This window comes from Pinus tabuliformis, chromosome 9 (assembly GCF_031772625.1).
Source record: "Pinus tabuliformis cultivar Carrire ecotype Pingquan chromosome 9, CPIR1, whole genome shotgun sequence".
NCBI classification, from domain to species: Eukaryota; Viridiplantae; Streptophyta; class Pinopsida; order Pinales; family Pinaceae; genus Pinus; species Pinus tabuliformis.
This window is the reverse complement of record NC_142307.1, coordinates 1,712,103,179-1,712,247,357: the sequence shown is the minus strand read 5'-3', so window position 1 is coordinate 1,712,247,357 and position 144,179 is coordinate 1,712,103,179.

Here is a 144,179-nt window from a genome sequence, read left to right as displayed (position 1 = left end):
GGCATTGATATTAGAAATTTTCAAACACTGTCTGACTGAATAATGAATGTTTTTATAGTATCAGTTTTGGGAATCTCATTGCGACTCTCTCAATCTGTGAAAACCAAGTTATTTTGACGGATTTCTCGATCAAATCAGTTTGTGAAGAGTGCTAAGTTATATTAAAGGGGAGAATTCGAAATTGTGTGACCTGCGAGCATTGACATTCTCCAAAGGTCGAGTTGTTTTTTTTTTTATTGTTTTCAAACATAACCCGGAGATGGTTAATGGGTCAAGTTTGGCTCACTGAAGCAACCAAGAACCATTGTTGAGTGGACCGAATCTCCATTTCTGTTGGACGAAGATACTGCGTGCGCAGTTTATATGGCTGATTAAGATTCGAAGCTACACAAATTGGGTGGCTGAAGTTTCAAAAGCTCTGTAACTGCCATTTTTCAGAAGGTAAAACCTGCTACAAGAAAGGGTTATTTCTATTAGTTGAGGCCGCATTCACCAAGGCTATTATGTATGGTTGTTTTCCCTGAAAGGAACTGATAAATTTGAGACATCTTTGCTGAAGCTACATTACCAGTGAACTATTAACAAAGGTACTATTGAAATTAAAACACCCGTGGAGCTTATTAAGAAAGGAGACAAGGTTGGTTCTTCCGACGTAGTTTTGCTGGCAAAGCTTGGCATTTGGCCATTTTCCTAGGGATTGATTGTGCAGTCTGTATACAACAATGGATCTGTATTTGATCATGATGTTCTTGATCTCACAGAGGATGATTTGATAGAGAAATTCATTGTTGATATTTCTACTGTGACAACTCTTTCTAGTATTTGAAGGATCCAAGAAAGTTTGCAGTTGCTGCTGCCCCAGTTGTGGAACTGTATTTAAAACTCATTATAGTTTCTGTCTACATATATATGCATTGACTCCTTGATTCATTTGCTGCACATTTACAAAGGATTTTTCTGTGTCTTTGAGTGGGTGTTACTTTTACTCATTGGGTCATAGTTGTAATCAGTTTTTTAAAGGGGTGTAATTTTGACAATGGAGAATATGCCTCGAATTACTGAAATATTAGAGCTCTTAAAAAATATGATACATTCCTCTGATCATGGTACATTAAGAATAAGCAAAGCTTCTCTAGTTGACATTAGAACCTGTTTGTATAATGTACAAGAGAATATTGAGTTTTTGCAGCTTGAGACAAAGCTACAGCAAGAAGAATTAAAACAAAGGAGTCATCATTCTGAACCTGTTTCTGTTCAGAACAATGAAACAGACTCCCATAAACAGCAAGACAATATTGTTGAAGTTCATTCAGATCCAATGCCCAATAAAGTAGCAGTTGTACATGCAGATGCAGAAACTCAGTCTGCACTTCCCAAGCCCATCTTCAGACCTTGGGAACAGCTTGTCCACAACAAGCACAAAACTGGTCTTGGATATGACAAGGACTTGTCCTTTCATATTCCAGACTACGCCAAGCCCATTCAATTTCAGAGTGCTGGATTCATTCATGACAGTTCACCTGCTCCTCATGACATTTTAGCTTCAGTTGTTCCAAACTCTGCCCCTCTTCCACAACAACAACAAAAACAACAGATCGTGAAATGCCAACACTGTGATCGAGTTGCCCATTTGAAAGATCACTGTTTTGATCTTCATCCATGTAAGCACTGTCATAAAACTAGCCATTCTTCACACAGATGCTTCAAAACCCAACGTCCTGCAAGAACAAAGATTCATCTTGGATGGATCGCTTCTTGGCAATGGGCATCAACAGCCAAGAAGATATTCCAAACACATGTCAGAACTTGTTCTAGAGTATTAAACAATCTTGCAGTTGAGTTTTCTCCATCATCTCACCTTGCATCTGACAGGGGGGGAAATGATGGTCATCTACAAGCGTCAAAGTCACATCAAGCGAGCCTGAGCCACAACCTGACACACCAGTTTCAGAGTTGTAGCCAGAGACAAAGATGCTCGTGAACATGCCTTCAGTTGGCAATCTGGGACACTTCCTCTAGCAGAAGACTTCAGCTTCTTGCGAGTTTTGGAAGAATTCCAGGAACAAAATTGGGGACACTTCCTCTAGCAGAAGACTTCAGCTTCTTGCCAGTTTTGGAAGAGTTCCAGGAATTGCATTAAGCATTCCAGAGTTGTTGGTTATCCTTAAACCATCACAGGTTGAGACTTCCCTTTTCAGGTTAAAGTTTTACCTTTTATGCGGGGTGAGACCTCCCTTTTATGGTTGAAGGTTTCCCTCTTTAAAATAATAGGATCACTTCCTCTAGCAGAAAACTTCAGTTTCTTGCCAGTTTTGGAAGAGTTCCGGGAACTGCATTAAGCATTCCAGTGTTGGTGGTCATCCTTAAACCACTACCCTTTATACCAACATTTCAGAGAGCACATTCAGCCTAGTGCTGCCATGCATTTTTTGCACATTTTGTATTTCAGCTCTCTTCCTGGACTCATACATAACCCTTCGGATTAAGGGGGGGAATGTTGGACACCTAATCCTCAATGGGTTAGTGTGGAAGTTGAATGGACAAAAGGAGTCCAAGAGACCTTGGGATGTGAAACCCAACGGTCACATAATGTACTACAAATGTATATCTCCTGTTAATAAGAAAATGTACTGCATGTTTTATCTTTCATGTTTCTGGTTTCCCATGTGTGTTCAACACAAATTCTAAACATGGAGCAAGAATCTAGGTGACCAAAACACCCTGCCTCTAAAAAGAAGGAAACTGATTCATTACATTAATTTCTTGCTAATTTATGAATGAATCATCTAGAAGAAGGTAGATAGGTGCCATGTTGCCTTAAATACATCAAATTACATCATGTTGGGTCAAAAATTACATCAAGGAGTGAAACTGGTGAAAACTAGCCGAATTCCTGAGCTGGAGGATGAAAAATGGACCAAAAACCCCAATGCGTAGCGCCCTGATCCCTATGCATAGCGCACATTTCAGCCTGTTTTTGGGGCACTTCCCGACATCGAAATCAAGCTCACAATAGCTAGTTGGAAAGCTACGGATGTCTACTATCCAGCCCAAGTGGAATTTCCCAATGTGGAGCTTGTTTTCCCCCTCAAAATTTCATTCTCCTAGAAGTACTTCCTGCTGTTGCAAAAGGTGGCAACAAGGTGGTTTTCATGGTGTTTTTAGGCCTTTTGATCATCCAGAACTTGATGAAATGCCTCGGCAATAACTGAGCATGTATAACTTACCATGAAAAACCCAAAAATACAAATTTTTTTTCCAGAAAGTGCCCCAATCAAAAGCGAGCACGCCGACGCGCTACCCATAGAGCGGAAAAACTGTTTTTTGAGACCAAAAATTTCAAAATGACAAAATTTTCTCTGAATTTGCTCAAATTCAGAGCGAAGACACACCATCATGTGTCATGCTCCGCCAGAGAAGCCTCAGCCAAAACTCGAAGTGGATCTAGCCTCTTTCGCCGTTTTAGTGCTTTGCTCAACCTCCTTTGCAAAATCTTCATTTTTGCTTTGCCAACATGCATGCGAGCCCAATAATTATTTTTCATGTGACGAAGCATGTCTTTGTCTCTATTGGCCTTCGCCAACAACTCCTCCAGATTTCAATTGACTTTCTCAAGCCAAAATTGCCGCTCAACAAGTGTCAAATCACTAGGTCTTTTTCGGGCTAGCCTTCGGTCCTCACGGATTTGTCGCAGCTCTATAAGTGTGTGCTCATCCTCTAATTGTTTATTGCGCTTCTCCAAGTATTTGATTAGACATTCTGCCTTCAGCAACTTCTCATTCAAGCTATCAATCTCGATCTTTTGTTCTTGGATGATCTCTTTCAGCTTCGAGCTAGGAGAGCTCCTATCCACATCACTCAATTTAACATCAACATCATGACCACCTGAATGGCCCTCCTCATAAATTGGCCCCTTGCCTCTGTCCTGAACCCCTTCCACACCATATGGAGATAGTACTCGTCGTGTAGCTACAAATAAGGCCCTGTGGCCTCGCTGATATGTCACATATGCTGGAGAATTGACATGCTCAGTCTCAGGAATGTCAAACTGATGTGAAGGCCCTCCCTCATCATGAACTATCTCGGGAGGTGGCTGTGGCACTGTGAAAAATTCACGAGAAATAAAATCCTCCCAAGTAATGCCCTACTGTGCCAACTGATGAACCACTACGATCTTGATCATTGCATAATGATAAATACTCCTATGCTGTTGTGCTGGGGTCTTCCTTTGTACTAAAACAACCATCCTCTCTATGTTGCGAAACATGAAGTATGGAATGTTCATCAGACGTACTCTTGTAAAATGCATCAACAAACGGACATGGTACGCATAAAGACAGGAGAATCTGCCCTCACAACTGAAATACTGAATGATGAGTTTCATCAAAGGTGCAAACTGATCATTCAGGTATTGGAAAGGAAAAACCCTGCTCAAGTGCCTCATATAGCCAGGTTTGATGTATGGCTCATAATAGGATTTCTCCAGCTGCTGACGCTTATTCCATTGCTCTCCAATATTTGGTATCCCAGTGGCCTCTGCAATAGTCTCTAGTGACAAAATGAAATCAACTCCGGCGAGGTTTACTTGGCCATCATGTAAATGTAAAACAAACAAGCGAGCTAGCTCACGATGATGTTGAATTTGTGAAATTAGCTCACAATAGTGATAGCATGACTGATGGCGAAAAAAATCCATTGCAAGCGAGCAAGCCTGCAATTGAACCAAAGAAGTGGGCTCTTCTCTGAGATGATTTCCACCTTCGCCACCTCTGCGAGGCCTCCGTGGCACATTACCCTCTATTGTGGAATCACTGTCATTCTCCTTCTCATAAACTGAATCTGTGTCTGACATGGCTTAGAAAACACAATGTCTGCAATATGTAGGATGTCTGCAATATGTATGTTGTCTGCAATATATAGGTTGTAGGTGTGGTGAAATCACAATTTCAATGCATACTCAAAATCTAACCGAAGCATCATAAGAATTATGCCATCATGGTAATACTCTGTTTCAATGTATTGAGCATGAAACAGTCACTAGTTTGATCACAATGACAGTTTTGACAAATAAACAAAAGTATGAAATGTACCCTTTGTGATGTTGGCAAAACTCTTAAAAATGAATATGGAGATGTGTTTCATCAAGGGAGAATGGAAAAATCTTCACCAGCCACCCACATGTCCTTTAAAACCCTAAAGAATGATTTTGGTAGGAGCCTAGGGTTTCATTTTTTTTAAAACACCAAATACATCACATTTTCCCCTCAAACACACTACAAACAATTTCAAATTGACTGAGCAACCATGAAACACCTACTTGCAAGATTTGGAAGTGATTTGATAAGATCCGGTCGCATGAACAAAAAAAATTTGGTGTTGTGACTGAGTGCGTAGCACCCGAACCCAACGCGTAGTGCACACCTCAGTGCGTAGCGCCTGTGTATTTTAACACTGGCCAGTGAGGCCCAATGCGTAGCGCCCACCTCAGTGTGTAGCGCACACCTCCAATGCGTAGCGCACACCTTCAACGTTGTCCACGGGTATGTAATCACAGTTTCGGCCTTCTAACACTTAAACACGATTTCACCTTGGGAATTTGTGAACAAATGGACTTGTTTTCCCTTTTATATGCAAACAAAATATCTCACCAAATCTGATTTGATTTAAATTGGTTCAATAACCCACTTTGTAATGTTTGGCACTTTTTCACCTTTGGTCTTTTAATACAATACTGCTTTTTGATTTTCTCATGCTTTTCTGAGGTTTGGACTGATCATATTTTGTTGATTTTTGCAGGGATCTGGCATTTTGGCTTTGGAGAAGATCAGAGGCTTGCTCTGAAACCCTTTGAGATAAAACAAATACAATTATTTACAATAACAATTTTTAGGTCCAAAACAAAGTTTTGGACTAAAAATGTTTTAAAATGCTTTCTGAAAAACTATTAAATAAGAATCTTTTGAAATCAACCTCATGGCCTGCGGGCTTGTATTATGTATATGCAAAGGACTGACAACCCTAGACTCTAGGACTTTTTAACGAAACAAAACTTTTATGACAATGAATGCATGATCATGAACTTTAGTGATTTTTGAGAAAATTTGTTTTTTTTTTTACTAACCCTGCAGGGACAAACATGAGGAAACACAAGACAACAGACCCCCTCGTCAGTCAATGGCATGCCCCTAGCGGAATGCAACGAAGTGGAACAAGCGAGACACCTAAAATGATATGCAAAAGCGAAAAGGTCTCTGACGGAGGGCTGTAAGGACCGACTCTAACATTGGCTCCAATGGGGGTGGTGGCTTCTTGGAGCAGACCAGTGCTTTCAACCATTGGGCGATGGAGTCATTATTTCAACATTTAACACAAAACTTTGACACATTTATTGACTGCAAATTTGACTGAAAACTGAACACAACTCTGACCTAAACTGACTCGATTTTGAAAACGGAAAGGACTGATAAAAATGACTCGACAAATCTCAAACTAACTAACCTTCATCTCCAGAATTATAGCCTTCGCTGCGAGCCCCAGACTAAAGATGAAAGATCAGTACACACATGCAATAGAACAGAAGTAAAACGATATATACAATGATGATGAAATGAGCAGAAAATACTCAGAAATGGTATCGCTTTAGCAGCCGACCATTGATCGGCCCTCCAGGACAGTCATCTCCATTCATTTCCTTGAGAAGAAAAGCATTTTGACCACGATATGCCGCAATCTTGTAAGGACCCTTCCATAAATTTTCAAATTTGCCGTGCTTTCCTTTATCTTCATTTCGGGTATCCCATTTCAAAACCACCTCATCCAGCCGAAACTTATTTGTTTTTTCCTTCCTATCATAAATCTTCTTTATGCGCTCCTGCAACTTAAAAGTATTTTGAAATACTTCCTCCCGTGTCTGTTGTAAATGAATCATTTGATTAATCCGCCTCTGCATGGGATCTTCCTCACTACCATCTTCTTGAAGCAATTTGACTACCGGAATAGCAAGTGAAGTAGGAAAAACCGTGTCTGTCCCGTACACCAACTCGAAAGGAGACATGCCAATAGACTTTTTCTGACTTACCCTATCAACCCACAGTGCATTCACTAATTTCTTGTTCCAGCCCTTTTTATTGATTTCCAGCAACTTTTTAATGATATTTACCAAGGACTTATTTGAAGATTCTGCTAACCCATTTCCTTGCGGATGGTAGGCAGTCGATTGCCCCAAACTGATATTGTACTTATAACAAAATTCAACCATTCTCTTTGACTTGAACGCTACTGCGTTATCTGTGATTAGCTTACTAGGACACCCAAAATGTGACAGTATATTATTTTCAAGAAAATAAATAATTACCGCATCCATGGCCTGTCGGGTGGGAATTGCTTCAATCCATTTGGTGAAGTAGTCTGTAGCTGTCAATATCCATCTATGTTGTCCTGATGATGTCGGATGAATTTCCCCTATGAAATCCAAGCCCCACTACTGAAATGGTAAGCTAACTTAAATTGGTTTGAGAGGCAATGGCTGTAGTTTCTGCTTTCCTTGAAAAATTTGGCATTCGTGACAATTCTTAACAGCCTTATACACATCTGAAAATAACGAAGGCCAATAAAAACCTGCTCTTAGAATCTTATTCGCTGTGGTTTTCCAAAACAAATGGCCCCCACAGTCACCTCTATGAAAATCCTCCACAACTCGTTTGGCTTCCTCCTCTACCAAACAATTCAGCAACATTCCACCAGGGTCCTTCCAATATAATGCAGAATTGAGGATGCAAAATTTGGCAGCTTTCAATTTCAATGTTCTACTCTTATTTCTAGGCATCCCGGGAGGTGAAGACAAATTTTGAAGTACGTATATAATGTCAGCATACCAAGGAGAAGAAACAAAAATATCAGATACCTGATTTACCAGACTCTCCTCATCTTCATCGGACATAGCAGCAATCAAATTTATATCTAGAACATGCAGATTTGTTTCAGCCATTAATTTGGCGAGTCCTTGACCTTTGATCAGCTTGGTTGGTTTAATCTCCACATCATACTCTAACAACGCCGCAATCCACTTACCCCGCCTTCCTTCTGGATCTGCCTGTACCAAAACATCCTTTACTGCTGCGTTAGGAACATATGCTATAATGTGGGAATGCAATATATACACACGGAAATCTTTCAAGGCCTTTACAAGCGCAAGTGCTTGTTTTTCAATAATGTTGTATTTCAATGCTCCATCCCTTATAATACGACTGAAAAAGGCAATGGGCTTCTCAACTCCATCCCTTTTTTGCATTAGTACAACTGCCAAAGTGTGCTCAGAAGCAAATGAAAACAAAATGAAGTCCTATGTGTAATCCGGGCTAATTAAAGTAGGGGCTGAAGAAAGAGCTAACTTTACCAAATTGAATGATTTCACCGCCTCTTCTGTCCACTTTAAATGACTGTCCTTTTTCAGCATGTTCGTGATTTCTCTAAGATGCTCGGCTAGATTTGGAATGAAACGACGCAGAAAATTCAGTTTGCCATTAAATGACTGTATTTCTTTCTTATTCTGGGGTTGTTCAATCTGCTGGATGGCCTCAACACGTGCAGGGTCCACACGAATGCCGTCTTTTGATATGATGTGGCCAAGGAGCTTACCTTCATCCATGGCGAAAAGGCTCTTTTTTGGATTCAGCGAAATGCCATATTTGCTGCACTTTTGGAAAACAATTTTCAAATGATATAAATGCTCCTCATCAGAATTTGAAAACACGGTTAAATCATCAAGGTAAACAACTAAAAATACATCTTTCTCATTGGCGAAAGCCATATCCATTGCACGCTGAAAAGTGGCACCTGCATTTTTCAAACCAAATGGCATCTTTGCATAATGAAATGTTCCCCATGGAGTGGTGAACGCAGTTTTGTCACGATCATCTTCATGCACTAAAATCTGATTGTATCCCGAATAGCCGTCGAGTAGTGACATCCTTGATGCTCCAACTACTCGCTGCAATATATGGTCCATTTTGGGCAGCGGATAATTGTCCTTTAAGGACACCTTATTCAAATTTTTGAAGTCAATACATAAACAGATCTCACCGGTTTTCTTTCTTACGGGTACCAAATTTGATATCCAATCGGAAAATCTGATAGGCACAATGATTCCTAACTTATACAACCTGTTCACTTCTTTTTCTATCGATGGCAGCAGCTTAGGATTGATTCTCCTCAACTTTTGACGGAAAGGCTTCTGATTTGGTTTTATAGGGATAGTATGCTGAATGATATTAGTGTCATATGTTTTCAGATCTGAGTAATCCCAAGCAAAAGCATTAGAAAATGAAGACAACAATTTGACATACTCCTCCTTTACCTTTGGTGATAATGACTTTGATAACTTTACCATCTTGGGATTTTCAGTCGTCCCAATGTTTACCTCTTCAACACCTTTTTCAGTCGGTCTCAATGTCGGTTTGCGGGCCACATCGTCTTGGTCAAACAACTCCTCCAAAGGAATCAATCCCTTAGGAATAATGTTATCTTTAAGTTGCAGCACATCCATTTGATTTACTTGTATATCAACATTACCATCATCATGTTCCGTATCTATGGAGGTATCTTTAAACTTACCCTTATTCTGCAGAAAATCATTAATCTCTTCATCATCCTGAAAGACTTGCCAACATCGCTGATTATCTGGAATGGTGGGACGATGTTTCACATGAATCTTGAATTTGTTACTGGAATTCATTGGAATTTTTAAATTACTTGCTGCCTTAGCCAATCCATCAGCAACACCATTTTGTATGCGAGGCACACATGTCAAAGTATGATCAGAAAAGAGTTTCAAAATATCTAAAACTGCATTTCGATATGCTCTCATGCGAGGATGCTTGGCTTGAAACTCACCCTTCACCTGCTTTATCACCAACTCTGAATCACCATATACTGCAATTCTTTTTGCCTTCATCTTTCGAAGAATCTTAAGGCCAGCAATGAGAGCCTCATATTCCGCTTCATTATTAGAACAGTCAAATGCTAGTTTGTAGGAACATACTCTCACCTTGCTTGGAACCTTATCTTGAGCAGAAAATGGACTTCGAATCCATACACCAATTCCAGCACCATCACTACCTACTGCGCCATCAAAATCCATGGTCCAAAGACCATCTTCATCCTCCTCCAAGTGTTGAAATTGTATTAGCTCTGATTTTCCTGTTTGCTGCCCATTATCTTCAGTTGTTTGCTCCATAATAGCTTGCTTTTCACTTCTTTCTTTCTGCAGAACTTCTCTAAAATTCTCAGTGATTTCTGGTATATCCTCTGCCTGAACTAATTGACTATCTATCTCATTAAAACTATCAGCAAACAAAACAAACGACTCCAAAGCTGTATGTACATAATTTACAAGATGATTGATTGGTTTTTCTTTGCTTGTTATCATGTATTTCATCTTCTGCTCTCGATATAGCTTTCTCATTTGACCGAAGACTGGAATTGTAGCATAAGAAAAATCTAACTGTAGTGTACCTTTCAACTTAGCCCCCCAAGATCTTGAAAGCAACATACCAAAATGCGGAGGAATGTCTGCCACAACCACATCCATCAAGACATTCTTAGCTGGAATTTGATCTAATCTTACCACCAAGTCCTTGATCAATCCAATACACTTTACACGGCTAGAATAAAATGAATACAAATCATGGTATTTTCTTGTAATATCTAATCCCAACTTTTCCATGATTGCTTTTGGCATCAAATTGTGCGAAGCACCCGAGTCAAACATAGCATTGTGTAAAATATATTCATGCAACCTCAAACTGATATAAAAGGGAGGAACATCACTTTCAAGAGACTCACCATCTAAAGCAGGCCCAAAAATCAATTCCGGCTGATCATCTTCAACATTTACCGTGTCAAACATTGGATCAAAATTCAGAATTTTGGAGACTTGACCTCGGTAGCTGTTGTTCTTCATGATTTCAGTCAAAGGAATAGATACTTTCAGTTTTGAAATTTCATTTTCCAAACTAAATGCCGAAACCTTTTCAACCTCTTTGACCGGAACTTCTCTTTTTTCAGCTTTATCCCTCATTGTGTTTGGTGGCTGATTTACCTTGTCTGCTGATGATGACTTACTTGCTGCGGGATCAATTATCTCTTTTCCTTTCTTCTGTGGTACAACTGAATCATTTTTTGCTGAAATCTCCTTCTTCTTCTGAATGGGGTTTATGGGCACATCTCGATTTCTTAATGAGTATTGCTTCTGTTGGGCGGACAAAGCGTTCATGTATCCTCTTTGGTACTCCTCCGATTCTTCTTCAAGTGCCGCATCATTTGATAGAATAAAATCCTCATCTTTGCGTATGGTGGAGCTTTCAACATATTCTTCTTCTTCCGTGATGTAGATAGGCAGATCATCAGGAGTAAAGAAATGGTTTTCCTCCCCTACAGTATCACCATCATCATCAGATTCTTGACCAACAAAATTTTGTTGAAGAGGAGTCTTTACCTGCTGCTGAACTACCGGCTCTTGTGTTCTTTGTTCACGCTGCTTAATTCTGAATTGTGGCTGCTGCTGACCACGAAAATTGGGATTGCGGATCCGCGGTTCCGGTTTTTCAAAAGTGAGCTTTTCGAACATCCTCTCTACCTTGCGAAGTATATGATCTGATGTAGAAGCTTCTTCTTTGATAGTCACTCGCTTTTCAGCTTTCATCCTAGCTCTTTTATCGTTCAAATTCGCTTCAACACTAACAACGATCTTTTGCATTTCCTCCAAGGTAGGCGGATCTCTGTCCCGTATGAATAAGCCATCTCCAGATCAAAACCATCCGGGAATTTAAGAAGAGCTGATTTTCGATATGGTCTTAAATCATCTGGAATAGCATTATAAACTGTATTAAATCTGATAACATAGTCTTGGACACACTCACCAGGATTGCGTTTGATATTGTTATACTCAGCATTGATCTGAAGTGGATCTTTTCTGATTTCCCAACGATCTAGAAACTGTCTATGAAGCTCTGCCAATGTAGTTACACTTCTAGCTCCCAAGCCTCTGAACCATTTTCTTACCTCTCCTCCAAATGTTTGCACAAACAATCGCATAGTCACATCCTCCTCATCAATCTCATGTAAATCACAAAAATCTGCCATTCTGTCTATGTGTTGCTGAGCGGAAACACTTTGAGGAGTGCCATCAAATATAGGAATCTTACTCTGATAATCCGCGGGCATATCATGCAATTGCTGAGGCAAAGCAAGAGGTGCAAAACGAGCAGCCATTGCTCTTGGCGGATTTGGTCTGGGGGTTGTTTGAGACGGTGTATGCGGAGGAGTAGCAATGTGGGATGAAGAAGGAGAATTTACTGCAGACTTTTGATATGTGATGATGGGTTGCAGGGGAAGAGTGGGAATGAAAGGCGGTTCGGTGGGAATTTTGGAGGTGAAATCAGTGATAGAAGATCCAATATTTGCATATGCAGCTTCTAGGAAATCAGCAAGATTTGCAGCCTAAATATTTCTCTGAAGGTTCCTCAAGATGAAATTTTCAATTAATTTATTGTGTTTTTCAACTCCAAGAGCTGCAACAAATTCAGGATTTGGAACGAGAGAATCAAGTGCACTTTTGGATTTGGTTTTAAACAGCGACAATTCAAACTGCTCGTCAAAGTCAAGTTCTTCAATATACTTAAAAATTGCAGGACAAGAGGGAGACTTAAACAAAGGATTTATGGGATTTTCTCGTCGGTGTATTCTTGCAATCAGATTTGGGTTCTCATATACTGGAGGTGGATCTGGATCAGGATTTAATCTCGTGTATCTTCTGGAAGCCAGTGTGGAATTGTTTCGAACAATCAAAAGGACACAACAATTTTTCAGCCTATCAACTTCTAGACTCAATCATCCAAGGTCTAGAACAAATAAGTATACTGGGGTAAATCGCAAATGAAGTGCTACATTCACAAGCTCACCGGAGATTGACTGAAGCAGCGTTTATCTACTTTCGCTTATGCATAGCAAAAGCGTTTCGAAGGCTACCTGGCATGACTTCAGACTCCGTCTAAGACTCATGAAACAAACACATCAACTAGCAAACAATAACAATTTTCTTCCCCAGTATGGTCGCCACTATGTTAGCACTCAAATCTGCCTCAGGCTAAGGAAGTCAAAACTCAAGGCCAAATCACACCAAGCTCAGCCTCGTAGCTAGCCCTACGAGGACAGGAGAGGGCTCTCTCCGGGTCTATCTCGGCAAAAGGTCTTCAAAGGGGCTAAGATGACTCAAATTTAATACTGATTTTAGGCTAGTAAAGAGATAGGAAAGTTTGTTTCAGATTTTTGAGTTTTTTGCGGGAGAAATGAGAAAACCAATTTTGGGTGCGGGGATTGAGGTCAGATATTTGCAGAATTCGAGTTGGGGTGAGGTAGGCAATAGTCTTGATGCCTTTGATCAGGTATATGGATGGATCAGAATGACAAGGAGCTAAAGAGGGCAAAGGAGAACATGGATCCTCTCCAAACTAACGAAAACATGTAAAACTAAACAAATTTAAAGGAAGAGCACTGTGAACAATGAATTCAACCTCATTTACTCATTCATTTAGTTTCAGAAGCATAAGAAGGAATGGGCATACATGTAAACATGAATAAAATTACAATAACTAAGAAAAAACACCATCAAGAACTGAAAGCCACAAGAATCCCAACAGGTGCTGCAAAATCTCTGATCTTTCCTTAGCCAAAATATGCAAAATATGTACAATAATGTGCCAAAATCTTCCCAAGAGTCCAACCTGTGCTACTGACTAAAACTTTACATATATAGATCAAGCTAACCTCATTCCCTAACCTCTAGGGGTTGAGATCCTCCTTCTAGGAGCAGTTTGAACACATTCTAAACATGGAGCAAGAATCTAGGTGACCAAAACAACCTGCCTCTAAAAACAAGGAAACGGATTCATTACATTAATTTCTTGCTAATTTATGAATGAATCATCTAGAAGAAGGTAGATATGTGCCATGTTGCCTTATATACATCAAATTACATCATGTTGGGTCAAAAATTACATCAAGGAGTGAAACTGGTGAAAACTAGCCGAATTCCTGAGCTGGAGGATGAAAACTGGACCAAAAACCCCAATGCGTAGCACCTTGATCCCTATGCGTAGCGCACATTTCAGCCTGTTTTTGGGGCACTTACTGACATCAAAATCAAGCTCAAAATAGGTGGTTGGAAATCTCTGGATGTCTACTATCTAGCCCAAGTGGAATTTCCCAATTTGGAGCTCGTTTCCCCCCTCAAAATTGTATTCTCCCAGAAGTACATCCTGCTGTTGCAAAAGGTGGCAGCAAGGTGGTTTTCATGGTGTTTTTAGGCCTTTTGATCATCCAGAACTTGATGAAATGCCTCGGAAATAACTGAGCATGTATAACTTACCATGACAAACCCAAAAATACAAAGTTTTTTTTCCAGCAAGTGCCCCAATTAAAAGCGAGCGTGCCGACGCGCTACCCATAGAGCGGAAAAAACTGTTTTTTGAGACCAAAAATTTCAAAATGACAAAATTTTCTCTGAATTTGCTCAAATTTGGAGCGAAGACCCTCCATCATGTGTCATGCTCTGCCAGAGAAGCCTCAACCAAAACTCGAAGTGGATCTAGCCTCTTTCGCCGTTTTAGTGCTTTGCTCAACCTCCTTTGCAAAATCTTCATTTTTGCTTTGCCAACATGCATGCGAGCCCAATAATGATTTTTCATGTGACGAAGCATGTCTTTGTCTCTATTGGCCTTCGCCAACAAATCCTCCAGATGTCGATTGACTTTCTCAAGCCAAAATTGCCGCTCAACAGGTGTCAAATCACCAGGTCTTTTTCGGGCTAGCCTTCGGTCCTCACGGATTTGTCGCAGCTCTATAAGTGTGTGCTCATCCTCTAATTGTTTATTTCACTGCTCCAAGTATTTGATTAGACATTCTGCCTTCAGCAACTTCTCATTCAAGCTATCAATCTCGGTCTTTTGTTCTTGGATGATCTCTTTCAGCTTCGAGCTAGGAGAGCTCCTATCCACATCACTCAATGTAACATCAACATCATGACCACCTGAATGGCCCTCCTCATAAATTGGCCCCTTGCCTCTGTCCTGAACCTGTACCTATACTGAAGAAGAAGGCGAGACCCCTTCCACACCATGTGGAGATAGTACTCGTCGTGTAGCTACAAATAAGGCCCTGTGGCCTCGCTGATATGTCACATATGCTGGAGCATTGACATGCTCGGTCTCAGGAATGTCAAACTGATGTGAAGGCCCTCCCTCATCATGAACTATCTCGGGAGGTGGCTGTGGCACTGTGAAAAAGTCACGAGAAATAAAATCCTCCCAAGTAATGCCCTGCTGTGCCAACTGATGAACCACTACAATCTTGATCAGTGCATAATGATAAATACTCCTATGCTGCTATGCTGGGGTCTTCCTTTGTACTAAAACAACCATCCTCTCTATGTTGCAAAACATGAAGTATGGAATGTTCATCAGATGTACCCTTGTAAAATGCATCAACAAACGGACATGGTACGCATAAAGATGGGAGAATCTGCCCTCACAACTGAAATACCGAATGATGAGTTTCATCAAAGGTGCAAACTGATCATTCAGGTATTGGAAAGGAAAAACCCTGCTCAAGTGCCTCATATAGCCAGGTTTGATGTATGGCTCAGAATAGGATTTCTCCAGCTGCTGACGCTTATTCCATTGCTCTCCAATATTTGGTATCCCAATGGCCTCTGCAATAGTCTCTGGTGACAAAATGAAATCAACTCCGGCGAGGTTTACATGGCCATCATGTAAATGTAAAACAAACAAGCGAGCTAGCTCACGATGATGCTGAATTTGTGAAATTAGCTCACAATAGTGATAGCATGACTGATGGCGAAAACAATCCATTGCAAGCGAGCAAGCCTGCAATTGAACCAAAGAAGTGGGCTCTTCTCTGAGATGCTTTCCACCTTTGCCACCTCTGCGAGGCCTCCGTGGCACATTACCCTCTGTTTTGGAATCACTATCATTCTCCTTCTCATAAACTGAATCTATGTCTGACATGGCTTAGAAAACACAATGTCTACTATATGTAGGATGTCTGCAATAAGTATGTTGTCTGCAATATATAGGTTGTAGGTGTGGTGAAATCACAATTTCAATGCATACTCAAAAGCTAACCGAAGCATCATAAGAATTATGCCATCATGGTAATACTCTGTTTCAGTGTATTGAGCATGAAACAGTCACTAGTTTGATCACAATGACAGTTTTGAGAAATAAACAAAAGTATGAAATGTACCCTTTGTGATGTTGGCAAAACTCTTACAAATGAATATGGAGCTGTGTTTCATCAAGGGAGAATGGAAAAATCTTCACCAGCCACCCACATGTCCTTTAAAACCCTAAAGAATGATTTTGGTAGGAGCCTAGGGTTTCATTTTTTTTTAAAACAGCCAATACATCACATTTTCCCCTCAAACACACTACAAACAATTTCAAATTGACTAAGCAGCCATGAAACACCTACTTGCAAGATTTGGAGGCGATTTGATAAGATCTGGTCACATGAACAAAAAAAATTTGGTGCTGTGACTGAGTGCGTAGCACCCGAACCCAACGCGTAGAGCACACCTCAGTGCATAGCGCCTGTGTATTTTAACATTGGCCAGTGAGGCCCAATGCGTAGCGCCCACCTCAATGCGTAGCGCACACCTCCAATGCGTAACGCACACCTTCAACGTTTTCCACGGGTATGTAATCACAGTTTCGGCCTTCTAACACTTAAACACGATTTCACCTCGGGAATTTGTGAAGAAATGGACTTGTTTTCCCTTTTATATGCAAACAAAATATCTCACCAAATCTGATTTGATATAAATTGGTTCAATAACCCACTTTGTAATGTTTGGCACTTTTTCACCTTTGGTCTTTTAATACAATACTGCTTTTTGATTTTCTCATGCTTTTCTGAGGTTTGGACTGATCATATTTTGTTGATTTTTGCAGGGATCTGGCATTTTGGCTTTGGAAAAGATCAGAGGCTTGCTCTGAAACCCCTTTTGAGATAAAACAAATACAATTATTTACAATAACAATTTTTAGGTCCAAAATAGAGTTTTGGACTAAAAATGTTTTAAAATGCTTTCTAAAAAACTATTAAATAAGAATCTTTTGAAATCAACCTCATGGCCTGCGGGCTTGTATTATGTATATGCAAAGGACTGACAACCCTAGACTCTAGGACTTTTTAACAAAACAAAAATTTTATGACGATGAATGCATGATCATGAACTTTAGTGATTTTTGAGAAAATTTGTTTTTTTTTTTTTTACTAACCCTGCAGGGACAAACATGAGGAAACACAAGACAACCAGACCCCCTCATCAGTCAATGGCATGCCCATATGTTAGCGCTCAAATCTGCCTCAGGCTATGGAAGGCAAAACTCAAGGCCACATCAAACCAAGCTAAGCCTCGTAGCTAGCCCTACGAGGACAGGAGAGGGCTCTCTCCAGTTGATCTCGAGAAAATGAGCAATAGGATGCAAGATGACTTCAAACTCGAAACTTATTTTAGGCTAGTGAATTGATAGAAAGGGGTTTTTTGATAAATGATTGGGTTTTCTGGGCTGTGTGGGGCAAAGACAGCAAGAGCAGAGATTTAATCAAAGACACAGATTACTCCATAAGGCAAGGTAGGCAAGAGCTTAAGCATCCAAACTGAAATTATATGAAATGGAAGGACTGTTAAGAAAGCTGAAAGGGGCATTAATGTATGAATCCCTTTCAGACAGAGGAAGAAACACAAAACATGAATGCTTCTCCAGGGCAAAGCAGTAAGCTGAATTTTACCCTTTTCACTCAGAAACATTCAAATTGAAAATGATTTATGAATGAAATGAAAAACATTACAAGATACATATGAAATAGAGAAAAACATATGCCAAATTTCAAGCCACAGGAATCTTATAAATCAGAGCTGCACTCTTCAATTAATCTCTATCAAACAACTGTACAATAAAGCTCTCTGTTCTCCTCCACGCACCTCTCAGAACTCTCTCCTTTTACAAGTGATTTTTAATACATTAAATAAAACTCAGAAAGGAGATAACTGATCGATGAAAATAGGGCATTGTTACATCAATAATCATGAAAATAGGAAAACTCTGCTCTAAAAGGAATAGCGTTGTATTTTTTTGTTGATGACCAATGAAAGGGCGGAAAACCGTAGCTGAAGACCTTTCCGAATCACAACTGAAAACAAAAATAGACCCCCAATCTTACTGCTCCGATGTTGTAGATATCTTCTCTCTAATTTTGGTTCTCGGACTATTTATTTCCCCTTACCAAATAAAACCAAATTTTAATAAAAATAGCAAACAGAGTTCCACAACTACTGCACAAACTCTGATATCTCTTTTTCAAATTTCTGTTCCTTCTTCATTAACATTCTCATTTCTTCACCCTCACTTGGATTATGAGATGTACAGTCCCCTTCAACAGTTACTTAATTCAACCGGTGGAACTCTTCCTTGATACTGGATTCAACTAGAGCAGCCTCCTTCGTACAAGTTGCTTGCACGCAAGGCAACTAATACAGGAAAATGAATGGGAAGTTTTAGTGAAAGGTCCCGTGAATCAAAGATTTCAAGCAACGGGTCAATATTATCCTCTCTGTTATAGCAAATAAACCTGATTTTACACAAAGCTATGAAAAAATCGTCCTCACCATCTAGTTGTCATAATCAATTTTAAAACCTAGTGTGGTAGCCACGATCATTGTAGCCCTCCAAAGGAAGGAGGCTAGGCCGACTGCTGCTCTTCCTTATTTCTTGTCAAAATTCATCTCATGCTTGCTTGAGTCTCCGTCCAATCAATCCGCTGGAGTTGCAAGGCAACATAACTGTGGAAACAATAGTGGTATTTATTCAAACCATTGTTGTAGCAAGCCCAAGTTTGCCTCCTGTCTGGGTACATCGTCTACCTAGAATCTTGATGCAAGCTCGCAACCCGGCCATATTGGCGGAAGAACTGAAAAATGCCCTAAACGAACAGAGACTCAAAGATGCTCCGAAGGGCTACGAGAATTACAAACAACTTGAAGATTTTCCAAGAAAGTCTCTTGTTAACAAGCTAATAAGTGTCTTGGCCTACGTTGGAGATTTAAAATGGCTCGAGAAGGCTTATGTTGTGGTCATTTCAGTCACGGAGGAGAAAAAGCAAAGACAATTGCTGGACTAGAAACAGAGATACTCGCTTTGCCTTCAAAATCATACAGTTGTGACCCAAAAACTGGACTTTGACGAAGTTCATCCACCATTGATGTTTGTGGACCTTCTTGAATGTCCCTGTTCAATCCAGAACTTCTTAGTTCTATCGTCGATCAAATTGGAACGACAGAGAATGAAATACAATTCTCTCCTCAACCAAGGCTTGTTTCCCAACATTGATAACACCACAATCATGCTAAAATCTACTGAGCAACCTTTAGAAGCCTACTTGCAAGTCGATGGAGCCGATTTGATAAGAAATTGGGCACAAAACAAAAATTTTCTGGGCTCTGTCACTGTATGGGTAGCGCGCGTAGCGCACACCTTGTATGGGTAGCGCACTCCCTCTATTGACGAATAATTACTCAGCTTAAGCGTTCCCTTACAATGGTTGCATCTGAAGCAAGCCTTGTGGTAAGAAACTCCATCCGCGGACAGTTGATCCACAAAATAAACAGCTTTGTCACAAGCTTTCCATTTCTGCTACATTCCGGTGAAGGCCATAGCCACGATCTGAGAAATTTTATTGCAAAATAATGGTCCTTGAGCCCTCGGTTTCTAAATGGCCGTGGAAATCTTTCTTGCCCTAGTGTTTGCCTTGGAATACAAGATCTGGCAGCTCCAATGAGGATTCAGACAGGCTCTTGCCTTCTCTACAGCGAATAGTCAATCTGATACTTCTAAAACTCCATTCCAACCCGTTCTGCTGCCGATAATAGAATTACTTTTCAAATAGGGCAGTCTGCATTGATCCCTTGAATTTGAAATTTGTGCATGTTTGGAAACTTTGCGATAACCAGCACAAGCACAACAATTGTGTTCAAAAACAAAAACCAAGGATTTCTGTAGTCAGTAGTGTGAGATTCCATTAAATACAATACTATGAGATCTTCAGTCAAAGAAAAAAAATTCCTGTTACGAGTAAGCTGTTTGCCACGTCATTGCCCACAACCCAGATCTCCAATACAACAGCTGCAGCTGACTCTAGAATTTTATCAAGGTGTAAGGACATTTTAATGTGAAAGCTACTACAACAGGATAACCTTCATGAAGAAGTTGTACAAACTAGACTGGAATTTAATAACTCGAGAGGGCCCAGTGTCCTTGGATAACCTGTGTAGTATCTGAGATTTTGGCAGCCTTTTGGCGCTTCGACATTGAAACTCTATTTTACAATTTCCTTCTCTGATTGCTGATGATGTTCTTTCTGTTTGTCTTTTGCAGGGATAGGAGCTGATGAGTCCTGGCAAGGTGACCAGGGCCTTCCTCTGGCTTGCACATGTTATTGACACATTCTGAGAACAAGCTCTGCAAACATCTAAGTTGCGGTTGGTGAAAGCTGATTGGCATTGGCCTGCATATTTGAACTGAGACTTTGACAGCCACCTGTCAATTTGACTCTGACAGAGGACTTTAAGAAGACGGAGTCTAACATTGGCTCCAATGGGGATGGCAACTGCCACTTTTTGGAGGTGCCAAGAACCGCAGAGCTTTGGGAGAGCAGACAGTGCCTCCGTCCATTGGGCGATGGAGTCATTATTTCAATCAACCACACAAGATTTTGACTCATTTATTAATTGAAATTGACTGAAAAGACTAAAAAACTGACTCAGCAAACTTCACACTAAAACTGTAATGAAACTCAGAACGAAATGTTGCCTTTTGACTGCTTATTTATTTACAAAATATACCCTACTTTGCTGTAAAAACAGTAGATCAGGTCATAATGAAATGCCAGATCAACCATTCAAGTAAACCTGAGAATGATGTCGCTTGAGAATGCTTCCACCAGGACATAGATGTAATTGCTGGCAGCCCTTCATGCACGTAATGAGCCTGATCATGTAAAAGACAGTTTGATTTGTCAGTGAAACTGAAAAACATTTCCATGTACATCGCAATAGGATCGCGAAAGCCAGACTCCGTTTGCTGCCCCAACTCTGCAATACATACATCCAGCTGAATGCGATCAATGCAAACATCTGTAGGCAACTCTATTGTTTCTTGTTTCGAAGGAGGAAGAGTTTCCAAGAACTTTTTAAGGTCTCGGGAATCATATGACTGGATCTGCTCGTTCAAATACTAAATTTCCTTCTCAATTCTTTCAACAACTAACTCACAGACACCAGTTTTAGCTTCAAGAGGAAGTTTCAGAGATTTCAAACATTGAAGCAAGGCACTAAAAAAATCTTCATTAATTTCAAAATCTGCTAACTGATTTCTTACTTCTTTTACAGCTTCACACAGTGCAGGTTTTGCCACATACCCTACCATCATATAAATGGATCAGCGAGCACTAGAATGTCTGGATCGAGTTGGAGTCACCAGGTGAATGTTTCGGCCTTCATATGTGTCCAACTGCTATCCACCATCAGCATCAGATCTGCAACTTGATTTCATGTACTGGAGCAAGACAATCTACAAGTCGAATGTCACATCAACAGCAAACCATCGTTCCCCAGTATGGTCGCCACTATGTTAGCACTCAAATCTGCCTCAGGCTGTGGAAGGCAAAACTCAAGGCCACATCAAACCAAGCTCAGCCTCGTAGCTAGCCCTACGAGGACAGGAGAGGGCTCTCTCCAGTTGATCTCAAAAAAATGAGCAATAGGATGCGAGATGACTTCAAACTCGAAATTGATTTTAGGCTAGTAAATTGATAGAAAGGGGTTTTTTGATAAATGATTGGGTTTTCTAGTCTGTGTGGGGCAAAGACAGCAAGAGCAGAGATTTAATCAAAGACACAGATTACTCCATAAGGCAAGGTAGGCAAGAGCTTAAGCATCCAAACTGAAATTATATGAAATGGAAGGACTGTTAAGAAAGCTGAAAGGGGCATTAATGTATGAATCCCTTTCAGACAGAGGAAGAAACACAAAACATGAATGCTTCTCCAGGGCAAAGCAGTAAGCTGAATTTTACCCTTTTCACTCAGAAACATTCAAATTGAAAACGATTTATGAATGAAATGAAAAACATTACAAGATACATATGAAACAGAGAAAAACATATGCCAAATTTCAAGCCACAGGAATCTTATAAATCAGAGTTGTACTCTTCAATTAATCTCTGTCAAACAACTGTACAATAAAGCTCTCTATTCTCCTCCACGCACCTCTCAGAACTCTCTCCTTTTACAAGTGATTTTTAATACATTAAATAAAACTCAGAAAGGAGATAACTGATCGATGAAAATAGGGCATTGTTACATCAATAATCATGAAAATAGGAAAACTCTGCTCTAAAAGGAATAGCGTTGTATTTGTTTGTTGATGACCAATGAAAGGGCGGAAAACCGTAGCTGAAGACCTTTCCGAATCACAACTGAAAACAAAAATAAACCCCCAATCTTACTGCTCTACTGTTGTAGATATCTTCTCTCTAATTTTGGTTCTCGGACTATTTATTTCCCATTACCAAATAAAACCAAATTTTAATAAAAATAGCAAACAGAGTTCCACAACTACTGCACAAACTCTGATCGACTTTTTCAAATTTTTGTTCCTTCTTCGTTAACATTCTCGTTTCTTCACCCTCACTTGGATTATGAGATGTGCAGTCCCCTTCAACAGTTACTTAATTCAACCGGCTGGAACTCTTCCTTGATAATGGATTCAACTAGAGCAGCCTCCTTCGTACAAGTTGCTTGCACGTAAGGCAACTAATACAGGAAAATGAATGGGAAGTTTTAGTGAAAGGTCCCGTGACTCAAATATTTCAAGCAATGGGTCAATATTATCCTCTCCATTATAGCAAATAAACCTGATTTTACACAAAGCTATGAAAAATTCGTCCTCCCCATCTAGTTGTCATAATCAATTTTAAAACCTAGTGTGGTAGCCACGATCATTGTAGCCCTCCAAAGGAAGGAGGCTAGGCCGACTGCTGCTCTTCCTTATTTCTTGTCAAAATTCATCTCATGCTTGCTTGAGTCTTCATCCAATCAATCCGCTGGAGTTGCAAGGCAACATAACTGTGGAAACAATAGTGGTATTTATTCAAACCATTGTTGTAGCAAGCCCAAGTTTGCCTCCTGTCTAGGTACATCGTCTACCTAGAATCTTGATGCAAGCTCGCAACCCGGCCATATTGGCGGAAGAACTGAAAAATTCCCTAAACGAACAGAGACACGAAGATGCTCTGAAGGGCTACGAGAATTACAAACAACTTGAAGATTTTCCAAGAAAGTCTCTTGTTAACAAGTTGATAAGTGTCTTGACCTACGCTTGAGATTTAAAATGGCTCGAGAAGGCTTATGGTGTGGTCATTTCAGTCATGAAGGAGAAAAAGCAAAGACAATTGCTGGACTAGAAACAGAGATACTCGCTTTGCCTTCAAAATCATACAGTTGTGACCCAAAAACTGGACTTTGACGAAGTTCATCCACCATTGATGTTTGTGCACCTTCTTGAATGTCCCTGTTCAATCCAGAACTTCTTAGTTCTATCGTCGATCAAATTGGAACGACAGAGAATGAAATACAATTCTCTCCTCAACCAAGGCTTGTTTCCCAACATTGATAACACCACAATCATGCTAAAATCTATTGAGCAACCTTTAGAAGCCTACTTGCAAGTCGATGGAGCCGATTTGATAAGAAACTGGGCGCAAAACAAAAATTTTATGGGCTCTGTTACTATATGGGTAGCGCGCCTACCCAACGCGTAGCGCACACTGTGTGCGTAGCGCACACTTTGTGCGTAGCGCACACCTTGTATGGGTAGCGCACTCCCTCTATTGACGAGTAATTACTCAGCTTAAGCGTTCCCTTACAATGGTTGCATCTGAAGAAAGCCTTGTGGTAAGAAACTCCATCCGCGGACAGTTGATCCACAAAATAAATAGTTTTGTCACAAGCTTTGCACTTCTGCTGCGTTCCGGTGAAGGCCATAGCCACGATCCGAGAAATTTTATTGCAAAATAATGGTCCTTGAGCCCTCGGTTTCTAAATGGCCGTGGAAATCTTTCTCGCCCCAGTTTTTGCCTTGGAATACAAGATCTGGCAGCTCCAATGAGGATTCAGACAGGCTCTTGCCTACTCTACAGTGAATAGTCAATCTGATACTTCTAAAACTCCATTCCAACCCGTTCTGCTGCCGATAATAAAATTACTTTTCAAATAGGGCAGTCTGCATTGATCCCTTGAATTTGAAATTTGTGCATGTTTGGAAACTTTGCGATAACCAGCACAAGCACAACAATTGTGTTCAAAAACAAAAACCAAGGATTTCTGTAGTCAGTAGTGTGAGATGCCATTAAATACAGTACTACGAGATCTTCAGTCAAAGAAAAAAAAATTCCTGTTACAGGTAAGTTGTTTGCCACGTCATTGCCCACAACCCAGATCTCCAATACAACAGCTGCAGCTGACTCTAGAATTTTATCAAGGTGTAAGGAAATTTTAATGTGAAAGCTACTACAACAGGATAACCTTCATGAAGAAGTTGTACAAACTAGACTGGAATTTAATAACTCGAGAGGGCCCAGTGTCCTTGGATAACCTGTGTAGTATCTGAGATTTTGGCAGCCTTTTGGCGCTTTGACATTGAAACTCTGTTTTACAATTTCCTTCTCTGATTGCTGATGATGTTCTTTCTGTTTGTCTTTTGCAGGGATACGAGCTGATGAGTCCTGGCAAGGTGACCAGGGCCTTCCTCTGGCTTGCACATGTTATTGACACATTCTGAGAACAAGCTCTGCAAACATCTAAGTTGCAGTTGGTGAAAGCTTATTGGCATTGGCCTGCATATTTGAACTGAGACTTTGACAGCCACTTGTCAATTTGACTCTGACAATGGACTTTAAGAAGATGGAGTCTAACAGGATCTCAGCTCAAGAAGAAGATACTCCAGGCATCAAATGATTCACCATTGGCCAGCCATCAGGGGTTTACCAAAACCTACAGGGCCATTAGAGAGAGGTTCTCATGGAAGGGCCTCAAGGAGGATGTACTCCAACATATCCGGGTCTGTGACGTTTGCCAAAGGAACAAGGGGGAGATGAGCCATCCTGTGGGTTTATTGCAGCCTCTTCCCATTTCGGAGGGGAAATGGGAGAGTATTTTGATGGACTTCATCACAGGGTTGCCCATGGTACAGGGCAAGGATTGTATCTTTGTCATCGTTGACCGACTGACGAAGTACGCACATTTCTTTGCCATATCCAGGTGGCCAAGCTGTTCTTCAGAGAGGTCTTCAGGCTACATGGTCTTCCTAAGACCATTGTCAGTGACAGGGACAGCCGTTTCATGGGCGGGTTTTGGCAGGAGCTTTTTCGGCTAGTGGGGACGGAGTTGACACTGAGCACCAGTTATCACCCACAGTCAAATGGATAGATAGAGATAGTTAACAAGTGGTTGGAGGGCTACTTGCGTAACTATGTCAGTGGGCAACAGAGGGCATGGGGCAAGTGGCTACATCTAGGGGAGTACTGCTACAACACTACACATCACATGACCATTGGTATGTCACCATTCTATGCTTTGTATGGGTATCATCCTTTATCTTTTGTTGACATGATGTTTGGTGATAACAAGGCTCCGAGAGCCAAGATTTGGATCCAAGAGAGTCAGGATATCCTCTGAGCTCTCAAGGATAACATGGCTACAGCGCAGAACCAGCAGAAGTTATATGCTGACAGGGGTCAGGTGGAGAGACAGTTTGAGGTAGGGGACATGGTCTACCTACGATTACAGCCATACCGACAGTCGTCACTGAAGCAGAAGGGGGCTGAGAAGCTCAAGCCCCACTTTTATGGGCCATACAGGGTGATACGCAGGATTGGATAGGTCGCATATGAGTTGGAGCTGCCCCAAGGCAGCAAGATTCATAACATTTTTCATGTATCATGCCTGAAGAAGGCATCGGGGCAGCATGTGACAGTGACAAATGAGCTACCACCCACGGATGATGAGGGGCATTTGGTGTTGCAGCCTGAGGCTATTATTGATACCGGGGAGATGCAGCAGCGGAGTAGGACGGTCCGGGAATTCTTGGTGAGGTGGAAGAATTTGCCGGATGAGGATGCCACATGGGAGAGTGAGAAAATTTTGCAGCATCCATCACTTCAGTTGCTTGAGGACAAGCAACATTTTGCCGGGGGACACTGTAATATTCCTAATTAGCCATGGCTAATTGGAATATTCGATTTTGCTTATTTTTGCTTTCTATAGTTATTTATGAATAAAAAGGTGAGGGAAAGGAGACATGACTCACTTTTAGAATAAAATTCACTTCCTAGTAGCACAACATTGTGACTTAAATGGGAGCCAAGGGGGGTCAAAGGGGGACGCAGAGATGGAGCCCACGCAGACACTTGGAGTGACTGCGCAGATGGTGAGAAACACGTGGCAAGAGGAAAGCTACGTTGGAGGAGGTGAGCCTTGGGATTGAGAGAGGCCAATGCTATAAAGGAGAGAGGAGCCTCCTCATTTTGGCATTCGATTATGTGCATTTGAGCTAGTCACTTCGACTTAGAGCACGCTGGCTGTTTAGCTAGTCTGCAGCACTGTTTAGTGCATTGAGTGTCTCCGTTCAGAGATCTCACCCTTAGCCTCGGGGGACTTTGAGTGCCTGCTCGGGAAAGGTATTTCCATCAGTATTTTTGTAGTAGTTTCATCAGCATTTTGGCAGGAGGGTTGAGCATCTTGGATGACTGCGCAGTCTTGAGAGGGATGACGCAGTTCTTTCTAGGAGCAGTTCTGGATTGAGGTTTTGCAGGGGGATTTGTGTTGGGTGGTTGAGCAGGGGATCAACCCTTGCATATTGGAGGATTTTGGCTGAGTTTCAGTCAGAGTTGTGGTGGGTTTATTTCAGCAGCAGCGCAGAGCCTTGAGGGATTGCGTGGGTCCTCAAGGGGGCGATTTTCGGGGGTCGACCATTTTAGAAAAGTTTAGCCTTGGGTGCTTTGCTTGGAATGTTTTGTTCACTTGCTGAATTATCAGATCAGCATCTCCGAATACCTTCAGCTTCTTTATTCCTCTGTCTTTGGCGGCATGAAGGCCCAACAGCAGTGCTTCATATTCTGCTATGTTGTTTGTCACCTGAAAAACTAGCTTTAGAGACAATTGAATTGTTTCTTGTTGTGGAGACACTAGCACCACCCCTGCTCCTGCAGTCTCCTTGGTACATGCTCCATCAAAGAACATCTCCCAAATCTGACCTCATGTATTATGCTCAGCCTGAGCTGTTGGTTTCCTGATCTGCAATGCAGCCTTCTGAGATTCTTCTATTTGGAGAATGCAAGCTCCAAAATTAGTGTCCACTGCATATATGGGATGGTTTGTAGGATTCTTCTCATCGCTAATGATATATGCCAGCTATGCTTCTCTATATAACCTCCTGCTCTCTCCTCCGAACACTGGGACAGTTGCATAAGATAAATTGTTCTGCAATGTTCCACCTAGTCTCTTAATCCACCCTCTGGACAACAGCATGCCAAACTTATGAGGGACATCTGCCACCACAATATCCATTATCATGCTCTTCATGGGCAGCTGGGTTAGGGAAATGGCTAAATCTTTAATCAATCCCAGACATTTCACCTTCCTTGAATCAAACGAGAATAGGTCATGATATGGTCTGGTGATGTCAAGGCCTAACTCTTCCATGACGGTTTTAGGCATCAGATTGTGACTGGCACCTGTATCTAGGAGGCAGTTGTGGAGAATTTTGTCATGAATGGTCAAGGAGACATAAAAAGATGGGGAATTATCCTTGGCAGGTTCAGTCATTGGGCTTACACAACTGGGGGCCTATCGTCTTGCAAATTGACAAAGTCAGTGGAGGTTCGTGTGATCTTCAGCTCGAGAGCCTCAAGGATAGGCTTTCTAAACATCTCACTCTTTACCAGTTCTGTCAAAGGCACGGTTATTTTAACTTCTGAACTTCTGATTCGAAGCTAAAAGAGAGAGGTAGCTTGTCAGGACTTTTTACCTCTTGAACTGGTGCTTTTAGGGTGACTGGATCAGCTGCTGGACTTCTTTGTATGCTATTCTGGGTCTCTGTTTGGACGGCAGCTTTTTGGGCAAGATTCTCCTTGATATTATTTGCATTTGACCTTAGATTATATCTTTTCTGCCCCCCAGTTTGCAGAACAGCCCCTGTGTCCCACCTTTGACTATCTTGCTCCTGCAGCAAAGACTCTTCGTATGCAGCCAATGTCAAAAAGGCATCACTGCCTTTATCTTCCATACAGAGAATTTCATCCTCATCTTCAATCTGTTCCTCCTCCATGACCACATTCTGGAAAGGAGCCTTAACCTTTTGATCTTCGTTAGTTTCTTTACCCCTCTGAATGGTTTGTGATTGTTCGTTGGCTCTTCTGAATGGATTCGGATTTCTTGGTGCAAATGTGCCTGGGAGCCTTGTCTTCCCAGAGTTCTGCTCAATCTCCAGCTTAGAAATTTTAGCAGACAGTGACGCGATCATTCTAGTCATTTTATCAAGTTTGGTATCTGAGGATGAAGCAGAAGAAGCCTCGCCTCTCGGCCTCCTTCTATCAGCGTGACTTTTGAGCTTTTCTGCAACCATAATGTTAGATTCGACTTCTAGTGCCGCATCCTGCATTTCAGCTAGGGTGGCACATCTTCTTTCTCTCAACAGCAAACAGAACTCAGAGTCAAAGGCACTGGTGTAGGCAAGTTTGGCAGAGGTGGGGGTAGGCTTTACCTCAACTAGTATCTTACTATACATACGGTTGAATCTTTTATTAAAATCAGACAAGGATTCCCCATTTTCCCTCTTCAAGTTTCCAAACTCCGTATGATAGTATAGCAAGTCCTTTTTATCTCCCCATTGTTTTAGGAACGTATCATCTAAAGCTTCGATATCTGCTATAGATCTTGGGGCTTGTTCTCTAAACCATATCCTAGCCTCCCCATCTAGACTTTGGACAAAGACTCTCATCCACACATCATCTTCACTAATATCCAGATTATCATCATAGCTATAAAATGACTCAAGGTGTTCTTCAGCAGTGACACCTTCAGTCCCAGTGAACTTGGGCATATACTTCTTATATTCTCCAGTGGGCATAGCATTCAAGGGAGTGGGCAGTATTAAAGGTCCATACCTGGCGGCTATGATTCTTTCCATTTTGGTGGGTGCTTGTGGTCCTGCCATGTTTGGAATTTGTGGAAGGACACTAGCAGATGGGGCAGTAGGAAATAATGTAATGGATGGCAGAGATATTGGGATGTTTTGGACAGTATGGGAAGCTTTCTTTGGACTGAGATTCAAAGGGGAACTAAATGGACAAGGAGCTTTATGAATCTCTGCAGGTACTTCTTCATTAGCAATACTAGGCTTTAAATCTTCAAACTGCGTATCCTCAACTAAGAACTTCTCATGCAGAGACAAATAAGATTTCTGGGGCTTACCTGATTTTGATGCTCCCTTCTGTGATGTTTTCTTCGGGTTAACAATCTTCTCAGGGTCAGGCACTGGGACAGCTGGAGACTTCTGCGGATTTCTTCTAGTATGCCTCACAAACTAAGCTATAACTTCAAAGTGGAGTCGCCAAAGGATGGCCTTCCTCTAGTGGAGTTGCCAGACAGATGATTACAACCAACGTCTATGTTCAAACCTTGTCTGTCATCAAAGCTTGAAGTTGTGTCATCTCCCAGGGAAGCTGAGCTTCGATTCTCTTCTCCCCGGCAACGGCGCCAATTATGTTATCACTCCAGGAAACTCTCCGAGGTTGTAAATCAGAGATGCCTGGTAACATATAAATTTTAATATTGTTCTCTGAAATATTGGAACGAAAGATGGTTTGGATCAAGTCGGATAACCATTTTAGCTCTATTCACACTCAAGGCATGCATGAACACCCCCAATAACACAAGGCTTTAGACTGCTAATGCTCAATAGTTTGTAGATTTAATGGATAGATGGAGAACACTGACTATGCCAGCAGGTTGCATACATGGACCTATACGAATGGCTAGCTACAGGCAGCAAATGAACTTACTGACTATACCGGCAGATGCGTATATAATTACACATATAAATGGCTAGCCATAGGCAGCAAAGAAGCTTGCAAATCTAATATATCAAAGCAGAGATAAGATGACAGTTATCTGGCCTCGAACACACAGAAAACCTGAACAAACTGTTCAGGTGCAAGCATAGAACAGAAGAGAAATGGACATTAAACATGTAGCAGCAAAAGAAGCTTGTATTACTAAAGACTACAGATGAGAAGCTTGAGAAAACAGGGGAGGAATAATCTCCAAAAGTTGAACCCTTGTTACATCTTGTTTTCAGCTATTTATAGCTTGTTTACAATGGTCCTCAGCCTTTTTAGGCTTCAGGTGTCTTAATCTATCCTTCTATCTTGTTTAACTGATTGATTCCCTCAATAGGTAGGCATGGCTCGGCGGTTTTCCTCTTCTGACAGAGAAATAACCATACTCAGATATTTTGGGTGGCCTGTTGTGATGCATAGGAGCTCCCTCGTGCCAAAGATGCCCCATTAAGTTCGTTAGGATGACTGCTGCACTAGCAGGGCCATTAATGCTCCATGATTTTATTTGATTTGGGTTGAGGCGTGTAGTGGCCCTTCCCCTTCCCTTTCTGGGTTCTGTTTGCCGGCCGCTGTCCCTCCGCCGAATCCTTCTTCTGGTATATAACATAACTGCACGGTTCCTTCAAGGATGGCTTGCTGCTTGAACCTGCAATGGAGTGGCTGCCGTTCTTATGAAATCCCTGCACCGGTCCCTTTCAGGCAATAGCTGTGAATGTTTCTTTTCTGTTATTGTGTCTGTCTGGGTCATAAACAGCGAAAACGCTGTGACACTGCTAAATCCCGCCCATTTCTGTTTCACTTGGACTTCAAACATCCTCAAACATGGCATAACTTTCTATCGGGTCCGCCTTTCGGGTCACAGTCGCATATCGCAGCTGGCCGATCCCTTGTTTTTTTAATATTTGAACAATATACATAAAACAGCTGCAAAATCATGAAAAATGGCTCTGGCGGATTTGAAGAATATATATATTTTACTTTCGAATCCCATCGGATCCAAAACCCATCATAATGGGCATCTGCCCAGGGCTTCCCTTTATATTTTCTTTATACAAAGAAAATACACCAAATACATTGAAAACTATATGGGCGCGGACTTTAAAAAATATGAAATGGAGTGTTGTGCATATATCGGGTCCGGCCCATCGCATCGGCGCATAACATATGTGAAGGCCCTATACTCTTTGGCAGCCCTGATAGCGAAATGCCGACATGATGCGAGCCGTTGATCTGTGCACGCGATTAACGGCCCTGATCAAATCGCTAGATCGCAATCGCAATGCCACTGCCGATACCGCCGACCCGCCGATCGCCGATATTGCCGCGGACCCGATATTTTATAAAATGGAGCGTTGAAGGGCCATCGGGTCCGGCCCATCGCATCGGCGCATAACTTATGTTAAAGCCTACCCCTCGTAATCACCGATAGCGAAATGCCAACGCGATCTGGACCGTTGACCGGCCAGATCCAACGGCTGATATGATTTCGGACCCTTAAGCCTGCAACTTTGGTTTTTATGTGATTTTTTGGGTATTTTCACCTTCCGATAGTGTATTTCTGCCCTCCAAAGGGCTTCCCTCTTGCAACCTCTTTGATCGGTGGTTCTCCATACCTCATCTCTGTACGCTTTTAGCCTTGGGTGCTTTGCTTGGAATGTTTTGTTCACTCGCTGAATTATCAGATCAGCATCTCCGAATACCTTCAGCTTCTTTATTCCTCTGTCTTTAGCGGCATGAAGGCCCAACAGCAGTGCTTCATATTCTGCTATGTTGTTTGTCACCTGAAAAACCAGCTTTAGAGACAATTGAACTGCTTCTTATTGTGGAGACACCAGCACCACCCCTGCTCCTGCAGTCTCCTTGGTACATGCTCCATCAAAGAACATCTCCCAAATCTGACCTCCTGTATTATGCTCAGCCTGAGCTGTTGGTTTCCTGATCTGCAATGCAGCCTGAGATTCTTCTATTTGGAGAATGCCATATCTTGTGTTGTCTTTTATTGTCTTGTCTTCTACTATTATTTTTTATATTGATGTGATTGCTAAACTGATTGATATTGGGCTAATACGAAAATTGAAGTAAAATTTCTCTTAAGCATAGAACATACCATTGTTATCTAAAATTAACATATCTCTTATCACTAGAGCTTATCCTCCCTCATATGTGGATCTAATTCCTAGATTGGTAAATCCCAAACCACCCCATCTACCCTATAAATTAACTTCCTCCTGTGGAGTCAAGGTTGGTTTTTGGAGACTCTTAGTTATGCCCTCATGATGTTGCTTTGCACCTAAGGATCCATTATCCATCCATGCACTTGAGTTGTGATTGGATGTTTGCTTTGTGACAAGGGAAGGACATGGTAGTTGGGAGCCGTCTACAAAGTCAAATATCTCTAAATGGTTGTAATCTCTCCTACATTCATTAATACAAAAAGTGCTTCATTTTCCTATACTTATGTCTTATTGATGCGTATGTATTACAATGACCTCTCGACTCATTATTTAGAGATGTTAGTACATGTTCTTTGTATGTTGTCGCTCTCTTTCTTGTTTTATTTGTTTTTCAGGTTCCATTTATAGTATTTGGACCTGGAGCTAAAGTTTACAAGCATGAAGAAAAGGAGCACTTGCATTGGACTCCAGGTAGGTATTTCCTCCATGTTTAATTTTCTCTAAGGAAAGCATGTATTTTTGTTCATGTTGCTTCTAAATCAAGCCATTAGATCTAGGGAGTTCACTTTTGTCCGTAGAAGAGAATTATTTGTCAAAAATCATCATACATATTTTAAAACATGACTAATCAATAAGCAAACTAAGTATGGTACATATAGAAAGTATGTCAATATTAGAGGGAAAAACATATATTTTGCAACGAAGTAATAGCAGTAACCAGAATTAGAAGAATTGTACAACAAGGTTTTCATGACTTCAACTATGTTAATAGCAAGGTTATGGAGATCATAACTCTGCATAGCGGAATAAGAAAAGTATTACTTCAAATACGATCTTATTGAGTAAGTACAATGCCAAATAAGGGAAAATAAAATTTGTAGATATGTGAGGTATGTTACATGTGGTATCAGAGTTGTAGGTTCATAATTTGAGCCCTAAGGGTCCAACCACAACTAAAATTATTTTGTGTAAATGTTATGTTCAATCAAACCTATTTTGATTTCTTGTAGTGATGTACAATAGTAAGCAAAAAGGATTGCAGTGATGGTAGAAGCCTCTGCTAAACCTCTTGGTGAAAGAGACCAGATTTACGTTTAGTTGGGAGATGAAACTTCACCTCCAACCACCCAAATTCTAGAAATTATGAAAGATATGAGACAATAGTTGGCCAATATCCAGGGAAACAATGAAGACTTGTTGAAGACAAGTGCAGAATAGGAGAAGATCATAAAAGACTTGACTAAAAATTCAACCCATAAACCTCTCGACATAGAGGTCAATTGGGACAGAGAAGATCCCTTAAAGCGGAAAATTGTTAAAAAGTGAACTTAAAAAGTCTGAACATGAATATGACATAAATAAAAGTGAATAAGAATCATATAAAACATTTCAATCTACTAAATTAAGCAAGAAAATGAAAACAAAATTCCTAGGAGAGTTCAAAAAAATTATACCCCCAACATTTGATCGAGAAAAAGAAGAAGATGCAGAAGCCTGGCTGTTGAATATTACTAAATATTTCCAAGTATATGAATATTCCAACAATCTAAAGGAAAAATTGGCAGTGTATCAGTTACAAGGTAAGGTTGCACTATGGTGGGAAGAAGCAAAAATTCTTGGGTGTGGAGCCTGATTATCTTCCTGATTATTTAAAGGTTTTTTGTTTCAGTCGTGATTGGATCCCAGTCCCTCACGAGGTGGTTTGAGGGGGCTTCCCCCCCATTATTGTTGCCAGATGGCGGCTGAAATTATTTGGAGCCCCCGTTGCGAGGGTTTAGGGGTAGTTTCCCCGAAGCAAAAATTAGATGAAAAATTACCTTGTAAAATATTGTAATTTTGATGTCAATAGGCAGAAGATTTGATGGTAGAAGTTATGTTAATTCACGGTTTTTTTCCCTAGAAGGAAACCCTCGGTTTCGGTTTATATGAGGGAACTGTATTGCGACTGTGTATGCTTATTCTGTGTGAAAAAAGAGGAGAGATTGTGTGAGAGCGAAGAGGAAATTACAACAGATTTGTTGTAGGTAGTATCTCTTCATTTTGTTGGATAATATAAAAGGAAGGAATGGTTATTTCTCCATGGATGTGGCCCAAACTAGGTGAACCTTGTATATCTGTGTCTCTTTTGTTTTATGCTTTTATGTGTTTGTTTTTCCACGGTATTTTATATGTTTCATTGCTCTGTTAATTAATTTCTAACAATTGGTATCAGAGCCGAAGGTCTATTTGGTTGATAGATTCGCAGGAAATAAGGGTTTCTGGTTCGAGTGGGAGAAATGGTAGAAGATGGTAGGTTTAGGGTTGAGAAATTCAATGGCTAAAACTACTAGCTATGGAATATGCAAATGAAGGATGATTTGTATCATAAATAAAAGGGAGATTCTTAACAGAAAGGCACTAGGAACAATACAACTGTGCCTGGCAACATCAGTAGATTTCAACACTTCAAAGGAAACGACAACAGATGGTCTAATGACAACATTGGCCAAATTATATGAAAGCCCCTCAGCATCAAACAAGATATTTCTTATGAGGTATTTATTTAATATGAAGATGTCAAAAGGTGGATGTGTAGCTGATCATTTAAATGAATTTAAAACGGTTACAAGTCAGTTAAATTATCTAGGGGTAAATTTTGATGATGAAGTTAGGGTTCTATTATTTATGTGCTCACTCCTAGAAACTTGGAATGGCTTAGTCATGGCCATCAACAATTTTGTCTCTAGATCTAGTACTTTAAAGTTTGATTATGTTGCTGGTGCTATACTTAGTGAGGAAATGCGACGAAAAAGCTCAGGTGAGACAATAGGTAATTCTTTGACTGTAGAGACTAGGGGAAGAAAAATAGAGAGAGGAAGGAGCCTAAGACATCACAATTGTTAATTTTTAGATTGTTCTATGTTGTATCAATTACTTTAGCCCAATTCCAACCTTCAATTAGCAATATTTCCAAGTACAATTAGTCTTTCCATTCATCAACAATAATTGAAGATAGAACATTATATGCAAGGAAAAAGAAGACAATCAGCACATCAACAAGACACACCATATTTGGTCAAAGACTAGGGAAAAATCCAACAAGGGGGAAAAACCCTTTGAAATTATTCTTTTATTAGATTTTCATAATATGTTCATCAGAGAGTACAATGATCCCAATAAAATATGATCAGCAATACAACCCAATAACTTCAAAAATCAGTTTACAGTGGAAGAATATATTAGCGACAACTTGATTCACACTTTAGATAGCTTGAAAAAACTTTGGATGATGGTCAATTGTAGTTAAATCCTTGGACGCTCCCTTCAATTTAGTGTACGTACGTTCAGAGCTTCCAGGATGATGTCTTGCCCATATCATGCATGCGTTCACGGATGAAATTTCCCAGTTCTGTGCCAGCATCTGGATCTGAAACCCTAATTTTGTGCGAGCTTCAGATCTGAGACTTCGAACCTTCGTACGACCTTTTCCTTCGCCAATGTGTTGAACCAAATCAGATAGAATAGAATAATATGCTTGATGTTTTGATTTCAAAATGATATTCTAGGTCACTTGTATTTATAGACTTTTAGGGGTGTCCAACAATGTCCATTTGATGTTAAGGCTGACCTGTCCAAGTGTGCATGAGGGTGAAGCTGACCTAATCCTCAAAACCCAACTTCTGCTTCTCTGAATGAGGTGATATTTAGGTCGATATTGGTCCTCTCAAAAATAATAACTCAATGCCATCATCATCTCCATCAAATGAGTAGTCCAAAGTGGAATTTGACCGCAGTTGCATATTTTTAACACTCCCTCTCAATTAGGGAGAATTCCACCTGTAAAACATGTTCATCAATCAATGTGTCATCATGTGTACAAATATGCTCAACTCTATCTACTGAAACATTCTCGAATCTAAAGAAGAAGAATCATGGGGAGAAAAATCTACCACCCTCTATCCATCAGGCTACAACCCAGAATCTCTATCAGCGGGCTACTACCCGGAATATCTGTCAGTGAGCTACTACCTAGAATTATCTGTCAGCAGGCTACTACCCGAAAATATCTGTCATTGGGCTACTACAGGGAAATATTTCATCAAGATACTACCTAGAAATATGCCATTGGGCTACAACCCGGAAATCTCTATCATCGAGCTACTACCCGAAATATCATGGGGGAGTTACAACTCAACTCATTTCAAGTAATAGGTGATGTAGTGGAGCTACTACTCAACCCATCCTATTTCTTACTGATCTTCCCAACAATGACCCTTAAGATTCATGTGGTAGAACACCTGCATCATAATCCTAGCTTGGGTGAGATACTAGACTAACCAAAGGTAAGGATCTCACGCCCCCAAGCCTCCTCACCCATTGGCCAGATAGGGAGGGATAATCCCAACAAGCCTAGCTTGTGGGTATGATGCCAACTGGGGTATACTCTCCAACCCTATGGGTAACATATAGGGGTGATACCCTATTGTCCAAAGTTCCCTCAACCCCAGGAGCCCTCTATCTCAATTCCTCACCCTGTGAGCTCAAACAGGGGGGAAGAGTATAGCTCAGTGTCCTCGATCAGTGGTGCCCCTTATTAGGAGGGGTCACATCCATTAGTCCAAGCTTCTCTCTAAAGACCAAGAACTTCCCTTTTGGAAAAGCCTTGGTGATAATATATGCAATCTTCTCATCTGTCGATATGTGATGGAGTCAAACGGCTCCTCTCTATACCATATCACAAATGAAGTGGTATCGGATCTCTATGTGCTTGGACTTGTCATGGAACACAAGATTCTTTTCCAGACGGATCCCACACTTTTTGTCACAATATATCATTGTAGTGTCTATGACCTGCTCAAATAGCTCTCCAAAGAGCTTCCTCAACCAAACTGCTTCACAACTAGCCATGCTAGCGGCAATATACTCTGCCTCAGCGGTACTCAATGTTATGGACTTCTATTTCCTGCTCATCCAAGATATCATGGCAGATCCAAGACTAAAACAACTTCCTGACGTACTCTTTCTTTCAATATCATTTCCTTCCTAGCCAGCATCGATGTATCCATGAAATCAAACATCTCCAGTAGAGTATCTTAGACCAAGTGTAATTGTCCCCTGCAAATATCTCAAAATGTGTTTGGAAGCGATCCAATGTGCATGGATAGGCTCGGTCATGAATTGACTCAATGTGTTCACTGCATAGCATATGTCCGAATGGGTGTTCACAAGGAACTTCAAAGCCCCAATCAACTAACGATACTCGAATGGGTTCGCCAAATCAGGTCTTGCAGCTTCTCCACATAACTTCTTCAAGTTCATTTCCATCGGTGTGGGTAGGGACTTGCATTATATCATTCCAAATATTTCCAACAACTTCACAACATATTTTCCTTCTGAAAGGAAAATATCACTGGGCCTTTGCCACACCTCATGGCCTAAAAAGTAGTGCATGAGTCCAAGGTCCTCCATCTCAAATTAAAAGGATAGCTCCCTCTTACACTCGATCATCATACACTTACTTCCTGTCAGGAATAGATCGTCAACATATAAAACCAAAATCAGCGGTAAACCTTGGACTACCTTGAAGCAGAGGTTGGGATCGACATTGCTTCTTGTGAATCCTAGTTTCACCAAATAACTATTTATGTGAGCATACCACGCTCTTGGGGATTGCTTTAAACTATACAATTCCTTCTTCAATCTATAGATATCCTACTTCAAAACCATGTGGTTGTTCAACGTATACTTCTTCTTGTAGCATGCCATGGAGGAATGTGGTCTTTACGTCCATCTGATGAAGGGTCCATCCTTGACTTTTAGCAAGGGAAATTATTGAACGAATGGTTGTATATCAAGCCACAAGTGAAAATATATCATCATAATCTTCTCCCTCTTTCTGGGAGAATCCTCGAGCCACAAACCTCGCCTTGTATTTTTCAATGCTTCCATCAATTCCATGCTTGATCTTGAATATCCACTTCGAAGTTACCACAGATTTCCCCTTTGGTCTCGGAAAAACATCCCATACATCATTCTTCATAATTGATTCATATTCCTCGGACATAACATCTTTCCAAACTTGTTCTTTTACGACTTCCTCAAATGTGGAAGGTTTGACTTGAATCATAGTGCTCATGGCTCCAACATATCCATGGTACCTGCATGACTTCTACATTTCTCTAAACGATCTTTGAACGGGCACATGACTATTGTTGAAGAATCAATGGCTAGTATGTATATTAGGATTCTTCTTGACTTGATAACAATTTGTGAAGAACTTTTACAATTATCTTAGCTTGATCTTCTTCTTATTATTAGTGTGTGTGTTTCATCAAACTGCTACCAAAAACATAAAGACAAGAACAGAGATGTTGGCTCTCTGCCAGGGCTAAAAACCTCTCTCTTAGAGAGGAAAACCCTTTGGTAAGTTTCTCTTATTGAAGCTTATTATTGATCAATTACAAACCCTAGACCCTTGACTAGTATGTCCTCCAAGCACACGTTAAGTCCTTCCTCCTTTTTTCACTTTGTTCTCTGGTACTTAGTCTTCCTTCTTTCAGCACTTTGTTCCCCAACACTTTAACCTTCTTCTTCGTTCCTAATCTAGAGATAGACCTTGCTTATATGAGCTTCTAGATGAGATGTTTCTTCTTCAATTCTTGGTGATTTCCTTTTCTTATGGAGACACCCTTTTCTCGCTCCAACGAAATACTTTTTGAGATATATATGCAAATTGATATGACTATATAGAAGCCCTAAATTCTCGCACGTGTGATAGGTTAGCTTGTAGTTTAGGCTCCTTTTATCTTCGCTTGAGAGAGGGACTTATTTGCTTGAGTGAGAGGCCTTGTAGGCCTAATATCAAACCCAAACAAAGATGGATACTTGGTTTTTATGTTACTGTTGTTATACCTGCATACAATCCTCCTTTTTCGTCGCACGTGTGGTTGTTTCTAGCCCTAGAAACAGTTCAGAACATCGCTCTTCTTACCTTCTTATTCGTTGCACTTCGAGACCCTTAGACTTTCCTTTTAGTACCCTTTTCTTGTCCTTTATCTTGCTTATTTTAGAGATGAATATCTTCTACGTTGAGGAGGTCTAATGGATCCATATATAGGAGTCTGTCTCCTTCTTTTGAGCCGACTTGAGGCTAACACGAAGACTTGAGTCCGACTTGTTTATTTCTTCACCATTTTGTTTCTGAAGGCTTTCGTTGCAAGGAGATGACTTCGAATTTGTTTGAAGGTATTCCTTTTGAATCTAATACAATTATATACATAGTGTAACATGCCCTCTAAGGGTCTTACATAAATACATTAACCTTTTGACTTCCTAGAAGGACTTAACCATGTGCTTGACCTATTAGAGTCGGTCTTGTCAGTCCTCCGTCAGAGATCAAAACTCTTTCTTGCATTTCATTTTTAGGTGTCTCACTCCATTCACTTAGCTGCATTCCGCTAGGGGCATGCCATAATCTGATGGAAAAGGTCTTGTTAGTCAATTCCCCTCATGTCTGGCACCTGCTGGCTTAGGTCTTTTGTCAAGGTTCACTAAAGTCCATGACAGTAAATGTTCGATCTTTTAATGGACAAGAGTCATTTTCGGTCATTAGGTCTATGGATTAGTCAATTTGGTCTTCAACCATGTCCAATAAAGCCATGCAGATCAGAGGGAGGCCCTTACAAAGTTATGATTCAAAGAGTTTCATCGTCATGTTGACAGATTACAACTGTTCTTCAAAACTCTGTTTTGAAGAAAAGTCAAACAGTGTGTCGTTTGTGATAATTTTCAAAAAAGTCTCCAGTCGATTTCTTCAGGTGCAGTCATGGTTTCCTTGGCCAAGCGCCATGTCATGTGACCCCTACAAAAGTGCCAAAAAAAATTCATCATTTTAGCTAAAAATTCAAAGGGAAAAGTGAAATTCAGTGTTGCATTAAATCAGTGAAAAGCGTTAAAATGAAACATTATCAAAGTGGGTTTTGAAGAAGCAAAAATTAAACCCATGACTCCAAGGTCTTTATATACAAGTTTCCACAAGCAACCCATATCATTTTTCACACCAAGGTCATAGAGAAACATAGCAAAGTGATTGAGAGTGCAAAGCACGCGTTTGGAGTGAGTTTGGAGTCGTTTTCAGGAGCGCGACGCACACACAGAGGGGCGCAGCGCATATAAAGAGCGCAGCGCACAGAGTGCGACCCCGCAGTGTAAAGTTGACATGGGCGCGACGCATATACCGAGCGCAGCACACTGGGTTTGCTGCCCAAAATTGTTCCCAATTGCATCAAATCTTTTGGAATTCCTTCCAATTGCCAGATATCACAACAACACCTAGTTTCATACCATCATCAAAGGGCAGTCCAAGCACAGTACACATACAGCAGTCATGGCATCTGAGCATTCATCGGAGTATGAGATGGAAACACAAAGTGATTCATCCTCGGAAGAACAAGCTCCCCGGAGACATCACAAAAGTGGCAAACATGTTAGGGATGAGCCAACCACCCTCACTAAATTACAAGCCTGCCCTCTTGCTATGTCATGTTTCCAGCATCTATCATGTTTTGAATTTTGTAAAAGGGTGGCTAATGTTCAAGTTCATCATGAGTTGGCCCGTCTTTTTGTGCTTCACCTACATGGAGATCACTCTATCTTGGCCGGTGTCACCTTCACACTTACACCTTAAACTGTCTCATTAGCAACCGGCATACCGAGTGTTGGAGAACCATGGCACAAGAAACAGAAGGTTGATCGGCAGCATTATGAGCCTTACATTAAGGCCACTTTCTTGAGGCAGCTCACAAGAGTCTTTCCATTTCGATATTTGAAAGATGAATATGCTCCACTCATGAAGTTGATCATGAAGTACTTCAGTTGTGAGGGGAGGCTCTCTCGTCTATATGCCTATCACATCAGGTTGCTCATGCACTTTACCAGGGTACAGATGATGAACATCCCATATTTCATTTGCAGGAACATAGAGAGGATGAACACCTTCATGCAGCATAAGACCCCTCAGCAACAACTTAATAGTTTTTATCACTTTGCTCTTATTAAGATTTTGGTGGTTCATCAGCTGGGATTGCAGGGCATTACTTGGGATGATTTCATCTCCCGTGACCTCTTCAGCGCTTCACAGGTATTATCAGATGTTAAGCATGAGGGTGAACCTTGTCGTCGATATGAGCGCCATGAGACTGCTAGTGTGCCAGTTTTCATCACATATCAGAAAGGCACCAGACTTTTGTTTGCAGCGGCAAAGTGAGTGTTATCTCCACCTGGGGTGGAAGGGGCCTCGCTTCCTCCATCAGCATCACAGGAACAGGACAAAGGCAAGGAGCCAATGCAGGATGAGGGGCCTTCAGGTGAGCCATCAGGTGAACGAGAGACTGAATTTGTTCTCCTTCATGATGATGAGACAGATACAGAACCGACAAATGCACAGCTTAAAGAGATCATCCAGGAGCAGCAAGCAGAGATTCAAGCCTTGTCCCTTGATTTGGAAAGAGCCAAATGGAACATGAAATATCTGGAGTAGAGGAATAAACAGCTGGAGGATTAGTAAGTGATCATGGAGCTACAAAACATTCGTGAGCATCGCCAAGCTGCACAAAGGAGAAGAGTTGAGCTCACGTCATTGGAGCAAGAGATTAATGAGGATCGTGAGGCCAATATCGAGAGAGTTAACACACACATGGAGAGGTTGCTGTTGGCATTATGTTCTCTGGTATGGCTATATGTTACATATGTTGTACTTGATGGCAACTCCCATGACAAGGCTCTCATTTTATTGAAAAATAAGAAGGACGCAGGATATCAGTTCAGAAGGTGCGTACCCGCAGGTACACCTTGCAGCGACCGCGTCCAGAGACGCAGGCCAGCCATTCAGGAGGTGCGTCCACCCAGTAAACAGATTTCAAGGCAGAGAAAAGCTCACGTGGGGGTTTCTTGTGTTTTACTCTTGGTATCTAGCCGACGGTATTGTGTTATTATGGTGTCGGCTCGTGGTATTGTTCCATGATTTGAGGAGGAGCTTGCCTATATAAAGCAAAGGAGATCATTTGGTTTAAGCATGGTTTTGGTTGAATATCTTATGAGGGCTAGATCTGGTCTAGATCTAAACAAGGCGAATCTACTGATGGACCGAGATCTCTTCGGCGCATGTTCAGATCTATAGATCTGACTGTCTGGGTTACTTCTGAAGTCTTGAAATCATCTATGCCCGGAGGGACGCAGGTGCAGTAAGGGTTCAGGTGCGCCGGGACGCAGGCACAGAAGGGTTCAGGTGCGTCGGGACACAGGTGCAGAAGGGTTCAGGTGCGTCGGGACGCAGGCGCAGAAGGGTTCAGGTGCGTCGGGACGCAGGCGCAGAAGGGTTCAGGTGCGTCGGGACGTAGGCAGTTCAATAGACTCAGAGCGAGGGACACAGGCTATCAGTTGAGCAAGGTGCGTCCGGGACGCAGGCTAGCAGTTGAGCAGGGTGAGTCCGGGAATCAGGCTAGCAGTTGAGCAGGGTGAGTCCGGGAAGCAGGCTAGCAGTTGAGCAGGGTGAGTCTGGAAGCAGGCTAGCAGTGGAGCAGGGTGCTTCCTTCTCTTAAAATCTGTGTTTATCATTGTTGTGTTCTGGGTTTGGTCCTATTACTGTTGATCTAGTTACTACAGTTGATTGGGTGATTCTCTCATACTTGATGATCAATTGATGCTTATGGATCTAGTTTGAAAATTTATGAAAAGTGGTCCTTGTAAGAAAAGAAGTACGGGGTTGTAGCTCCCTTCCAGGAGAGACTGGAAAACGAGAGAGAGTTGTAGCTCTCTGCAGGTTGCAGCCTGCGTACTGGTAAAGGACTGCACCAGTACAAAACCATTGTAAAAGAAGTTTCTAATTTGAAAGAAGATAGAGACATATTGCAGCAGGTGGTTTTCACCCACATTGGGTTTCCACCTTACATCTTGTGTTCTTTGGTGTGACTATCTGTTTTCTTTGTTCATGCACATTATTTTATGGTACTGACATGCAAATATAATTCAAAGATCAAATAAGGAAGGTTCATTAAAAGAGTTAGATAATACTGATTCACCCCCCCCCCCCCTCTCAGTATTATTTCCAACAATTGGTATCGGAGCAGGTCCTTCTGAGGAAGCTTGATCGCTTGAAGGAAAAGATCCATCAGAATGGCTAATCCAGAAAGAGAGGCACACATCAGGCCACCAGTCTTTGACGGGAACAATTTTACTCACTGGAAGATAAGAACCACTGCATATCTACAATCACTTGGAGCAGAAGTTTGGGGAATCGTAGAAGGAGGATACAAATTCCCATCAGCAACTCCTATAGATCCAGTAGAGAAAAATCAATATGAGCTCAATGCCAAAGCTGTTACTGTCCTATTGAGTAGTTTGACTCAATCAGAATTTATGAAGATCATGCATTTCAAATCAGCTAAGGAAATATGGGACAAAATCGTCACAAGCTACGAAGGAGATGATCAGGTAAAAAGAGCAAAGCTTCAAACTCTCAGAATCCGGTATGAAACTCTTAAGATGCGTAATAATGAAAGCATAGCTAATTATTTCCTGCGTATGGATGAGATTGTGAATTGTATGAGGGATCTGGGTGAAGAATTTGAGGAAGTTGTCTTAGTTGAAAAAGTTTTGAGATCTCTGTCTGCTAAATTTGACTCTAAAGTATCTGCCATAGAAGAAAAGGAGAATGTGCAGAAAATCACCATGTCACAACTTCATGGGATCTTAACTGCTTTTGAAATGCGACAAGAGGTACCACCAGAGGCCGCATTCGAAGTATCAAAGGAAGAAGATGAGGTAAATTTTGTCAAGAATCTTGAACGGGGAACTGGACGGTTCAAAGGTAAGCTACCTTTCAAATGTTTTCTATGTGGTAGAGTTGGTCACTATGCTGCTAGATGTCCTCATAACAAAGGAAAGATATCTGAAGAAGATGGTAGAAGCTATTATACCCATATTAAAAGTTCATTCAATGATAGTGAAGATATTAGAAGTCTCATGGCACATAAGAAGAACAATGCTTCATCCAATAATAGCGAAGATATTAAAAGTCTCATGGCACATGAAGAGAAGAATGCAGAAACTGAAGAAGTTGCCAAATTAAAAGAACAATTGGAGACAGAAATCAGGGTAAGGGAGCAATTGCAGGATATAGTAAAGGATCAGAGTACAACTATTCAGAAACTTGAATCAAGGATCCTCTCTCTAAAAGAAGATCTTAAAAAATCAAGAGAACAGAACAGAGAAGATCTTGAAGATCAAGAACATGAATTGATCAAACTAAAGCGACAAGTGGAAGAAGGAAGAAAAGCTGAAGAAGACCTAAGGAATCAATATCTGAAAAAGGAAGAACAACATCAAGTTGAGGTAAATATCTTGAAAGGTAAAATAGAAGAAAAGGATAAGCTTTTACGATTTCAAGATAGTACTAAAGTCTTGGATGATATTCTTAATAGTCAAAGGTCTCCTGCTATCAAGACTGGTCTTGGTTTTCATGAATATGTTGAAGGTGAATCTAGTTCACAAGGTGAGGCAAGAAACTCTAATGAGAAATCTGAAATGCTCAACGAGGAACAACCAAGGAAAGAAATTCCTCAAGGAAGATCATTTACTCCTAACTATGATAGACGATTATTTCCTCCACTAAAAAATGTTGAATGTTATGTATGTCATAATCTTGGACATGTTGCAGCTAGATGTAGAAGTAGAATGGTTCAAGACAGATCATCGCATCCCAGGTATTTCAGAGGATATTGTTTTGCCTGCAATTCATATGGACACAAAGCAATTGATTGTGATAGAAGGAACATGAAAAATGTAAGATGTTATACATGCAACAACTATGGGCATAAAGCAAGGGAATGCAGGAGCAGATTTCAAAATTCAAAACAAAAGGACCATACATCATCACAGTTGCAGGAATTGAAGAAGACAGAGACAGAAAGGTGTGGCATAATTCAGACAGCGGACATAACAGACACAGGGGAATCTGAAAGTGATGAAATTCAGTATTCCATCTTGCATACGCTGATATAATGAAGACAAGTCACGTATATACGCGAGTTACAGGCTGCAAAGTCACGTATATGAAGAAAGGGCAGCAGAACAGACTCAGGTTCAGTCATGGTCGGCTCAAGCTCAGGGGGAGCAGAACAGACTCAAGAAATGGTTCAGTCATGGTTAGCTCACAGGTTCAGGGGGAGCATATAATGCATTGTTGGCATTATGGAGGATGGTCAGAAGGAGATCTTGCTGCAATATGTCTCTATCTCTTTCATGGTGGATTATGGTTCTTTGTTGCAGATCTGGTTCATTTTCAGGAGGAGCATGATCTTAGGGGGAGCATACCCCTTTGCCCTTGATGTCAAAGGGGGAGAATGAAGCTGAAGATTGTAAGGTTGCCATCAAGTCCAAAGGGGGAGATTGTTGGCATTATGTTCTCTGGTATGGCTATATGTTACAGATGTTGTACTTGATGGAAACTCCCATGACAAGGCTCTCATTTTATTGAAAAATAAGAAGGACGCAGGATATTAGTTCAGAAGGTGCGTACCCCCAGGTACACCTTGCAGGGACCGCGTCCAGAGACGCAGGCCAGCCATTCAGGAGGTGCGTCCACCCAGTGCACACATTTCAAGGCAGAGAAAAGCTCACGTGGGGGTTTCTTTTGTTTTACTCTTGGTATCTAGCCGACGGTATTGTGTTATTATGGTGTCGGCTCGTGGTATTGTTCCATGATTTGAGGAGGAGCTTGCCTATATAAAGCAAAGGAGATCATTTGGTTTAAGCATGGTTTTGGTTGAATATCTTATGAGGGCTAGATCTGGTCTAGATCTAAACAAGGCGAATCTACTGATGGACCGAGATCTCTTCGGCGCATGTTCAGATCTATAGATCTGACTGTCTGGGTTACTTCTGAAGTCTTGAAATCATCTATGCCCGGAGGGACGCAGGTGCAGTAAGGGTTCAGGTGCGCCGGGACGCAGGCGCAGAAGGGTTCAGGTGCGTCGGGACGCAGGCGCAGAAGGGTTCAGGTGCGTCGGGACGCAGGCAGTTCAATAGACTCAGAGCGAGGGACGCAGGCTATCAGTTGAGCAAGGTGCGTCCGGGACGCAGGCTAGCAGTTGAGCAGGGTGAGTCCGGGAAGTAGGCTAGCAGTTGAGCAGGGTGAGTCCGGGAAGCAGGCTAGCAGTTGAGCAGGGTGAGTCCGGAAGCAGGCTAGCAGTGGAGCAGGGTGCTTCCTTCTCTTAAAATCTGTGTTTATCATTGTTGTGTTCTGGGTTTGGTCCTATTACTGTTGATCTAGTTACTATAGTTGATTAGGTGATTCTCTCATACTTGATGATCAATTGATGCTTATGGATCCAGTTTGAAAATTTATGAAAAGTGGTCCTTGTAAGAAAAGAAGTAGGGGGTTGTAGCTCCCTTCCAGGAGAGACTGGAAAACGAGAGAGAGTTGTAGCTCTCTGCAGGTTGCAGCCTGCGTACTGGTAAAGGACTGCACCAGTACAAAACCATTGTAAAAGAAGTTTCTAATTTGAAAGAAGATAGAGACATATTGTAGCAGGTGGTTTTCACCCACATTGGGTTTCCACCTTACATCTTGTGTTCTTTGGTGTGACTATCTGTTTTCTTTGTTCATGCACATTATTTTATGGTACTGACATGCAAATATAATTCAAAGATCAAATAAGGAAGGTTCATTAAAAGAGTTAGATAATACTGATTCACCCCCCCCCCTCTCAGTATTATTTCCAACAATTGGTATCGGAGCAGGTCCTTCTGAGGAAGCTTGATCGCTTGAAGGAAAAGATCCATCAGAATGGCTAATCCAGAAAGAGAGGCACACATCAGGCCACCAGTCTTTGACGGGAACAATTTTACCCACTGGAAGATAAGAACCACTGCATATCTACAATCACTTGGAGCAGAAGTTTGGGGAATCGTAGAAGGAGGATACAAATTCCCATCAGCAACTCCTACAGATCCAGTAGAGAAAAATCAATATGAGCTCAATGCCAAAGTTGTTACTGTCCTATTGAGTAGTTTGACTCAATCAGAATTTATGAAGATCATGCATTTCAAATCAGCTAAGGAAATATGGGACAAAATCGTCACAAGCTACGAAGGAGATGATCAGGTAAAAAGAGCAAAGCTTCAAACTCTCAGAATCCGGTATGAAACTCTTAAGATGCGTAATAATGAAAGCATAGCTAATTATTTCCTGCGTATGGATGAGATTGTGAATTGTATGAGGGATCTGGGTGAAGAATTTGAGGAAGTTGTCTTAGTTGAAAAAGTTTTGAGATCTCTGTCTGCTAAATTTGACTCTAAAGTATCTGCCATAGAAGAAAAGGAGAATGTGCAGAAAATCACCATGTCACAACTTCATGGGATCTTAACTGCTTTTGAAATGCGACAAGAGGTACCACCAGAGGCCGCATTCGAAGTATCAAAGGAAGAAGATGAGGTAAATTTTGTCAAGAATCTTGAACGGGGAACTGGACGGTTCAAAGGTAAGCTACCTTTCAAATGTTTTCTATGTGGTAGAGTTGGTCACTATGCTGCTAGATGTCCTCATAACAAAGGAAAGATATCTGAAGAAGATGGTAGAAGCTATTATACCCATATTAAAAGTTCATTCAATGATAGTGAAGATATTAGAAGTCTCATGGCACATAAGAAGAACAATGCTTCATCCAATAATAGCGAAGATATTAAAAGTCTCATGGCACATGAAGAGAAGAATGCAGAAACTGAAGAAGTTGCCAAATTAAAAGAACAATTGGAGACAGAAATCAGGGTAAGGGAGCAATTGCAGGATATAGTAAAGGATCAGAGTACAACTATTCAGAAACTTGAATCAAGGATCCTCTCTCTAAAAGAAGATCTTAAAAAATCAAGAGAACAGAACAAAGAAGATCTTGAAGATCAAGAACATGAATTGATCAAACTAAAGCGACAAGTGGAAGAAGGAAGAAAAGCTGAAGAAGACCTAAGGAATCAATATCTGAAAAAGGAAGAACAACATCAAGTTGAGGTAAATATCTTGAAAGGTAAAATAGAAGAAAAGGATAAGCTTTTACGATTTCAAGATAGTACTAAAGTCTTGGATGATATTCTTAATAGTCAAAGGTCTCCTGCTATCAAGACTGGTCTTGGTTTTCATGAATATGTTGAAGGTGAATCTAGTTCACAAGGTGAGGCAAGAAACTCTAATGAGAAATCTGAAATGCTCAACGAGGAACAACCAAGGAAAGAAATTCCTCAAGGAAGATCCTTTACTCCTAACTATGATAGACGATTATTTCCTCCACTAAAAAATGTTGAATGTTATGTATGTCATAATCTTGGACATGTTGCAGCCAGATGTAGAAGTAGAATGGTTCAAGACAGATCATCGCATCCCGGGTATTTCAGAGGATATTGTTTTGCCTGCAATTCATATGGACACAAAGCAATTGATTGTGATAGAAGGAACATGAAAAATGTAAGATGTTATACATGCAACAACTATGGGCATAAAGCAAGGGAATGCAGGAGCAGATTTCAAAATTCAAAACAAAAGGACCATACATCATCACAGTTGCAGGAATTGAAGAAGACAGAGACAGAAAGGTGTGGCATAATTCAGACAGCGGACATAACAGACACAGGGGAATCTGAAAGTGATGAAATTCAGTATTCCATCTTGCATACGCTGATATAATGAAGACAAGTCACGTATATACGCGAGTTACAGGCTGCAAAGTCGCGTATATGAAGAAAGGGCAGCAGAACAGACTCAGGTTCAGTCATGGTTGGCTCAGGCTCAGGGGGAGCAGAACAGACTCAAGAAATGGTTCAGTCATGGTTAGCTCACAGGTTCAGGGGGAGCATATAATGCATTGTTGGCATTATGGAGGATGGTCAGAAGGAGATCTTGCTGCAATATGTCTCTATCTCTTTCATGGTGGATTATGGTTCTTTGTTGCAGATCTGGTTCATTTTCAGGAGGAGCATGATCTTAGGGGGAGCATACCCCTTTGCCCTTGATGTCAAAGGGGGAGAATGAAGCTGAAGATTGTAAGGTTGCCATCAAGTCCAAAGGGGGAGATTGTTGGCATTATGTTCTTTGGTATGGCTATATGTTACAGATGTTGTACTTGATGGAAACTCCCATGACAAGGCTCTCATTTTATTGAAAAATAAGAAGGACGCAGGATATCAATTCAGAAGGTGCGTACCCGCAGGTACACCTTGCAGGGACCGCGTCCAGAGACGCAGGCCAGCCATTCAGGAGGTGCGTCCACCCAGTGCACACATTTCAAGGCAGAGAAAAGCTCACGTGGGGGTTTCTTGTGTTTTACTCTTGGTATCTAGCCGACGATATTGTGTTATTATGGTGTCGGCTCGTGGTATTGTTCCATGATTTGAGGAGGAGCTTGCCTATATAAAGCAAAGGAGATCATTTGGTTTAAGCATGGTTTTGGTTGAATATCTTATGAGGGCTAGATCTGGTCTAGATCTAAACAAGGCGAATCTACTGATGGACCGAGATCTCTTCGGCGCATGTTCAGATCTATAGATCTGACTGTCTGGGTTACTTCTGAAGTCTTGGAATCATCTATGCCCGGAGGGACGCAGGTGCAGTAAGGGTTCAGGTGCGCCGGGACGCAGGCGCAGAAGGGTTCAGGTGCGTCGGGACGCAGGCGCAGAAGGGTTCAGGTGCGTCGGGATGCAGGCACAGAAGGGTTCAGGTGCGTCGGGATGCAGGTAGTTCAATAGACTCAGAGCAAGGGACGCAGGCTATCAGTTGAGCAAGGTGCGTCCGGGACGCAGGCTAGCAGTTGAGCAGGGTGAGTCCGGGAAGCAGGCTAGCAGTTGAGCAGGGTGAGTCCGGGAAGCAGGTTAGCAGTTGAGCAGGGTGAGTCCGGAAGCAGCCTAGCAGTGGAGCAGGGTGCTTCCTTCTCTTAAAATCTGTGTTTATCATTGTTGTGTTCTGGGTTTGGTCCTATTACTGTTGATCTAGTTACTACAGTTGATTGGGTGATTCTCTCATACTTGATGATCAATTGATGCTTATGGATCCAGTTTGAAAATTTATGAAAAGTGGTCCTTGTAAGAAAAGAAGTACGGGGTTGTAGCTCCCTTCCAGGAGAGACTGGAAAACGAGAGAGAGTTGTAGCTCTCTGCAGGTTGCAGCCTGCGTACTGGTAAAGGACTGCACCAGTACAAAACCATTGTAAAAGAAGTTTCTAATTTGAAAGAAGATAGAGACATATTGCAGCAGGTGGTTTTCACCCACATTAGGTTTCCACCTTACATCTTGTGTTCTTTGGTGTGACTATCTGTTTTCTTTGTTCATGCACATTATTTTATGGTACTGACATGCAAATATAATTCAAAGATCAAATAAGGAAGGTTCATTAAAAGAGTTAGATAATAGTGATTCACCCCCCCCCCTCTCAGTATTATTTCCAACAATTGGTATCGGAGCAGGTCCTTCTGAGGAAGCTTGATCGCTTGAAGGAAAAGATCCATCAGAATGGCTAATCCAGAAAGAGAGGCACACATCAGGCCACCAGTCTTTGACGGGAACAATTTTACTCACTGGAAGATAAGAACCACTGCATATCTACAATCACTTGGAGCAGAAGTTTGGGGAATCGTAGAAGGAGGATACAAATTCCCATCAGCAACTCCTACAGATCCAGCAGAGAAAAATCAATATGAGCTCAATGCCAAAGCTGTTACTGTCCTATTGAGTAGTTTGACTCAATCAGAATTTATGAAGATCATGCATTTCAAATCAGCTAAGGAAATATGGGACAAAATCGTCACAAGCTACGAAGGAGATGATCAGGTAAAAAGAGCAAAGCTTCAAACTCTCAGAATCCGGTATGAAACTCTTAAGATGCGTAATAATGAAAGCATAGCTAATTATTTCCTGCGTATGGATGAGATTGTGAATTGTATGAGGGATCTGGGTGAAGAATTTGAGGAAGTTGTCTTAGTTGAAAAAGTTTTGAGATCTCTGTCTGCTAAATTTGACTCTAAAGTATCTGCCATAGAAGAAAAGGAGAATGTGCAGAAAATCACCATGTCACAACTTCATGGGATCTTAACTGCTTTTGAAATGCGACAAGAGGTACCACCAGAGGCCGCATTCGAAGTATCAAAGGAAGAAGATGAGGTAAATTTTGTCAAGAATCTTGAACGGGGAACTGGACGGTTCAAAGGTAAGCTACCTTTCAAATGTTTTCTATGTGGTAGAGTTGGTCACTATGCTGCTAGATGTCCTCATAACAAAGGAAAGATATCTGAAGAAGATGGTAGAAGCTATTATACCCATATTAAAAGTTCATTCAATGATAGTGAAGATATTAGAAGTCTCATGGCACATAAGAAGAACAATGCTTCATCCAATAATAGCGAAGATATTAAAAGTCTCATGGCACATGAAGAGAAGAATGCAGAAACTGAAGAAGTTGCCAAATTAAAAGAACAATTGGAGACAGAAATCAGGGTAAGGGAGCAATTGCAGGATATAGTAAAGGATCAGAGTACAACTATTCAGAAACTTGAATCAAGGATCCTCTCTCTAAAAGAAGATCTTAAAAAATCAAGAGAACAGAACAGAGAAGATCTTGAAGATCAAGAACATGAATTGATCAAACTAAAGCGACAAGTGGAAGAAGGAAGAAAAGCTGAAGAAGACCTAAGGAATCAATATCTGAAAAAGGAAGAACAACATCAAGTTGAGGTAAATATCTTGAAAGGTAAAATAGAAGAAAAGGATAAGCTTTTACGATTTCAAGATAGTACTAAAGTCTTGGATGATATTCTTAATAGTCAAAGGTCTCCTGCTATCAAGACTGGTCTTGGTTTTCATGAATATGTTGAAGGTGAATCTAGTTCACAAGGTGAGGCAAGAAACTCTAATGAGAAATCTGAAATGCTCAACGAGGAACAACCAAGGAAAGAAATTCCTCAAGGAAGATCCTTTACTCCTAACTATGATAGACGATTATTTCCTCCACTAAAAAATGTTGAATGTTATGTATGTCATAATCTTGGACATGTTGCAGACAGATGTAGAAGTAGAATGATTCAAGATAGATCATCGCATCCCAGGTATTTCAGAGGATATTGTTTTGCCTGCAATTCATATGGACACAAAGCAATTGATTGTGATAGAAGGAACATGAAAAATGTAAGATGTTATACATGCAACAACTATGGGCATAAAGCAAGGGAATGCAGGAGCAGATTTCAAAATTGAAAACAAAAGGACCATACATCATCACAGTTGCAGGAATTGAAGAAGACAGAGACAGAAAGGTGTGGCATAATTCAGACAGCGGACATAACAGACACAGGGGAATCTGAAAGTGATGAAATTCAGTATTCCATCTTTCATACGCTGATATAATGAAGACAAGTCACGTATATACGCGAGTTACAGGCTGCAAAGTCGCGTATATGAAGAAAGGGCAGCAGAACAAACTCAGGTTCAGTCATGGTTGGCTCAGGCTCAGGGGGAGCAGAACAGACTGAAGAAATGGTTCAGTCATGGTTAGCTCACAGGTTCAGGGGGAGCATATAATGCATTGTTGGCATTATGGAGGATGGTCAGAAGGAGATCTTGCTGCAATATGTCTCTATCTCTTTCATGGTGGATTATGGTTCTTTGTTGCAGATCTGGTTCATTTTCAGGAGGAGCATGATCTTAGGGGGAGCATACCCCTTTGCCCTTGATGTCAAAGGGGGAGAATGAAGCTGAAGATTGTAAGGTTGCCATCAAGTCCAAAGGGGGAGATTGTTGGCATTATGTTCTCTGGTATGGCTATATGTTACAGATGTTGTACTTGATGGCAACTCCCATGACAAGGCTCTCATTTTATTGAAAAATAAGAAGGACGCAGGATATCAGTTCAGAAGGTGCGTACCCGCAGGTACACCTTGCAGGGACCGCATCCAGAGACGCAGGCCAGCCATTCAGGAGGTACGTCCACCCAGTGCACACATTTCAAGGCAGAGAAAAGCTCACGTGGGGGTTTCTTGTGTTTTACTCTTGGTATCTAGCCGACGGTATTGTGTTATTATGGTGTCGGCTCGTGGTATTGTTCCATGATTTGAGGAGGAGCTTGCCTATTTAAAGCAAAGGAGATCATTTGGTTTAAGCATGGGTTTGGTTGAATATCTTATGAGGGCTAGATCTGGTCTAGATCTAAACAAGGCGAATCTACTGATGGACCGAGATCTCTTCGGCGCATGTTCAGATCTATAGATCTGACTGTCTGGGTTACTTCTGAAGTCTTGAAATCATCTATGCCCGGAGGGACGCAGGTGCAGTAAGGGTTCAGGTGCGCCGGGACGCAGGCGCAGAAGGGTTCAGGTGCGTCGGGACGCAGGCGCAGAAGGGTTCAGGTGCGTCGGGACGCAGGCGCAGAAGGGTTCAGGTGCGTCGGGACGCAGGCAGTTCAATAGACTCAGAGCGAGGGACGCAGGCTATCAGTTGAGCAAGGTGCGTCCGGGACGCAGGCTAGCAGTTGAGCAGGGTGAGTCCGGGAAGTAGGCTAGCAGTTGAGCAGGGTGAGTCCGGGAAGCAGGCTAGCAGTTGAGCAGGGTGAGTCCGGAAGCAGGCTAGCAGTGGAGCAGGGTGCTTCCTTCTCTTAAAATCTGTGTTTATCATTGTTGTGTTCTGGTTTTGGTCCTATTACTGTTGATCTAGTTACTACAGTTGATTGGGTGATTCTCTCATACTTGATGATCAATTGATGCTTATGGATCCAGTTTGAAAATTTATGAAAAGTGGTCCTTGTAAGAAAAGAAGTAGGGGGTTGTAGCTCCCTTCCAGGAGAGACTGGAAAACGAGAGAGAGTTGTAGCTCTCTGCAGGTTGCAGCCTGCGTACTGGTAAAGGACTGCACCAGTACAAAACCATTGTAAAAGAAGTTTCTAATTTGAAAGAAGATAGAGACATATTGCAGCAGGTGGTTTTCACCCACATTGGGTTTCCACCTTACATCTTGTGTTCTTTGGTGTGACTATCTGTTTTCTTTGTTCATGCACATTATTTTATGGTACTGACATGCAAATATAATTCAAAGATCAAATAAGGAAGGTTCATTAAAAGAGTTAGATAATACTGATTCACCCCCCCCCCTCTCAGTATTATTTCCAACAGTTGCTGGACAAGGCCGACAAGGACCATGCATTACTGAGACACATGGCTTTCCACTACATGGCGTGAAACAAAGTGTGCAAGGCCCGAATCAGGAATTTGAAGGCGAAATTGAGGAAGGAAATCAAGAAGCAAAAGAGGCAAATGGAGCTCGATCGACTTTATATATTGGCCGAAGCCTCTTTGGCCCAGCATAACACTTGATAAGGAAGCTCCAGCCCAAATTTCAAGAAATTTGGGGCATTTTTGGTGTTTTTGGAAATTTTTGTGCAAAAAACAGGGTTTTTCTCCCTGTGCTGGCGCGGCGCTTAGGATTGGGAGCTCCAAATCACAAATGGTTTGAATTTTTGGATTCAGCATGAAAAATCATGACTGCTGGTGCATGGAAAAGAAGTTTGGGCAAGTTTTGAGTCCCCAGGAGGTCAAAAACACTCAAAAAATGACCTCTCTGCCCCTATTTTGACACACAGGAAGCAGTCTTGGGAGAATGAAGTTTTGGAGGGAAAATGAGAACAAAATTCAGAAATTCCACTTGGGTTGGAAATTAGACAGGCAGTGCTTTCCAACAAGCATACTCGGGCACAATTTGGACTCCTGCAGGTACCTCAAAATCGCCTCCAAAGTGGCGTGACGCATATAGATTTGGGTGCGGCACACAGGGACCCAAAAGGCCAAAATCACTTCCGCTCCGTGACATTTTGATTCACGACTTTCTCCGAGTGGGCTCGCTCATTTACACTATATTTTTCTCGGCAACTAAGGCAATGTTTAAAAAGTATTTTCACTAAAGGTGGGCTCCTATCCAAGTGGCAAAGGAAGGCGAGCAGTCACCAAGCCATTTGTCATTTCTATAACACTACATCTGTAACTAATGGTTGGATTTCCATTTCCAGTTTGTAATCATTTGAAAAACTCCCCAACTATGGGTCGTTCTATTTCCCAATGGCATAGTTTATTTATTGTATGCAACACTATTTGCAAAGCGTTGGCATTTCTGGGAACTGTGGGAGAAAAACCCAGTCACTCACTATACATTTTGATAGAGAATTAATGAAAGATTGCAGCTCTAATTCATGAGATTCCTGTGGCGTGAGTTTAGAAAATGTATCTTCTTTATGTTTCATATGTATTTCTTTATGTTTCATATTTTCATTCACATTCATTTCCAGTGAAAGCTTTCTATGTAAAAAAGGTAGAATTCAGTGCACTTCTCTGCCTTGGGATAGTTTTCACGTTCTATGTTTTCTTCTGTTGAAAAGTATTCATGTATTTATGCCCTTTTCACACTCTCAAACAATCTCTCCACCTCACATTTTTTCAACTCTAATTGCTAGACTTTTCGCCTGCCTTTCCTCACGAAATAACCTGCGTCTTTGAGTTAAATTCTCTGCTCATGTTGTTCCTTGGCCCCACACATCCCAGAAAACTCAGTTATTCTTCAAACATCTCCATCATATTTATTTACCTAGCCTAAAATCAGTATCCATTTTTGAGTCATCTCAGACCCTATTGTTTATTTTCCTGAGTGTGACCCGGAGAGAGCCCTCTCCTGTTCTGGTAGGGCTAGCTACCAGACTGAGCGTGGTTTTTGGTTACCCTGAATTTTGCCTTCCTTCAGCCTAAGGAAAATTTAGGTGCTAACATAGTGGCGACTCCACTGGGGAAGAAAATGGTTTGCTTGAAGATTGTTTTGCCCTAGTACATATCTCAAGTTCATAGCTGATTGTTGATAGTGAACAGTGATCAGACATACGAAGGCTGAAATCATTCACCTGGTGACTCCATTCACTGAAGAACCCAACAATCAATCCTTCATGGTGACTCCACTGCAGAGAGATCAGTAGCTTTGAGATTTTCAAGATGGAATGGGTTGCAAGAAGATATGCTCCCATGAGCTGAGATCACATCCCAGGTTTTCCAAATAAAATGCCCAAGGTGGATTGGCTTCAGAATTTGCCTATGTTCAGAAATGTGGAAGGTAATGACACTGCTCTTCATCTGGTGAAATTTCACATTCATGTGCATAAACTAAAGATCAATTTTCCTGAAGACTGTTTGATGAAAATGTTTATGGCTACTCTGGAAAACGAAGCCCGATCTTGGTATGAAAGTTTGCCACCTGCTTCTATTCATTGTTTAAAAGAGTTCCATGCAATATTCTTTGAAAGGTATAAATAATCATATCCATCCTTGGCTTTAGTTCAGGACTGTTGTAGCTATGTTCATAGTTTTATTGAAGATCTTGAGAATTTTTATGGGCGTGATGACTTAATGGACGGAGAAATCATGGAAGCATTGTATGAAAAACCACTTCAGCAGCATAAAGACGATCATGAAAATTTGCAGCAGAATCAAGATTTTAGTACGGTGGAAGATGAAGGAATTTTGCATCTTAACAGTCAACAGGAATTACATGAAATGGATCAGCAGTATGAGGAAAACTTGTACACTCCTTCACTTAAAATTAATGAAGACAATCAATGTTTGAGCAAGAGAAAACAAAAGGTATTATCTCCTCTATCAGAAGACGAGAGAGATCAACTCTTGCACGGTCATGGTACAACTCAAGTTAACATAGATCTGTAGTGTGCACATGGTCAAGAAGGTGAGGGCAGAACTTCTTCCTCTTCTGAAAAGGATGACAATCCTGTAAGCAGCTTTATAGATCAGCAGGTTGAAGAGTTCTATATGGCTGAAAATGATGAAAGAAAAAGTGTTGTTTCAGATCTATCCATAGAAGAAGACAGCATGCAGGGAAGTCAAGTTTCAAATTCAGATTGTGATGACCAAGAAAACCTTGTACTAATTCCCATGAAAGAGAATTATGCTATTAAAATCACCTGGAATGAAGAAAACAGAGTTATGAATCCAAATGTTCTCATGTCATCAAAACACAATCTTCATAAAGAGGTAATCCAGTCCGCTCATGAACAACAAGGTGAGAGCTTTGTTCAAGTAATTGAAAAAGTTTCTCTGGATGAATCGTTGGTAGATGATAGAAATGTCATGCTTGAGTTTCGAGAATCATTTGAAGTTTCTTTTCTCATGATTGATGAATGCAAAGACAATCTAGTTGTCATATCATATGAAGATGACCTACAATATATTCATACTATCGAAGATCAGATCATTCAGGACTCCATTTCAGACTCTTCTTCCTATGTTTCATGTTTCGAAATGTTCTTTGAAGAGGAAATCTGCTCATCCACTTGTTCAGAATTTTTTGAGGACCAGGAACATTCTCTTATGGAAGTACAGTGTGAAGAAAGACCAGAATCAAAGGAGGAAGACATCTTGTTTCCTCAGCAGGAGGGAAATCTTCACGTTTTTCATGATCCAATGGCGAATCTGTTGCAGCCAGCAGCGAAGGTGACTATTGAATTATTCGTTGATGAAGGAGATCAGGGTCAATTAGCCTTTTGGATGCGCAGTTACAAGTATCTACTGTTGACCTGGAGATCTGATCAGGAGAATCAATCAAGAAGGCATCTACTTGATTGGTTACATTGGCATTTTGATATACTTTGATCGTATATTGCCTTGTAAGAAACACACGTGGCCATGTACTGCCACCAAGCTTTAATTTTTAAGTTCAGGTCTTGGTATTTTGAGTTAGTTTGTTAGAGTCAAGTTGTTCAGTCATTTTAGTTCGCATTGAGTCAGTTTTTTGGTCATGTTAGTTTCATAAATGAGTCAGAGTCTTGTGTCGTTTTTCAAAATAATGACTCCATAGCCCAATGGACGAAGGCACTGTCTAGCTCTTTCAGAGATCTTCTGTTCTTGGCACCTCCAAGGAGCCACCATACCCCATTGGAGCCAATGTTAGATTCGATCTTGTCAATCCTCCGTTAGAGATCAAAACTCTTTCTTGCATTTCATTTTTAGGTGTCTCACTCCATTCACTCAGCTGCATTCTGCTAGGGGCATGCCATAATCTGATGGAAAGGTCTTGTTAGTCAGTTCCCCTCATGTCTGGCACCTGCTGGCTTAGGTCTTTTGTCAAGGTTCACTAAAGTCCATGATAGTCAATGTTCGATCTTTTAATGGACAAGAGTCATTTTCAGTCATTAGGTCTAGGGATTAGTCAATTTGGTCTTCAACCATGTCCAATAAAGCCATGCAGGCTAGAGGGAGGCCCTTACAAAGTTATGATTCAAAGCGTTTCATCGTCATGTTGACAGATTACAACTGTTCTTCAAAACTCTGTTTTGAAGAAAAGTCAAACAGTGTGTCGTTTGTGATAATTTTCAAAAAAGTCTCCAGTTGATTTCTTCAGGTGCAGTCATGGTTTCCTTGGCCAAGCGCCATGTCATGCGACCCCTGCAAAAGTGCCAAAACATTTTCATCATTTTAGCTAAAAATTCAAAGGGAAAAGTGAAATTCAGTGTTGCATTAAATCAGTGAAAAGTGTCAAAATGAAACATTATCAAAGTGGGTTTTGAAGAAGCAAAAATTAAACCCATGACTCCAAGGTCTTTATATACAAGTTTCCACAAGAAACCAAATCATTGTGCACACCAAGGTCATAGAGAAACATAGCAAAGTGATTGAGAGTGCAAAGCACGCGTTTGGAGTGAGTTTGGAGTCGTTTTCAGGAGCGCGGCGCACACACAGAGGGGCGCAGTGCATATAAAGAGCGTGGCGCACAGAGCGTGACCCCGCAGTGTAAAGTTAACACAGACGCGACGCATATACCGAGCGTGGCACACTGGGTTTGCTACGCGGCGCACACCCATAGAGGCCCGAAATTGTTCCCAATTGCATCAAATCTTTTGGAATTCCTTCCAATTGCCAGATATCACAACAACACCTAGTTTCATACCATCATCAAAGGGTAGTCCAAGCATAGTACACATACAGCAGTAATGGCATCTGAGCATTCATCGGAGTATGAGATGGAAACACAAAGTGATTCATCCTCGGAAGAACAGGCTCCCCGGAGACATCACAAAAGTGGCAAACATGTTAGGGATGAGCCAACCAACCTCACTGAATTGCAGGCCTGCCCTCTTGCTATGTCATGTTTCCAGCATCTATCATGTTTTGAGTTTTGTCAAAGGGTGGCTAATGTTTGAGTTAATCATGATTTGGCCTGTCTTTTTGTGCTTCACCTACATGGAGATCACTCTATCTTGGCCGGTTGCACCTTCACATTAACACTTGAAACTGTCTCATTAGAAACCGGCATACTGAATGTTGGAGAACCATGGCACAAGAAACAGAAGGTTGATCGGCAGCATTATGAGCCTTACATTAAGGCCACTTTCTTGAGGCAGCTCACAAGAGTCTTTCCATTCCGATATTTGAAAGATGAATATGCTCCACTCATGAAGTTGATCATGAAGTACTTCAGCTGTGAGGGGAGGTTCTCTCGTCTATATGCCTATCACATCAGGTTGCTCATGCACTTTACCAGGGTACGGATGATGAACATCCCATATTTCATTTGCAGGAACATAGAGAGGATGAACACCTTCATGCAGCACAAGACCCCTCAGCAGCAACTTAACAGTGTTTATCACTTTGCTCTTATTAAGATTTTGGTGGTTCATCAACTGGGATTGCAGGGCATTACTTGGGATGATTTCATCTCCCATGACCTCTTCAGCACTTCACAGGTATTATCAGAGGTTAAGCATGAGGGTGAACCTTGTCGTCGGTATGAGCGCCATGAGACTGCTAGTGTGCCGGTTTTCATCACATATCAGAAAGGCACCAAACGTTTGTTTGCAGCGGCAAAGCGAGTGTTATCTCCACCTGGGGTGGAAGGGGCCTCGCTTCCTCCATCAGCATCACAGGAACAGGAAAAATGAAAGGAGCCAATGCAGGATGAGGGGCCTTCAGGTGAGCCATCAGGTGAACGAGAGACCGAATCCGTTCTCCTTCATGATGATGAGACAGATACAGAACTGACAAATGCACAGCTTAAAGAGATCATCCAGGAGCAGCAAGCAGAGATTCAAGCCTTGTCCCTTGATTTGGAAAGAGCCAAATGGAACATGAAATATCTGGAGCAGAGGAACAAACAACTGGAGGATCAGCAAGCGATCATGGAGCTACAAAACATTCGTGAGCATCGCCAAGCTGCACAAAGGAGAAGAGTTGAGCTCACGTCATTGGAGCAAGAGATTAATGAGGATCGGGAGGCAAATCTCGAGAGAGTTAACATGCACTTGGAGAGGCTACTAGACAAGGCCAACAAGGACCATTCATTGTTGAGACACATGGCTTTCCACTACATGGCGTGAAACAAAGTGTGCAAGGCCCGAATCAGGAATTTGAAGGCGAAATTGAGGAAGGCAATCAAGAAGCAAAAGAGGCAAAGGGAGCTTGATCGACTTCAAATATTGGCTGAAGCCTCTTTGGCCCAGCATAACACTTGATAAGGAAGCTCCAGCCCAAATTTCAAGAAATTTGGGGCATTTTTGGTGTTTTTGGAATTTTTTGTACAAAAAACAGGGTTTTTCTCCCAGTGGCGCGGCGCTTAGGATTGGGAGATCCAAACCACAAATGGTTTGCATTTTTGGATCATGAAAAATCATGACTTCTGGTGCATGGACAAGAAGTTTGGGCAAGTTTTGAGTCCCCAAGAGGTCAAAAACACTCAAAAAATGACCTCTCTGCCCCTATTTTGACACACAGGAAGCAGTCTTGGGAGAATGAAGTTTTGGAGGGGAAAATGAGCACCAAATTTAGAAATTCCACTTGGGTTGGAAAGTAGACAGGTAGGGCTTTCCAACAAGCACACTTGGGAACAATTTGGACTCCTGCAGGTACCTCAAAATTGCCTCCAAAGTGGCACGACGCATATAGATTTGGGCGCGGCGCACAGGGACCCAAAAGGCCAAAATCACTTCCGCTCCGCGACATTTCGATTCGCGACTTTCTCCAAGTGGGCCCACTCATTTACACTATATTTTTCTTGGCAACTAAGGCAATGTTTAAAAAGTATTTTCACTAAAGGTGGGCTCCTATCCAAGTGGCAAAGGAAGGTGAGCAGTCACCCAAGCCATTTGTCATTTCTGTAACACTGCATTTGTAACTAATGGTTGGCTTTCCATTTCCAGTTTGTAATCATTTGAAAAACTCCCCAACTATGGGTCGTTCTATTTCCCAATGGCATAGTCTATTTATTGTATGCAACACTATTTGCAAAGCGTTAACATTTCTAGGAACTGTGGGAGAAAAACCCAGTCACTCACTATACATTTTGACAGAGAATTAATGAAAGATTGCAGCTCTGGTTCATGAGATTCTTGTGGCGTGAGTTTAGCAAATGTATCTTCTTTATGTTTCATATGTATTTCATTATGTTTCATATTTTCACTCACATTCATTTCTAGTGAAAGCTTTCTAAGTAAAAAAGGTAGAATTCAGTGCACTGCTCTGCCTTGGGATAGTTTTCACGTTCTATGTTTTCTTCTGTTGAAAAGGATTCATGTATTATGCCCATTTCACACTCTCAAACAATCTATCCACCTCACATTTTTTCAACTCTAATTGCTATACTTTCCGCCTGTCTTGCCTCACGAAATAACCTGCGTCTTTGAGTTAAATTCTCTGCTCATGTTGTTCCTTGGCCCCACACATCCCAGAAAACTCAGTTATTCTTCAAACATCTCCATCATATTTATTTACCTAGCCTAAAATCAGTATCCATTTTTGAGTCATCTCAGACCCTATTGTTTATTTTCCTGAGTGTGACCCGAAGAGAGCCCTCTCCTGTTCTGGTAGGGCTAGCTACCAGACTGAGCGTGGTTTGTGGTTACCCTGAATTTTGCCTTCCTTCAGCCTAAGGAAAATTTAGGTGCTAACATGACCTACTTGAATGAGCATGAAACTCATTGACAAATAATATAAAAATAATTTCTCTTTTATTGAATAAATACAAATGTCAAAATTACATTGATGAAGATCGAACCTAGTTACACTTCCTTCAACAACTATTGGCATATTGAAGAGTGTCACAGAGCCAAAGTGGTCTCTTCCTAGTAAGAGGATTACTAGGAGGATAATCTAAGGGATCCATGGGCTCCATGGGATCATCAACAATATTAGTCTTGGATTCGAGAACAGACATGCCATCCAAGATATACATATCACCACTCTTCTTGGGAGGAGGAGGCGGAGGAAGGTCTCTTACTTTTCCAAGAGAGACATCTTCATCAAATGTAACATCCCTGTTAATTTTCAGCCTTCCTTTGACCAAGAATATATATTCTAAATTCTTTAGAATTTTCATAATACCCCACAAATGTACCTTTTCTTCCCATAGCTTCCAATTTTTTCCTTTTGTCCTTCAGCACATGGAAATATACTGGACATCCAAATATGCGAAGATGAATAATGTCAGGCTTCACACTTGTAAATACTTCTTCGAGAATTTTGTTTTCCAAGGTTTGATGAGGCACCCTGTTTTGAACATATGCAGTAGCATGTGAAGCTTCGGCCCAAAGAAATTTAGGCAACTTTTGATCTTGGAGCATCGCTCGAGTGGATTCTACTATAGACATGTTCTTCCTTTCAGCTAGACCATTTTGTTCGGGAGTATATGGCACTTTTGTTTCCTTCTTGATACCTTCCTTTTTGAAAAATTCAATGAATTCATTTGACATGTATTCTCCACCATTATTGGACATGAATATTGATGGGCCTCTAAATTAGACATAAATTAAGGCCTGTACCTCTTAATTAAACATAAATTAAGACCCATCTGACTATCCTTCAGCACATTAAACCTCTCTTTTTGCATTAGATAATGTATTTTTAACTTTAATATATTTATTATGAAGGTTTATGAATAATTGCATATTTGTGCCTAATACTATTTATTTTTGTGGAATATTATGAGAATATTGGGCAGATTATGAAGATTTGGAGGAGGAGATAATTTAGGGACTTCTGTTAAACACACATATGGTGGAGACAAAATAGGAAAGATAAGCATGAGATTGTATCTATTATTTGACAATGATATAAATTTATAGTACATTCGTGTGACCGTTGGGTTCCACGTCCCAAGGTCTCTTGGACTCTCATGGTTGTTCACATTCTACACCAACCCATAGAGGATTAGGTGTCCAACATTTCCCCCCTTAATCCAAAGGGTTATGTATGAGTCCAAGAAGAGAGTTGTAATACAAAACGTGCAAAAATGCATGGCAACACTAGGTTGAATGTGCTCTCTGAAATGTTGGTATAAAGGGCGGTGGTTTAATGATGACCACCAACACTGGAATGCTTAGTGCAGTTCCCGGAACTCTTCCAAGTCTGTCCTGAAACTCAGGTCTTCTACTATAGGAAGTGCTCCTGATGTTTTGAAGAGGGAAACCTTCAATCATGAAAGGGAGGTCTCACCCCGCATAAAAGGGAGAACCTCAACCTGTGATGGTTTAAGGATGACCAACAACTCTGGAATGCTTAATGCAATTCCTGGAACTCTTCCAAAACCGGCAAGAAGTTGAAGTCTTCTGCTAGAGGAAGTGTCCCCAATTCTTTGAAGAGTTATCACCGACTAAAGGCATGCTCAGGGGCATATTTGTCTCTGGCTACAACTTTGAATATGGTATGGCAGGTTGTGGCTCAAGCTCACTTGATGTGGCTTTGAAGCTTGTAGATGACCATCACTTCCCCCCTTGTTATATTGATGGAGAAAATTCAACTACAAGACTGTTCAATACTCTAGAACAAGTTCTGACATATGACTGGAATATCTTCTTGGCCGATGATTCCCATTGCCAAGAAGCGATCCATCCAAGATGAATCTTTGTTCTTGCAGGAGGTTTGTTTCTGAAGCATCTATTTGAAGAATGATTGTTTTTATGACAGTGCTTACATGGATGAAGATCAAAACAATGATCTTTCATATGGCCAACTCGGTCACAGTGTTGGCATCTGACATTCTATTGTGATTGTTGTGGAAGAGGAGCAGGAACATGTGAAGATGAACTGTCATGAAGAAAACCAACACTTTGAAATTTGATGGGCTTGGAATAGTCTGGAATATGAAAGGAAACCTCCTTATCATATCCAAGACCTGTTCTATGCTTGTTGTGGACAAGCTCTTCCCAAGGTCTGATGATGGGCTTGGGAAGTGCAAACTGAACTTCTGCATCTGCATGTAACTCTGCTGCTTTATTGGGCACTAGATCTGAATCAAATGTAAGATTATTATTTTTCTGTTTATGGGAGTCTGTTTCAATCTTCAGAAAAAAAAAACAGGTTTAGAATGATGACTCCACTGTTCTAATTCTTCCTACTGTAGTTGAGATTCAAGCTGCAAAAAATCAATTTGTTCTTGTGCATATTGTAGACAAGTCTAAATTTCTGAGAGAGAGCCTTTGCTAATTTGGAATGTGTCATTAGAAGTAGATTGTATTAGAGTTTTCAAGAACTCTAATACTTCACCAATTTGAGTCATTTTCTCCAATGTCAAACTTACACTTTAAAATTTGTTCACAAGTATGAACCAATGTCACTGCAAGGTATTCTCTTTAGCCCCAAAAAATAAAAAAATTTGGCACCCAAAATCTTCCAGGTAACAGAAAACATTCGTCTATCAAATAGCTAATAAAGCTTTATACTAATTGCACCAAAGGTACACCTATTATGTTAGGGGAAGCACTGATTTTTTTATGTAATGGAATGTTAAAAAAAATAATGGACTCAACCCAAATTTTGTGAATTCAATTCCGTTTTCACAAATAATGACCATGAAGAAAATATTCCTGGAAAATCTGTGCAAATGCTTCGACAAGTATATTACAGAAACTCAAGGCATATACTGCCAATGAATACTCTCATGTTGAATGAGAAGCTCCAACACAAAATAGAGATTATTTGATCATGTGTTTCTGTTCCAATTCACTGTCAAGTACTAAGCCTCTTCCATAGGCAATCATTCACAAGCTACATAATCATATGTATACCACTCCAGTAAAAATAAAGTGATACACATCTGCCTTGGTAAAAGAGGTTAAACAACTATTTCGCCTCTCTGCTACAGCTCTCCAACAGTCATCCCAAAACCAAACTTGTAATATTTCTTCCAATGATCAATCTCTGCAGAAAGAACAAAATTCACTCCCATATTCAATATTTCTTCAAGATAAGCAGCAACACAACCATTCGTATCAATCCTTCCCCTCAGGCGGCACTGTCGCAGTAGGTAATCATAACCGACGCCAAATTTTATCAAAACCGGCCAAAATTTCAATAATTTTCAAAACAAATTTGAAACCTAATTAGCCTAGGGCGTACCAAATTAAAAAAACAATAATAGAGTTCCCCCCACCGCCAAAATATTTAAATGTAAGAGAACGGGCAATCGATTAAAAGCGGCACCAGTGGATCAGCATGAAAAATTGTGCGATGAACGTTTACAGCCCATTGATTTTGACGCAGGTACAATCGCCACAACTCACATTAATATGGATCAAGCTGATGAGAAGTTTTGTTTTACTTGTATCATGCAGAGAGAAAGTATTGAAGCAGGAATCTTGAACTTCAACGCTGCTTACGCCTCGTCAACAGATGGGATTTTCTCCAAATTCAAGTCGTCATTGTCGTCAAAAGGAGATTCCCACAATGCCCGTAACAAGTTTGGCTCTGTAAACTTTGTATTGCATCTGCCTTGCTACATACCAAGCGTTAACCAACTGTCAGGAGTATGTGAACCAGTATACAATGTTCAACCATTAAACTATTCATCACCACCACCACAGCAATTCTTCCAATCACTGACATACGATGGACCGGGATGTAGAACTCCTGAACAGTAGCCCTCACTGCGAATTTGATGTGCTAGGATTCTTTTATTACATGTTGTTCTCCGGTTCATCTCTGGGTGGCTAAGAGTTTTACGTTAGGTACTACGTGGGTCACAAGGGCAAATTCGGCCACGAGTTTCTCGAGTTTGAATTCCGTCCCGACGGCAAGCTCCGCTATGCAAACAATTCGAACTACAAGAACGACACCATGATTCGCAAAGAGGTGTTCCTTACACAGGCTGTTCTCAGGGAATGCCGATGAATCATTGCTGAAAGCGAGATAATGAAGGAAGACGATAACAACGAGCCTGAGCTGGATAGGTATTAACACGTAGTGGTATGGGGAGAGCGTTTAACCAAGAAGCACAACGGGTATTGAAATGCAGTTATATCTATATATTGAAGCCGCATGTATTAACAACTGGGAGTGAGAGCGAAGTGGTAGGAATTGTACTGGATAATGGTTTAATGACAGGTGGTATTAGCAACGTATGGCATTATGCAATGGTGTTATGATACGATAACTGCAACGATATCGTCGTGGATAAACTGTAAAACTGGAGTGAGGAGGAGGCGATGTAATAACCATCGGAGGAGGTATTGTGAAATGCTTGTGGGTGTAATCTCCCATTTCTAACCAAGAATCAAAGGACGGAACAAGATGCAATAAACATTAAATGTATTTGATTCAAATTTATGAATTCCATGGCTATCTGATCAAATCGTACGTAGCTCCGAAGAGGATTCTAGAAATCATGAACATTCCAAGACTTACACGAGAGAAAGTTGTAAGCCATTTGTAGAAATACCAACTATACATGAAGTGTTTGAGTGGAAGTAGCAGCCATGCGCAGTCGCCTCGTTTCAGGCTGCCAAAGATGGCAAATTCAACGGCACCATGCAAATCTGAAACCGTGGTAAACCTACTCCTTCATCTTTATCGTCGTCAAGCTCATCCTCTGCTCTGAAAACATCTCCTTTGCATCGCCCAACTCAGGCAATGATGAGATCTAACAATAGCCAACGTATATACTAGGATTTAGTAGGGCAGAGACCCATATTAGGTCTTGCGTTCTGACAGGTGTAGATTTCTAAGAGTCTCGATAATGCTAAGGTCTGGAAACAAGAACACAGGGAATGACCATGAAAAACAGTGGCTCAAATGTGAGCGGGGCAGGAGATCACCCACTCTGATACCATGTTAAACACACATATGGCAGAGACAAAATAGGAAAGATAAGCATGAGATTGTATCTATTATTTGACAATGATATACATTTATAGTACATTCGTGTGACCGTTGGGTTCCACATCCCAAGGTCTCTTGGACTCTCATGGATGTTCACATTCTACACCAACCCATAGAGGGTTAGGTGTCCAACAACTTCCTCCCTACTAAAAGAGGATCAATATTAAATAATAAATCAACAAGATATTATGGAATTATGGCACAGATTGTGGAACTCCAATGATTGAGAAAATGTAGGAATGCGTTCCCTACCATTTAATGCAGATTCCTAGTATTGGGAACTAGGTCCACCAAGGGATTTTTGTGGGGAAAGCTTCCTCCTTTCATGGGGAATGATTCATAATCATTTAATATAAGTACAAAGTCGAATTTGCCTTAAATATTAGTCTTTTTGTGGAGAGAACTCATATTTTTGCAGCTCCATTGTATTTTATTGCAGGGATGTAATTGTATTGATGAAAATAATGTAGATTGGTGTTATGTTCAGCTTCTAAATCTTGTTCTCCTCTATAGGTCCTTGACTTTCCTTGGGCTTGGCCATCCCAGGAGCCTCAGAGCCCTTTTGTATCATTTTCTTTTCTTCTTTTCACTTCTTATTCACATGCATCTCTTGTTTTTGTTTCTTTCTATTTATGCATTTAGTATTAATGATTTCTTGTTGTAGGATTGGGTTAAATGGTTGGTGTAAGTTCTTTTGCAAGATCAAAAGCATCATTTCATCCTTGGAAAATATTTGGAAGGTCATATTAATCATTGATCTACTTGGATTAGTCTTCTTATTCCCAAATCTAGATTTCTAGAACTCCTTTGTAGCAAAGAACAATAAATTTTTGCTATTTTTTAGAGCATGCTAATGAGATTCAATCAAGTTGGTTCCACTTACATTAGATCAAAAAAAAAATCTATTTAATAACAAAATTTACCCCATTGCATTTGCACTTGATTAGGTTAGGCATTTGATAGATTTACTAGCTCACTAGTTCTCAAATTTCTGATTTTTAGACTAGTAATTTTCTGTTATTTAATAAATCTTTCCCATGTATAGAGGAATTTGTGGATAGATGCAGAAAATAATGTGTGTTGTTGCAAGAGATTCTACATTTTATGGAGACCTCATCTCGCCTCATCCACCCATGTCGCCAAAATCCACTAAAGTCTCAATCTGAATTCTTGTTTAATAAAAAAAATTGCCATTTCCATTGAGCAAATGTACCCGTCTTGAAGCCCTTTCTTGAGTTCTGGGTAGTGTCCACCACCTCCATGCCTTATTCTTCCATTATCCACCTTTCCCAAGCTCCATTCCACCTTCTAGACCACTTCCTAAGCTTTCAGCCTGCTTTTTGTAATAAAACAGGGGATCCTATAGACATCTTGTAGGAACTAGTACTTCCTATAGACATCCTGTAGGAAAACCTGTAGTGGCATGTTTTGAGCCCGAATTGAGAAAAATCATCACTAGAAGCTAGGATTAGGCCCCTACTTGCCCTCCAAGCCATATGAACCATTGTACTCCTTTTCCTCCACACCTATCTCCCCTACCAAAGAACCAAGCAAGATTAGCATTTACATTTTTCAAGCAAAAAGATAAAAAGGAAAAAGTTATTTTATATTTATTCATGCACACAACAGTTAGCACTCTCTAGATCAGATTAGTTTAAATCATCACATGTGATAAATAGGGTTAAGTTAGGTTTCTTTTACATTTAGTTCATGATCTTTATGCAATTAGAATATGTTTCTTTCCTTGTACTTTATTTCTTGCAATAGGTTAGGGTTTCCATTTCAGTTCATTTTCTGCAATTAGTTTAGGGTTTGATTTCAGTACATGCACTCCATTACATCATGACAGCAAAGGAAGGACACATTGTATGTTACACATATAGTTTCGATACCTCTTAAGTTTGTACGAACCCCGGGTTGATAATTTAAAGTCCGTAACCTTGGGAGTTGCAACATTCTTGTTGCAATACCGAGGCTCATCAAATATTTTGATCTTCTTCCCTGTTTGATTTTCAACCAATGCTTTGAACTCCTTAAATGTTTCAAAGGATTCATCCTTATGCTTCAAAAATTATATCCATGTCTTCCTTGAAAATTCATCAATGAATGTGATGTAGTAGAGATATCCACTAATAGATTCCATGGGCATCGGTCCACATATGTTAGAATGAATGAGATGGAGGATGTCATTGGTCTTGTTTTCACTAGAGGGGAATGGTACCCTTGTCATTTTTCCACTAGCACATCTTGGACATACTCCATCATGTTGAGCTTGAACCTTTGGAATCCCTGAGACCAAGTTCTCCAATTTCGAAAGAGCATCGTAATGAAGATGAGCCAACCTTCAGTGCCATAATTCGCTTAGATTATTTGTATTATGAACCAATGTTAGTAGTGGTCTTCCAGTGACCCTGTAGAGTCCTTATCTTGTTCCCAAAGTGAATGCATCTTGCATAAGTGATCCAATGGGCCAAGTAAGAACTTTTCCCTTGATGAAGGCAACCCTCATCCCTTTATCTTCCAAAGTGGATGTTGATACCAAATTCTTCTTTAACATAGGCACATACATTATGTCATGTAGTACAATAGATTCCCTAGAATTCAAATGTTATGAAACCAGCTCAAGAAAAGATAGAAAAGATAGATCAACGCCTTAGAATTCAGCCTCTTCGAGGGGGCAACCTCCTTTACATTACATAAATGAACAATTCTTGGATGATACAAATGAAAAGACCTCCTTTCTATATATAGGAGTCTAAGGGGTCATAACATATCAGAGCCGACATAACAATAATAATGTAAGGGCACAATAATAACAATAGTGGGCTTCTATGGGGCACAATAGTAACAATATGGGCACTACATGGGTACATCAATATAATAAGTGGGTTATACTAATAACAATAAGGGGTTACACTAGTAGTATAGGGGCCTAACATGCCCCTCTCCTTCAAAAAGCATTGTCCTCAACGCTTGAGTAGTTCTTGATGCTTCTGTATAAAATTCTTGTCCTCCCATGTGGAATATTCAGCAGGTAAGTTCTTCCACTTGATGAGATACTCTGAAATTGATCGATTTCGTAGCTGTCGGGTTCTTGTTTCTGTGACTGCTCCAGGTTCCAATATGATTTTTCCTTCCTCTTTAATTTCTTGCAATATTTTTTGAATTGGGATCTTTTGCAACTTTTGAATAAGTGGCCATACTTCTTCGTCCTTCTTCCATTCATCCCTTGCTTCATTTATCCAATCTGGTTGGATAATATAAATAGCACAAAACAATGCTTCCACATCCTCATCCTTGAAGAGTCTTCCCATTCGGTAAGGTCGCCATTTTTTAAGTGCATGTAGTATTTCCAACATTTCCTTCTCATAAATAGCTTGCTTGAGATGTAGCAATAAAAATACCCAATCACCTACATCAAAACATTTTTCACTACGATGTTGATCTACCTGTTGTTTCGTTTGATTTTGCACCGAAGTGGCGTTATCCTTTAAAAGTTGGAGAACTTGTTGTTGATGCTCGATGTGATCTTTCACTGCTTGAACCTTTTTCTTCTTGATATGTCCTTTTATCTCTAGAGTTTGAGGAGTGGTAATTTCTTCCAATCCTTTACAAGATATGGTCGGATTCATTTCTTGATGCTTGATGTGATCTTTCACTTCTTGAACATTTTTCTTCTTTATATGTCCTTCTATCTTGATAGTTTGAGGAGTCGTAATTTCGAACAATGAATTACAAGATATGGTTGGATTCATTTCTTCTTTCTCGATGTGATCTTTCACTTCTTGCACCTTTTTCTTCTTGATATGTCCTTCTATCTTGAGAGTTTGAGGAGTGGTAATTCTTGCCAATGCTTTGCAAGATATGGTCTGATTAATTTCTTCTTTCTCTGGGGTGGGGTCCTGGCGTATATCTTCTTCTTTTGATGTTTCTCAATCCTTTTCTTCCTCCTCTTCATATTCTATGTAAAATAATTTCTTCTCAGCACACTTATGACCTTTAGTGCATTTGCTATCACAATTGTAACAAAGCCCTTTTTCTCTTTTTTCTTCCAATTGTTGTGGTGTAACCCTTGTAGGTTGTGGAAGGCTAGGAGAAAAAATACTTCCATCTTTATAGTTGTGAGGGGTACGCTTCCTGGTTTCCATAATTTTTCTTTCCACTATGTCACAAAGCCCTTTTACTCTTTCCAATTGTTGTGGTGTTGCTCTTTGTATCCTCATAATGTGCTATCATTTCCTCCGCGAAAATTGACCACATAACAAGTTGTTTACGAGAACAAAGCCCTTCGTACCATAAAAATTGATCTGGTTCTAAATATGAAGATGCAATACATACCTTTTTTAACAGTTGTACACCATGTAGATCAAAATATTGCTCCATCTGAAGTATCCAATTTACCGGATCCTTGCCATCAAACTTCCTCATCTTGTTTTTTCTTGATTTTAGGAGCTCGACCTTGAAACGACTGTAACTTTGTACTTTCAGATCTTTAATTTCTGAAATTGTGACCTGTAGTAGCCCTCTGCGTCCTCTTTCCAATGCCACCAGTCTGGTGCAAATTGGATTCTCCAAGAAAGAGTTATGCACAATCTCCCAAGATGACCTGATTATAGACTAGTTCAGTAGAGCGAACTTGTATGACGTGCCACGAGTCACTGTTTCAACCTTTGGATCTAAAAAATGCATACAAGAAACTACAGTCCGTCCCCTTTCTGTACCTTCTTACGAAATTTCAATCTGATCCCCAGAGAGAAAGTTATGACGATTTTCCCCAGGTCACCTTTTTGGAATGTAATTCAGGAGTATGCAAAAAGACCAAATTCCTCAGATCATATCTCCGCAAATATACTGCAAAAAGCTCTGAAATTCGGACCCGAGGTTCAGCGCGATTTCTTCTCAAATGGGTTTTTTTTGCAACTTCTGAAATGTCACAGAAAAAAAGTTATAGCGAAAATTCCATGATGACCTATTTGGAGCAGCGAAACCCTAGAATCCAAAGCTCTGATACCAAATGTTATGAAACCGGCTCAAGAAAAGATAGAAAATATAGATCAACGCCTTAGAATTCAGCCTCTTCGAGGGTGCAACCTCCTTTACATTACATAAATGAACAATTCTTGGATGATACAAATGAAAAGACCTCCTTTCTATATATAGGAGTCTAAGGGGTCATAACATAATCAGAGCCGACATAACAATAATAATGTAAGGGCACAATAATAACAATAGTGGGCTTCTATGGGGCACAATAGTAACAATATGGGCACTACATGGGTACATCAATATAATAAGTGGGTTATACTAATAACAATAAGGGGTTACACTAGTAGTATAGGGGCCTAACATCAAATGAGATTTGACGGATCCAAAACCTTTAACGGGATGAGTGGAGTTGTCTCCAAGAATGATTTTCAAATTTGACTCCTTTTCTACCAAATTAGAGAGAACTTCTTTGTAACCATAGAAGTGATGAGTGGCCCCACTATCTATTATAGACATATTTGGGTACATCAACCCCAAACTCATATGTCGATGATATTAGGGCTCATCAACCCCTAAAAGAGTTGTTTTATAACCTAAAGAAGCTTAGTCATCTGAATGCCTCATTCCCCAAAAGTTTCATCTCAGAAATCATCCAGAAAGTGCCTAAAACTGAACCATATATGAAGGCCATGTGTTAGGGTGAGATGCATCTTACCTGTTATAATGTCATAATAAGATGCATCGCAGTTTGGCCCTTTAGTAAGTGCGATGGGCAAGGTTGGACATATCTCCGAGACAATTTGTTAGTTGGTTGCTCATGGAATCTTCTAGAAACTTCTCCTGTGCCACTTGCCTCTCTGAATTCGCCCAAGGATAACCAAGGAACTATGAAACCATCTCCAATTCCCCTCTCTTGTGGAACTAATTTCAACAAATGGAATGGCATTCATCATCCCCATTGATGACTCACCCTCTTGCAATCATCTATAAAAGGATCTCCCATCCAAGAGATTAGGGGGCTGAATTGTTGTGAATTGTAAGGAAGTGCTGCTAGTTTTAGTATTGAGGAGAGAGCATTGCACTACTGTTGGTGTGTTCTTGCTAATTCATGAGGTGAAGAAGGATTGAAGCTAAGGGGATGGCGCTGGATCAGACAACTGGGTTGTAATTCTCCTTATTATTAATAAAGTTCTTCGAGATTTTTCCCAATTGATTGTGTTAATTGTAAATGCTTTCATATGTTCATTATATCTCTGATTCTATAATGTTTATGTTGTGATAGATCACAATGCTTTGACAGTTCTTTGTTTTTGTAGCTGTGCAGGTACTCTCCAAGCATGTTAAGTATGGGGAGGAGTTACAAGATCAGCCAAAGGAGAGGGAGATCAAGAGAGGATCAAGCGAAAGTTCCAGGTTGGTCCTCTACAATCTTTCTCTTATCTATCACTCATAGGAAAGATCACTGAATTGCTTTAAACTATTGTTTCTAGGTTAGCTACCAAACCTAGAGGGTTAGGCGTTTGACAAGACACTAATTTTCCCAAAAACAAGTTGGCGACCATACTGGGGAAGAGAAGATTGTTTTTTGCTATTTGTTGTTCTATGTTGAATTATATAAACTATAGACATAGTCTAAAGCTATCTAGGAAGCTTTCGAACAGCTCTTGTTATGCAATTGCGTAGTAGATAAATGTTGCTTCAGTCAATCTCTAGTTTAGTTTATGAATTAAACATTTGACTTGAAAACACATCTAGATGCCCTTTTGGTAGCTCAGTAACCTCTTAGGACATTCCATCACACTTTGCTTATCATTGTTCATCAAAATCAAGCTTAATCCATTGAAAACTGCTGCAAATATGAGTCAAAACACTTTCAGAAATCGCTCCCTGGACCATCGCACTATCTTGAACTGTGACCTGAGATGCATCTCACTTCCCAAATGGGAAACTTGCTATGCATCTCAGCCTCTCCAAAGGCTAGGTGCGATGATTGACTGAACTCAATTTTCCCATCTATGAGTTCAAGTTTTTTACTAGTTTTCATTCCTGTTTGGTTGCTTTTTGAATATGAACAATGTCTCATCACTAAAGCCAACTTACATCACTTAGATCAGCCTCAATTTACATTAGGATTGGTGAATTTTTTTGTTTATTTGTTTTTCATTTACAATCCATTGTCGAAAAGTAGTGTTAATCGATTTGTCATTTCGATAGAAAAAGTGTCGTAAAATATTCCCTTTTCGTTGAAAAAGTGAAGTGTCGCAAAATCCTCCTTCATAGCTAATCAATTAAACTGTTTTCGTGCATTTGATTTGATTTGATTTCATTCAAAGGGTCAAAAAGATATTTCTTCAAACTTGAAAGTGTCGTTTTGAGTCTTCCTTTCTCTCTTTGAAGAACTTTGAAGAATAATTGTCAAAAATTTTCATTTTGTGTAGAACATTTTGAGTCATTGCTATTAGATGTGCTCTTTGCTCTTTGTCAAAGATCTGATTGTTATATCCTTTAGTAGCTAAGGTTTTCATCATTCAAACTAAATCAAAAGTTTGTTTATCATGATAGTTGCATTTTAGGAATTGCGAACATACATCACATGGTGAACCTTCAAAGGCAAATTTTTAAGCAAGATCAACTTAAAATGAACCTCAATGAACTTAACAACACTTTGGAATCTAACGCAACACATTTAGAGGTCTAGGCTAGAGACGTGTTTCAGTGTCGTTAAACCTAGTGGCTATCGTTTTCATTGAAGGTTGGGTGATTCCTCCTCTTTGATACGACAAGTGCTAGCACGGATTTGTGCTCCCCGTACCATTGCGTATATATTGGGAGACCACAATAGGCTTAAATCCTTTATCCATAGGAAACTGAGTCTGCTGCCTTATTGATCGCAATGCACTGAACACAGCATTCGGGAAGATTGACTGTCGTACGTAAAGTCCTTGGTAATTTCTCTTTAATTTATCACCAAGGTGTATATTGCAGTTTTGCGATTGGTCTGGTAAACCTTTTTGTCTAGATTCTCCAGAGTAGTCACTTTCGTTCCTTTTCAACTCTCTAAAAGAAAAGGTCCATCTGAGCACTTGTCCTTTCAGTCTCATTAAAAATTGAAGGCGACTAGAGTCATCTTTAGATTTTTCTCGACTCTTTAAAACTGAAAAAGCAAAGTTGTGTCCAAAGTGTCGTTAAAATTAATTGACCGCGAATAACATCCCTATTCCTTAGTTGATCTTAGGTTGAAACATATGGCAGCAAATCCGGAGTCCACCGATCAAGGAATTCCTTTTGATGGAAGTCCTAGTCCTTTTCCTTATTTCGGAAATATTGGTGCTCCATATATGGCTACATTGTCCCTTTCGGGATTTACCATTGGATTTCCAATATGGTTGTTTTCAACCTCTTTGGTTCAAAATGTCGTGATTTCTCTGCAATCGAGTACCCCTCCAATTGGACAAAATCAACCTCCAGTTGATCCTAAAGTTGACCCTTTTTCTTCTTCCTCGGTTGTTTCTTCCTACCCTTCTTCCTCTTCGCCTGGTGAAAGTATTGCTACTAGTAACTAGGTGACTAAGAAGAAGAAGAAAGGGAAGAAGAAGAAGAAGAAGAAGCAAATTCAGCAGAGGGGCAACCAAGCAATCATTGCTTTGAATGAAAAATCTGATGAGAAACCGTCCATTAAGCCCCATAAAGTTCGACATCCATGCAAACTTTGAGTGGGAGACCATCTTCTTTGAAATTGTCCTGATATTCCTCAGATCTTAGAGGAATGGTCTTCCCATTTACATCATCCTGTGTCATCAACTTATGGAGATCATGTTGGTGACACACCATCAACTAGTGATAGTAAAGTTCATGGAAAGAAGGGAAGAGACAAGTTTCCATGTAGGTTATGTGAAGGGAATCACCCCATTCACCTTTTTCCCCATCCAGATGAAGCCAAGAAAGTATTGGATAACCGTCCTGCTTCACCGCAGCGACTTCCATTTGGTTACAGGAAACTCTCCCTAAATCCTTCACTAGTTGATGAACCGACTGACCAAAATCAACCGTCGGTCAAACCCACTCTCTCTGAAAGTGAATCCTATGAGTCTATACCCGACCAAAATCAACAGGTCGAGGTAATAGTTGACCCGATTTCACCTTCGGTAAATCGTACCTTTTCCGAAGAGAGTGAACACCATACCACTCAGGTTCTTTTTGTTTCTTCAGATTCAAAGGAGCTTGGGGGCAATCCACCTGTTCCATCAAGACAGGAGGAAAATCCTCCAGTTCTCGTAACTCAAGGGGTTAATTCTCTTGTTTCCACGATACCCCCTCCAAGTAGTCTAGTCACTTCCTTTGATTGGAATCGACTAGCAGGATCTCGCCTTCCTTCTTATGTGCCTTTCCAGATCATAGTACAAGTTTGTAAAATGATTGTATCTGGCACTATTATAGATGAAGGTGCATCAGTGAGTATCCTTTCCTCAACTGCTTGGCAAGCACTTGGTTCGCCACCACTTGTGCCTGTTACACAGAATCTGTTAGGCTTTAACAGAGGAACCAGTCAACCGTTAGGGATCCTTCCTCAGTTACCTATTACTTTGGGAGGAAAAACCATTTATCTAAACATGATGGTAGTCCAGGCCCATTAGATTACAATTTACTTCTTGGGCGCGACTATGTTTATGACATGGGAGCTATTGTTTCAACACTCTTTCGAGTGATTTGTTTCTCACATGAAGGTAGGATTGTCACTGTTGACCAGCTTTCATTTCCCAGTCCAAATATGGCTCCTAGTCAACCATCTTCCCTAAATGGTCCTTTTGTACCAATGGTATCATCCCCGCCACGGGTTAATTATGTGGCAACCTGTTCCATACCTACATCAACTGACAATCAATTCAGTGATGTTGTACATCATGTACTGGGGGCATTGGAACCAGATCTCTCTTTCATGACCACTTATGAGTTGTGATCCAAGGAGTTTGAGGATAGTTCGTTGTCTTGTGTCAACCTCGTTAAAAAATGAAACAAGGGTCTGAGGATAGTTCATTGTCTTATGTCAACCTCGTTAAAAAATGAAACCAAGGAGTCCAAGGATAGTTCTTTGTCTTGTGTCAACCTCGTTAAAAAATGAAACCAAGGAATCTGAGCAGAGTTCCTTGTCTTGTGTCAACCTCGTTAAAAAATGAAACCAAGGAATCTGAGCAGAGTTCCTTGTCTTGTGTCAAGCTCGTTAAAAAAATGAAACAAGGAATCTGAGGATAGCTCTTTGTCTTGTGTCAACCTCATTAAAAAATGAAACCAAGGAGTATGAGGATAGTTCTTTTACTGTGTCAACCTCATTAAAAAATGAAACATACCCGAGGATAGTTCTTTGTCTTGTGTCAACCTCGTTAAAAAATGAACCCAAGGGTATGAGGATAGTTCCTGGTCATGTGTTGTTATAGCTCTGATACTTGTTATGCTCTTAACCTGCAAGTCGATACCAGAATACCAAATATGCGAAGAAATATACCCACAACATAGAACAATGAGAAATAACAACAAGTATTTTATTATTCAGAAAGCAATGTTCACTTGCCTCTTTGAGGGGGCAACCTCCAATAGAGCTGAGCTCAATTACAAAATAAGACACGATGCTCCTCGAGGGGAATCTCTATCCTTTCTATAGGATTCATACATGCAATACCATGGGGCAATACCATGGTTCTTATTAATACCATCTATCTAATACCATGGCCCATTTGCAACTAACTGTGGTCCCTTCATTAAATGCGGGTTAACCACTTACAATTATTAATATGGGCTTTATTGACTCTTTACTTAACTATAACTATGACTCGATCCTATTACATAAATAAGGGGGTTAGGGTTGGACCCTAACATGCCCTCCCCAATAAGAATAGACTTGTCCTCAAGGCTAAAGCTGCGGAAACTGCTAAAGGATAGTAGTTGATTCCCAAGTTGCATCTTCCGGAGAGATGTCTTTTCACTTGATGAGGACTTCCTTGATCGTGCGGCCACGCAGGTGTTGTTCTCGTGTGTTAAGAACATGTTCAGGTTGGAGCCAGATTGACCCTTCTTCATCCACTTCAGGTAGACTGGTTTGAATTCTGCAATGGTTCCCAATCACTTTCTTGAGGCATGAGACATGGAAGACTGGATGGATTTTTACAGTGGGTGGCAAAGCTAGCTTGTAGGCGACTTCTCCAATGTTCTGAACTACTTGATATGGTCCGTAGAATTTTGGAGATAATTTCTGACAACCCTTGTCTTTGAGTGATGTTTTCTTATATGGTCGCAGGCTCAAAAATACCTGATCCCCTTCTTGAAATTGGCGTTCTGAGCGATGTTGATCTACCTGTTGCTTCATGCAGTTTTGGGCTTAATGAAGATTCTCTCTAAGGTGGGCCAACATGGTTGTGCGGTTCTGTAGGAGTTGATTCACTGCTTGTACCTTCGAGCATCCCTTGATATAAGAAGTAGGGAAAGGAGGGAGTTTACCATAAATTGCTTCATATGGAGTCATTTTGGTGGTGGCATGATAGTTGGTGTTATACCACCATTCAGCTAGAGGTAACCACTGTACCCAGAGATGTTGCTTTTCTGAAGTGAAACACCTAAGGTAGGTCTCTAGACATTTGTTGACTACTTCAGTTTGACCATCAATTTGTGGATGATAGGAAGTACTAAGTTGTAGTTGGGTACCTTGTAGGTGGAAGAGTTCCTACCAAAAGTTACTGGTGAAGATCGGGTCACGATCAGACAAAATGGAAGTGGGCATGCCATGCAATTTGAAGATCTAATCCATGAAAGATTGAGAGAGCAAAGTCGGTGTAAAAGGGTGGGGTAGGGCACAAAAATGAGCATACTTAGAAAGTCCGTCCACAACCACCATGATGACTGAATTGTTTCCTGACTTTGGAAGACCTGTAATGAAATCCATAGAAACCTCCGTCCAGATTGAGGTCGGGATGGGCAATGGCTGTAATGTGCCTGGGGATTTGACTGTTTGTCCTTTGTGGCACTGACAGACATTGCATTCAGCTACAAAAGTAAGAATGTCCTTTTTCATGCTTGTCCAAAAAAATGATCTTCGAGTGCGAACATACATCTTCTGAAAACCTGAATGTCCTGCAGTGGGAGATGAGTGCAACTCCGCCAAAATGCGGCTTTTGAGGGTGGATGTTGGTGATATTACGAATCTGTCCTTGTAGTGAAGAATCTCATCCTGCCACGAGTAGCCTGCTGTGGAATTTGGATCCACCTGTAATTGATTAATGAGTTGGGAGAGCCAGGGATGTGAAAACCATTCCTTGCGAGCCTCTTCAATCCATTCTGGAATGGGAAGGGAAATTGCGAGCAGGGTACTTTCCTCCTCAAATTGGCGGGATAACACATCTGCTACAATATTTTCGCGCCCTTTCTTGTAAATTATCTCATAATCATATCCCAACATTTTAGCGAGCCATTTATTTTGTTGTGGTGAGGATAGGCATTGCTCCAAAAAATATTTAAGGCTTTGATGGTCTGTGCGGATTTGGAAACGTCGCCCCAGTAAGTATGGTCACCAGGTATCTACTGCATGTAAGATGGCCATCATCTCCTTCTCATAGGTAGATTGCCCCAGATTCTTCCCACTTAGTTTTTGGCTCGTGAAGGCCAAGGTCAACCTTCCTGCATTAAGACCGCCCCAATACCCATACAAGAGGCATCACATTCAATCACAAAAGATTTGGTGAAGTCGGGTAGTGCTAAGACTGGAGTGGAACACATGGCATGTTTGAGAGCTATAAAGGCCTATTGTGCTTCATCATTCCAGAGGAATGAATTTTTCTTGAGGAGTTGAGTGAGGGGCCTAGCAATGCGACCATAATTACAGACAAATTTGCGATAGTAGCCTGTGAGACCCAAAAATCCTCTCAAGCTCTTCAAGGTCTTTAGTTGAGGCCAATCCTGGATTGCCTGGACCTTTTTGGGGTCCAACCTGACACCTTCACGCCCCACAATGTGGCCCAAATACTCAACTTCTTCCATGCCAAAAGATCACTTGGACATCTTGACAAATAATTTATGCTTGCGGAGCAGTTGCAAGAGCAGATCTACATGTTGAAGATGTGTGGCCCAGGTGCGACTGTAGATGAGGATGTCATCAAAGAAAACAAGGACAAATTTTCTGAGATATGGTTTGAGCAGGAGGTTCATAAGGCTCTGAAAAGTGGATGGGGCATTACAAAGACCAAATGGCATGACCAGGAACTCATAATGGCCTTCATGAATTCGGAAAGCAATCTTTGGAATGTTTACTTCTTTCATGCGAATTTGGTGATAGCCCGAGCGAAGGTCGAGCTTAGTAAAGAATTGAGCCCCATTTAGTTCATCCAGCAAATCATCGACAACCAGGATGGGAAATTTATCTTTGACCGTCAACTTATTAAGGGCCCTGAAGTCTAGACACATACGCCATTCCCCATCTTTCTTGAGCACCATGACCACCGGCGATGAATAAGGACTAATGTTGGGACGAATGACGCCTGCTTCCAAGAGTTCCTTGATGATTTTTTCAATTTCATTCTTTTGGGCGAACGGATATCTATATGGGCGCACATTTGGTGGTTGGGCCCCTGGGACCAAAGTAATGCTATGATCATGTTCCCCTCTTGAGGGTGGAAGCTCATGAGGCTTGTCAAAGATCGGCAGATGGTTGTTTAAGATCTGTTGCATCTCGGGATGAATATGAAGAGAATTGGGTTCGAAGGCCTGGATGGCATCAAATTGGGCTATAACTCCATGGTTTCCCTTTTTTAACAATTTTTCCATCCGATGTGAGTTAATGATAGAGGGAGCTCCCGCCTGGAGTCCGCGGAGGGTATGTGTGTGGTTGTTCTACTTGGAGCTCATATATAACTCCTGGAAATCCATTGTGATTGGGCCAAGTGTGCGAAGCCATTCAGCACCTAAGACAATGTCGCACCCTCCCATGTGTATGGCAAACATGTGGGTCTTTAACTGATAATCCCCCATTTGAAGTTTGACATTTTCACAGCGGCTTTCACTTTTCATTGTCCCCCCATTAGCAATTTGGACCTGGAAGTTATAAACTGCTCGGACAAAACAATGCACTACTTCCGCGACTCTTTGATGGATAAAGTTATGTGTACTGCCACTATCAATCAAGACTACTACTGGGCGATGCTTAATAAAACCTCTGATTTTGAGAGTTTGGGGAGAAGAAATCCCTGCCAAAGCATGCAGCGAGATAACTGGTTCTTCAGGTACATTGTCCTGCTGGTTGTCCTCTTCTTCCTCCTCTGGTTCCTCAAGTGGTGGGGCTTCCTCCGATGAACTGTGATTAGTAGCATCAATTTGAAAGAATTTGGGCTCCTTGCATTTATGCCCAGGGGAGTATTTCTCATCACAGTAGTAACACAATCCTTGCTTTCTTCTTTCTGCCATTTCTGCTGGTGACACCTTTTGAACCTTGAGTGTTTGGGTAGTGCTTTGAGCCTGGGTGGGGCGACCCTTGGCTATGAAATTTGGGCGATTGGACTGGGCCGCTAACGCACGTTCTACTTCATGAGCTATCCTGCAAGCATGCAGCCATGAGATAGGGTGTTGCAGTTAGACGTGGGCTTGTATGGCTTCTTTGAGACCACTGACAAAATATTCCACGTAGAACTCATCTTGTAGACCTCCTGTGCAGAAAGCTAAGGATTCAAAGGCTGTAATATATTCGTTCATTGTTCATGTCTGCCAGAGCTTAGTGAGACGACCCAAAAAATTAGATTCATGGTCAAAGCGATCCGTAAGAGCTTTTTTGAATGTCTGCCAAGTCAAGGTCCTTCCATAGCAACGTTGATGCCATTGCCATCTTTCATTGTCCAAGTACATGCTACCCACACTAAGCTGAGTCGCATCATCCATGATGTGATTCAGTGTGAAATATTGCTCCATTTTTGCTATCCATGTGGCCGGGTGAGAGCCATCAAATTTATACATGTCCAGCATGGGTGGTCATGACTAGGATTGTTGGTGGGTGCCAAAGAGGTGAAGAGACTGGCTAGACTCGCCCTCAATGTTTTCATTGCCAATATATGCCTCCGTGCGTTCCTCCATCTTTCCCTTTGAGAGTGTTTCATTTAAGTTCACATCTTTCAATGTTGATTCAAGGTTGTCAATCCTCTCATTGGACATAGCTTGAGCTCTAGTTTGTACCATGCACCGATCTGATGTACTTGAAATTTGGGACCGCCCGAAATTTTTGGCACTAACAATTGAATGGTACCACCTTGTTCAGCTCGTCGACCTGATTCTTATGGGCTAAGTCTCCAATAAGCGTCCCGGGCGGTCTCTTACATAAGGGTCTGACAGTAGTACTTGGCCCAATATTTCAGGGCACTAACCAAGGAGGATCAACCGTACCCTTAGCCGTACAACCCGACTACCCTATCTTACATGTGAGTAATCTCCCCGAGTCCTGTTCTCGATGTACTGTAGCAGCAAGACAGCCGACGGTTTATTTATGGTGAGGCTTCAAGGGAGCTAGGGGGCTTCTGATATACCCAGAGGGTACTTGGAAGACAGTCCATGCGCGGTTTTGTCTAATGCGCTACTACTCGAAGGGGTACCCACAGGGGTTACAAGGGAGTCCAACAAGCATGACCACCTCTTGTATTTCCTGCATGCATGCCTCCCCAAATCCGGAGGTTTATGCGCTCAACAACAGATCCCATGGTTTAAAGACGTCGGAACACGTCTCTAGCCAAAAAAAAAAAAAATTCTAAAAATTGGAGATCCCACCGGCCCTGGAAAGCACTATGATACCACTTGTTATATCTCTGATACCACTTGTTATGCTCTTAACCTACAAGACGATACCAAAATACCAAATATGCGAAGAAATATACCCACAACATAGAACAATGAGAAATAACAGCAAGTCTTTTATTATTCAGAAAGCAATGTTCACTTGCCTCTTGGAGGGGGCAACCTCCAATAGAGCTGAGCTCAATTACAAAATAAGACACGATGCTCCTCGAGGGGAGTCTCTATCCTTTATGTAGGATTCATACATGCAATACCATGGGGCAATACCATGGTTCTTATTAATACCATCTATCTAATACCATGGCCCATTTGCAACTAACTGTGGTCCCTTCATTAAATTCGGGTTAACCACTTACAATTATTAATATGGGCTTTATTGACTCTTTACTTAACTATAACTATGACTCGATCCTATTACATAAATAAGGGGGTTAGGGTTAAACCCTAACATGTGTCAACCTCGTTAAAAAATGAAACAAGGAATATGAGCATAGTTCCTTGTCTTGTGTTAAGCTCGTTAAAAAAAAAATGAAACAAGGTCCCAAGTTCCAAGTTGATTATTGGATTAGATCTCGTAAAATCCCAATCGAGTCTTTCACGTGATCTCGTAAAAGAACCTTCATTCCATCCACCTAATAGCCATGAGTAATCTACTTAGGTGAATGTAATGAAGCTTGGGGGGCATGCACCTAATGGTAAAGTTAAGTATCCCTATAGGTTATGTGAAGGGAATCACCCCATTCACCTTTGTCACCTAATGGTAAAGTTAAGTTTCCCTGTAGGTTATGTGAAGGGAATCACCCCATTCACCTTTGTCTATCTGGACGACGCCAAAAAGGTTTTGGATAATCATCCTGCTTCACCGCAGCGACTTCCATCTGGTTACAGGAGACTCTCTCTTTCATCATGCTGGGGGCATGAAAATCATTTTCAAGCATAGTTTTTCATTTTGAGCATGTGTAGAAATGAAACTGAATCCAAGCATAGTTCCCTAAGGTTCAAGCTTGTCTAAAAATGAACCCATTTCCATTTTAACCCTCGTGATTGCCATTTTATTAGCCTTTTCTATCATATGAGCCTTGGTTGTTTCATTCCATCACCACTATCTCTTTGGCCGATCATACGCTTTCACTTGGTTGTTTTACCATTTTTTAGGAACAGTTGCAATGAGTGGTCTTATTAGCCAGCCTCTTCACATAAATCAACATGTTTTGAGAAGTTCCAACATCATCGGAACCAGTTGTTACCCTAGACACTACTCGTTCCTCAAAATAGAGTTCTCTTTAAACCCTTTTCAGACTCTCTAAACATGAAAATATTGTCTAGCGCTTGTCTTTTCCAGCTCGTTAAAGTATTGGAAACGATATCTCTCTTGTATTATTTTATCCTTTTTCAGACCTAAGGGATTACTTTATGAAAAATAACTTATGGAGCTTTCTTTTCGTCCCTTTTCAAACTCTCTAAACATAAAAAGGACCGAGTTATCTTTGTTGTTAAAACTCGTTAAAATAATAGCGACAAACTTGTCCATCTAGACAAGACTAAGTTTCACCATCGCTAGACTCGTTAAAACATCAAATAGCGATGGGTTTTCCCGAAGGGCGAATTATAGAACAAGCATATGTTATCCTCCTCAAGCTTGACAAAAATAAAGAGGTACTGGTCAGAAATCACTGGGGAAAAAGGGGAAAAATCTTGAAGAATTTATGGTAGCAAGTCGCTCTTGAACATGACACTTTCACTTCATCTCCATGATTGAGTTGGGTTGGGTTATTCCGTTCACCAGCCATCATTCCATTGGTCATTCATACCATCCATCTTTTGGGATTAACGCTACCAATTCATCTCAGTGTCGCTGACATGTTCAAGAGAAGTCATCCAGTTAATGTCTCATACACTGCAATACCTCCAACCTTCATTTTTCATGACCGCCATTCCTGAACCTTGTGTCATCAGTTCATTTTCACCTCCAGAAATCATTTGCTTCGTTTTGTGTCGTAGATGTGGGATACATCAAGGCCCTCCTACGACGAGTCGCTTCTTGTTGACATCAACTCATTATCCAAGAAGTTGACTTAGAAACACCCTTCCAATGCTTTGAAGCTTGTTTACATCAATGGCAAGTTTCTCTCTTCCGGCGACAGGTTGACATCAATGACCTTCGACCGAAATATTTTGCGTGGTGTTCGACATCGGATCATGTATTCACACCACGTGAAATGTACTGTAGTACCTTGAGGATCATTATCATTATCGGTGATCCCTCTTGCATCTGTTAACAGCTTACATCATTGGCTGGTAATTAGACGATGTCTTTCCATGTTCGACCTCAGAACATCTCTTCACATGGTTTGACTTGTACATCGAGCGAAGATTGAACAAGTTTGAAGACCAGTTTCATCCATCCGGGCTGCGATATATTCAGGGATACAAAAGCATCAAATGTACACAGGCTCTACACATATGGTCATCCTAATCATGGATTATGACTCTATATCTGTAGAATCACAAGTCTGAATCTACAGACGACTATCTGATCTATGTACATGAAATGAAAATTTATAAAGTTGAGCATGGGAATGCCTCCCTAAGCTAGTTCATGAAAAATCATATGTATTGTATTGTAATTAATGCAGGCCACCTTCCAGTTCGAAACTTCTGATCCTCGTGATAAAGCATTTCACCCGACATGAACATTTACGACCTCATGCTTTAGGGGGCAACTGTTATAGACATATTTGGGCACATCAAGCCCAAACTCATATTTCGATGATATTAGGGTTCATCAACCCCTAAAAGAGTTGTTTTATAACCTAAATAAGCTTAGTCATCTGAATGCCTCATTCCCCAAAAGTTTCATCTCAGAAATCATCCAGAAAGTGCCTAAAATTGAACCATATCTGAAGGCCATGTATTAGGGTGAGATACATCTCATTTTCTACACTGTCAAAATAATATGCATCGTAGTTTGGCCCTTTATTAAGTGTGATGGGCGAGGTTGGACATATTTCCGAGACAATTTGTTAGTTGGTTGCTCATGGAATCTTCTAGAAACTTCTCCTGTGCCACTTGCCTCTCTGAATTCGCCCAAGGATGACCAAGGGAACTAGGAAACCATCTCCAATTCCCCTCTCTTGTGGAACTAATTTCAACAAATGGAATGGAATTCATCATCCCCATTGATGACTCACCCTCTTGCAATCATCTATAAAAGGATCTCCCATCCAAGAGATCAGGGGGCTGAATTGTTGTGAATTGTAAGGAAGTGCTGCTAGTTTCAATATTGAGGAGAGAGCATTGCATTATTGTTGGTGTGTTCTTGCTAATTCATGAGGTGAAGAAGGATTGAAGCTGGGAGGATGGCGCTAGATCAGACAACTGGGTTGTAATTCTCCTTATTATTAATAAAGTTCTTCGAGATTTTTCCCAATTAATTGTGTTAATTGTAAATGCTTTCATATGTTCATTATATCTCTGATTCTATAATGTTTATGTTGTGATAGATCACGATGCTTTGATAGTTCTTTGTTGCTGTAACTGTGCAGGTACTCTCCAAGCGTGTTAAGTACGGGGAGGAGTTACGGGATCAGCCAAAGGAGAGGGAGATCAAGCGAGGATCAAGCGAAAGTTCTAGGTTGGTCCTCTACAATCTTTCTCTTATCTATCACTCATAGGAAAGATCATTGAATTGCTTTAAACTATTGTTTCTAGGTTAGCTACCAAACCTAGAGGGTTAGTCATTCGACAAGACACTAATTTTCCTAGAAACATTATCAACCAACCAAATATCCCATGAATATGGAGGAGATGAACTAGTAAGAGCGGAAATAAGAATATATTCAGATTGATTCGCAACATTACTTTCATACTTGGAGAATTTTGACTTCTTTTGTGGATGACGATCTTCTTCATGGTCACTTGGAGCATCTCTTCTTCTTCTATCATTTCTCCCATTGTAGTCATTCCTTCGGTCATCTCTCCTTCTTTGATCATTGAACCTGTTGTTGTTTCTTCTAGTATTATAACATGGTCCATTGTTCTTTTCGAGGAAATCTCGAGCATAGTGCCCTTTCTTATGACAATTGTAGCATTCAATGTTCACATATTCCTTTCTTCCACCAAAACTTTGAGGAGGAGGATTTCTTGAATTTGATGGACCTCCTTTCCCTTTCTTCTTCTTCTTGTCATGAGCGATGTATGCAAAAGGTTATCCTTCTTTGTCTTCCTTCATCTTCCTATCATCCTTGACTCTTTTTGAGTGAGCTTTCCAAACATTTCATCAAATGAAAGGAGGTCATATGTGTTGCTTATAGTAGTGATGAATGCTTCCCAAATAGAGGGGATACCTCTTAGAGTCACAACACAGCTTCTCCAACTCTTAGCAATTGATCTCTGACACAAGAGATCCTCATTATGTAGGATTGCATGGAATATCCTTTGTTCATCCTTGTGTCTTTGAGTTGATCTTTCAAGGTGAGGATTTCATTAAAATTGTTGATCTCAAACATGTAGGATACCTTATCATACATGTCTTTAGACCTACTCAAGTTTCCAACATATGCAAGTAGATTATCTTGTAAACCATCAGCTATAATTTGTTTTGATTTCAACTCACCTTTCTTATGCTTGTTCTTGGCAGCAGTGGATGCATTCTCCAGAGGCTCAGGTACCTTTCTTTGAATGTAGTCCAAAACATCATTGTTATCAGCAATGATCTCCAACCTAACTTTCCATGCAGCAAAATTAGATGAGTCACCCTGCTTCTCATCACTCTTGAAGAAGGAAGTCATCTTGACTTTGACTAGATCAGTTCTTTCAACTTTCCAAAGATGAGTGCTTCAAGGCTTGTCTCCTTTTGGGCTTGTCCTTAACCTTAGCTATGACACCATGTTAATTTTCAGATTGTTCTATGTTATCAATTACTTTAGCCCAATTCCAAATTTCAATTAGAACTATTTCCAATTATAATTAGTCTTTCCATTCATCAACAGTAATTGAAGATAGAACAATGTATGCAAGGACAAAGATGACAATCAGCACATCAAGAAGAGACACCAGATTTGGTCAAAGACCAGGGAAAGGCCCCATAAGGGGGAAACCCCTTTGAAATTCTTCTTTTATTAGAATGTCATAAAATGTTTAGCAGAGAGTAAAATGAGCCCAATACAATATAATCAGCAATACAACCCAACAACTTCAAAAACCAATTTACAGTGGCAGAATATATCAGAGACAACTTGATTCAAACTTCAGACAGCTTCAGAAAACTTTAGATGATGGTCAACTATAGTCAAACCCATGGACCCTCCCTTCCAGTTAGCATGTGTGCGTCCGGATCTTCCTGGATGTTGTCTTGCCCATAGCATGCATGCATCGAGGGACAAAATTCCCCAGTTATGTTCCAGCGTCCGAAGCAGAAACCCTAATTTTGTGTGAGCTTCGGATCTGAGACTTCTAACCTCGTACGATATTTTCCTTCGCCAATGTTCCGAACGAAATCAGATAGAAGAGAAGAAGATGCTTGATGTTGTGATTTCCAAATGAGCTTCTAGGTCACTTGTATTTATAGGCTTCTAGTGGCCGACCTATCCAAGTGTGCATGAGGGTGAAGCCGACCTGATCCAATATCCATAAGTGGGTGCACAAAATCAAAAACCAACTTCTGCTTCTTCGAACAAGGTGATATTTAGGTTTATTTTGGTCCTCTTGAAAAGAGGAACTCAATGTCATCATCATCTCCATCAAATGAGTAGCCCAAACTGGAATTTGACCGTAGTTTCATATTTATAACAACAATAAGTCAAGGAAAGATAGATCCAAATCCAAATCGGGGATAGTGTGCTGGAAATGTGGGAAGAAAGGACACTTGAAGAAAGACTGTAAATCTCGGAAGGGAAAAGAAGAATATGGACAACAAGAGAACAACCATGAAGCAAATGTAACAAATGATGTGTTTCAAGACGATTTGATTCTTTTATTAGAAAATATTATTGATTCCTAGGTGGTAGATTCAAGGGCTTCATTCCATGCCAGACCTGATAGGAAACATTTTCATGACTATGTTCAAGGATATTTTGGACAAGTTTGATTGGGTGATGATAAACCCTGTAAATTCATTGGAATGGGTAAGGTTTTTATAAGGCAACAGAATGTAAAACAATTGTTGTTAAAGGAGGTAAGGCATGTTCCAGATCTAAATAAAAATCTAATTTCAACAGGGCAATTGGGAGGTGAAGGTTTTGTAACTACATTTACAGACAAAACCTGGAAGGTCACTAAAGGAGCCCTGGTAATAACAAAAGGAGAAAAGGTTGTTACATTGTATTTATACAATGGTATTTCTAATTATCTTAATGTTTTAACCTCCACAACAACAGATACGACACTCCAGCATCATAGGCTCAGGCACATGAGTGAGAAGGGAATGCAATTCTTCACTCAAGGAATTTGTTGCTAGGTTTGAAGCATGTTGATTTGGATTTTTGTGCAAATTATGTTTATGGAAAACAAAAGAGAGTCAGAATTCTCAAAGTTGGGAAAGAAAAGAAGAGTGAAAATTTAGAGCTTGTGCATACAAATGTATGGGCACCTTCTCAAGTATCATCTCTCGATGGCTCTCACTATTATATTACTTTTATTTATGATGCAACTAGGATAACTTGGGTTTATTGTATTCAAAATAAATATGATGTCTTTGATACTTTTAAGATATGGGAAAATTTGGTTAAGAATGAGATAGGAAAGAAGTTGAAGTGTCTTAAATCAGATAATGGAGGTGAATACTGCAACAAGGAATTTGATAATTACTAATTAGAGCATGGAATTTGTAGAGAGAAGATAGTTCTAGGAACATTACAAGAAAATAGTGTATCAAAAAGGATGAACAGAGCAGTCATGGAATGTGCAAGGTGCATGAGATTGCATGTAGGATTTTCCTTACAATTTTGGGCAGATGTTGTAGATATTGTTGTTTATATAATAAAAATAGGGCCTTCAAGTTCCTTGGATGGTGGTATTCCATAGGAGGCATGGACAGGTAAAAAGGTAAACTACTCATTTATAAAGAATTTTAGTTGTGAAGCATTTGTCCACATTAATAAAGAAAACAGAACAAATCTTGAGGCAAAATCAAAGAAGTGTACCTTCATTGGATACAGTGTTAATGCTTTTGCTTATCGCTTATATGACTATGGAAACCATAAAATCATCAAGAGTAGAGATTTAGTATTCAATGAAAGGGTTTTCTACAAAGATTAGTTGCAGGGAAAGAAACAGGAAAAACAAAACACAGAATACATAGTGCTTGATGAGATCACAGGAAAATTAAATTCAAAGGTGCCATTAAATCATAATGATCAACAACAACAACAACATACACCTCAAACTCCTGCTATTGTTGGTAGAAGATTTACCAAATTAAGTAGACCCCTTGAATGATATTCTCCATTATATTATGTGTTGTTGACTGATTCTGGTGAACCATAAGGATATGAAGAAGCAATGCAGGTAGAAACCACGAAGAAGTGGGAGAAAGTGATGAAAGAAGAGATGGACTCTTTGGTACATAACCAAACTTGGGACTTAGTCAGGTTGCCTGTAGGTAAGACAACATTGCAGAATAAATGGGTTTATAGGTTGAAGGAGGAAAATGGAGGAAACCAAAGGTATAAGGCTAGACTTGTGGTGAAGGGGTTTTCACAAAAGAAAGGTATAGACTTTGATGAAATATTTTATCCTATTGTTAAAATGACTTCAATCAGAACTATTTTAAGTCTAGTGGGAAATGAAATATTTTTATCTTCAACAGTTACATGTAAAGACATTTTTTCTCCATGGGGATTTGTAGGAAGAGATATATATGTAAAAACCACAAGGTTATGAGGTCAAAGGGAAGGAGAAATTTGAAGAAGAGTTTGTATGGCTTAAAACAGACTCCGAGGCAGTGGTATCTAAAATTTGACAGGTTTATGTTTGAACAAGGTTATACTAGATGTCACTCTCACCACTGTGTTTATCTTAAGAAACAAAATGATGGGAGTTATATTATATTACTATTGTATGTAGATGACATGCTTGTTGCATGGTCTAACATGCAAGAAATAAATGTGCTCAAAGGAAAATTGGATAATTCATTTGCAATGAAGGATTTGGGCGCTGGAAAGAAAATCTTTGGTATGATAATAACTAGAGAAGAAAAATCACAAATTAACATTGTCTCAAAGTGAGTACATAGAAAAGGTGTTGGAAATATTTAATATGCAAAATGAAAAACTAGTTAATACACCTTTAGCTAGCCATGATATGAAAATCCATGAAAAGAGTATTGGATGGTAGTGAAGTGGATTCTCGTGTATTTGAAAGGTACCACTAATCAAGCCTTATGTTTTGGAGGTTCAAACATTGTTTTACAAGGATATATTGATGCAGATATGGCAGGTGATAGAGATAACATGAGGAGAACCACAGGGTATGTGTTTATTGTAGGTGGAACAATTGTCAGTTGGGTTTCAAAATTGTAAAACTTTGTTGCACTATCAACAATGTGTTGACGATGCTAGACCTGCCAACATTCAGGGGATCACCCCGGTATGAAGTCCCAACTAGACCTCACATCATTTTGTGTGGGAGTCCCATCCGATATGATGGATCGGTTGCCATTATCTTAAAGATTTGCCTCAACTCTTTCTTGTCAGCACAAGAGAGTGGTTTACTTTATCTTCAAGTAGTGAGGTTCGCATGCCTGGTGATTGCTAGTGTACTTGTGTCAATGGTTCTTTCACTATAGATAGAAAGGGTGGGAATGAGTCCCAAGTCAGTTGAGAGGAAGCCCCAACTCTGTTAGGAACACACAACACAACAGGATGTGCACAGATTCCAGAAGAGCAGTCTACACGGATGTGGCAGTCACAACACACAAGATAAGATAGCACATACAACACTCAACGGATGAGTCCGCGCGAGTGCAACGGTTGTTCTAGCAAGTTTACGTGAAAGATCTGTCTGATGCACGGGGAGGTAACTGTTAGCTTCGCTTACGTTAGGCCCAGAATTGGATCCACATATGTCCTAAAAGCCTCCAAAACTACCTAAGAATCATCCCAAGGGATCCAAATATTCTCCAAAGCACTCCTAAGTCTTCAAAAGTGCTCAAAGATCATCCATTGATCAAAACAAGCAAGGGACGAAAGTCCTTGGAAGGGTGGAAATACACTATCGGGAGGCAAAGAACGCTTGAAAACCATGAAAATTCCAAAATCGCAGGCTTAAAGTGAGAAAGCATAGCAGCCATCTGATCTGGCTGATCAATGGTCCAGATCGCATCGGCGGATCTGAGCAGTGGAAATCGGCACAAGACACCGCCGATCAGCGATCACCGATGATCGGATCGGCGGGTCACATTGGCAGAGTTATCGGCATATACACATGGGCATTGCGATTGCGCTTGGTGATTAAATGTGGACCATTGATTGTGCACATGGATTGACGACCCACGTTACATCGAGGTTTCACTATCGGCGCTAACCAAGCAGTGGCAATCGGAGTTGGACACCGCCGATCAGCGATTGTCGATGATCGCTATCGACGGGTTGCATCGGCACATGTTATATGGAGGTTGCGACTGTGATCAACGATTAAACGTGGATCGTTGATCGCACGCAGGGATCGACGGCCCACGTTACATCATCGGATCACTATCGCCAGGAACCATGGGGTAGGGCCTTTGCATATATATAAGGGCGATGCGATAATGCCGGACCCGACGGCATTATGAATGATATTCTATAAGATTTCAAGTCCGCGCCCAAGCATTTTTTAATGCATTTTTCATATATTTAGTTATACAACGATATACAAAGGAACCTTGGGGCAGTGCCGATTGCGATGAAGCCTGGACCTGAAAGGGTCCGGGAAGGGAAATTAATAATTTTTGAAGTCTGAAAAGGCCGATTTTTCACGGTTTTTAGTGTTGTTTGCGTATTTCATAATACGAGGAAAATACACAGGAGCAGGCCGAGTGCGACAGGCAACAGCGACCCAAGGGCGGACTCGATGGAGCAGAAAGCTACGTTTAACGACCTTTTAAGGTTTGGGAAAGCAGAGATTGTCGGGTTTTTGCTATAGGCAGCGTTTTTCTCTATTTAAACAGAGAAACGGTAGTTGTAAGTATTCAAAGGGAGACAGAGACCAGAAAGGAAATAACAAAGGCCGAAAGGGGAATAGAAAGAGCCACAACATGCGCAGCTCACCCCTAAACCGACAAAACAGTCATGGAGCATCAATAGACAACGCATCAATAGCCCAGACAGCGCAACAAGCTACCCAAAAATATCTGAAGGGTAGTTACTCTATTATCAGAAGAATAATCTTCCAATCTCATGCTTGCCTATAGAGGGAATCAAATAGTTAAGGGACAGATCAGGCAGATTACGACTTCAAGCCTTCTAGAGAGCTCAGGAGCATTGTAAATAGGCTATGAATAGTTGTTAGTAAGATGTAATAGAGGTTCATGTAGAAATTTTGAATAATTTAACACATATTCACAGAGATTATCCTGATCATACAATTATAAGCGAACATGTATAATACATAATCTCCTCTACGTTGATCATCAATTTACAGAAGCAGAAACATTCACAGGCACACATAGAAGCATCAATCAAACTCATTAACACAGTATGTATCATGGGGAAAGCATCTCGCTAAAAACCCCACACTATCTGTATATTATATTGATTGAATCATGTAACATTACAAAGTACAATGCTTATCACAAGCAATCCAGTACCAGCTCCACCTGTTACACACAATACAGCTCAGATCTGATCTCCAAATCTATTCCACTGCTTGCCTGCCTCTCCAGCTCAATACCTACTCAAGAACTGATGAGAATGGCTTACCAAACTCATATTTGACCTGAAAATAATCACTCACACTCTGTTGGACGTGAGCACAGGCTACAAATCTTGATATTGGCCAATTCATTAGCATACTCAATCCCTCTGATTGTGAAAATCATCATGCACAACTATAGTCACAACTGATAGCAATCTGAGCCTCTAACACCTGTCCCTGCTGAACTGAACATGCAACTGAGTTAACTGATGTATTCTATAGTTGAATTATGAGCTAATAACTTGTGAATTAATTAATAACTAATTCACCCAACTCATCTCTAGTCTATTGATCAGTTAGACTAAATACAACTAGTTTAACAAGGCTAAACTGAACACAACTCCATCAACTACACCTCCAGTCCACTAAACTCAACTCACTTGAGTTCTAACTGAAGTCCTGCATGCAAATATTAGTCATCCCATAGGTAACCACGTATTTCCCTCTGGGATCTGCATGTACCACATCCGTAGCTCATCCTGAAGTGCTCCAAGAGAATAAGATCAAGTTTATAGTCCAAATATTATTATGAGACAATAATATTTGACTTTTCTATTTTTGACAGCTAGTCTAAAAATAGACTTTGATCACTCACACTGTGATCACTCACACTGTGGTCACCCACACTGTGATCACCCACACTGTGATCACCCACACTGTGATCATCCCTGCTGGGATCAAAAATAGAACTTGCGCCATAATTTGCCTGCGGGCCCACTTAGTGAAGGCGACTCTTTTCACTAAGCTCCATCATCTTGTTGCATTCTCAACAAGCATTTCTTGTTGCACACTTTTCAACAGTTCAACTTCTAGAGATTGTTGCTACTTTGTTCCTTCAAGCTCTTCATCTTTATTCTAGCAATACAAGCTTCTTTTTCCATCATATGTTCAACATCCATTCTCTTTATTGTTCTATGCTTGCACTTGAACAGTTTGTTCATGTTTCCTTTGTGTCTAAGGCCAGATAACTATTATCTTATCTATGCTTTGATAACTTAGACTTGCAAGCTTCTTTGCTGCCTATAGCTAACCATTCATATGTGGTCATATATGCATCTACCAGTACAGTCAGTATCCTCTTTTACTGCCTGTAGCTAGTCATTAATTTATGTTTATGTATGTAATCTGCTGATACAGTCAGTATTCTCCATCTATCCATTAAATCTACAAATTATTGAGCATTAGTGGTTTAAAGCCTTATGTTGTTGAGGGTGTTCATGCATTCCTTGAGTGGGAATAGAGCTGAAATGGTCATCTGACTTGATCCAAACCATCATACATTCCAATAGTTCTGAGAAAAATATTGAAGATTATATGTTACCAGGCATCTCCGAGCTGCAACCTAGGAGATTTTCCTGGAGTGATAACATAATTGGCGCCATTACCGGGGACAGGAAACTGAAGCTCAGCTTCCCTGGGAAACGACACATATCCAAATTTGATGATAGACAAAGTCTGGGCACTTTTATGGTTGCAATCATCTAACTGGAAACTCTACTGGAGGTCGAACCTCTTGGCGACTCCACTTCATAATTCTGGCTCAGTTTGTTAGGTATACTTGGAGAAATCCTTAAAAGCTACAAGCTGACCCAGTGCCTGACCCCGAAAAAATCATCAAAGAGAGAAAGGTATTGCAGAAAGGAGAATCAGTTTTAGGTAAACCTAAACAATCTTCTATATCTCTTCAAGAAAGGCTTGTAATAGAACAAATACATGTTGAGAGTATAGCATCTAATACTATCAGTGAAGAAAAACTCTCAGAGATTCATAAAGCTCCTTATTCTTCAGGTTCTCCTTTTGTTGTAAACCCAAAGAAAACCTCACCTCCCATCCATCATACTCCTTTAGTCCTGTCAGTCACTCCTCAGCCCTCTGTCATTCAGACTACCAGTACTCTTTTAGCCACCACAACTATGGCAGGTCCACAAGCACCTACCAAAATGGAAAGAATCATAGCTGCTAGGTATGGACCTCTATTATTGCCCACTCTTTGAATGCTATGCCTACTGGAGAGTATCAGAAGTATACGCCTAAGTTCACTGGGACTGAAGGTGTTTCAGCTGAAGAACATCTTGAGTCATTCTATAGCTATGCTGATAACTTGGACATTAGTGAAGATGACGTCTAGATGAGAGTCTTTGTCCAAAGCCTACATGGAGAGGCTAGAAAATGGTTCAGGGAACTGACCCCAGCATCTATAGTAGATATTGAGGCCTTAGATGATGCATTCCTAAATCATTGGGGGGATAAGAAGGATCTCCTTTACTACCACAATGAGTTTGGGAACTTACAAAGGGAAAATGGTGAGCTATTGTCTTATTTTAATAAGAGATTTAACCGCATGTACAGCAAGATACCAGATGAAGTGAAACCCACCACTACCTCTGCTAGACTCATCTATGCCAATGCCTTTGATTCTGACTTCTGTTTACTGTTGAGGGAGAGGTGATGTGCTTCTTTGGTTGATATGCAAGATGCAGCCCTGGAAGTAGAATCAAACATCATGGCTGCAGAAAAGCTCAAAGGTAACGCTGATAGAAGGAGACAAAGGGGCGAGCCTTCATCATCTTCAGATCCCAAGATCGATAAAATGGCCAAGATGATAGAGTCATTAGCCTCTGAAGTTTCCAAATTAAAGGTTGAGCAGCATTCTGGGAAAGGAAGGGTTCCTAATACCTTTGCTCCTCCAAATCCAAACCCATATAGAAGACCTAATGAGTAGTTGCAGATTTTGCAAAGAAGCAAAGAGGCCAATGAAGACCAAAGGGTGAAGGTCCCTTTTCAGAATGCAGTCATGGAAGAAGAGCAGTTTGAAGAGGATGATGAGATCCATTGTATGGAAGACAAAGGCAGCGCCACCTTTTTAACCAAAGCTGCCTATGAGAAGTCATTATTCAATGACCAGATCAGCCAAGAATGGGATGGTGAAGCTGTTCTACAAACTATAGATCAGCACCAATATAATCTGAGGTCTATGATGAATAATGTCAAAGAAACTCATGTTCATAAAGTTGTTGTCCCTGCAGAACAACAAGCTAATAAGCAGAAGCAACCAGCAGTTGATCCTATCATCCTCAAAGCTCCAGCCATAGAGGTAAGAAGCCTTGACAAGTCCCCTTCTTCTTTCAGTTTTCAATCAGAAATCCAGAAGCCAAGAATACCTATGCCTCTGATTGAACCAATGAAGAATGAGTCCTTCAAGAAATCTATCCTTGAGGCTCTTGAGCCTAAAACCATCCAAGCCTCCACTGACTATGTAAATTTGCAAGATGACCAACCAGTTGTTATTCTCAGCCCAATGATTGTAAATTGTGAAGACAGCTCCCCATCATTCTATGTTTCTCTGTCTATTCATGATGAAATCCTTCACAATTTCCCTCTGGACACTGGATCCAACCATGATCCAATGCCCAAGGCTGTCATGGATAAGCTCGGTCTTTACATTACCAAGCCTTATCATTTGGCCTCTACACAACTTCAAAAATTAGTTTTCCATATCACAGGGGAAGAAGGCCCATAGATTTGGGACATGTTCTTTGATGGGGCTTGCTCTAAGGGAGCTGCAGGAACAGGTGAAGTCCTCATGTCCCCCATACAAGAATGCATGGATTCATCTTTCATATTAACTTTTCAGGTCACAAATGACACAACAAAGTGTGAAGCAGACCTTATCATTCAGCAGGTGTACAAAACCTTCCAAGCAAAACATCCAAGGCTGAAAGCATACGGAGAGGAGGTGAAATATAGACCATCTCTGCTTGATAATGTCAAGTGTTCCAAACTTTTTGAAGTAGAGGATCAAATCAATAGGCTTTTGCAAGTCTTTGATGAATTGGCTGATATACACATTGACCAAGAGAAAGAAACCTTTCATGGAAAGGTAAAAGGGGTCAATTTTCAGTTTGGTGACTGTTTTCTCAAAAGGGATGCATCAAAGGAAGGATATGTTTTTGATGGCCCATTCAATGGGCTATTTTTCGAATTTTATTTCAGTTAAGGCTTTCAAGCCTTGGTATTGTAAATATGTTGTTTTCAAAGTTTTTAGTTCATGCTTAATAGACTCCATGCCCAATGCAACACTAGGAGGAAGATTTGATCTTGTTGTATACAGGAAAGGCATTGATCTGTGGTTCTTGAAACCTCATAGGGAGGATTTCATCCCCAGAAGGAGCCAATGTTAGCTTCGCTGACATTAGGCCCAAAATTGGATCCACATATGTCCTAAAAGCCTCCAAAATTGCCTAAGAATCATCCCAAGGGATCCAAATATTCTCCAAAGCACTCCCTAAGTCTTCAAAAGTGCTCAAAGATCATCCATCGATCAAAACAAGCAAGGGAGGAAAGCCCTTGGAAGGGCGGAAATACACTATCGGGAGGCAAAGAACGCTTGAAAACCATGAAAATTCCAAAATCGCAGGCTTAAAGTGAGAAAGCACAACAGCCATCCGATCTAGCCGATCAACGGTCTAGATCTGATCGGCGGATCGCATCGGCAGATCTGAGCAGTGGAAATCGGTGCAAGACACCGCCAATCAGCAATCGTTGATGATCGGATTGGCGGGTCGTTATCAACAGGTCACATTGGCAGAGTTATCAGCATATACACATGGGCATTGCGATTGCGATCGGCGATTAAATGTGGATCGTCGATCGCGCACGCGGATCGATGGCCCACGTTACATCGGGGTTTCTCTATCGGCGCTAACCAAGTAGTGGCAACCGGAGCTGGACACCGTCGATCAGCGATCACCGATGATAGCTATCAGCAAGTCGCATCGACGCAGGTTATATGGAGGTTGCGACTGCGATCAGAGACTAAACGTGGACCGTTGATCGCGTGCGCGAATCGACAACCCACATTACATTGTCGGATCGCTATCAGTGAAAACCGTGGGGCAGGGCCTTTGCATATATATAAGGACGATGCGATAATGCCAGACCCGACGGCATTATGAATGATATTCTACAAGATTTCAAGTCCGCGCCCAAGAATTTTTTAATGCATTTTTCATATATTTAGTTATACAACGATATACAAAGGAACCTTGGGGAAGCGCCAATTGCGATGAAGCCCGAGTCTGGGTCCGGGAAGGGAAATTAATAATTTTTGAAGTCTGAAAAGGCTGATTTTTCACAGTTTTTAGTGTTGTTTGCGTATTTCATAATACGAGGAAAATACACAGGAGCAGGCCGAGTGCGACAGGCGACAGCGACTCAAGGGCGGACCCGATGGAGAAGAAAGCCACGTTTAAGGACTTTTTAAGGTCTGGAAAAGCAGATATTGGCGGGTTTTTGATATAGGCAGTGTTTTTCTCTGTTTAAACAGAGAAACGGTAGTTCTAAGTATTCAAAGGGAGAAAGAGACCAGAAAGGAAATAACAAAGGCCGGAAGGGGAATAGAAAGAGCCATAGCGTGCGCAGCTCACCCGTAAACCAACAAAACAGTCATGGAGCATCAATAGATAGCACATCAATAGCCCAAACAGCGTAGCAAGCTACCCAAAATATCTGAAGGGCAGTTACTCTGCTATCAGAAGAATAATCTTCCAAGCCCATGCTTGCCTATAAAGGGAATCAAATAGTTAAGGGACAGATCAGGCAGATTAAGACTCCAAGCCTTCTAGAGAGCTCAGGAGCATTATAAACAGGCTATAAATAGCTGTTAGTAAGATGTAATAGAGGTTCAACTTCTGGAGACTGTTGCTACTTTGTTCCTTCAAGCTCTTCATCTTTATTCTAGCAATTCAATCTTCTTTTGCCATCATATGTTCAACATCCATTCTCTTTATTGTTCTATGCTTGCACTTGAACAGTTTGTTCATGTTTCCTTTATGTCTAAGGCCAGATAACTGTTATCTTATCTATGCTTTGATAACTTAGACTTGCAAGATTCTTTGTTGCCTATAGCTAACTATTCATATGTGGTCATATATGCATCTACCAGTACAATCAGTATCCTCGTTTACTGCCTGTAGCTAGTCATTCATTTATGTTTATGTATGTAATCTGCTGATACAGTCAATATTCTCCATCTATCCATTAAATCTACAAATTATTGAGCATTAATGGTTTAAAGGCTTGTGTTGTTGAGGGTGTTCATGAATGCCTTGAGTGGGAATAGAGATGAAATGGTCATCTGACTTGATCCAAACCATCATCCATTCCAATAGTTCTGAGAACAATATTGAAGATTATATGTTACCAGGCATCTCTGAGCTGCAACCTAGGAGAGTTTCCTGGAGTGATAACAGTAACCAACACAGGTGAGACAGCGTTAACAACATATACAACACATTTTCATTAATATATATGTATTACAACAAGTGAATGAGTTCAAGTGTTAAACACAGGTTAAAGCAACATGCATTACAAGTGTTCAAGATCAATATTACAACAGTTATAATATGTGTGAAAACGTGTTGGCCTATTAGCAGGATTCTGAATTAAGCGAAAGTTCCAAGACACACCGTTACACCATACATCACTAACCCCGTGGGCGGGGCGTTGGAGCCACTACTTACTCCTCAAAGAAAATATTACAGACTCTCAAGGCTATGTGGGAGGACTTGAGGTAAAAAATTCCATTGCATGTAAACTGAGGGGGTATTTATAGCCAAGGGTGAAACTAACCCTTGTGGTTGTTCGACTACCCTCATGATTGTTTGACTTCCATGACTTTTCGACTTTACATGACTCTTCATACAACAAGTGGGTCTCTTGGACTTCCACATTACATTACATTGATTGATAGTATGGCCCACAGTAGAGATGTGGATGACATGACTCATGACAAGACTCGACATGACAGTGTTGGTACATTCGTGTTGCTGCTGGTGTGCATGTTGAGTTGCAATGTTGCTGGGTGATGGATATCCTCATGGTGTGTCACAACTTCACCTCTGCATGGCAACATGCACAGAGTCTTCGATCGTCATTGGGTTTTCATTCGCACGTTGCTCCTTTATTGTATGTTGGTAAGCTTGACAGGTTCGTCCATTCGTGAAAAGTGCATGTTCATCCATCCGTTCGTCCGTGAACACATCTTGCATGTTTTCTCGTCTATCTATCCGCGAACACATCTTTTCATGATCGTCCATTCATGAGCACATCTATTTGCATGCATCGTTTGTTCGTTTGTTGGCGAACATGTCCTTCTACATGTGCTCCCTTTGTTCATCCCATCCATCATCATGCCATGTTTGTTTGTGTACCTGTATCTGCAGTCACTCATGATGAGATGACATCAAATCCATAAACCTCCTAGTCTACCATGATGCATGATCATTTCGGATGCAGGTGACTGGGAGAGGAGACAAGGTTGCGAGCTGGGATGGAGGCTCCAGGCACTGCTGGTGAAAACTGCGCAGCAATCACTAGGTGATGGAGATGGGCAATTCGGATCGATAGTGACTATTCGTGGGGTCTGGCTCAACTGGAGGAAAAAACTGTGAAATTTTTTAGAGGAACAGTTTGGGCTGTGAGAAGGCTGGGCAGGAAAAATCTGTGCAATTTCCGAAAGAAGCTGGCAGCGGGAGCTTGGCAGCCAAAACTGCGCAATTCCTGGAGGGAACTCGCAGCTAGCTACTGGGTCACTGGTAGCAAAAACTACGCAATTCCTGAGGGGAACCGGCAGTCAGCTGCTGGGAGTTGGGCAGCAAAAATTGCGCAATTCCTGAGGGGAACTAATAGTCAGCTACTAGAGCTTGGTAACAAAAACTACGCAATTCCTTGAGGGAAATTGCAATCGAATGTCAGGAGCTGCTGGCGAGAAAAACCACGCTAATTCTGGGAGGCTGGCTTGCTGATCACCTCTGCGCAGTTTCTGAGCTGAGCGGACTGCTGGGCAGTAGAGGGCTTGCTCATGAAAACTGTGCAGTTTTCTGGGTGAGCAGTCGGTCGACTAAGTGGAGGGCTGACTGGAAAACTACAAAATTTTCTAAGGGAGATAGGGACGGGCACTAGGTGTCTGTCTGGTCTGTCTACGCAATTTTCTCAATTAGTGGAGCGGGAAAGGTTTGCAACCTCTGCAAAATTTTTGAGGGGAGTCAATCCCTGCGTGGCTGTCAGGTCAAACTCTTCGATTGACCAGCGTGAAGGTTGATTGATCTGCTTAGGGGAAGCATAGCTTGAAATGGCTTTCTTGGTGCTTCTATGCTGTTCTGGATGACAGTCGATCGAGTCGATGGCAGGGTGATGGTCCGGCTGTCAGAGGGAAATCCGGTCGTAAGAACTTCAGCAAAGTGACTAAGTGTGTGAATGAGTGGAAATATGATCATGCAAACACACACTTACATGACTTGATGACGAGATGACTCAAACCATCCAGACAAATATGTTCAACATGACTGACCGACGGTGTGAGCGACAAGTGCGATAAGCATGACACTTGTGATTGATCGTTGGTCGACTGTGATGACACTTGTGTGACAGTGAATGTGACTCCATGTGTGAGCGCGACGGATGTTTACATAGCGAACACAACATCCACACATGAAGCGAAGACTTTGAGTATTACCAGAACATGGTCGCAAGCATGACATTGACTTCAACATGCAAAAGCTTGGGTGGAATGATCAAGCAAGGTGGATGCTAGGACTCACTTGAGCTCACGGAGTGAACCCAAGTGTGTGCAGTCATCAAGTGAAACTCTCAAAGGAGGCTCTGAAATTGGACGCAAGCCAAAATTTTGGAGGGTGGTTGTAGCCGCTACAACACCTGGCGACACACTGGTAGAACTCCAACTTCTCTGTTTTGGTCCATTGTCAGCACAGGGCCTTGGTCTTTTAGGGAGTATTGAATCGTTGTGCGGGTTACTTCAGCTTCCCCACTTGCACCATGGACATACATGGTTCACCTTTTTCCAACTCAGTCAAACACAATCAAAAGTTCAGCTTGATCGCAGTGTTTCGAATTCAAGAAGGGTAGTTTAGCTCACAAGTTGAATATTTTCAGAGTATAAGTTTTCATCTCTGGTGTTGCTCTGCTGTTAGTAGGCCTAGATAGTACCCCGACGGAGTCACACAGGAACACACGCATTGCTCCACTGCCAGTGAGCCTAGTCAGTACCCCGGTGGAGTTGCATGCTTCACCTCTTTGTGCAAGAAGCCTTTCTCTTCTTTCACCTTTGTATTTTTTCAAGAGGACTATGCATAGGCACTTATTTATTTTTGGGGCAGAAGAGGGATCCCAACTTATTGAGAGTAGAAGAGGTTGTTCCTTCAGAGAAGCATGTAAGACCTCTGACATAGGTTTTCTCATTTAGATTTTCCCCTTCTCCATTTCTACTAGTTGGATGAGCTTGAACACACAGAGCAGAAGGCTGAGTATAGGCATGGGGCTTCCTAGTGTGGACACAGGTTCATGGTTGGACCAAAACTTCCCTTGCAAACGGCTCGTATTTTCTGTCAATACTTCATCGGCCGAAGGTTATAACCAAGCATAAAGAAGACAGACACAAGACTAGCCAAGTGCTGCAGTGTCACAAGTCTCTTCATATCTCAACCACATACTCATTCAAAAGCCAGAACGCAATAGATGGCAACACTTATTTCCAGAAACAAAAATAGTAAGGTATTAAGCAACTCAAACAAGTGAAAACAAAAATAGTAAGCGAAGCAAACCAAACAAAACAAAGATAGTAAGCAAGGCAAACAAAATGAAAACAACAAGCAGCAAGCAGACTATGTACATAGCACGGGGCATGGCCCGACCTACTAGAAATAATGCCTGAGATCTTGGCCATTGACAAGAAGGTTGTCAATCCTCCAGTCAAGTGATTGCAAACGGTACATGTGTGGGCAAGGCTTCTCATGGATTGTGTACGGGGACTAGAACTTCGTATGTTTTCCTTTGTCTTCATGGGACTTATCCCATTTCATAACCAAGTCACCAACACCGAAGTTAGCTTTCCCTCCAGACTTCTTATCGAACCATCTCTTGATACAGTCTTGGTGGAGTGTGAATTTTTCTTTTGCTTTCATCCTTTATTCCTGAAGCTTATGGAGAGCATTCATCCTACGTTGAACTAGCTGGCAAGGCTTGCCTTGGGATTCTTAGGAAAGCTGAAGTGCAAGAAAGTAGATATTGGGCAAAAGGATGGCTTCTTTACCATAGACTAGGAAGTACAATGAGGTATTCAGAGAGGGTTTGGGTGTTACACGGTCAGTCCATAGTGCATTCGTCAGGGTAGTATGCCAATTGTGCTTCTCAGAGAAAACGGTCTTTTTTATTATGCGGATGAGGTTTTTATTCGTGGATTCTGCGAGACCATTTCCTTGCAGGTAATAGTTAGATGAGTGTTTTATCACAATACCATTCTGTAATGAAAAATCATAAAGTTTCAAAGACGAAAAGTACGTTGCATTATAAAAAACAAGTGATACCAGAACGTCGAAGCATGAGATGATGTTCTGTTGGAGGAAGCTGATGACCTCCTGGTCGTTCACTTGTTTAAGCAAATTGCTTATGTCCATCACATGAAGTAATCAGTTGTTGTTAGAATGTAGCAGTGTTACTCTGACAAATGTGGGAAAATTTTCCCAATGATGTCCAGGCCCCACTGTTGGAATGGTTCGGTCACTGCAACAGGGTACAGTGGGGTTGTTGATCTTCATGTCTTACTTGCAAATCGCTGACAAATCAGGCACTTGCGGGCATAAGCATGTGCATCCTTGAATAATGTGGGCTAGTAGAAACCGGCTCGCATAACTTTGTGCACAGTGGTGTTTCCTGCAAAGTGACCCCCGGCGGGTCCATCATGCAGATCTTGTAGTACCTTCTCTAATTCATGTGCCTCCAGGCACCTGAGAAAAACTCTGTTACTATGCTTCTTGTAAAGCACTCCGTGCACCGAATGATATGCTAAATCTTTGAGGCACAATGCCCTCTTCTGTCTAATGGAAAAGTGAGAGGGTACGGTGTCGTGCTCAAGGTACTGGTGCACATCTGTGTACCAAGAGGTTCCATCTTCAGTGGGTGTTGCTCGCCTTATATCATACATCTCAATTTCCTGCTCCCAGCCGGCGAGCTCTTCTTCACTCTCTGGTGCATGTACTGCTTCAGCTGCAAGTCTGCAGAGCCCATGTCCTTTGATCGTGTGAACTGGCTTGATTTCAAGATCATACTCTTGCAAGCCTGTCATCCAGTTCGCACGTCATTCACCCAGTTCTTGTTGTACAAGCAATGTGCGGACTATTGGGCGAGGAACAAAGACTATGCAGTGGTTCTTTAGCAAGTAGGGCTTGAAGTGTTTCACCACCTTGTAAACTGCATATGCTTGCTTGTCAACGGTGGGGTAGTTGAGTTTTGGTCCTTGCATGCTTGTGCTCATGAAGGAGATTGGGCGTTCATCGTTCATCTTGTCCTTTTGAGTGAGTACTGCAGCGAGTGAATTATCGAAGGTGAAGGTGTATAGCAAGAAATCCTTCTTGAAGTCTAGGTTGTAGAGTGTAGGTGCTTCTGCAATAGCCTGCTTGATCCGGGTGAATGTATACTTTTCCCTCTTTCCCCAGTTGTAGACTGCATCTTTCTTGATCATGTCCTGCATGGGCTTGACTATCTGCGCATAATCTAAGATGAACTTCTGGAGGAAGTTAATCTTGCCCAAGAAGGACTACATGGCTTTCTTGTTGGTTGGGTAAGGGATCTGTGTAATAGTCTGGACCCAGTCCGGATCCACCTTGATCCCACTTTTGGCAACAATGTGTCCGAGAAGGTTCCCCTCAGACACTATGAATACACTCTTTTTGGGATTCAAGGAAATCCTGTATATCCGACATCACTCAAAGATTTTCTTCATATGACGTATGTGGTCCTCACGTCTTCTTGAGAACACAGTCACGTCATCAAGGTATACCACTACGCTTTGTCCGATGAGTCTATGAAAAGTGATGTCCATGGCACACTAAAAGGTTGCACTTGCATTTACAAGCCCAAACGACATTCGTCTGTAAGTGAACGTACCCCACTTGGTACGGAAGGTAGTCTTAAGTCTGTCAAGTTCTGCTACCAGAACCTGATTGTATCCTGAAAAACCGTCGAGAAGGGAAAACATCTATGCCCCATATATTGTTTGCAGAATGTGGTCCATAGACGAAACAGGGTAGTTGTCTTTGTCCGAGGCATGGTTCACGTTCCGGAAATCAACACACAAGAATATTTCCCCAGACTTCTTGCATACAGGAACAAGTTTTGAAACCCATGTGGAATGACAAACTTTGTATATGATTTGTGCATCCAACAACTTGGTAAGCTCTTTCTGAATGAGGGGTTCAAGTGACGGGTGTATTTTCCTTAGCTTCTGCTAATATGGCTTGATCCCTTCTTTGATCAGAATGATGTGTTGGATGATCCGTGAGTCATAGGTTTTCAGATCATCATACGTCCACGCGAACACATCTTGCTACTGTTTGAATAAGTAGACAAAGGCTTTTCACTATTGTTGTGTGCAACATGTACCAAGATTTAAGAACTTTGGATCTTGTTATGTTCCTAGGCTAATCAGTTCATGCATCATGGTGGAACTGTGGTTCTTTCTATTCCTCGGCACTTGAAAACGTTCTTGCAAGTCGTAAAGCTTTTCCAATGTTTCCACACCTTTTGTGATAAGGTGGCCTTTCCTGTTACCGACTTCTGCTTGCAAAGAGCACTCATGCTCGTCGTCATCTATCGCTTCACCTTTGAAGACGTCAGCATTGGCCATGAAATGCAGTATCTGTTGATCATCATTAAACACGCGTAAATTAGTTATGTTATCCGGGATAGATAGTTTGTACAAAATTTCAATAGTAAATCTATCCCTAATCGGTGACATTGGTGAAGCTGTGTTTTCTAGAGCATTGGTAGCTGCATTACATGTACGTGGTACAACAATGATATTAAATTCTTGGAAGTTAGAGATTAGTCACCATACCTCTTTCTGGTAACTTTTGAGACGCGGTGACAAACAATGAATGGTGTTACGTACCTGCCATACCACTATGTCTGAATCACCTACCACTTTGAGCGCAACCACATTAATACTAATGGATTTTTGCAAGCCTAACACAAGTGTTTCATACTCAACAACATTGTTCGTGCACTCGAACTCCAAGCAACTTAAAACTAGATGCTTTCGGTTGTATGGGTTGATCAAGACACACCCGGCTCCCGAGTCGTCCTATGTCTTTGATCCATCAAAATACATGGTCAACAACTTGTCTGTACACTGACCGTTTGACGTGCTAGTACCACTACTACTACTGTTGCTACTGCTACTGCTACTATTGATACAATGCACTGTACATGTTTCATTAACATCAGTTGGGCAAGGAAGGAGTCCCAATTGTGTTTCTGGTGGGGTTGGAGTTGGTTGTGTAGGATAACACCCCAACGTTGTTTCCAGGAGGCGCTTGTCAAACATGAGTTCTGCGAAGGCCAACGACTCATTCTCACCATTAAGGGGAGTGACATTGTTCTTCATATACCTCTCGGATAACACCCGGATTTGGTTGCATTTTCCCTTGTATGGAAGCCACATGTGCAACCAATATGTAGCAAAATATATGTTCAGCTTACTGGACCAGTCTCTGCTGAGTAGTAGACCATATGGTTCTGGTATGTACACAACGACAATGTTGACACATTTGTGAACTTTATTTTCATGAGATAATTGGATGATCATGTCTCGTAGCTCACCAATGGCTGGTACCGATGTTCGATCAAGTGGATGATTCGTGCAGATGTCTGGCTCCATTGTGCATTGATATTTTTAGCGATGGAGAGTGGCATGACGTTGGATGTCGCGCCATAATCAACCAAGCAATTGTGAACATTGTAGTTAAAAATTCAAATGAGAGCAGGAATGGAGGGAAACCTGAGTTCGCTTCTTCCATTCGAAGTGTTTTAAGCACAGTAGAAATTGATCCAAGAGGTGTTCTTTCTCCCTTGCTGGTAGAGGTTGTGTTGTCCGTTGTTGTTTGTCCCAATGTGCACAACAGGATGTCTCACTAACTCTAGATCTTAGCTAACTCGAAAAACTGATGTTCACTCGTGTTTTCTTCATTTCATCTACAATGTTGTAGTCCAGAGGTGGTAGACTCACCGAGGTGTCCGGGGTGGAACTAATGTTCATGTTTTCCGCCGGAGTGTTCTGTAGTTTGCTAGTCATGGACGTACTATTGTCCTTCGCTGTCTTCCCAGACTTGTTTTGTGTTTTCTGCTTTGGGGAGGCCGGTGGATCAGCCTTCCTCAAAAGCAGTCTCATCTTTTCTTGTACTTCCACAAGTGTAGTGGGAGCCCCTTTACTCTTGAGATTGTAACGGTCATTTTCCTTTGGGGGTTGCTTCTCAGTGTTTGTCTTCGACATTGCTTGCGAGCACTGATAAGCATTCACCACATGCCCAGATCTTTATGCTTCATCGAGTGCAATACCTTCGTCATTATCAATGTCTTCTAGTTGCTCCTGCATATGGTTTTTGCATTGAATGTATGATTGTATACAGAGTTCGTGACTCGCTTCCATTTCGAACAAAAGTTCTTGGGGTGATGTTCTTTGTGCAATGAACAGAAACTCAACATCTACACACTGTTCGAAGTGGAACACAAAGCTCTGCGTAGTTTTTGGAGTGAACCAGTTGTTGCCTAATGAACTGTTTTCCTGTCTCTAGATGGGCGGATGGTTGCTTGTAGATGTGTCTTCTTTCTGTTGTTTAAGTTTGACACCTTTGTTTTCAAGTTCTTGATGAGGCGAGTGAGGGTTTCAATATCATTTTCTATCTTGTTTCTACCCTTTCTTACCATCGCTTGGGACTTCCTGATCGCGTATTTGGAGTCTTTTGTTGGTTCATCATCCTTGATGACTCCAATCACGCGCAGGTCTTTCTCAACAACAATAGCCTCTTCGCAGTTTTCCAAGAGTGTTGGTTTCGCAGCTCGCTTGACGAACTACGCAATGTTGGTCGGCAGTGCGGACATGTAGTAATCAACAGTGATGGAGTCATGAGGTTTGGTGTCTGCTGCAAATTTTTTCAATATGCGTGTAAACCTCTGATTGAAATCTTTTACCTTTTCTTTCCCCTCCATCTTCAGGCTTCCCAATTCTTTCAGTAACATAGTTGGGGTCTTTTCATCAGCAAACTTTTCAAGGAACATGCGTTTGAATGCACCCCAGTTCTGTATGGAGTTTGGTGGAAGGTTGTGATACCATGCAGTTGCGCGACCGTCCAAGGTACATGGAAACAATCTACATGCTATGTCGTCATATCGTACCTCAAGGTTCTGCAGCTTAGAAGTTGTCCAAATGGTCTTCTGCCTTCACTGTGTTGTTAGGGTTGAACTTGAAGTTCATTCTCTCTGCTTTCTTCGGTATCTTGTGCAAGGCACCCAAGAGAGCCAATGGTCCTTGATTCATCCATTTCATATTTTGGTCAGCCATCTCTTCTTCTTCTTCTTCCTCCTCTTCTCCTTCAGAATTTGACGGTTCTAGCTCTAATTATGTTGGTTCATCTCTATCTCCACCTCCTCCATTGCCTTCCCCTCCACCTCCTATATCGGAGTCTGATCCCAAGATCACAAGGGTGTCTCATTACCCTTGTCATAAGGCCGGAGGTTCTTCTCTGTCTTCAATAGCTTTTGCCATACCTTCAAGTGTGGCAATAACTGCTTCTTCCACTGATGATACAACAACCCTTGTGGGAGTGGCTTTTGGCTTCCTTGATGCGTATGGAAGGTGTTGTATGCCTGGGATCAGTCCGACTGCTTTCACGAACTGGTGAGTGATGGGATGGACGGAGTGAAGGTGATGATATGGAATTTCATGTTTAGTCTTGGGAGGTGAGAAGTAACCAACTACAGAGTCGCGCATAAGTGAGAGGGAGTGCGAGTTACTGCCTTGACCAGATGGTTGATGAGTGAGTGTGGGAGGACGTTCAGCCATATACAGCTAACTGCCCTCCTTCTAGCGCCAAAAATGTTGACGGTGTTGGACCTGCCAACATTCAGGGGATCACCCTGGTATGAATTCCCAACTAGACCTCACACCTTTTTGTGTGGGAGTCCCATCTGGTATGACAACTTGGTTTCCATTATCTTAAAGATTTTTCTTAACTCTTTCTTGTCAGCACAGGAGAGTGGTCTTCTTTATCTTCGATTAGTGAGGTTCACGTTCCTAGTGATTGCTAGTGTACTTGTGTCAATCGTTCTTTCACTGTAGAGAGAAAGGGTGGGAGTGAGTCCCAAGTCAGTTGGGAGGAAGCCCCAACTCTATTAGGAACACACAACACAACAAGATGTGCACAACTTCCAGAAGAGCAATCTACACGGATGCGGTAGTCACAACACACAAGAGAAGAGAACACGTATAACACTCAATGGATGAGTCCGCGTGAGTGCAATGGTTGTTATAGCAAGTTTACGTGAAAGATTTTTCTGATGTCCGGGGAGGTAACCAACACGAGTGGGACAGCGTTAACAACATATACAACACATTTTCATTAATATATATGTATTACAACAAGTGAATGAGTTCAAGTGTTAAACACAGGTTAAAGAAACATGCATTACAAGTGTTCAAGATCAGTCTTACAACAATTACAATACATGTGTGAAAACGTGTTGGCCTGTTAGCAGGCTTCTGAATTAAGCGAAAGTTCCAAGACACATCGTTACACCATACATCACTAACCCCGTGGGCGGGGCATTGGAGCCACTACTTACTCCTCAAAGAAAATATTACAGACTCTCAAGGCTATGTGGGAGGAGCTGAGGTAAAAAAGTCCTTTGCATGTACAAATGAGGGGGTATTTATAGCCAAGGGTGAAACTGACCCTTGTGGCTGTTCGACTACCCTCATGATTGTTTGACTTCCATGACTTTTCAACTTTACATGACTCTTCATACAACAAGTGGGTCTCTTGGACTTCCATTGTACATTACATTGATTGACAATATGGCCCATAGTAGAGATGTGGACGACATGACTCATGATAAGACTCGACATGATAGTGCTGGTACATTCGTGTTGCTATTGGTGTGCATGTTGAGTTGCAGTGTTGTTGGGTGATGGATGTCCTCATGGTGTGTCACAGCTTCACCTCCGCATGGAAACATGCGTGGAGTCTTCGATGGTCATTGAGTTCGCTTGATGTTTCATTCGCACGTTGCTCCTTGCTTGTATGTCGGTAATCTTGACAGGTTCGTCCATTCGCGAAAAGTGCATGTTCATCCATTCATCTATCCGTCAACACGTCTTGCATGTTTGCTCGTCCATTCATCCGCGCACACATCTTTGCATGATCATCCGTTTGAGAGCAAATCTCTTTGCATGGATAGTTTGTTCGTCTGTTGGTGAACATATCCTTATGTATGTGCTCCTTTTATTCATCCCATCTGTCGTTGTGTCATGTTTGTTTGTGTACATGTATCTGTATTCGCTCATGACAAGACGACATCAAATCCATAAACCTCCTAGTCTACCATGATGCATGATCGTTTTGGATGCAGGTGACCGAGAGAGGAGACAAGGTTGTGAGCTGGGATGGAGGCTCCGGGCACTGCTGGTGAAAACTATGCAACAATCACTAGGTGATGGAGTTGGGAAATATGGATTGACGGTGACTATCCGCGGGGTCTGGATCAGCTGGAGGACAAAACTGCATAGTTTTTTAGAGGAACAGTTTGGGTTGCGGGAAGGCTGGGTAGGAAAAATCTGCACAATTTCCAGAAGGAGCGGGCAGCGGGAGCTTGGCAGCCAAAACTGCGCAATTCCTGGAGGGAACTAGCAACTGGTTGCTGGGTCACTGGCAGGAAAAATTGTGCAATTCCTGAGGGGAACCGACAGTCAGCTGTCGAGAGGTGGGCAACAAAAACTGCGCAATTCCTGAGGGGAACTGGCAGTCAGCTGCTGGAGCTTGGCAGCAAAAACTGCGCAATTCCTGGAGGGAATTGGCAGTCAGCTGTCAAGAGCTACTGGCGGGAAAAACTGTGTTGATGCTGGGAGGTTGGCCTGTTGATCACCTCTGCGTAGTTTCTGAGCTGAGTGGACTGCTGGGCAGCAGAGGGCTTGCTCAACTGCACAGTTTTCTGGGTGAGCAGTCGGTCGACTGACTGGAGGGCTAACTAGAAAAACTGTACAATTTTCTAAGGGAGACAGGGACAGGAACTGGGTGTCTGTCTGGCCTGTCTGCACAATTTTCTTAGTCAATGGAGTGGGCAAGGTCTATAGCCTCTGTACAATTTTTTAGGGGAGTCAATCTAGGGGTGGTTGTTAGGTCAAACTCTTCAGTTGACCAGCATGAAGGTTGATCGATTTGCTTGTGGACAACGCAACTTGAAATGGCTTGCTTGGTGCTTCTGCGCTGTTCAGGGTCACAGTCGATCGAGTCGATGGCGGGGTGATGGTCCGACTGTCAGAGGGGAATTCGGTCATCAGAACTTCAGCAAAGTGACTAAGTGTGTGAATGAGTGGAAATGTGATCATGCAAGCACACACTTACATGACTTGACGACCAGAGGACTCAAACCATCCAGACACATATGCTCAACATGACTGACCGACGGTGTGAGCAACAACCGCGACACTTGTGATTGATCGTTGGTCGACCGTGATGACACTTGAGCGATAGTGAATGTGACTCCATGTGTAAGCACGACGGATGTTTACATAGTGAACACAACATGCACACACGAAGCGAAGACTTTGAGTATGACTAGAACATGGTCGCAAGCATGACATTGACTTCAACATGCAAAAGCTTGGGTGGAATGATCAAGCAATGTGGGTGTTAGGACTCGCACGAGCTCACAAAGTGAACCCGAGTGCATGCAGTCATCAAGTGAAGCTCTCAAAGGAGGAGGCTCTCAAATTGGATGCAAGCCAAAATTTTGGAGGGTGGTTGTAGCTGCTACAACACAACGGAAGTGAAGTATGTTGCTACTACAGAGGCTGATAAATAAATGATTTGGTTGCAAAGGTGTATGGATGAGATGGAAAATAAGAAGGAAATGAGTAGGTTATACAGTGACAACCAAAGTGCCATTCATATTGCAAAGAACTCAACATTTCATTTCAAGACTAAACATATACAATTCAAGTACCATTTCATACGGTTAGTTCTAGAAGATGGATAGTTGAAGCTGGAAAAGATACAACATATATGTTGACAAAGGTGGTAACCAGAGAGAAACTGAGTCTATGCTCAGTTTTAATTGGTCTTCAAGTATGATGGTAAATATGAGAAACAAACAGGTCCAAGTGGAGGAATTGTCCAATAAGTGAAGTAGGGATGGAATTGATATAATCAGTCTCCAAGTGGGAGATTGTTGGGTGTGGAGCCTGGTTATCTTCCTGGTTGTTCAAAGGTTTTTTGTTTCAGCCGTGATTGGATTCCAAGTCCTGACAGGGGGTGTGGGGTGGGCTTCCCCCCAATATTACTTCTAGGGGAGGTGACTACAATTCTTTGAAGCCCCCCTTTGGTGGGGGTTTGGGGGCAACGCCCCTGAAGCAAAAGTTAGATGAAAAATTGCCTCGTAAAATATTGTAATTTCGTAGCCAATCTAGGTTGTTCATTAGACAGAATATCTAACAGTAGAAGTTATATTAATTTATGGTTTTTTTCCCTAGAAGGAAACCCTCATTTTATATGAGTGAATTGTATTATGGATGTGTATGATTATTGTGTGTGAATAAAAGAGTAGAGATTGTGTGAGAGTGAAGAGGAAATTACAACGAATTTGTTGTAGGTTGTATCTCTTAATTTTGCTGGATAATATAAAAGGAGGGACTGGTTGTTTCTCCATGCATGTAGCCCAAATTGGGTGAACCACGTATATCTATGTCTCTCTTGTTTTATACTTTTATTTTATTTTTTTCAACAATATTTTATATGTTCCATTGCTCTGTTAATTAATTTCTAACAAAAACAATGCACAATATAGATGAAAAGACAATCAGTTGGGAACAATTTCAGAAACAATTCAAGGTAAAATATCTAACTGAAAGGTATGACGATGATTGAGCCAAATAATTTCATGATCTACGATTGGGACAATTAAGTATAGATGAGTTTGTAGCAAAATTTTCAAACCTGTTAAGATATGTTCCATACATTAAAGAGTAAAAAGAAAAGATGCAACTTTTTTTGAACTATCTTCTACTCTCATACAAGGAAATGATTGAATTTGGAAATCCAAATACCATGGACGAAGTTGTAAGAAAAGAAAGGATCGGTTACCAATAGTTCAAACAAAAGAATGAAGGATCAAAATCCTAGTTTAACAAAGAGAAAAATAAAATTGGAATTAAGAATCCAAAATCCTCTATTCTAAAGAATTTTGGAACATACCATCAATGAAAAAGGTTCAACTGGAATAGCCAACCTCAACCTACACAGCCTCAAACCGACTCCAAACAAATTGATCTGAACACTAAAGGGATGAATGGTGGAAGGGAAAGAGAACATTTAAAATGTTGGGGTTGTGGAGAACTCCATCTATTGAGGAATTTTCCACACAATACAAATCAATTCAGGCATTGCAAGTTATGCAAGAGGAGACAACAACAAATGACATAGAAAAAAATATACCAAAGATCAGTCTTGCTCTAGAATATAGACAAGAAGAACATTAGTCAACCGTGATCGAGATTGAAGATATTATACTAGGCCAACCCATATCTGTTTTGGTAGATCTGGGAGCTAGTCTCTGTTATGTCAGTCCACAAGTTGTGGAAAAATGCAAATTGAATGCTGAAAATTTTAAAAATTCATGGTTGGTTCAGCTAGCTACAAGTACAAAAAGAAAAGTAACAAACTAGGTAAAACATTGTCCTATACATTTATATGGATGAAAAACATAATTAAGTTTGAACAAACTACCTTTAGGTTCCTATGACCTACTGATAGGAATGGATTAATTGGAGAAAAAAACAAATTTGTAATAAATTGTTTAGACAATATTGTTACTTATGTCACCGATGAAGGAAATGTGCAAATAATTAAAGGCATAACCAAGCCTATCTCCACAAAACATATTTCAACCTTACAGCTGAAAAGATGTGCCCAAAAAGGTTGTAAACTATTTGATATTCAGGTAGAAGAAAATACACAGAAAACAAAAGATAAAACTATAGATGATCTGGCTGTAATTAAAGAATTTAAGGATGTTTTCCTAGAAGAAATTCTAGGATTACCACTAAGAAGAGACATAGAATTTTCAATTGACTTGGTACCAGGAGCCACACTTGTGTCAAAATCACTGTATAGAATGAGCATCCCTAAACTTATGGAATTGAAATTTTCAGTACAAGAACTATTGGATAAGGGTTATATTAGATCAAGTGTTTCCCCCTTAGGGAGCCCCAATGTTTTTTGTTAAAAGGAAACATAGAACTTTCAAGATGTGCATAGATTATCAACAGTTGAACAAACTGACAATTGAAAATAAATATCATTTACCCCGAATAGATGATTTGTTTGATCAAGTTAGAGGGGAAACAATGTTTTCAAAAATAGACCTTAGATCAGGTTATCATTAGTTAAGGATCAAAGACGAGGACATACACAAGACTACTTTCATAACCAGGTATGGACACTATAAATTTGTAGTCCTACCTTTTAGCCTTACCAATGCACATGTGACTTTTATGTTCCTAATGAACAATGTGTTCAACAAGTATCTAAACAAGTTCATACTAGTTTTCATTGATGATATTCTAATATATTCGAAAAACCAACAAGAACATGAAGAATATTTAAGAATAGTGTTGCAAACCTTGAGAGAACACCAATTGTATGCAAATTTCAACAAATGTGATTTTTATAAAGATAAAATTCAGTATTTAGGTCATGTTATTTCTAAGGAAGGTATATTTGTTGATCCTGAAAAGGTTAAGGCCATTTTAAACTAGCATGTACCTAAGGATGTAGCATATATTAGATCCTTCATGGGCATTTATGGGTATCATAAAAGATTTATTGAAGGCTTTTCTAAATTAGCCTATCCTATCACTTATTTGTGAAAGAAAGGGAGTTAAATTCAATTGGACATCAAAATGTCAAGAGAGTTTTAACAGATTGAAACACTTATTGAAGGTAGCCGCAATTTTTAAAATTGTTGATCCAAAAAACAAAACAAAAAATGTGTGTACAAATGCATGTCTTAAAGAGTTGGGTGGTGTATTAATGCAAAAAAACGATGTAGAGTCTTATGAATCAAGAAAATTGAAAATTCATGAAAATAACTATGTTGTTTATGACTTGGAATTAGTTGATGTTATACATGCCTTAAAAATGTGGAGACATTACTTATTGGGGAAAACGTTTACTGATATTACTAACCACATAAGTTTAAAGTATTTTTTTAGTCAATCAAATTTGGATGATAGACAGGGAAGGTGGATAGAATTCTTGAGTGAATTTGAATTTGACATCAAGCACTGTTGAGGAAAATTAATTACCTATCATTTAATTGTCAACCCAGGGGTTTTGTAAAACTTGTGAAGCATGCGTGCACTATATATGCTAGAAATTAACTTTTAATTTAGATCAATCTAACTACGAAACCAAATAATGAGAAACCAAATTCACCTATTCTAATTCAGCACTCAATTCAAAAGAAATTATAGTACATCGCGCGGAATTGAAATATTAATCTTTCAATCTTGCAGGAACTAAAAAGCACACCTCTTTCAGAAATGAAAGCAAAAACAATCATTCTTAACCTCTCACACAGGAAAGATATGAAAGCAAATAAAAACAAATGCTCTTAACTTCTAGGTAGAAAGCAAATAAAAACAAATGCTTTTAACTTCTAGGTAGAAAGCAAATAAAGACAATCACTCTTAACCTCTCATACAGGAAAAGATATGAAAGAAATAAATCTTAATCTATGAAAGCAATAAATCTTAATCTATGAAAAACAATAAATCTCACACATTGTAGGTGGCCAATCCAAAAGCATGAGAGATGGCAAGTTGAGAGGCTCCAAATGCAAGCATAACCAAATCAAGGTGAACATCACTCATGAGCATGGTGCCAAATCCAAATTCTATATTCAAAACATGAGCATTTCCCCAACTTTACACATGCCTTTGAAAGGAGAAGGCTCTCCTATTTATACAAAAACATAACAAGATACCTCATTAATGGAGGTACATTATTCTCTCCATAGATCCCTAGAAAATCTCATAGAGTTACAACTCAAATAGGTATTGATGAGACACATATCCTCTTTGACCTATATCCAAATCTTCTTCCATATCTTGAAGGAAATTCGAATTTGAGCATTGCAGGCCACATCAGGGTGCCTTGGAAGCTTCCAAATGACCTACGCATGTCATTAAACTCAAGCCACTTTTAAGTATTAGCAAGTATATGTCATTTTTCTAAATTCTAACCATTTAATTCACTTATAATACTAGAAATCAATAACTTTTGGAAAACACAAAGGTAACCCATATAATTATGAAAATGGAGGCTAATGAAAGGCTATATGGTCATGGAGTTGCGACATGTGAGTGAAATGGTGGTGATAAAGGTGAAAGTGGATGATATTTTGAATACATTTTGGAGACTCTACAAGCACATTAAAGGGAGAGAGAGAGTAAAGTAGTATATACCCTGAGTAGAAGTGAAAATCATTTAGAAGAAATTTATGTTAGCAATGCAAAGATGGATTTTGCAGAACATATAAGAATTGTAGTTTTAAAATATGAAGTTTATAGACAATTGCAGTGAAAATTACATCATGCAGAGTTCTCTAGTTATGCAGAAAATCATGATGAATGATTAACTTTCAAGAACATAATATATATTCCAAATGAAGCTACTTTGAAGAAGATAATTCTGAATGAACACCATTGTAAAAAAAAATCGGGTCATCCTAGATATTAGAAAATGATCACAACATTAAGAAAGGAATTTTGTTGGCTAGGCATGAAACATGAAGTGGCCAAATATTTGGAAAAGTGTTTAGAATTCTAGCAAGTGAAGGTGGAACACCAACACCCAAATGGACTACTAAACCCTTTATCCATTCCAGAATGGAAATGGGAAGTCATTTCCTTGGAATTTATCATTGGTCTGCCAAGAACCATAAGACAACATGATTTTGTGAGGTGGTAGCAGATAAATTAAGTGAGGCAACCCATTTTATTCCTATCCACTCTACATTCGAAGCAACACAGATTGTAGACATTTTCATGAAAGAATTTTTTCAGTTACACGGAATACCAAACATAGTTATATCAGATAGAGACACTAAGTTTACTCCAAACATATGGAAAACACTATTTGGAGGAATGGGTATGCAATTGAACTTTAGTACAACCTACCATCCTCAAATAGATGGTCAAACATAAAGAACAAATCATATACTGAAAGATATGTTGAGGATGTATGTTATGGATTGACCCAATAAGTGGGAATATTATTTACATCTAGCAGAAGTTGCTTACAATAATAACTATCAGGGATCTATCGAGGTGAGCCCATTTGAAGCTATGTATGGGTGCAAGTGTCACACTCCTTTAAGTTGGAGTCAGCTAGAAGACGTGTTGGTGTTAAGACCTGATGTTCTTCAGGAAATGGAACAAGTGGTAAAGAAAGTAAGATAGAATTTGAAGACTACCCAAGATAGGCATAAAAGTTATCTTGATCAAAAGAGAATGCACAAGGAGTAAAAAGTGGGAGAACATGTGTATATCAATGTTAAACCAAAGAAGAGTACATTGATACTAGGAACATGTGCTAAGTTAGCACCAAGGTTTTTGTGGACCATTTGAGATACTAGCTAGAGTTGGGTTGGTGGCCTACCAACTACCACTGTCGAGTCATATAAAGTGCATAATGTTTATGTCTCTTTATTGAAAAAGTATGTTCATGATAGTTCTCATGTGATTTATTAGAATTTGGTATAGATGGAACTAGAAGGAGAATTATATGTCAAAACACTGCAAATATTATATCAGAGAGAAACCATGCTTCATAATTGACCCATCGCCTTGGTTAAAGTGTAATAGAATCACTTCACCCCAGAGGAGGCTACCTAGGAGACAGAAGATAAAATGTGCGAGTCATTTCCTATTTTATTCTAAGAGAAAGTGAACTGAAATAAGAACACTGAGGATGTTGTTTATATTAAGAGGGCGAAGATGTGACACCCCTATGTTTTTCTTTTTGAAGACATGCCTATTTTTAGACTGTTGAATTACTGTTGAACTTAATAGCTATGGAAGCCAAGATTGAAACAATTTTATTATGTAATTAAGTTTTATTTTATTAAATTAATAAATGATTTGTTGGGAATATTTGGGAAAAGAGCACTTGAGTATTAGAGACTTCTTTCCATTTTATAAAAAGTTGTTAGTGGTTAAGTCCACATGGTGGACCTTCCCAAAAGTTCTCGTAAAAATCCCAAGGAGAAAGTTGCTAAATAAATTAGCATAATGAGATAGAAAGATTATGCTAAACACTTAGCTAGAGAGAAATGCTAAGTTGGGTGAAAAGAAAAATAAAAGCATAGTTGGAGAGAAAGACATGCTTTAAAGAAAAAGAGAGACTTTTTCATAAATTAAAACAAAAATCCTAGGTAACTAAGGGATGTAGACCCTTAAGGCAGGACACTGCTAAGGAAAAATATAATGGGAAGATCTATAAGAAAACCACACAGGAACACAAGAAGGTTGATGATTATTGGAGGCAAGAAGGTATAATCTTGGGGGGAATTTTTGGTGACAATTCATGGTTGGGAGGAACATGATTTGTTCCTGAGTATTTCCCAAGAAGCTAGATATGATTAAAAAAATGACCCAAGAACTTAACAACACTATGCTATAGTGATAGAGAAAATAAAAAAACTATTAGCGGTATTAAGGTTTAATGACTATAAGCCCTAGGCACATGATAAAACAAACAAAAAAACTAGAAGAAGCATGAATGAGAAATTCCTGAAAATGGATTTTTAATTAAATGAGAAAATTGACAATTGCCCCATTAGGGTAATATAAATCTCCGAAACAAAACTTTAATATCCTTAGCAGAAAATAAAACCTTAGATAGAAACAACATGTACCTATCCCTAAATCTAAGAGTGTCAGCAGGGTTAGATATTCACCCTTAAAATTTCAAAGGAATGAACCAAATACTTGTGTAGGCTATTCAATCAAACATACGCCATTACATGTACAATGGAGAGTATAAATTAGGGAAAAAACCTTAATGTAAATGAACATTGAAATGAGCAGAGGAGAATAGAAGCCTCTCTATAATAATACCACATTTGAGTGTGCATTCAAGACTTGTTGATGAGATATCCACTGTCAACCTAAATTCAAGTAATTGGAGCCTATAACTTGATAGACCTGCAAACAATGGTGCAAGTTATATTAGAAAAATAAACATAATTCATAAAATCCAAGAGGAAATCTCAGGCTGGCAAGTATAAGCAGAGTTATATATAGTAAAATTACCAAATTTTATAGTGTTTCGACTGGTAAAAACCATGGAGCTAAACATTTGATGCCTGTCAAATTTCAGTGTAGCACCTGTAATATTTAGTTATTATTCGATCAAACCCTTAGAGGTGTCAAAAGGTCAAGTGGTGCTCTAGCTGCTACAACCAAAAGTCCAAATGAGCAAATGAGATGTAGGTATGTTTTTTCAGTATTTAGAAAAAACTAAAGAAATTTCCATTGTTAGATATGAAGATTTAATCTGGACGTTCGATAGTGTGCAAGTTAGGCTAGCCATGTGAAGTCACATGGACCATCGTTGCGTGGCCTATGCATCACATCACCATGTGTAAAATGTGGGTCACTATATACAATACAATATATCCCATATGCTTAACATGAAGTCATATGCCAAAGGTTTATATTGATGAACATGTTTGATATTACAATTATAGATAGTTAATATATTCACATGCCAAGGTTTAGAATGGTGAAAAGGTTGGACATTACAATGTATGGATAGTTGAAAAATAGTTTGAATATTATAAATTCAATGATACTCTAGTGACCTATGTTATTACAAGGTTGATGTTAACCATACTTTTGTATAAGAATTTATGTGGGTCAGAAGAGGGTGAATATAGAACCGATATCATTATATTACCATGAACAAGTAATACTAGAATGTGGTACAATTATATGATTGTATGTAGATGTATAATATCATCATACATATTTTAAGACACGACTAATCAATAAGTAAACTAAGTATGGGTACATATAGAAAGTATGTCAAATATATTAGAGAGAAAAACATATATTTTGCAACGAAGTAATAATAGTAACCAAAATTAGAAGCATTGCACAATAATATTTTCATGAATTCAACCATGTGAATAACAATGTTATGGAGATCGTAACTATGTATAGCGGAACAAGAAAAGTATTACTTCAAATATGATCTTATTAAGTAAATACAATGTCAAAAAAAAATGTAGCCATATGAGATGCGTTATAGAACGCAAGGGAAATATGTTCAATTTGTCCTAGTGTGTATGCCATTCAGTTCAAATGGCCATGCTTCAAGTAACTCAATTACTTTTCTTTTGGTTCCTATGGCTAGTTGGACCAACCACTATTTTTAATGCTTACTTTTATGGAGTACACAAACATCAATAATTTGGGGCACAATATAACTAAGGTTATCTCTGTGGTCAATCAAAATAAAAACATGTCATTGACCAACTATGCCTTATGCTTCGATCATGGATGCCAGATGGTTTTCTTATTATTTCTCCATAACTACATGGATTTGAGAAATGATTCTTGATATACTTAACTTCCTACACTTGATAGACCCTCTTGTTGTCATCTTGCATGTGGGGACAATCATGGAGTAGATGTGATTCTCTGCAACCCCAATTCTTTAAGAGCCCCTTTTTTTTATCCATTATCTTCTCTTCCATTGATTTTGTTGGATTGTTCCCACTTTGGATGGGATAATTTTTCTTGAATTCACTTTTGGCTAGATAAATCATCTTTGTACCCTTTTATGGATCCTTATGTTTTTGGGACTTGAATCCCTTTTTTTTTAGACTGGTTTTGTCTTTGTTCTTCCAGGGCTTGTGGGGTTTTGGCATACGCCTTGATATTTCACAACAATGCTTGGTATTTCTTATTATATCATCGAGAGTATTGGGCTCATTAAATTCTATATGATCTTTATAGGACTAAGATAGTCCATGTAGATGTGTTGAATCTTCACTTTCTCATCCTTGATATATGACACATAGCACAACAACTCCATAAATATATTGACATAGTCATCCATATTCAGTTTCCCCCACTTGAAGTGATAAAATTCCTTAATCTTCCCAAGATAGTACCTCTCTGACAAGTACTTCTTCTCGAAGTATCTCTAAAACTACTTCCAAGTGATATTTATTTCACTAATTCTCTTTATGTCCTTGAGGTCTTCCCACCATATGGAAGCCCTACCATTCATGTTGAATAGAGCCACTCAAAATTTCATGATCTCCAAGTAATTGTGGACCTTAACGTACTTCTTAGTCCTAGTAGTCATGCCTCTGATTCTTCACCCTTCTTAATTTCACCATCAAAAGTTAGCGTCTTCACTTTCTTGAATTCTTCATATAACATATTCTTGAAGATTTCTTCCACTTTTCTTATGTGAGGTGGACTTGGAACTATTATTTTATAACTTGTCTAAACTATTTGTCCTCTCACTAGATGAACCAATGGATGATTTGTCATTGGATGTGTTGGACTTCCTACTTTGGTGCCTTTCCAAGAAATGTTCTTTCTTGCATTGGATTTTCACATGTCTTAAGGGATTTCTCACAACATTGCTGGTAGTGGGACCCTAATCCAAGTGTTCCAAAATTTTAGATAGACTTTGTAGAAACATGACATTTAATTGTGCTTGCTTTTGATGCTCCTTGACCAGCCTTCCATTATTTTCCTTGTAGCTATGAAGCCCTAACTTTAGTATTCTCATCATTTTTTCAAAATCCATAGGTGTTTGTACCTCCTCCTCTCATTATATTTCTCAGTTTTGACATGTGAGGTTTCTTCTAGTAGACACTGCACCATCTTGTATTGTTTGGCTCTACCTACACTCTAGCACTTACCTATGTCTTATCTTTAATGCTAAGACAAGCAATTCAAATGTTAGCAACAATTCAACATCATAAATGATCAACATCTTAATCCTTTAAGTTTAGATTAGGACATAGCAATATGACGTTGAAACTCTGCTCTGATACATCCTGTAATGAACCCGTACCCTAGTTTCCCTTCGAGGGATAAGGTTTGTCAAAGTACCTCTCTCACATTATTCCTTGTTAAACGATTGTATGGCTTGATTTGCATTAAATTTGGCAACCTTAGTATTTTCCCATTGGGATAACAAGGCTTTCATCGATGGAGTGTATCTGCTAAGTTTGAAAATATTATCATGATATGAGGTATCATATCCAAGTAATATTCAAGGGTGAAATATATTCAATAATTATTACCCTATTTTCTCCTTTTAGATGGCATTGTCTCATATTATGACAGACCATACATACTCGTGTATGCACTACTTATCATTAGTCAAGACAAACTAAGTGATGCATCTCGCTAGCCCATTGGACTAGGTCGAACGATGGACATCCCACACCGGAAGGCATTTTCCAACCAATATAAATGCCCTTCCTAGGTTCAAAACTTGGTTTACCTATCTAGAAAGGCTTGTGGGTGGTTGTGATAGGCTCAGGAGTATAATGGTAGTCCCACTGAGTCGATCCAAGGTTTCCTCGGTGATAGGTGGCAGGTCTATCAATTCTCCTGATAAAAAAAAAGGAAATATAAAGTCATGAACCTTGCTAGTAAATATTAAACTTTTATTGCACAAAAAGTGATTTCTTCCATAATAAAACAAAACCATGCATTGATCCAAGAAGTAGTTTCCTCCATAATACAAGAATGTGTATCGCTCTAGAAGTGGCTTATTTAGTGATACACAATCCTTTATCACCCCACATGTAACTTTTCTAGTGATATAGAGAGATGTATTGCTCTAGCTACCACATATCCAATGATATATCACATGTGACACAACATTCCTAGTGATACAAGGTTTAAATCATTGATTGAAGATGTGAATTATCAAGTAAAGAAGAGGGAGTCCTTTGTTCTAAAATGTGAAATACCCAATGATTCAGAGGTATATATGAAATCACATTGAGGGTCATTGAAGGTAATGAATAGGTTTTAGTTTGACAATTTGTGAGGGAAATCTTGATGTAATAAATCAAAATGGGGCTCATTTGGGTGGCGTTCACATTCCTTGGATGAAATCGAGTGTGACCCAAGCCCCTAGGTGCATAGATGGTGATATGAACCAAACAACTACACACCTAAGTTAAATATTCATGCATGAATAATCAATTTAAACACCTCTAAATACAGAGGGAAGAAATACCATAAACAAAACTTTGGTGGGAAACATTCTTAAAGCACTACATCATTTCCTATCAACGAGAAAACCCTTATTCTTTCTCCATGTCCTTCAAAATTTGGTTAGTAGAAATAATTTGCACAATCTTGTGCTAGATGAAATGGTAAATTTTCTAAGTATAAAGGTTTCTCTTGGATCATATTTGGATAGAGAATATCATTGAACTTACAAGTGTAAAAATTATTTATTGGTCATTGACTTCTCTCTTATTAATATGAGTTTCATTGGAGTGCTCAATTGTTCTAAATTATTTCATGTGACAAATATGGGTTGTTGCAACATGGCTCACCTAATGTCCACTTCAATTTATAAATTCCTATATTCTTACACTCTTAGATCACATAGCAGAGTTGCAAAGGCATTCCAATGAGCACACATTTCCTCATTGCCATTACTCTTGGTGTATTTATAGCCTAGTATGATATACATGTTTAGGCTTGTCTCCTGGGTAATGCTTGAAGTTTACTTCAAGGAAGGTAACAATTAAACCAAATATAGCTCAGGTGTCTAGATTTCATACTGAGAGGACTTAAAAAACCCTTTGATTCATGGTGGAAAGGTATCTCTTAAACCTATTTATAAATACAAATATTTTGTAACATTTTGGAAGGATTCCATACTAACCTTGTAGCCTTAAAATCTATTGGGATGGCACCTTCACTTATCCACCATATAAAAATCAACTTAGGTAATTCAAGGTTGAGAAGAGGCATTTATAGCCTTTTAGTTAAGGTGACAAAATAATGATTGGATTCTATGATATTATATTTCCAAAACCAAGATTAGCCTCATCAAAATTTAAAATCTACTACAATTATGATTTCTAGAAGCTAGAATATATCTAGAGTAGACTATAGAGAATGTATTTTTATGATTACACTCCTATAGCTACTTCAGATCCAAGGGAATAAGAGACTTGATGGAAAGTTCTCACCATTCAGTGTCATTTTGTTTTCAAGTTCATGGTGAGGTTCAACTGTGACCAATAGAAAGGCCTCCAAAATAATCTTAGTTTGACTTTCATTAGTTATTTTTGCCATGAGAGAGAAAACTAAATCAATCCCCTTCCCTTCTTAAGTGAAACAACCCCCTTACATTAGCATAATCCATGTATTTTTATATGTATAGCTGCACATTGCAACTAACCCAATAGTCAATCTTGTCCATAGCTTTCCATCTAAGGGTGCAAGACTAGGAGGCATATGTATATACATGCAGCGTTAATTTTCTTAAGAGATTATTTTATGGACACCTTGGGTAACCTGCAGGAGGCTGTACCTATAGTAGGTACTCCATGACTCTATAGTGGATTAAAACTCTCCAAGATCTGGTATATCTAGGTGTGAGATCCATATAAGGTGGAGACCAAAACTCCCTCTTTTCCAACCCACACACCATAATGTTATAGATCTTTAGCCTAGACCTATTCACAATTGATAAATGGTATTTGAGATGGTTAATAGAAACATTTCCGCGATGTTCAAGTGTTAAGCTTGACCCCCAAACTAGAATTGCAAGGGTCATAAGTTCTTTGGTGAGAAATTTAATTCTTATCATTACAAGTTATATAAAGACCAAGGCTTGCTTAATCTTCTTATAAGAACTTAGAATTCACATCAGAGAATATTTTCGTCAGGGTAAAGTGTCAAAATCCTAATGACACCTTCATATACATTTCCCAATAACATGATATATTCAACCATGGCACTACAATCAATATTACATAATCATACATAATAAGTAACATCATTTTAAAACAAATGCGAAGAATTATTTAAAATCAATTGCCTACAACTGAATAAGGGTGAGCTCCTTTCCACCACTCCATAGACTCAACTACACTTGTCCTTGTCTATAACTTGCCTTCCCTTAGCCAACCTATGATACCTCTAGGGAAACACAATTTTCTTAAGGAAATTGTTGAGTATGAAGGCCACTCTCCTTCACAGATAGTCATATAGCATAAATCCATCTACCCATTGAGCCCATAACCTCCATGAATCTACAAATGCCTTTCCAATTGGTTACAATGGCACAATGGAGTCCCTTCACTACATGTGTAGTCCCTTAGCACCCCACCCTCTCAATTCTTATTTCCTTGCCCAACTAGCATCAACTTCGTAGTCATCTTTGCCCAGGGTGGGTTCAAGTTTTTTTTGCTAAATTTAAATAGTTAAAGTCTGGATGCCCTTGTTGTTTTGAGCTACCTACATCATTCTTTTAATGTGGAAGCTTTCCTCTTCCAGTTGTATGTCCTTTTACCTTGGAAAAAACACTCCCTCTACCTGAGTTCTGTTTTCTTGTTATCTATTCTTCTGCATTCAAGGCATACTAGTATGATTCTTCCATGGTCCTTGGATAAAGCATGACGATCTCATCCTGAATATCCATTATTAAGCCATTAATATACCTTACTATATTTTCCAGGTATCTTTGATCTGTATATGAAACTGCTTGAGGTTTATGTAAATTGCAAGTGATTAAATTTGAGTTTTTAGGCTCTTATGTTAAATTCATAAACACATAAAACATGAATTTAAACTTCAAAATTTGTATAATAATGCAGAAAATACCACCATAACAGTAAACACAAAACAACAAGTGATGAAGGAGTTCACCCCTCCTGGGCTACGTCTCCTAGTCCAGCTTCCAATGCTTGGGCCTATATCATTATGTTCATAAAAATAGTGATTAGATCAAGTTATAGTGCTCAAATGGCTTCAACAAAAGCTCCATTGGCTTTAGAGCTATCAAAAACCCTGTCTAGCCTCTTTCTGCTCCCAAAAAGACAAAAAACTGAGAAAGTTATGAGCTTCCCATGTTTCACTGCTAGTTGACCCACAATTTCGCCAAGTCCAGCTAACAGTCCTACAATTCCACCCCTTTTTCCACTAACTGGGTGACAAATTGGCGCACCGCTGGCGCAAATTGTGGGATGATTAAATTCTCCATTAAATCCTATGCGCACCCTCCTGGTCACATGAACGCTGCACGTGACCCGGGATTGGCTCCCTCTGAATATGCCCTTAGTCCTGGCTTATGGTCGCATGGGAAAATATTTAAAATCGGGGGGGTGGCAGGGCTAGGCCTTGGCCCCCGGTTCCGCCCCTGGTCCTTGTGGGCACAGTGACTGGGGCTGGGGCTAGCCCTTGACCCCTTACCCCAATACTCCACCCACATATTGTTTAAATAAAACGTTTGGAGGTCCTTTTAATAAGGACTACGTGTGGCACGATGGTAAGAGCGGAATTTAGTTGGAGTGAAGTGCATGGTTCGAATCCCACTGAGTGCAATCCGGACTTCAAAAAGTTTTTAGTGGTCATCGAGTTGCCACATGGTAGCCTTTGGTTGGGCCACGTGTCGACCTCCAGTTGGTCCACTCACTAACAACTCCAACCAATAGAATTTCGCCAACCCTACCCCTAGAACCTGCCACATGGCGAGCTTCCATTGGTTGTTTGAAGCCCATTCAACCTTGCACAGTCAGCAAGCCCAGTCAGTTGTATGGACTGCTGACTGGGCAGCCTGCACAATATTTTGCCAAAATTTCTCTGTTTGCCAAATCGATCAGAACTCATTTCCGGGAGCATACAGCATCTGTTTTCCGTGAAACAAGTTGCGTCGGATTCAGAATGATGATATCTATCCATTCGTTCCATTTTCGAACCATTCCAACAATTTTTTAGCATATTTTTGATCCAATGGATCACTCCTCACCACTGGAAGATTTTGGACCCCAAAATATCTTTACTACTAAACAATTATATGAGGGTATAGCCCCCTGAACCTTCCAGTCTCAATCCACTGGAATTTGCCTAAATTCAACAATTTGAGATTTTCATGAAAATTGACCTTTTTCCTTGATTCTGGAGACCCTGTCTTGCTGTTGTAGATACCATCTTGTTGTAATTTCCTAGAATTTGCAGAACAACAAATTGTCCTTGAAGGAACAAACATACTCCTTCCTCTCCTATTCTAGCATTTAGTAGTTATTAGTCTTACTTTCATCATTGCTCTCCATAATAATTTTTCAACAATAAAAATTAAATAAATTAAAATAAAATTTCAATACTATTAAGTATGAATTATAACATTTACAATAATAATGATGATATTAGCTATTAATATTATCATTAATTATTATTATGAAATGTTATTATTTATTATTTATTAAGGCCTATGAATAATTCTAATAATTAATTAATCTTTTAATAAAATTAATAAAAATTAATTATTTAGTAGTAATTATTAGGATTTGGTATTATTATGAACTATCAACATTAAATATTAATTAGTTATTAATGATTATTATTTACTTTAACTCACTACATTAACATTATTATTATTAATCATAATATTATTAATTATAATAATATTATTATTAATATTAATATATTTTAGTATTTAATATTTAATATTATTAATATTATTATTAATCATAATATTATTATTAATATTAATATATTTTAGTATTTAATATTTAATATTATTAATATTATTATTAATCATAATATTATTATTAATATTAATATATTTTAGTATTTAATATTTAATATTATTAATTATAATTTTATTATTAATATTTAATATTTAATACTTAATATTTAATATCTAATATTAATATCAATATCACTTTTTAGTGTCATAATAATTTAACTATACATTTTTATATATTCACATACTAATATATATTGAATATTAATTCAAATAATTAAAAATGAAAATAAATATTTAATATAATTATTTTGATAATAACTATTACTATTATTTTATAAATTGTTAGTATTATTAAAAATTAAAAATTAATCATTCAATAATAAATATTGATGTTAAAGATTAAATAATCAAAGTATTTATTCATTTTTACATTAATGATTGTATTAAATAATAGTTATTAAAAGTTATTTATTATGATTAAAATAAATGAAAAGATTAAAACAGTCGACGTCCTCTTAAATCTTCTCTCCTCAAAACTATTTAAACCCTAATTCAAGCTCTTCTTCTATCTACATTCATGAAGTCCTGATGATGGATCCCTGTTGGGATTTGAAACGTTGACGGAAAAATGGTTTTTACTGTGGGTTCTCCGATTACTAAGTTAGAATCAAAGGAAACTTAAACAACTTGAAATTTTTCTCACCTCGAACACTATCTACAAGACAATGTTTAGCTTGTCTTGCCTTATGCTTCTTAGGATGAAGTTGCAGATGAAATTTCTAGCACTTCTCGACCCAATGCCCACTGATATTACAATGGGTGCAGAAATTTTTGTGCTTTTTGCTTGATGACATTGTCTTCGAACTTAGAAGATTCTTTCTTCCATGTTTCATTCCCACATTCAAGCAAATCTTTCCTTTGCTGACACTTATTCACACTATGGTTAGGTGAATGACAGAAAGTTCGTGGAATCATATTCCATAAAAGTTTACTCAATTGATCATGTGGCTCAAAATCAAAGAAACTATTTGAGTGAGGCTTATACCTTCCCTTGTTATCCTTTGAACCATGCTTCTTATGCAAGGAACTTGAATGGCGAGAAGAACTTGTCTTAGTCTCTTCTTCAACTTTCTCATCTCTATTTGGAGAGATCTTTCATTTCATGTCCTCCTTTTGTAGAAATTTTGAATAATTTAACACATATTCACAGAGATTATCCTGATCATACAATTATAAGCGAAACATGTATAATACATAATCTCCTCTACGTTGATCATCAATTTACAGAAGCAGAAACATTCACAGGCACACATAGAAGCATCAATCAAACTCATAAACACAGTATGTATCCCGGGGAAAGCATCGCGCTAAAAACCCCAACTATCTGTATATTATATTGATTGAGTCATGTAACATTACACAGCATAATACTTCTCACAAGTATCTCCACCTCTGTTACACACAATACAACTCAGATCTGATCTCCAAATCTCTTCCACTGCTTGCCTGCCTCCACTGCTCAATACCTGCTCAAGAACTGATGAGAATAGCTTCCCAAACTCGATTTTCACCTACAAAATAGTCACTCACTCTTTGTGGACGTGAGCAAAGGCTAAAATGTGGGCCAAATACGTGAGCAAACTCATTGGCATACTCAATCCCTTGATTGTGCAAGATCTGATGCACAACTATAGTCACAACTGATAGCAATCTGATTCTCTACCACTTGTCCCTGTTGAACTGAACATGCACTGACATGCAACTGAGTTAACTGATGTATTCTTTAGTTGTATTATGAGTTAATAATTAGTTTAACAACTCATCATTAGTCTATCTGCAGTTAGACTAACTACAACTAGTTTAACTAAGTCAAACTGAACACAACTCCATCAACTGTACCTCCAGTCCACTAAACTCAACTCACTTGAGTTCTAACTGAAGTCATGCATGCAACAACTCAACTGACTCATAAGAAAAGCGTATTTCCCTCTGACAGCTGCATGTGCCACTTTTGTGGCTCAAACTGAAGTGCTCCAAGAGAATAAGATCAAGTTTATAGTCCAAATATTATTGTGAGATAATAATATTTGACTTTTCTATTTTTGACAGCCAGTCTAGAAATAGACTTTGATCACTCACACTGTGATCACTCACACTTTCATCAAAAATAGAAGTCCATCTATTTTTCCCAACTTGATCAATCATCCATAAACATAGACATGATCCATATGTCTAAAAATAGACATAGTCTAAAAATAGACTTGCGCCAAAATAGCCTGCGGGCCCACTTAGTGAAGGCGACTCTTTTCACTAAGCTCCATCATCTTGTTGTATTCTCAACAAGCATTTCTTGTTGCACACTTTTCAACACTCCCTCTCAACAAGAAAGGCTTCCTCTCAAACCTGATCCTGTAACTCTGGAATGTTCTCCATGCAACACATCTGGCCGGTCCACTTGCTCTGTCATCAAAGTCTCTGACTGCTATTGCCTCTGTCGACTGAAACTCTGCATCTATGTGCTCTTCAGTATCTGACTGCTCTAGCCTCTGTTACTTTGATCTCTGACTGCATCCGTGCTGCTGCTGGTTCTATCTCCCAGCATTGCATCCGCACTGCACCTCCCAACTGACCTCCCTGTTGGGATAGAAACATCCTCTGATGCTGAAGCTCTACCTGCTGCTGACAAGTGCTCCCTCTCTGACATCTGCGCTACTGCAACATCTCCATGCATCTCGCACCATTGCACACCTCTCTGTGCCACCTAGCACTGTGCAAAACACTTGTGCCTCTCGCATTGCTACAGCCTGCTAGCTATGCGCTGTCCTGGGATTCCCTGCACTGTCGCTCTCTCTGCCGCTCCATCCGCATCTGTCTCTACCCAATCAGTCAGTTCTTGCTACTACACATCGGGGCTCCAGTAGCAAGGTCTCATCCAAGAGGTTGGGTACCTCAAGGATCCTGCCCCTCCTCCTTGGGACAATCAATCCACATCACCCCACCTCCTACCTGGAGGTATGGCTGCATGCGATCCCTCAGCCCACCTGGCTTGAAGTTTCCCCCTACTGGAGGTCTCTGGATGAGTAGATGTCTCTACTCGATCTCCTTTCAGCTTCCCTTGTTGTGGCTCCTCCACAACCTCCTGAAGCTGCTGCACCAATCGTGGCTCCTCCACAATCGTCTGAGACTTCTTCTGGCTCTACATGTTGAGAGGTAATATACGCTCCCTCTCAACCACCAAGTCTCCATCAGTTGCCTTGCTGCTCAAGGCTTTGCATGCATCTTGAACCTCAAGAGCATACAGGTTCTTGACCCGTGAACCAATCTTCTTCACATGTCTGGTGATGATGTGTCTAAGGAAACCCTTTCCCTTACTAAAGACTACATCATAGCCTCTGTCTTCCAGCATCGCGATCGACACCAAGTTTCTCTTCAGTCCTGGTACATACTTGACATCGGTCAAGGTAAGGCGAGCTCCATGCTCCCTCTGAAAAATAACCGTGCCTACACCTGAGACACTATACTTCTCGTCATTACCCATCCCTATGAGTATCTGGAGATCTTTCTCCTCCAAAGTACTGAACAAACTTTTGTCACTGGTCATGTGGAAAGAAGCTCCACTGTCAAGAAACCAACCACTTCCCACCATGGATGAAACCATGCATGCGAAGAGTGTGAAGTCCAACTCAAACTGTGAAGCAAGTGAGGCTGCCTCACCTTCAGATCCTTCACCGGATCCCTTCTTGGACTTCTTCTTTGGGCAATTAGTAGCATAATGACCCAACTCATGACAACGAAAGCATCTCACCTTCGCCTTGTCAACCTTCTTCCCATCATTGGAAGAACTGGATTCAGAAAGAGAAACCTTCCCCTTCCCCTTCTTCGCCTTACTCACTAAGGCACAGTTCTCATCATCCTGCATGGATGAAGAACCATCTCTGGTGCGCCGTCTAATCTCCTCCTGCATCAAATCCGACCATAGTCGTTCCCAATTTGGCAGTTTCTCCCTTCCATTCACCGAGTCCTGGTAGCTATGCCAACTCTTAGGAAGGTCAAGGAGTGCTAGACTCACCATCCTCATCCAACAGTCACCCCCACACTTCCCAGCTCATCCTGGCATTGGGTGAACTTCGTGAGATACCTGGGCATACTGTCTCCATTCTCACACTGAATGTTTCTGAGTTTATCTCTTGCTTTGGAATAAACGAATTCCACCAGCTAAAAAGCTCAACCGCTTCCGATCTAGAATTCGTGAGAACAAAGTATTTCTTGTACAGAGATCGATTGTATGGGCATTCACCGGATATCTCACCTTCCAAAAGAAGGATGAATCCAGAGGCTACCTGGCCCGATTATAGACTCTGCCTAAAGAAATAAAATGTAAACACTTTCTGAATAATAGATCTGATGATCAATCCTCGCTTGATATCCTGTAAAAATCTCTTTTACAAATCAAGCTGCTCCGATACCATGTAGAAATTTTGAATAATTTAACACATATTCACAGAGATTATCCTGATCATACAATTATAAGCGGAACATGTATAATACATAATCTCCTCTACGTTGATCATCAATTTACAGAAGCAGAAACATTCACAGGCACACATAGAAGCATCAATCAAACTCATAAACACAGTATGTATCCCGGGGAAAGCATCGCACTAAAAACCCCAACTATCTGTATATTATATTGATTGAGTCATGTAACATTACACAGCATAATACTTCTCACAAGTATCTCCACCTCTGTTACACACAATACAGCTCAGATCTGATCTCCAAATCTCTTCCACTGCTTGCCTGCCTCCACTGCTCAATACCTGCTCAAGAACTGATGAGAATAGCTTCCCAAACTCGATTTTCACCTGCAAAATAGTCACTCACTCTTTGTGGACGTGAGAAAAGGCTAAAATGTGGGCCAAATACGTGAGCAAACTCATTGGCATACTCAATCCCTTGATTGTGCAAGATCTGATGCACAACTATAGTCACAACTGATAGCAATCTGATTCTCTACCACTTGTCCCTGTTGAACTGAACATGCACTGACATGCAACTGAGTTAACTGATGTATTCTTTAGTTGTATTATGAGTTAATAATTAGTTTAACAACTCATCATTATTCTATCTGCAGTTAGACTAACTACAACTAGTTTAACTAAGTCAAACTGAACACAACTCCATCAACTGTACCTCCAGTCCACTAAACTCAACTCACTTGAGTTCTAACTGAAGTCATGCATGCAACAACTCAACTGACTCATAAGAAAAGCGTATTTCCTTCTGACAGATGCATGTGCCACTTCTGTGGCTCAAACTGAAGTGCTCCAAGAGAATAAGATCAAGTTTATAGTCCAAATATTATTGTGAGATAATAATATTTGACTTTTCTATTTTTGACAGCCAGTCTAAAAATAGACTTTGATCACTCACACTGTGATCACTCACACTTTCATCAAAAATAGAAGTCCATCTATTTTTCCCAACTTGATCAATCATCCATAAACATAGACATGATCCATATGTCTAAAAATAGACTTGCGCCAAAATAGCCTGCGGGCCCACTTAGTGAAGGCGACTCTTTTCACTAAGCTCCATCATCTTGTTGTATTCTCAACAAGCATTTCTTGTTGCACACTTTTCAACACCTTTTGCTTTAGAAACCAAGATGGTACCAATTCCGGGTGCAAATCCCAACAATTTTCCTCATCATGTCCTCTCTTATGACAAAAATAACATGATACCCAATATTTATCGCTAGAAGACCATTCTCCCTTTTCAACATAGCCCAAACCTTCATATCGAGGTCTCTCCTTTGCCTCAATTGGATGGATAATGCCCTGATTGTTCACTCCAAGGCTTCCTCCCTTGTAACCCATATTGGACAAGAGCTTTGTTCCTATGCCTTTTCTATGCTTCTCAAAGGTTACAAAAGAGCTTAAATCAACATTTTCATGTAAAGAAATTGCATGTAAATGCTTACCATTTTCCTCATCTTTCGACTGAGGGACAAATATGCTCTTAAACTCTTTCCTAATTCTTGAGGTGTCTTCTTGGACTCTTGGTCTTTATTCTTTCATCTCCTTGGACTTTGGCGTTGATAGAACCTCATCCTCATCATCATGCAGAAAAAAGGTGCAAACTTGGTCGTCTTCCTTCTCTAAGGGGCTTTCTGCACTAGCCTCTTGTGTAAGGGTTGTTGTGGAAAAGGATGATGATGAAGGTGAGGATGGAAGTGGAGAAGATGGTGGTTTGTCACCATTCCCTTTTGAAGGCTTGTCATCATCTCCTCCTTTTCCTCCAGAAGAACCCTCTCCTTTTGAAGGCTTGGAGCTCTCACCCTGCAATCTTGAATTTCTCTCTTCATAGAGAACTTTCACCATGTGGGTCATGTCAAAGAATGATTTTCTGAAATCCTTCTCATCCTCTGACATATTATAAGCTCCTCCTTCATGATACATGCTTATTGAAGCTTCGGGAACAACTTGAGGTGAAACTTGTGGTGGAGATTTTGGCAAATGTGCTCTCCTTGTCCTTGTCCCAAATTGAGAACATGCACCCACAAGATTTTCTTCTCCTCTCTTGAGCTTCAATCTTGTAAGCATTATAAACACTTGCAAACAATTAAATCCTCACAGCTGTTAGCACCTAAATCTTCCCTAGGATGAAGGAAGGCAAAATTTAGGGTAACCACAAACCACGCTCAGTCTGGTAGCTAGCCCTACCAGAACAGGAGAGGGCTCTCTCCGAGTCACGCTCAGTGAATAGATAAGCAAAAAACGGTCTGAGATGACTTACAGTGAAGTATTGATCTTAGGCTAGTAAGTGAATATGGATACAAGAAACAATTTTTATGAATGACCGAGCTTCTTGGATGATATGGGACCAATGGTCAGCAAAGAATAGAGAATTTAATACAAAGGCACAGATTACTTCGTGAGGCAAGGCAGGCGAAAAGTGTAGCAATTTAGTTTGGAATAACGTAGAACGGAGAGATTGCTGAGGAGTGTGAAAAGGGCATAGGAACATGAATCCTTTTCAACAGAAGAAGAACACTGAACATGAAATTTTCCCACAGGCAGAGCAATAAAATTGAATTCTACCTAATCTCACTCAAAAAATTTCACTGGAAATGAACATGAATTGAATTATGAAACATAACGAAATACATATGAAAACATAAGAGACACATTTGCTACAGTCACAACCACAAGAATCTCATGAAACAGAGCCGTTGCCTTTCATTAATTCTCTGTCAAAAATACACTGTGAAGCAACAGAGTTTCTTTCCCACAGTCTCCCAGAAGTTACAAACCAACCAACCCTTTGCAAATAGCTTGCATACAATATATAGAATGTGTAAGGAAGAGATAGAACGCCCAAGGGTTGGGGAGTTACTCGAATCATTACAAAATGGAGATGAAGAGCCAACCATCAACTACAGGTGCAGCGCTACAAACATGACATTTGGCTTGGGTGACCGTTTGCCTTCCTTCGCCACTTGGATAGAAGCCAATCTGGGGAAAAAATACTTTAAATTCCGCCTTTGGTGCCAAAAAACCGAAGTGTAGATGAGCGGGCCCACTTGGAGAAGTCGCGAATCGAAAATTCGCGAAACGGAAGCAAATTTGGCAATTTTTCCTCTGTGTGTCGCGCCATTTTCTCTGTGCGTCGCGCTACTTTGGGGCCTATTTTGGGGCACTTGCAGGTGTCCAAAATGTGCCCAAGTGGGCTTGTTGGAAAGCCTGTCCTGTCTACTTTCTAACCCAACTAGAATTTCTGAATTTGGTGCTCATTTTCCCCTCCAAATCTTCATTCTCCCAAGACTGCTTCCTGTGTGTCAAAAAAGGGGCAGAGAGGCCATTTTTTGGGTGTTTTTGACCTCCTGGAGACTCAGATCTTGCCCAAATTTCTTGTCCGGGCACCAGTAGTTGTGATTTTCCATGCTGAATCCAAAAATGCAAACCATTCCTCATTTGGAGCTCTAGATTTTTAGCGCCGCACTAGTGGTGCGGCGCACAGGGAGAAAAACCCTGTATTTTGCCCAAAAATTTGTCATGTGACCCAAAATGCCCCAAAAATGCTCCAAATTTCTTTTCCGGGCACCAGTAGTCATAATTTTTCATGATGAATCCAAAAATGCAAACCATTCCTCATTTGGAGTTCTAGATTTTTATTGCGCGGCGCACTGGGCTTGAGGCGCGGCGCATATAGCCTGTGCGTAGCAGTTTTTACAGGAGACTTTTGGAGGCCTTCCCGGTGTCCAAATTGGGTGCAGGATAGCTCATTGGAAAGGTATTTGAGTCTAATTTCCAACCCAACTAGAATTTTTCAATTTGGAGTTCATTTGCTCTATCAAAAATCAAATCTCCCAAGACTGGTAAAAATGTGCCAAATGAGGCTGCCTAAAGGCAGAGTGCTGTTATAGTCAACTTTTGAATGCCTTCCTCAACTCCAAATTGAGCTCATGATAGCTCATTGGAAATATATTTGTGTCTAGTTATCATTTGACTCATCAAGCAAGTCATTTGGCCAACTGAGCTAGGAGAAAATTTGATTTTCCCAAGGTCACTTCAGAGGTGCATCAATTCTCCCGAGGCAACTATATTTTTGACATTTCTCCAAAACCATGACACCTGTGTAAAAAGTGAAGGATTTTTTTCTTCCTTGGCATTTTTTGGACAAAAACCTCTCTCAGTTTTCCCAAATTCATCTTTTATTGCTCAGAAACATCATTTGAGTGAAACCTATCCCGATGTGTGGAACAAGGGATTTGTCGAAATGAAGCGAAATGAAGCGAAATGAAGGGGATAGGGAGCTTCTAAATTCTTGAGGAAATTTTGGGAAGTAGGGAGGGATGTTAGGAAGTAGGGGAAAGTGAAATCTCAGAGATTGAGTGAGGGGAAGGGGTCCAAAAAGGCAAAACACAGGTCCAACCTAGAAAATTGCCAGGTTGTAGCAAGAAACTAGGGTTTGTGCGAAAATGAGGAATTTGGGGGATTTTAGTGATGGTAAGTGTTTAATAAGGTACATTATGGATAGGAAAAGACGTATGAACATCAGGATACAAGTTTTTCCGATGATTTGACCATCCAAGAGAAATTAGCTTCAAAACCCTAGGAGAGGGAAATGAACCTTGCCTAGGCGCAACTAAAGCATGAACAAGGTGTAAAATGGCCCATTGGAACTTGACATGCTGATGAAAACCCTTTGAATGATGGTACACTCAGTTGAATGGTGACATGGAACGTCATTTGGACAACTTTGACAAGGGTAAAATCAAACCCTAGACCTAATGCCTAGTGACCAAATTTTGCTTGAAGACTCACTGAAATGAAAAAATTTGACCTTGACACTTTAAAATCACTTTGTAAGAGCATGTTTGATCACTGGAGGAAGGATGCAAAGACTGACACTAACATTGGCTCCAATAGGGATGGCAGCTCCAGCTCCTTGGAGGTGCCAAGAACTGCAGATCTTTGGGTGAGCAGACAGTGCCTTCGTCCATTGGGCTATGGAGTCAAAACACAGAAACTGACATTATGCAGACGAAATCTGACTGAAGACTCAAACTGAAAACCATAATAAAACCAGACATGACTAAATCCTAACTAACAAACTGGAAAGATGCTCATATTTGAGCTTATTCAGCAAACCTACCCTAATTACTCTTTCCACCACTCGGTCAAGTGAGATGGAACAGCCAATGCAACCAGGTAAGCATTATGGCTGATATTTGATTTCTTCCCAAATGCTTTCTGATGCGCAGGAAAAGGGAAGAATCGAAAGGCAGCTCCCATGGAAACTTGGAATCAAGTTCACTGCTGACAAACTTGCAAAGCATGAATTGGCTGGATGACTTCAAGAATACTGCAAAAGGATCTTCATAAGCATTGCCATTGATTTCCATTAACACATTACTACTCTGGTCCAAGTAATCTTCATAGCTGGATATTAAACTTTTCCTCACATCTGCACTGTCTTTCTCTGATGATTGCAGCAAGCGGTCAAAAGGATCCTGAATTTCGTGAAGAACCAAACTCTGTTGTTGATTCCAAACAGAACCAAAGCCTCCTTTATCAATCTCCTCATATGACTGCAAACTTTGGTATGGGCTATGAAATGAACAATCTGTTAAACAAGACAATGAAGGTGACCCTTGAAACAGATGATTATCAACATTCTCTTTTCTCTCCTGGTTAGCTGATGGAGAAGAAGCAAACAAAATCTAACACATGAGCAAAAGGATCATCAAAAACTTGAGGAGACTGCTGCGATGTATCTATTGAAACTGTATGACATCCTATTGGCTGTTCATCCTTTTCTTTAGAGATATTACGAAGATTCTGCCTTATAAACTGAAATGCTTCGTAACACAAGGGTACAGAATCCTCTTGCATCATTAAATCATGTATTTCGGCTGCCTCACCTTCATTTGTAATCTGACCTTGAATTGTGTGTGGTGGCTGCAAATCTGGTTCTGTATCCAAAATGATTTCATCAATCATTTCAGGGGAAGATTTCTTATTAACGACCTGCTCAAAAATTTCGCCATCTGTCTCATCTTCAACATTAAAACTGAGAGATTGTTGATTTCCTACAAACTTTTCATTTGAAGATTTACTATGCAATTTACCCCACAAAAACTGAAATGATTCAAAACAGAGAGGTAAGGAATATTCTTGTATCGTTTGATCATATATGCCAGCTTCTACGTCTTCATGTGCAACCTGACTATTAATGGCATTTGGGGGCTGGAACTCTGAATATAAGAAGTCTGGAACAAAGTTTTCATCGCCCTCAAGAGGATCCAAATAAAGATTTGCCAATAGCTGATGTCTGATTGCATGGAAATTATCTCTAATGAACTGACATGAATCAAAGCACAAAGGCAAAGATCCTTCACTTACTTCAAAATCTGCTGCACTTTCCTCATCGTTTCCATAGCTGATATGCCTCGGTTGATCACTATACTCGAGCTGCTATAAGCGAACTTCCTCATCCCACAAACTAGCTGTTGATTTGTCTGCAAGATTAGCTTCTGTTTGGAGAGCATAATCATCATCATCATACTGATCAAACTGAGGCAAATCGTCAGTGTAAAACACGTCATCAAGCATACATGTCATGTCAATAGGTCTTTCTTCTCCAATATGATCTACAAAACAATCCTTATGACTACTGAGATAAGAAACAAAATGTTTTGGATCAACCACTTGTTCATGAACGCCATTTTCATCTTTTGCAGTCATTTTTCTCACCATCTCTTCTACTGCACTCACCAAAATGTCAAGCTTTTCCTATGAAGGTGTAGCTTTCTCTAGATCCACGTTTTTCATCTCTTCTTCTTTCAACCTTGCCCTTCTGATCAGCGAATGAGCCTCTACATTTACTGCATTGTTCTATATCTCTTCAAGTGTTGCGACATTCTTTTCTCTCAGCTGAAACTCCATTTTCGGATCAAAGGCACCTGGGTAGTGCAAGAGAGCAGATCCAGGAGGGGGTCTTATATCAACCGGCATTGAATAATAAACTTGATTAAATCTGGCTGAAAACTGTTGTACTGTCTCCCCTGGCAGTCTTTTCAGCTGATTATACTCTTCTACGATAAGGAAAATGTTCTGTCCGATCCTCCATCTGTCAAGAAAAACTTTGATGAACTGCTGTAAATCTATGATGCTCGCATCCGGCAGGGCTTTGAACCAACTCTTGACATTGCCTTGCAAAGAAAGAGCAAAAAACCTTATACTGACATCTTCTTCATCAATTTCGAAAAGGTCTAGAAAAGTCTCAACATTCTGCACATGTTGCTCAGCATTGACACTCTTACATTCACCATCAAATCTTGGCAAGTATAGATCATAGTTTTTGGGGAAAGCATGAAGAACAGAAGGTAAAACAAGAGGTTTATACCTATCTGGGATTATAACAGCTGTAGGGATATGTACAAGAGCGATGGGATCAGGTTTGTTTTCTTTAGGCTCATCACTCTAAAGAGGGGCATCATAAGATGTGGGAAAAGTAAGGAGGCCAGGATCTAAAGGGAACTCAATATTTACACTTTTTGAATAGGTCGAGTGAAGATTCTATTCACCTTTATCATACAACAAGTTCTGAAAAGCTTTCAGGGCAGCTTCAAGAACAGCAAAGAAGTAATTCACAAGGAAGCTGAGTAGGTCTTGAATACCATTCCACTTTGGATACCCGAACTTTGTGTAAGATCCTTCCATTTTCGCAGAGAAAAAGTTAGTCCTCCAGTGGAGTCACCATGAAGCACCGATTGCTGGATTCTTCAGTGAATGGAGTCGCCAGGTGAATGATTTCAGCCATCTTCTGTCTGATTGTTGTCCACCATCAACCATCAGATCTGAACTTGAGATATGTACTGGGGCAAGACAATCTACAAGTAAACCATTTTCTTCCCCAGTGGAGTCGCCACTATGTTAGCACCTAAATCTGCCCTAGGCTGAAGGAAGGAAAAATTCAGGGTAACCACAAACCATGCTCAGTCTGGTAGCTAGCCCTACCAGAACAGGAGAGGGCTCTCTTCGAGTCACGCTCAGTGAATAGATAAGCAAAAAACGGTCTGAGATGACTTATAGTGAAGTATTGATCTTAGGCTAGTAAGTGAATATGGATACAAGAAACAATTTTTATGAATGACCGAGCTTCTGGGATGGTATGGGACCAACGGTCAGCAAAGAACAGAGAATTTAATACAAAGGCACAGATTACTTCATGAGGCAAGGCAGGCGGAAAGTGTAGCAATTTAGTTTGGAATAACGCGGAACGAAGAGATTGTTGAGGAGTGTGAAAAGGGCATAGGAACATGAATCCTTTTCAACATAAGAAGAACACTGAACATGAAATTTTCCCACAGGCAGAGCAATAAAATTGAATTCTACCTAATCTCACTCAGAAAATTTCACTGGAAATGAACATGAATTGAATTATGAAACATAACGAAATACATATGAAAACATAAGAGACACATTTGCTACACTCACAACCACAAGAATCTCATGAAACAAAGCCGTTGCCTTTCATTAATTCTCTATCAAAAACACACAGTGAAGCAACAGAGTTTCTTTCCCACAGTCTCCCAGAAGTTACAAACCAACCAACCCTTTGCAAATAGCTTGCATACAATATATAGAATGTGTAAGGAAGAGATAAAACGCCCAAGGGTTGGGGAGTCACTCGAATCATTACAAATGGAGATGAAGAGCCAACCATCAACTACAAGTGCAGCGCTACAAACATGACATTTGGCTTGGGTGACCGTTTGCCTTCCTTCGCCACTTGGATAGAAGCCAATCTAGGGAAAAAATACTTTAAATTTCATCTTTGGTGCCAAAAAACCAAAGTGTAGATGAGCGGGCCCACTTGGAGAAGTTGCAAATCGAAAATTCGCAAAACAGAAGCAAATTTGGCAATTTTTCCTCTGTGCACCGCGCCATTTTCTCTGTGCGTCGCGCTACTTTGGGGCCTATTTTGGGGCACTTGTAGGTGTCCAAAATGTGCCCAAGTGGGCTTGTTAGAAAGCCTGTCCTATCTAATTTCTAACCAAACTGGAATTTCTGAATTTGGTGCTCATTTGCCCCTCCAAATCTTCATTCTCCCAAGACTGCTTCCTGTGTGTCAAAAAAGGGGCAGAGAGGCCATTTTTTGGGTGTTTTTGACCTCCTGGAGACTCAGATCTTGCCCAAATTTCTTGTCCGGACACCAGTAATGTGATTTTCCATGCTGGATCCAAAAATTCAAACCATTCCTCATTTGGAGCTCTAGATTTTTAGTGCTGCGCCGCAGGGAAAAAAACCCTGTATTTTGCCCAAAAATTTGTCATGTGACCCAAAATGCCCCAAAAATGCTCCAAATTTCTTGTCCGGGCACCAGTAGTCATGATTTTTCATGCTGAATCCAAAAATGCAAACCATTCCTCATTTGGAGTTCTAGATTTTTAGCGCCGCGCACTAGGAAGTGGCACGGCGCACTGGGCTTGAGGCGCGGCGCATATAGCCTGTGCGTAGCGGTTTTTGCAGGAGACTTTTGGAGGCCTTCCCGGTGTCCAAATTGGGTGCAGGATAGCTCGTTGGAAAGGTATTTGAGTCTAATTTCCAACCCAACTATAATTTTTCAATTTGGAGTTCATTTTCCCTATAAAAAATCAAATCTCCCAAGACTGGTCAAAATGTGCCAAATGAGGCTGCCTAAAGGCAGAGTGCTGTTACAATCAACTTTTGAATGCCTTACTCAACTCAAAATTGAGCTCATGATAGCTCATTGGAAATATACTTGTGTCTAGTTATCATTTTACTCATCAAAAAAGTCATTTGGCCAATTGAGCTAGGAGAAAATTTGATTTTCCCAAGGTCACTTCAGAGGTGCATCAATTCTCCTGAGGCAACTATATTTTTGACATTTCTATGAAACCGTGACACCTGTGTAAAAAGTGAAGGAGGTTTTTCTTTCTTGGCATGTTGTGGACAAAAACCTCTCTCAGTTTTCAAAAATTCATCTTTTATTTCTCAGAAACATCATTTGAGTGAAACCTATCCTGATGTGTGGAACAAGGGATTTGTCGAAATGAAGCGAAATGAAGGGGATAGGGAGCTTCTAAATTCTTGAGGAAATTTTGGGAAGTAGGGAGGGATGTTAGGAAGTAGGGAAAAGTGAAATCTCAGAGATTGAGTGAGGGGAAGGGGTCCAGAAAGGCAAAACACAGGTCCAACCTAGAAAATTGCAAGGTTGTAGCAAGAAACTAGGGTTTGTGCGAAAATGAGGAATTTGGGGGATTTTAGTGATGGGAAGTGTTTAATAAGGTACATTATGGATAGGGAAAGGCGTATGAACATCAGGATACAAGTTTTTCCGATGATTTGACCATCCAAGAGAAATTAGCTTCAAAACCCTAGGAGAGGGAAATGAAC